Source organism: Eschrichtius robustus, chromosome 18, assembly GCF_028021215.1.
Source record: "Eschrichtius robustus isolate mEscRob2 chromosome 18, mEscRob2.pri, whole genome shotgun sequence".
In the NCBI taxonomy this organism is placed as follows: Eukaryota; Metazoa; Chordata; class Mammalia; order Artiodactyla; family Eschrichtiidae; genus Eschrichtius; species Eschrichtius robustus.
Window position 1 is genome coordinate 40697268 of NC_090841.1, and position 144179 is coordinate 40841446.

The 144179-nt window shown below is 34.7% G+C and overlaps 1 pseudogene; it reads right to left on the reverse strand.

Moving 5' to 3' along the window:
• Nucleotides 1-27489: 27489 nt before the first annotated feature.
• LOC137751859 (myb/SANT-like DNA-binding domain-containing protein 7) lies at nt 27490-95845 on the reverse strand (annotated as a pseudogene).
• Nucleotides 95846-144179: the final 48334 nt, after the last annotated feature.

The following is a 144179-nucleotide window of genomic DNA, read 5'->3' on the forward strand; positions in this document are numbered from 1 at the left end:
ATGTTTTCAGATTCCACATATAAGTGAGATCATACAGTATTTTTGTTTTCCTGTCTGACTTATTTCTCTTAGCATAATGTTTTCAAAATCTATCCACGTTGTCACAAATGGCAAGACTCCTCCATTTTTGTAGCTGAATAATATTCCATTACTGTGTGTCCACAGTGGCTGCAAGGTCTGTTGGGGTCTTCAGTGGCACCTTTAGGTCCATGGGCTTGGGATCAGGGCAAGCAGTGGTGGTGGCTGGAGTCAATGGTGTGCATACATTCAGCTGTAGGGGGCCAGATTCAGGTGCCTTATACTATTAGAGGCCGATTGCACACACATATGTAGTGGTGAGGACTATGGCCAACAGCAAGGACCAGGGACAACTGTGGGCACATTGGCAGATGCAGGCCTCTGGTAGTTGTTGGGTACTCCTGTGGCTGCAGGGTTTCCCTGTTGGCACATGGCAGACGGCAGGGGGCATCTCCCCATGCCCATGGGTATGCATGTGACAGTGGAGGCCGGTGATGGGTGTTGGGCCAGTGGGTTGGAGGGGCCAACTGCTGGCAAGCCCAGTGGTACAGGCAGTGACAAGGGATAGGGCTGTATCTAGACCCAAAAGGAGCTGTGGGATCCCTGTGTCAGTATGCACACCTATGGCAGCAAGGTCTTACTTAGGGCACACAGTGGTGGATGTCAGTAACAGAGGTCTGACCAGGGACATGCAGATGCACAGCTGGGGTGAGCCCCGTGGTGCAGGCTGTGGGAGTCATGGCTGTAGGTGTGCACTTCTGTGGCTGCAGGGTCTCACATGGGCCTATGGCAGATGGCAGGGCACATCTCCACATGGGGGCCGCTGACAGGGGTCAGGCCGATGATGTGCAGGTACACAGCTGGAAGGGTTAGGCCCAAGTGCACGCATGGCAGTGGTCTCAGCCATGGAGGTTTAGGCCAGTACCTTGCATGAGAACAGTCACAGAGGCCTGGGTTGGCTGCCAGTGTAGGGGTCTTTTAATACTGGGATTCTCTAGAGATTTTAACACACACTTGTCCATGTTGAGCCTCAGGAATTCATCAATTACAGTTTAGTTGTTCTTTCTCTGTTCCTGGTTCCCACAAAACAGAAAACTTCAGTAAGCTGTGATTCTTTATCTCCTTGTCTGTCTCTCCAACTCTGGGAACAGAAGTTTGCCCTGACCTCAATTCTTTTATGGATCTAAGAAGAGATGTATATTTTTAGTTTGTTCACCCTTTTTCTTGTTGGGTGCATGGGAATGACAACTTTCAAGCTCCTTACATGCTGAACCAAAAACCAGAAGTGACCCTCCAATTCTGTATATTTAATTCCTTCTCTTTGAAATACCTAGAATGATCTCTGTTTTCCACACAGGACTAAATCATATATCACAAAAATTAATAGAGATTAATCATATTATCTAAAATTATGGTACTACCTACCTGACAAAGATTAATATCAATGGTTAAAAGTGAATCTCTGAGAAGAGGGACTTTAGGAGGAGAGACACTTAATATTTTTTAGCATTTTTGAATATTTTATTTTCACTCAGTGCAAGTATTATGTTTCCAAATTTTAAAGAAAGTTATTCAGGAAAGAAATAGATGGGGGGAGGGAAGAGAAGGAGATAATGAAGAGGAGGGAGGATAGGAGCCAAGAAAGGAAAGAGAATGGTATGGACGTGAAAAATTATTCACAATCTAAAAGTTAAGAGTTATGTTTTATTCAGTGGGAATTTTTAGGACTTCAAGCCAGGGAGGCAGCATCTCAAGTAACCCTGAGAGAAGTGCTCCAAGGAGGTGAGTGGGGGGGAGCCAGGTTATATGGAAGTTTTGTAACAAACTGGCAGGTAGTCAGAACATCAAAGGATCATTGTAAATTAAAGAAAACCAGATATCCCAAGTTAAGGAATTTAGAGCTTTTCTATATATGGGAAGATTCAAGAGTCTGGGCTCACTGAAATCATTCCTTTGATATGTACCTCAGCTATCTGGGCCCAGTATCCTGTGTTTTCACAACCTGGGTTTCCTCAGGGCTCACCGTAGGGAGTGGCTGTAGTCTGACAGCTGCTAGATGGCAGGTATTCTTTCCTTTCTGAGTTTCCTGAGGGCTCACTGGCTCATGCTGGAGGGCTGCAACTGCTGATGAATGTGACATCCTTTGTTTACTGATATGACAGGAAATATTCCATTTCTCAATGGAAAGAAGAAAAGGGGAAAAAAATCATAGAAACTGTTGATACTGGTTATTAATAGGTTACTAGTAGCTTCCAACAGATAGAGGACCATTTCAATACAGGAAGATGTCAAGAAGTAAGAGATTGATAAACATATATACTGTATATTACTTATTTATTTATTTTTGAGTATGAAAGCACTTTATTTTAATTTATTTATTTATTTTTATAAACAGGTTCTTATTAATTATCTATTTTATACATATTAGTGTATATATGTCAACCCCAGTCTCCCAATATTTAAACTGCATGTTCATTTCCTTTTTAGAAAGGTAGAAGTAATACAATATATAAAGTCTAACTGGATTAAAGGGAAATTTTAGTAGTTATTTTGTTTAAAACAGATCATTGTTTTGTTTAAAATGGGATCAAAGGCTGAGGGTCAGAAGAGTGATTGATAGCAGGCGAGAGAGATTAGACATTTCATAATGTATTCTCCTGGAGGATATGGAGACGGGTGTATCTGAAAGCACCGGTATTTTAAAAATGATGTTATTAAACTGTGTCCCCTCCTGGGAAAAGTTTAGGTGTCTGTTATAAAAGGACACCTTTTTTCTGGGCAAAATAACTAAAGCAAAACTGAGAGATAGGATTGCTTAACCAGGCATCTGACAATAGGGGGATGGTCCCTGAACCGTTTTTATAGATATAACCTCGGAAAAATCCTTCAGTGCTCTCTGTGTTAGTTACCTCATCAGTAATATAAATATAATAAGGATTTGGGGAAGCTTGGTGAGATAATGTCTCTAACGTGTATTTAGAAATAAAGAAATTAGTTTCTTGCGTGTGCAGCCACTGGCAAGAGTGATAAAGTGAACGTTTGTGGCAGGTGCTGTGTCAGAGGATCCTTCAGGAAAATATAGTCACACCTTTAAACTTGTGAATAAGCCAACATAAAACACTGGTTATGGCTTAAAAGAACTCTAAATTTGCTATTTAGACATTGTCAGCAAACTCAAAATCCATACGTGGAAATAATCTGCATTATATTTATGAATACAAATCTCAAATTCTATCTTATAAACCAAGCCAAACAGTGAAAACTTTTCCAGTTTCTACACTTATCATTCCGCAATTGCATTTAACTTAGAAATAATTAGTTAGAAAGGAGTTTTTTTTAAATTGAAGTATAGTTGATTTACGATGTGTTAATTTCTGCTGTACAACACAGTGGCTCAGTTATACATATTTACATTCTTTCTTATAATCTCTTCCATTATGGTTTATCCCAGGACATTGAATATAGTTCCCTATGCTATACAGTGAGCATATAATTCTTAAATTACCACTGAGCTATCTATATTGTATTCTGATATTATTATCATTTGGAAGTTTTTGGAAAGTTTATCTTTCTGTAGAAAACATGTAAGCTGTGTCCTGAGTCTTTTTTTTTTCCCCCCTTAGTGTCAATATCCCAGAGAACGATTAAATCAGAAATCAGAATTTGCAAGGCAAGATTAAGACTGACAAGAGAGAAAAATTCTAATTCATTCTCTCCCTCTGTCTGTCTGTCTGTCTGCCTCTTTTTCAGCCAAGCTTCCCTGGTATGAAATAGAAAAAAAAAAAAAAAATGCTCAAAGACATTGACAAATGCTTGAAGGTGAGAAAGATGGACTTTGTAACATGGCTGCTAAGTAAGAAAATGAGGCAGAAATGTATCCATATAAGCTAAGTCAGCTCCTTAATTTGAATATGCAATTTAGTGTGTGATGTATACCTAGTCTGTTTTTGTCCTTAGTCTGTTTTTCCTTTCTTGATTGCAACAGAGGAAACCTCAAATGTATGCCACAGGAAAGAAATTCCTTATAAGAGAAGAATGGTTATTATTTTGAAAAGGGGTCTACAAAGCCATTTATGCAAATTACCCAATAGAAAGGTTCTTAAACACCAAAGGTATGAGTAGACATTTGTGGGGTTAAAATGATACAAAAAATCATCCCATACCTCAGATGAGTTTTAAATATTTTAGTTTATATTAACAATATGTTTGACATTATACAGTTTTCCTGTATTTGTACTTGATAATTAAAGAAGAAAAGATGTTCCTTGAGTCTGTGATGTTTGTGGCATTAAGAATGAACAGATTTCACAAGGCCAAGGTAACTCACAAAGACAAAAGTTAAGCTAGGGTGTTCTCAGGTCCAGCCACCTGATGATTTTACTATCTTGAAAAATTAATGCTTGTTTTACATTAAGAAATTATGATAATTTGTTTCATTTGTACAATGATGAGCAGTGGAATTAAATTTCTTGGTCAATATCATAAGTAATATTTTTCCAGAGAATAGAAACATATAATACTAATGAAACTGTCTCTGAGTATCCTATGATCAAGATTAAAGATGTTTAAGTATGGCTTCTGTGGGAGGTTGTGCCATGAAAGAAAAACTCAGCCAGTGAGATGTTTGCAAACAGGCAAAGAAACAAAATCGGTTTCTGTAACAGCTAACAAAAAATAATTTTGGAAACATAGAAATAGACAGTCTGAAAAGGTAGGTAGTCCCAGGAATTGAGGTAGGAAATTGGCCAAATGAAACAGGAGAATTAAGGTAGAAAGCTTTATGAAAATTCAACCCTATAGAAATAATTGTGTAGAAATCGAGGGAAAACATTAAATGCTAAGATGACTATCAGGAAAATGAGTGAAGGAGTTGAAAAGTATTTTGGAGGAATTCTCTGCAATTGTTAATACCTTAGGAGGAAAGAAAAAGAGATCTCCATAAAGACAAAACACTTAGACAGTATATTCATAGGAAAGTATTTGCAGAAATCACTAATAATCTGGCAGAGGATTGACAGAGAAGAAAAATAACCTTATGTGGCTCTCCCAGTCCCAAAGAAGAAAGGAGAATGTCTACTCTGGCTATGTTAGATATCTGCATGTTTCACACCAGTCCAGTTAGTTATAACTGACAAGGGAGAAAGAGTAGGTAAAGAGACAGAGAGGAATGGATAAGCCATAAACTCCTATCAGTAAACTTAAAAAAGTAAGGGACATATATGACTTAGAGTTTCATCTGGTTTACCCACCACCAAAAGTCTTCATGCCCATGTAGTTAAAGTCCACTCCATTTATTCATCACTGAGTTACAGTTCCAAATTGCTATAGCCTCGGTACCTGTACTCCAAATCTAATTCATTGGATTTTGGTGGCTAAATATCCCCTGAGGGATAAAATCACCCCACTTGAGAACCACACTATAGAAGTTTAGCTAGTTTTAAATTAACTCTTGGAGGATGATAGGAGTTTTGGCCATGGGACAGTCTAAGGATTTGGGATAAACTATCCCTGAAGGATGTTACAGTCTGAAGATGAATAAATTGTTCTGTACACATGTTAATTCAAATAAATATCTCTCTAATTATTTTCTTTTTACTATGGTTTTACATTTTTTATTAAAATGTCCCAGATTTACCTTATATATAATCACAGAAACGGAAAAGGCACAAATTTAAATTTGAGAGGTAGGTTTTGGGGAAAGATTCTCTAAGTCTAGGTGGTGATGGCAGTGGCAAATACCATGGGATTTTTAAGACTAACTCTCACAAGACATAGGGCCCACTCAGTTCCTCTCAAAAAAATACTGCCTCTCATCTCAATCTCAGAACACCACAGTTTGACTTTATACATTTTTTAACATGGAATACACTGCCCATTATTAATTGATAGGGCATGTCTAATAATTATATAGCATTTTGAAGACCAGAGAACAGAGTGTCTAGATCCCAGACAATACAGTCCTGGTGCTGTACTTATTTGTGTTTTGGATGAAAGTGGACATTAAAATTCCCTAATTTTCAAATAATGCTAAAAAAAACCACCTTTTTCTTTTTTTTAACTTGTAAGCAGTATGAGTGAAATTGCATGAGTAGGCAGATGAGTGGCAGGTATGTGTCAATGTAGTGATGTACCATATAGAGAACATATAATAAGAACTCCAGTCTATACTTATCTAAGGGAGCTCATGTAAATTACATAGAAGTCTGTTTAAGGATTACTTCAAAACACAAAATTTATTGTATGTAGAAACAAAAATTTAGATATTGAGGTGGACAAGTATAGAAGATAAAATCACATGGAGTTGATGTGGTGTCAATGAAAAGTTAAAAAAAAAAGGTTTTTGAGGATATAAGTTTGAAAGTGTTCTGCAGGGAAACTTTTCAGTTCAGATTGTAAATTCATTCCATTGTAATCATACCTTACCTTACAAGTTTTTTTTGATCTTCCACAATACAGTACTCAAAGTCACTGGATGATTGATTAATTGCAAAATGTTCCCTGAAAACATTCCGATGGACTGCCAAGTGGAAAACAAAGACCTACAAAGTTGTTAACATTGTCAAATGATTATTGAACGGAAAACCAAAAATATGATTATTAAAAGGTTTATCAGCATCTTGAAAAACTATTTGAATTTCTACTCAATACCAAGGGGAGATATAAAATTTGGAAATAGTCCAGAAAAAAAAAACTGAAATATTTAAAATGTTTTGAAGGACATTATTTCCTATATGAGCACAGTTAGTCAATTAAAACTTAGGAAAGGTGAAGTCTTAGAGAATGTGTGATATCAGGAGACTACATAATCTTATTAATATTTATAAAATCATAAAAGATATGTGTGAAAAATGTATTTCAACATATTCTCTTCTCATTTTCCTCACCTCTGTCAAGAGTCATAATGAGTAAAAGCCTTAGGAACTATAGCCTACCGTCTAACCCATTATCTCTTCATATCTGATATAAAATTATTAAATACTTTATCAATGCCTCAGATAAGCACTTATTTTAAAGTTGAAGGGAAAGGAAATTAAGTGTGATAATAGAGCAGTAGATTTATTTCTCATTCACCTTCTAAGAAATCATTAGTAACATAATTCTTTTCTTTTTGGATTATTTCATACACTTGCTTCAGGTTATGATTTTAAGGTTCATAAAATGTTATAATAATTTATTATTTGCTTACTTTTTTCTGCTAAAATTAATCTATCTGGCAAACAGACTCTAATTTTATTTTTAATTTATAAAAAGCAGAAACAATCACAATATGGAACAAAATAAAGATTATTTTCAAAAATATATTGTAGAATGATACAATTAAATACATTCAAGTGTTTTATTGAATAAATCACAGTAAATTAGAAAGAAATTATGTCTTGTCTTATCTGTTGGTTTTAGCCAAGGTTGTATTTGTATGTACATATCTACTACCATTTTAAATATTTTTCAAATGTATGTATGTATATATATATATATATAAAATTGGTAGCTTTGAAAAACACTACTGTTAGATTTAAAACAATCAGCAACTCTAATCAATATTGACTTGGTTGTTTGAACTTCCTTGAGAATGGCTGAAAATAATTCTTCATGTTTAAGCGTGCGAAAAATAAGACATTTGGGCATTCTAAATCTTATTAATGTGTATTTGTTTAGTTCTCCTGAGACCTTCTTATGAGTGAGACTTTTTTTCTTATTTAAAACTGCCAAGAAATGAAAGAACTTCAGTAAATAAGTTACTGTGAAGAAATCTTTACCTTCAGGATTTTCTCTATTTTTTAAATGACTTGGTCAATATGCCTTGCTGCCCAAAGGAGTGTTTATATTTATAGTTTTATATATGTATTATTCATATGTAAAATCTGAATGTGGATAGGTAATTATCAAATTTCTCTGGAATATTGTGTATTCTATCAATATGTAAACTTGAAATTTCTGTTTCTTCAGAAAGGTATCAATTCTACTTTAAAACAATTCTATAACACTATTTGGTTATCTCCTCTATGGCCTTCAAATTTATAAGCATTGTGTATGTATATATAATTAGTTTCTAGAGCTAACACTCTGCTCCTACAATTATTATTTTTTTGTTTATGACATTCATTATTCCCTTTCTCTGTCTCTGTATAGATATAGATATAGATAGATATAGATATAGATACAGATATAGATACTCTCTATATATAAATTCAGTATACCTACAAATATAAATGTGTATATACATTATATAGATATATAATTTTATATGTTCATATATATTGTATGTCCTTAATGTTCTTTCTTTACTGCTCACAGCATCAGTTTTCACTCAGAGTGAGGTCCTTGCCTTTTGGCGATGAGCATTTCCTGCTAATTTCTGGCTTCTGTCAGTCTGACTCCTAGATATTACTACATAAACCTTATGGAGTATTGTGTCTTTTCACACTAATTCTGCTTGTTTTGGCTGTAAGTGTTTACACATAGTTACACATATATTTATAAATGTTTACAGATAGTTTGGAATAGCCGAATTTCTCAGTTTGATATTTTCATGTATTTCATTCAATAATGATGCTGTTTTTTTCCTATATGATTTCCAAAAGGAATAGTAAAATGATTTAGACTAATTTCCCATCATACTTGTACTAAATTTTTCAGGAAGAATTTCTGACAGAGCACATATAGGGAATAATACATGGGAAAGATGAGGATCTGGAATACTCAAGTTCTTAAAGCTATCCTAGCCTAGTCATATCTATTATAATAGCTTTGCATAATCAAAAAGGATATATACACCTGTTTAAAGATAATTTTCTTAAAATAGAAGTATACCTGGTGAGTCTGTGAGAGCAGGTAGGTTTAATTTTGAAGAAAGCAAGTCATGAGAAAGTAGAATAAAGGAAAAGTAGAGGAAATCAAAGGTAGAAAAATGAGTCGTGATTATGATGGAAAGGCTAAATACAAATAGTTAATATATATTTATCTTATTTTAAGCTCACTTCAGTTTGGTAGGTATCAATATCTTTTTTATGGATGAGAATAAAGAGAATTAGAAAGATTAAGTAAAATTCCCAAATTCATTATGTTACAAAGTGACAGAGTTTAATTTAAATATAGTTGATTCAGGAGCTCAAGCTACGACTTACGTGTAAGAATTTAACATAGAAAAGTAGAGGCTCTTGCTTGGTGGAACGTGGTCAGAAGCAGACTGGTGAAGCTTCTGTTGTAGGGTCTTCAAAGGAACTCTAAGGCAAATGGACCTACTAATATATATTGAACAATTTTCCAAATTGTTCTATGTTTGGTTGTGCTACTGACTCTCTTTTTGTTCTAGATTTATATACACACACACACGTATATATATATAACAAATAAACATATATGTGTTCCTTAAAATAAAGCTCTATTAACACAATAAATCTGTTTCTATTTCCTATAACCTGAGATTATAATATATATATTAGTTAATATATTAGTATATTAATATATAGTTAATATATTAATATATATATTAATAGTCTTAAATATAGCATCTCTAAATACAGGTACTTATGTTTGAAATAATACCTACTCCTTATGATAAAATCCAGTATTTCTCATTTTCTAAGACTAGTTTTTTTTTTTTTTTTTATTTCACTCTGGAAGCCACACTTATGCCTAGTTTAAAATCCTAGTTAAATGAACCAAAACTTCATTGAGTGTAACAATTTAAAATAATTCCATTAACACTTTTTAGCTTTATTTGATTTTTTTCAGTTTTTCATTCTTCTTATTTTTAAAAATTTTAATGGATTTTACTTATTTTTATTTTCTACTGTCTCTATATGCTTATAAATATTTACTCTTATGGAGAACCAATATCACTTATAGGTGTCAGCATTAAAATATGAAAAAATGAGCATTCTCATTATTATAACCTGAATTTCAGATCATTTTTCTCTCTCTGGTTTCCTGCTTCATTCCAAATATGTGAAATATTTGAAATGTGTGTACAAAAAACACATCCCCCTCACTCTCTATCTTGTTGTGCATTAATGTGAAGTAGATGCGTAATGAGGGATTCTGCTTCTGGTTAGAATATAAAAGGTCTCTGCTCAATCTCTCAATCTATCAATAACACAGATAATTGTATCAATATTTAAAGTGCCATCATAAGTTCTCCTCTGTTTAAGGAGATACATGCTTAAGATACTTGCCATTTTACAAACTGAATTAAACAAGACAATGTTAGAGATACAGCAAACTTACCCTCTCCTACTATGTAATGATCTCAAATAAATGTCCTCGAGTAATATATCTATAGTGTAGTTTTTCTACAAAAATTTTAGCCTATTGCATGCCTCATATTTAACATATTCTATACATGTCTTTTAACACTTGAGACTTTGTGAATATTGCTTACAGAAAGACTGAAAAAATTTCAAAACTGCATAGAGATATAAAAAAATCAGTATTTATATTTAAAGTTAGACATGAAACCCAGTCTTTCTTTTGTGTATCCCTATTTTAAATCTAGCTGAGGATCTAGGTATTCAGTTTTTTCATCTCAGTAGCATCCTCACATGGTCTACATGAAATACTTATATATCTTCTGGACAAGAGTTGATAAAATTGGCATTTTTCTGGCATCTAAACTGAGGCAGCAGGAACTGAGATATCTTCATCCCCATAGGTTCTTCCTCAAGCTTAGGCCTGAGGCATTGTTTCAAAGTCGGGTAGGGAATGCTTCAGTTATTGTATATAAAAATAGAGGACTTGTCAACTTAGCTTGTCATCTTGGCATTTGCCATGAATGATGAATTCATTTTTAAAATAGGAAGAACTGTATAGGATAGACAGATAAATAGCTCTAGAATAGTATTTTCTATAAGCTCATGAAAGGCTTCAAAACTTTATTTTTCACATATTTTATGTGTAGTTACACAGTAAATGACCATTTACTCTCCTGATTAAGTGTGTGCTCAATCTATTTGTGTAGCTCCAAAAGATGCAAAAACAAGAGAGATTTGAGCTTAGTCAAAGGAAAAAACAAATAGGAAAGATGTTAAACGGATGATAGATCTCTAATTCCTAGCACTGGAGTTGGTCCGAGGCTAGAAGACAAATAAGAGCCAATTTAGGACAGCTGGAACAGAGAAGCCCCTCAAGATCCCTGCCTGCTGTGACATTCCATGGTCTAAGTCCTCTGATTCTGGAAAAATATTCTTGAAACACATTGTAGAAAAATGACCACTTGTCAAGGACTTTGCATCTCTGAAGTGCCCTATTTATTGTTTGGCATATTGGAATGAGTAGAGAATACCAATTGAAAATGGTATCTTTAGAAAGCCACTGATAAATGTTACAAAAAAAAAAAAAAAAAAAGAATCTAAAACTTGCCATCCCAATTGCATCTGACCCTGCTAAACTCTTGGGATCACAGCCTTTGAGCAACAAGCTCAGAATCAGTGAAAAATCATGTTAGTTTCTGCTTCAGCTCTGTTTTCAGCTAGCACCACTGTGCCATATGTTATGTTTACAGGTGTATTTTTATAGCCATTACTTAATATTCTGCATATAAGAAGCCAGTTTTCTAATTTGCTCTTTTTAAAAGTAAAATGTTGGTAGAGTATTTAACATTATTATGTTATGATTCCAACATTTATCAAAATAAATACTTCAATTGTAATAGAGAATTAATTAGCAAAATCTCATATTTGATTCATTTTTATGTGTTACACATTATTTAAACTGAGGATTTCAATGACAAGTGACACAAAGACTTTCATTAATTTATTAAACCTCCAGTATTTGCCAATTTTTATCAAAATGAGACTCAAAAATAGTTTATACTGTAGAGGTTAAATTCTAACAGAGATGTGCTCAGTTTGTGTGTGAAAATAGTAATAAAAGAATGAGTGCTAAAGCATAATTGGGATATTCAAGAACCCAATGAAAATTTAATCAGTTTTGTATAGACTCTTCATAAAATAAAATCACTTTAATATTCTCTCTGAAATTGTGAAGGATACATTACATGCGGAGGTTGTTATGGGTATATTTTATTATTTTATGGAATGTGACCCATGTTTAAACAAAAGAATTCAGTATCTTAAGTGATCAGCATTAAGAGTGTTTATCCTGAATGTTTCTAGTCTTCTATAAACTCTGACCTTGCACTTTGATACAACAATTTTCTGGCTTTATGTTTCTCCACATGGCATTTATAGATAAAATTGAATCATTAATCACTCCAAGCACTTCCTTACAGGGTCTTTGCAACAAACTTACTTTGAATTTACACAACATAGCTTTTCAAATGCAAATAAAACTTCCCATTTTTCTAAAATGTCTTTTTTTCTCACTGAAAGGAATTAGCTGTTGATATTCTCAGCTGCAAACTCCTGACAAAGTGATTACTGCCCTGTACTAGTTACAGTCACAGCCTATTACAAGTAAGAGATTATATATTCTGACCACTCATTTTCCCATTTCACTGTCCATAGGAGCTAGTGAAAGATGGACCTCTGCATTTCTATCCTTTTATGTCAGTTAAAAATAATAACCGAATTCATTTTCCCCCCACAGAATGTAATTGAGATACAGGCAATGATTCCAAGAAACACTGAGCATTTTTGTACAAGTCAAATCAGTTTCTTTTTCTGCACTCCCACTGAAAAAAAGGCTCGATGATTTGCTACTTGCGTGAGAAATGTCAGAAAGCACACTTCTCTTTCCCACTAGTCCTCGGGTCACAATCCATCCATTTGCTGCCATGTTACCATGACATCATCCTTTATCATGCTTTTTTCAAGGACACAGAAACTGAATGAAAAAAGATCAAAAACATAGAAATATTTTTCTCAAAGATGTTTATTATTATATGTAAACAAAGGGCAAAATACATGTAAAATCAGAGCTTCCAATAAAAAATAAAGATAAAGATAAAAAATAAAGATAAAAAATAAATCAAGAGCCTTCAATTTTAGCGTTCCAGCCACTGAAGATGTTTGATTTATTCTTTATCTAAATAGAATACACTCCCCTAAATATTTGAGAGACATAATATAATTTTTTAACTGAACACAGCATTTTAATTAAAATATATGTAGTGAAGACAGTATGTACTTATAAAAAGTACAAATATCAGGAGATGATTTTGCTAAACACTTTATTTTTACTTTTAGTATCACTTTTAAAGTTTTAATGTTTTCTTATAAAGGATATGGTTCCTACCTCTTAGAGGAAAAAAAATAAGAAAGAGGGTTTCTGGGACAAAGAACATTTACTGGTTGTGTGTTGTTTAGAAACCATAAATAGCAAATAAGCAGAAAGCTACCCAAAAGTCAGATTTCACTAAAGGAAACACTTGGTATTCTTTACTATATACTCTTGGGTCCACAATGAACCTCTTACAATTAACACTTGCCAAAACTAATTTATTCAGAAAACTGAAGCTCCCAAGGAAACATTTGGTCATCAACAGATTACGCTGACTCTAATATGTTTAGGGAAAGAAAAATATAGCCTGGGGACAGCAGCATGAGCATTGGCTAAACCCACTGGGAGCAGATCTTGAAATATTTCACAGTGGTAGGTGTTTATAATTCTCAGTTAAGTATCTGAAGATTAAAAGGAATTCATAATTTTTTTAGAATTTTTGATGCAAAAATTGTGACTTAATCAGATTACCTTAAGGTGTATCATATTTGAAAAAGTTGTTGAAAACTAATGAATAAAAATTAGCTAAATATTTTTAAGGAAAAATCATCCAATACATATCATTTTTTGATCTAAATGGCAAAATTCTTGGTATTATTTTTTAAATTTAAGATCTAGAATCCTATATAATAACTTCAGAGAAACTTAACAGGCATTTAATCTAACTTTATATCTGATTAGGAATCTCTTCTACAATATTTCTTATATTAAATCATATAAACTTTTACTTCAAACTTCTGGTAAAAGATAGCTAAATTATTTTAGAAGCTGCTATTTTTTATTAATTTGAAATCTGCCTTGCTGACTCACTATAATTATTTTCTCTGGGTTTATATATAGACTAAGTTTCTCACTAAAAATTTTATAGTTTTAAATAATTGATATAACTTTATAATCTGGCCCCCAAATCTTCTTCTTTCAAATGAAATATCAATTACCCTTCTCATGGCACACTGATTTCAGTTAACTTCATAATTCTCTCCAGCTCCCCTTAACATTTCTCTAGTTCATACGTTTTACTCTTAAAGTGTTCTCCTAAAAAGGAACATAGCAGAACGCAGTAGAAATGTTAATAGTTTTGCTCTAAAAATAATAGCTGAGTGTTTCTCAACATACTGTTCTACAAGGTTGTGTTCCACAAGTGATTTTTGGATGTGTTTCAGGGAAAAGTGTTCTATTATTAAATATACATGGGATGTACTGCATTAACAGGTTTCTATAAAACAGAACTTATAAAAAACTATTAATTACTTAGGGGTATCTAAGTAATCAAAGTCATAAAAACAATAGGTAGAATAGTGGTTACCAGGGACTGTGGGGGGAGGGGGAAAAAAGAGGTTGTTTAATGTGTATAGAGTTTCAGTTTGCAAGATGAAAAAATAGTGGAGATCTGTTTCACAACAGTATGAATATACTTAACATTACTGAACAGTACACTTAAAAATGGTAAAGACAGTAAATTTTGTATTGTGTGTTTTTTACCATAATAAAAAAAAAATATTCTATAGCACAATTTTACTTACAAATCTTCATATATATATGGTTTGAATCATTGCCCAAACAAATTTGATCATATTTATTATTTTGTTTTCTTTGTTTTTTTTTTTTTTTTTTTTTTTGAGGTACATATATTTATACCTTAGAGCAATATAACACACAAGATATTTTGATGAAATATTTCTGGGTCTTTACTGAAAATTAAGATTGTAAGATGTTAAATGTATCTTTGTGAGAATCAAATTCTCTTTCTAACTTATCATTCCTTCATGGAAAGATGATTTTTAACTTAGTTCTTTACTTAAGAGCTCATTTAGGTTTGTGCTATCCGGAAGATATGAGAACCTGCCTACTATAACTTCCTCCAAATATTTAGTAATACACATTTAATAGTATCTAGATAAAAAGAGAATTCTGTGCATCTTGCTCAAGACTTTTTCCTTGATGGCTTTTATTTTATAAAATAACATTATGTTGTTTCCCTTTTTCAAAATACTTAAATCCACTTTCATTCAGACTATATTAGTCCATATATACTAACAGGTTATAAGAATGACTATGTCAAATGCAGTGTTAAAGTCACAGCATGTCATATTCAGACCATCTTTTGCTCTGTCTATTGGCCAATTATAAAATAAATATGTTTCACTTTGCTGGTTTTCTTAATAATCACAATTAAATCCACAATTGCCCAAATCTTATTGTCCATATCTTTGTAAATTCTTTAAAAGCTAATAAACAATTCCAGAATTCTTATTATAATATTTGTAAATAAAACCTCAATTATAAAAAAACAAAATAAAAACAAATGAATAGAAAATACATGAATATATCCAATTGAATATCACAAAATAAGATTGACCTATTCAATAAACTTAATTCTACATAAAGCCATAGCACTAGTATGGCATAGCACTAGCACTTTTATATTGTCAATATGTGCTCAAAGTTTGTAATATCCCTGATACAGAAACATTTAAATTTGCAATGTTATTACAAACCTCCTTATATCTCAGGCATCACCTGACTCAAAATATGATTTAAATATATATTAACACAGTAAGATTAAAAATATTACACAGAGCCAATTTATTCAGAAGATATTATTGTGAAGTTTTATTTTTAATGTAAATGTTTTATCATTTATTTCACCTGCATAAATAATGAATTTACATTGTCTTTTTAGACATAAGTCCATAGAACCCACCTTGTATTTAAACAGACTTATGAAAACTAGGAAATATATAATATCAATTCATGTTCTTTCAAAAAAGTTATTTAAATGTGTAATGGGGTCTTATTTATGCATAAAATCTTATCCTTTCTTTTTTGCTTTTTATGTATTGGAATAAAAATTAAATTTTATATTTGCCTTTTAATAGAGTTTTTAAAAACTCTATCAGAATCCATTACTATGGTGTTTTATTTTCTTGTACAGAGTTTTCCTTCTATAGTTCTTCCCTGGAATATTTGCAGCTTCTGCAATTTTGTTTTGGTTATTTCTAATTTTTAGTAAAAGGGAACAATTCTCTATCTATAGGGAAGATTGCATCTATCCTAATGAAAAATGCTCTTTCCCTCATTATATTAGCATCCAGGTCTGAACTGGGAAAATTATAAACTTAGGCTGATTTCTGATTATGGCTGCTAGTCCTTAAGTGTTGTGTTTACTCTTACCAACCTCAACAAACAGAGGACAATCACAATAAGTAAATAAGACTGTATCCACAATCTTGTGGTCCATTCAATTTATGAGACATGGAAACAGATATTTGAAAAGTGGAGAATTGTTGTTTTGCAAACGTCCATTTAAAAATGGGCCCAACTTGTGCAGGCAGGTGAATGTGGAAAACTCTGTTACAAAACAGCAATACAATCTCCCTCTTTCACTGATAAAAATTTGAAATGGAATAGTATAGAACATTCAATTTTATTATATTTTCTGTAAATATTAATTATATATTCAGATTCATGCAATTTGGTAGGAAGTAATAAATTTATAACATAATTATTAATCACTTTGACTTATAAGGGACAAGTTTTTCAGCTGTTGTGCTCTGCTGGTAGAGCTGATATAGTTTCCCTCTTGCTGTTCACCTATAATGGCAGCAGTTTAATACACCAGACTCCTCCCACCTCCACCCACCAATGCTTAACATTATTCCTCAGTTTTCCTTAGTTACCTTTATTAAACAAGGCTGGATTTCTTTTCCATTTTTGCTCCACATGCTTGAAGCATTGCTGACCTTCACTTCTACTGCACAAGATACCTGTAAAATTAATCAATCTGTCAATCCATAAATATTCATTAAATGATTGTTCTGTTTTTAGAACTCTGCTAAAAATATAATTTAAAGCACCCTGCTTTATCAATAATCATTAAGAATAATCATTATGTAAGAGACACAGCTGAAACCATTAGGTGTCATTTCGGGGGGCTCCTAGGAGCCGGGTCCTTTATGTCTCAGCACAGAAATAATTCAGCTAGAGGCAAAGTGATAGATAAGAAGTGATTTATTAAAATAGGATACTTGTGAGGCTTATAAGCAGGCAGGCAAGCATTGCACTGCCCCAAATACTTAGTGGGTTACGTTTTTATAATCAAAGGAAGAGAGGGAAGGGAGAGAAGACCTTCTTTGTCTTTCTTGAGTAGACGTCATGCTTTCATCATCTGTTCCTCCTCCAGGTTGGGTTTTTTGTCCCTAAATGGTCAGGCTGGGACTGTCATGGCACTTTGGAAAAATTATCTCAGGTCTCAGTGCAGTGAGGGTCCTTCACTTTGAAATGTCACCTTTCCATAAATGATTGCTTTTATATGTGCACAGAGAATGCCCTGGAGGTCATTAACTTGATGACACCACTGGGCAGGTTGTAGGTCTTATTCTCCACTATCGTTTTATTGTTTTTAGCGTATTGTGCAAAGAACATGTCCTAGGGGTCAAAGAGCATGTTTTGGGGGTCATTAACTTATTGAGCTCATTGAGCAGGATGTAGGTCTCATGCCACCATTGTTTTATCGTTTAGGGCCATGTCTGTTGCATGATTTTGTTGTTAATCAAGTTGGCTTGATTTTGTTGTTAAGCAAGCCAATCTGGCCTTGATGCTAAGCGACTTGTTCTGCTTTATGAGTCAAGCAAGCCTACGTTGTTTCAGGATGGTCCCATTAATTTCTTGAGTGATCATTAATCTTAGTGTGGTCTCCCAAACCCCCTAAAATTCCCTCTCTATCTACAATCCCCTAATGGGGTTTCTAAGCTGACTATTTGATTATCCTACTCAATCCCTATCACAGCTAGGCACCTTTTGTTACCAGTGGGCATGTCCCAAAACATAACTGAGAAAATCACTGTTATTTGCATTTTTTGAGATCCCTGTTGAAAAAAGCCTAATTTTTCCTTTACCTAAAAACTAAATTCAAATGAATATTTGTAGCAAGACAGAGTGGAAGTGATTAATTGTTTAATTGAATAAGGTGAAATCAGAGTATAAATCAGAATTAAATGCAGGTAGCTTCTGTTATATATATATATGTATATACACTATTAATAATTAAGCATAGAACTTGGCAAGGAAAATGTCAGTTCCTTAAGGTCTGAACTCATAAATTGGCCTGGTGTCACCAATGCTTTATTCTACTGCTTACAAGGTCCAGATTCAAGGGGCAAGAGCATAGACCTCATTCTCCATGAGCTGGGCATGAAAAAAAAAGGGGGGGCAGTCCATGTTTTAAAACTTCCACTTTAATTTTGTCATCAACAAATATCTCTTGACAACCACAATAAATTCTAATATAGTAGTGACTATCTTTATCATAAAATATATTATAAAAGATACTGTTGAGACACTCTCCAATCAAATAGGGATAGATCCCCAGTAATCAGGTAGGTGACACATGATTTTTCTTGCTTAGCCATATACTTTGTCAGTGGATGAATGCTAACCCAAAATAAATTAATCAGATTATCTTCTAGAAATTTGGGATTGGGTCTGAGAGACAGTCAATTATCCTTGAAAATGGATTGATTTCAGATTATGTAAACTCAGGGATTTTGCAGAAACTATTTCAGGCTATGTGCACACAGAAAAAGTGAGATTGACTTAAAAAGAAAGAAAGCAATGAATCAAATAGGATCTAAGAAAGAAAGAGTAAATGAGAAAGAGCTTTCCAAATACTTGATTGCTAATCATTTCCAGATTCTATTTCATGAATCATTTATGCATTAATTCATATTTACTTAATTTTTCCCCTGGGCCTGACCCTGGAGATACCATGGTAAACAAACAAGACAATGTCCCTGCCTCCAGGGAATCTGCATTACAATGAGGGAGATAGTAAACAAGCAGCAAGGTTAATATATAAACAAGCATGATACTTTCTGATTGAGACAAGCCTTTGGGTTGAAGGTTGTTTGTTTAGATAAGGTGTTTGGGAGTGGCCATTAATTTCATGGTTAGCAATATATTCTACATGATATCCTGCTTACTAATCATAATTTTTATTATAACTTCTTGATAAAATTGGCCATAACTTTATGAAATGCAGATTAGAAGTAATTACACTGATTCAATTATAATTTTCAAACAAAAGGCTGATAAGATTAAAATGGGACTTATTCCCAAAGATCCCCTACTACATATGACATAGGAATATATTTTTTCTTTTTCTCTTTATTTCATTAAAAAGATACTGTAATAGGGAAGAACAAACCTGACTCCATATTGGATTTGTTTCTCTTACTTTAACCTTTGTATTCCATTGCTTTTGCTATTAGTTAAGAATGTTGCCTATAGTCTGAAATATACAGGATAGCGCATTCTCAAGGCTCTGACCTTTAAAGGTATAACACCTTTTCATTCATATGGAGATAAAAAGTTGCAGAACAGAGAATAACATTTGCCTTATTGGAGGATTACAGGAACATCATAACCTGACCTACATGGACAGCTGCAAGAACAAAGGATTCTGATACCAAGAAGTTTGCAACAACCAACCACACCCTCTTCATTTTTAGTATAAAAGAAGGCTGAATTCTATCTCAGGTAAGATGGTTCTTTGGGACACTTGTTCACTATCCTCTTGGTTTGCTGGCTTTCCAAATAAAGTCACTATTCCTTGCCCCAATAACTTGTCTCCAGATTTATTCATCTGTCCTGTGGTGAGCAGTACCAGCTTGGACTCAGTAACAATACTGTCAAAACAAAAAATGTGTTTTTAAGAGCTACGGTGTGTGGATCATAGGCCATCTGTGTTTGCTGATTGGCTTTACCCAAAGGAAAAGCAAACTGTCCAGTAACTTCATGACAGTTTCATGACTGCAAGTAGTTTCACAATTTGGGGAAAGTTGTCTGTAGTTGGGCTCCTACACTTCCACAAAAATTGAGAGAAAAGAGTGCTGTCTTCCTTGACGGTTATATTTCAAAGGGATGGCTTCCAGGTCCCTGAAAAAGACAACCCTGCCTTGTAAAATGTGCAAGAAACTTTTAAAAATATTTATATCTCAAAGGGAAAAGAAATAATTTGCAATTTTCTAAAGTAAATTCTAGAAGCAGAGGGAAGTCAGAGGCCTTGGGGTTTAGGTCCTTTGGATTCTGTAAGGGTGGAAGCTAGGAGTGAGTTCAGAGGCTTAGAGATAGGAATAAGCTCGTCTAAAGCTTGATCAAGCGGAAGGAAATGTTAAGGTTACTTTGGTGAATACTGTATTATAAAATGAGAATGGTTAGGGCTTCATGAATTGGATAGATAGATCGATAGGTAGATATTAGAGTATTAGGGATATTTATAATAGATATTATATATACATAATACTTTATATACAGTACAAATAATATCTGTGTAATCTAATATACATATATGAGTATAGTTGAGTACACATGGATATACATATATAAGATTAAAATGAGGGTTTAGGGAATTCCTTGGCAGTCCAGTGGTTAGGATTGTGCTCTTTCACTGCTGTGGGCCCAGATTCGATCTCTGGGAATTAAAATTCCGCAAGCTGCACTGGGAGGCCAAAAAAAAAAAAAAAAAATGGGGCTTTAATCCCAAAGATCCACTAGTATATATGATATAGGAATATAACTTTATATTTATTTATTTATTTATAATACTAATCAAAGCCTCACTTTTGAAGTGTTCACATGATTTATCAGTTCTTAAGTATTTTAAAGAGTTTAATTATTTTCATACTCACCACAGTCTTACAAAATAAATATTACTACACTCATTTTAAACAGAGAAAACTGGTTAAAAAGTGGTTAATGTAATACCCATAGATATGTAGCAAAGAAATGATAGAAATAGATTTTCATAACAGAATTATTTTACTCTGAAGTGGATAAACATAAATAGGCATCACAAAAATAAACTTTACTCACATTAAATTTAGAAACAGAAGAACAAATTTAGATATTTGAAAATAAAAATCTAAAAATTACATATATTTGAAAAATATAATTCATTTTAAAAACAGCTGATAGAGATTTATTACAATACATATATAACTTATAATGTGAATTTGGTTTGCTGACTAGATCTAGATCCAAGTGTCTTAGGAATGAGGAGTCCATGCTCCTCTAAGGGATATGAATGAAAAAATGTTGTCTGCCATATCAGTAAACAAAGGATGTTGCAGCCATCAAAACACTACAGCCACCCTGGACCGTGAGCCCTGAAGGGAACTCAGGATGGAGACAAATGGGCTGCCTGCTGCCAAGCCCTCAGCCAATGCAGCTGCCTGAAACTATGCACCCTGAGGGGATTCAAGATGGAGAAAAGCAGGATGCTGGGCCTAGATAGTTAAAGTACACATCAAAGGAATGATTTCAATTGAGCCTACACCAAGAAAAGTGTTAAATCCATTAACTTGATATATCTGGTTTTCTTTAATTAACAGTAATCTTTTGAAGTTCTGACTACGTTGTCTTTGTCGCAAAAACTCCTATATATCCTGGCTCTTCCTCTTGCCTCTTCGGAGCAGTCTCTCAGAGCTATCTGACAGTCCTGTGTACTGGGTTTAAGTCTCAGATTGTCCACCAAATAAAATATAATTCTCAACTTTCAGGTTGTGCATTTTTTCAGTCTACAGGAAAGTTAATCTATGTTAAAGGAAAAATAAATTACAAGAAAACCTTCATTTATAAAGCTACTTAAATAAAAAGAGTAAAAATAAAAACTTTTAAAAAAGTTTATTTATAAAATTTCTTAAGTAAATAGTAAATAGCTAAAAAACACTAAAATTTGAAAGGATTATCATGTAGTTATCTGTCATAATTTTTCTTTGCTTTCATTTCATTAACTGAAGCTCTTCTACCCCATTAGAGAATCACTGATGGCAGTGTTCAAACTGAAAACTCTCCCTGTGAAAAGAAGACAAGAAAAACTAGATATAATTTAACAAAATTTTATGGTTTTGAAAAATAATTTAAAATAGTATACATCAACTATTTAATGCAACAACAAAAACTCAGTTTTATACAGAAGCATTAATAAATGGCTAATTTACTTATCCAGAATGTTGCCACTTACTGCATCACTTGAAAATATTATTAAAACATAATGAACTGAATCAGTATTGTTTTTCAGCTTTATAATTCACAGTGCTGAGAATATGCATTATTTTATTATTATTATAACTAATAATTACTATTTACTGAATATATCTTCTATAGAGTAGTCACACTGCTAAGTGCTTCATATACATAACTTTATTTAATCCTTACAATAACTATTAAAGATTTCCATAGGAGAAACTGGTTCTCTAAAAATGGTAACAAAAGTAATGTGGTAAACTGGAATTTACAAGAAGGTCTAATTTTAAAATACATATTATATTTGGGACAATTCTAGTAAGTTGTAAGTCCTTAAAAAAATCACACAACAACAAAACAAAACATATTGTGGAATAGTTATCATTAATTAACACAAATTAAGATTGAATATCTGAGTGTAATGACTATCGGATCATCCACCACTACCTTTGGATGTTGTAGCCCTTTTAATATTGTTGTACATATATTGACCAAATACATTACCACCTACGTGAAAATTTTTGTCCCGTTATTGCTGTATGACGAATTACCCCCAAATTTAGCATATTCAAATAATCATTTTATTTTGCTCCAGGTTTCATGAATGGCTCAAATGGCTCAATTCTAGCTTGAGGACATTTACATCATTGCAGTCAGATGTTGACTAGGACGGCAGACATCCAAAATGGCTCCCCCACTTGGCCAGGGCAGCTAAGAGCTCTTTTGGGGCTGTGAATCTGCGTGCCAAACCTTGGCCTCCCCAGCCTGAGGATCTCAAGGTGTTCAGACTTCTTACATAATAGCTGCTTCCTCCAGAGTAAGCATTCCAAGAGCATGTTGGGAAGTCACAGATTACAAGTTCTGCTGCTTTCCACTGGTTACAAACAAGTCAGTAAATTCAATAAGAAGGGACATAAACCTGATCTCTTAATGGGCATTATGCCAAGGAATTTGCAAATATGTTTTACAACTTACACTATTATGTTAAGTGTATAGTATTTTAACTACTGTAAATGATTTTTTCTTATATTTCATCTTAATTTTTTCCGTATTTGAATGTATTATATGCTTGTCTACTAACATTTGAAAACTACTTGAAAGAATAATGAATTTTTTAAAGGCATCTAAATTGCCTAATCCAAAGATAACTACTATGTTCTTTTATGTTTCTTTCTAGTCTTACTAAGAGCAGAAAGAAGTCTAAGATTGAATTATATAAAATATTAATTACTGTGTTTCTCATTTAATGAGCATGCTGCTCAACTCGTCTTTTGGTCTCAATGGCCTGCAGGTATTAGAGTATGTCAGGTCCCCTCAGCACCCCAAGTCAGGCTACATGGAACTGGTTCCTCAGGCATTCCTCAAAAAGCCAAAACACTGGACACATGCTCCACTCTTTTCTTTCTCCCTCCTGGGAGCGGCCTCTGACCTGTCTCAGCCTTCCTCTGCTGTAGTGCAGGTGCTCTGCAGCAGCAGCATGTGGCCAGCTCTCTTTTGTTCTCAGTGGTCCCCAGGCATCTAGGGTATGGTGGGCCAATCAGTGCTCTGAGATGTGAGAGACAGAAACCAGTCCTTCAGGCAGCCCCCTCTATCAAAAGTCAGCCTTGAACATTGCTCAATGTTCTCTTTTCCTCCCCAGAAAGCAGCTTGATCCTCTTGATCATTTCACACTGTCCCAGAGGGAGGGAATATGGTGAGAGTGTACACAGATTTTCCTGCCAGTGTAAGTGGTTTCAAACTCAACAGGGGTGCAGGAACCTTTTAACTGGAATCTAGATTGCTCACAAAGGAAATTGGTCTACATATTGTTGAATTAGTGCCCTCATGGTAGAAAGGAGGGTTTGTGGTTTCCTTTTCCACCATCTTGCTGACATCATCTCTTGTCCTTCACATTTTAAATTAACTATTCAAAATGTTTTTATTATTTTTTTGAACTTTTATTCATTTCTAATATTGGCCTGTGTAACACAGTTGGTTTTAATTTGGGTGTATTTATATTATAATGGATATATTTACACACAAACTCATTTACTCAATAGCTCTTCTTTATTGATCAATAATTCTTTATTTCATGTAATTCTTGAATATGATATGAACTACTATAGTCTTTTCAAGTCAGTTTCATCATTTGATCTTTTCTTATGCTAGTACCTCACTTTTCAAATTATTTTGTGGAGATATAATACATTTAATATTTGGCAGAGATAGTTCTAATCCTGTCTTACTTATTTTTCATTGTATTTTCTTATTTATCTACATTTTTACAGGAACTGACCTGAGATAACCTAATACTCACCTCTGTATTCTCTTTACAGTTTTCACCTGATCTCAATGGTACTAACTCAGAGACACAAAGCCTTCTCAGATTAGTATAGCTTTCGCTTATCTGAATTTGAAGTTATCTGTGTGAATCAGCCAAGAATTCTTCTTACTTCTTTCCCAGTTAGATTATCTCTATTGAAGCAGAATATTTTCATTCATAGAAGATTTTTCTTTAACTAGATTTCTTTTCTTTTTTTTTTTTTTTATGTACAGATAAAAATTTTATTCGTCCATACCAGGATTAAGTTACTTAACAGAGAGACAGAGGGTGGTGGGAGGTTGGCATACACAGCACCATTTACGTTGAGGGCTTCAGGAGGCAGAGCATCACTCCTACCACAGTACCATGGCCTTCATCCTCCTCCTCTTCCTCCCTCCTGAAGTGTCCCTTGCAGTCAGCAGGCCCCTGCCCCTCACTCACCAGCACTCGCGTGCTACTGGGCTTCTTTCCCGCGCTGTCCCAGTACAGAGCCCACTATGTCTGGAAACATCTGTCTTTACATTCATCTGTCCACTGGGCCCTCACACAGCTCCTGCGTGGTAGCTGGGATAGCCTCCCACTGGATAAGTGAGGGACCTGAGGTACAGAATGGTGAAGTGACCTGCCTGCAGACTGACAGGGGGTCACGGCTGGACCTAGAGCTCAGACAAGATTTCTGGGCCTGTTTCTCTACAGCCTCCCCTTATTATGACTTCCCTCCTCTTCACAAGATTTGGCCTGTTTTTTCTGTTTACTTTTTAAAGATTTTTCCCTTTAGTTTTATTCCCAACCTTAAAGTTGCTCTTGCCCATTAGATCTGCACACTACTACCTCCAAAGTTCACCTTGACTTCTGCTCTTTAGCACTTCTCTTATCTCAAATAAATCCCTGCCTGTGTACTTTGCTACCATTAATAGATAAATATAGTACAGGGCTAACTCATTCAAGTCCTTTCCTGTTTTCTGGAAAGTCTACCTATCTACAGTAGCGTTATCCAGTTGTAACTGACATGGACCCCTCCACGTAAGGTCCTAAAACAACTGAGAAAAAATATATATATATATCTCCATTTCCGTGCCTTAAACATATACTCCTTTAAAGCAAGGAATCTGTGTGAGTGTGGTGCTTATAGAAGTTCATGAGTACATTCATAAATATTAATACCGTAGAATGCTTCCTTAAGACACAATTGTTACCAGTATTTCACATACATTAATACGCTGCTGTGACTGAAGATATTGCAATCAGAATTTCATTTTGCCTTTTGTTATGCTATTCATCTAATTTTTTAGAACTGGAAGGTACAAGAAAAGTTATCTAGTACAAACATCTCATTTTAGAGATAAAGAAACCGAGGCACAAAAAGGGCAAGTGATTTGCTCAATGTAACGAACTGTGGCAGCATTAGAATCTGAGGGTTCTGACTAGATTCCAGTGTGTTCTACCTCATGCTGCTTCAACATAATCGCCCATTCATCAGAGAAGCTTGCCATCTATTCCTGCTTCCAGTATGTTCCCACTGTGGTTTGGACCATTTCTCCAGCATTGGTATTTCCAGCATTTAGGTAAGCAATCAAGCTGGCAAAATATAAAATAAAACCTCTCCCAACATGCCTGCACATTTTTTCAGACTCTTGATTAGAGGAAAGCTTTTTAAATTCCAAGTTTCCTTTTTGTACTTTCTGAAAGTACTAAATAACCACTAAGAGCTTTAAGTTAGGTTAACGAAGGCTGGTAAATGGCTTCCCTTCTAGAGTAAATTGGAAGCATGGCTCAACACCATCATATCTCCTCTAGGAAGTGTATGTGTTTTGGAGGGAAAAGGGGATGGATTTGTGGAGGGTTGGTGCTTAAAAAGAGTTGCCTATTGCAGGCCATCCTTATCCACACCACCCAACTGTTCCCAAAGCTGTTCTATTCCATCATATGCCATTAACAAGGTGAACTTCTGTCTATATCTTGTGAGAAAAAGTGACTTTGGAAAATTCCCTAGAAGAAAAGTTTTCTAGGGCTTTCCTTCTGTAACATACTAGACAGAAAAAAGGCTAACAGAGAAGAACAAAATTAGCTAAAAGCCTTTGGGAAACTGATATAATCCAAATTGTTTCAACGATGTCCAAATGGCAAACCAAAGCTAAAGATATATAATTATGCATAATCAAGGAACCTAAAAAATATGGAATGCAAAGAATTTACTTACATGTAATATTTTATAAGACAGCCAATTTCTCATTATATCAAAGATTGACATGAACCAAAACACACGACTGTGGCTCCCTGTCAGTTCTGAATTATATCCATAGTGATAAGAGACTAAGGACTAGTAAAATGGAGGGAAAGATGGTTTGACTATTGAGTGTTTGCTAGTGGGCATGTCACAGACACAGCAGTGAAGATATAAGAGATAAATGTACTAATACGTGTTGTGTCTATATTAGCCTAATGAGCTAAAGAGAGATTTAAAGAAATGAAGATTGTAAACTCCAGGAAGCAGTCAAGTTAAACTAGTAGATTCAAGCAATGAGGTCTTGGTATACAACCTTAATTCTATATCTTGTCAGCTCACCCTATATCTTGTGCCTCACCCTAGCATGACCTCGGCCAAGGTCATATGCTTTAATAACTTCCATGTGTATAGTGCTTGTAAACTTTTAAATCCTTTCACATCTATTTAAGCCATCTGATCCTCACAACAACCCTGTGAGGTAGGCAGGTTGCCCCGTTTTAACAGCCGAGGAAACTGGTGTTGAGAGGTAAACTAAATTGTCGCACATCAGTGATGAAGCCAGGGCTAACTAGCTCTCTGGACTTGGCTACTTCCATTGTCTACCAGGCCACCACTCATGTTTCTGAAAGGTCTTTCAACTAGTGGAGACGCTTGGGAGAAGCAAGTATATTCCTACCCGTCTGCACCTTAATGGTCCATCCACTCGTTTTTTTTCTGAAGACACGGAAAAGGAGCCAGATTACCAGAAGGCAGCTGTTGGACCCGGGCCTCTGCCAGAGAAGGAAATACACCCTTGTGTGATCAGATAACTTTTGGTGTTTGAAATTAACCTCTGAAGCAACTTTTCAAGACCTAGCTGAAAAGCACTGGTTGCCTCTTCTGCCGCTGTGGCCGAGCATCTGACCGCGACCACAGCATCCCTGCGCAGCTCGTTGGCAGGGTCCTGCTGAGCGCTGGCCTCCTTGCCAATGGCAATCAGCCGGTCCAATTTTTCTTCCTCCCACTTTGTAAGTTCTCGTGCCAATCTCCTGTTTTCTGCCAACTTGGCTGCAATAGTCCTGGCCACTGACCACCTTCTTCACCTCGCCCACCTGGGAGGGGGCTCCCTGGTCAAAGGCCCATCCCCACCAGAAGCAAAAGGAGCTCTGGAGGAGGAGACTGGAGGCCGCTGTGCCGAGGCCACCCCGGGAGTGTTTCAGCCGGAGCTGGTGCAGGGGCTGGGCTCACCAGACACTCCCAGTCTGGTCATGGGGCTGCTCTGACAGGGAGGAGCTGCACCTCTGGAAAGGTGGTGGGAGCTGCTGTAGCTGGGGGTTCCTTGAGAGCTCCCTGCACCCGAGGATTCATCCCTGGAGTCCTCAAGGTCACTGGTTTCTCTCATCTGGTCACTGATCCTCAGTTGACAATCCTCCTCTGATTCCTTAACTGTTTTCAAGGTAGGCTGATGATCTGCTGCCTGAGTCCTCTTTGCTCCCAGAATGCTGGTTCCTTCTTCCCCTGGATGTCAGGGGCTGCCAAGTTCTGATTACAGTGCTGGGTCCAAGCAGCCTCCTCCATTAAGTTGTCTGCGTCAGTCACTCTCTGACTTCGGAGAAGGTGATCCAACGTATCTATAAAAGGGACAGTGTGGTGGATCACCCATACTTGTGGCGTGGGCCACATAGGCCTTTAAATATAATGCCTTCAGGACTTTGAACTTGGAGCGGCACTGACTCTCGGTGCGGCAGAAGCCTTCCTGCTGCATCCGCTTAGACACAGCCTGTTAGACGTCTGCATTGTGATGTACGGTCTGGAGGCGCTGAATATACTGTGCCTCACCTAGTATGGAGAGAAGCGTCGGTGTCTCCTGTCTGGACCACCGGATGCCCGCACTGCTATTGGAAGTGGTCACAGCGGACTGCGAAGGAAGGCTAGCTGGAGGAGGCTCCTGGGCAGCAAGGTGCTGATCTGAAGGTGTGGGGAGGTTCTGTGTGCTCCGGTCTATCTCCAGGAGCCAGCCGATTCTTCCCTCTCGGGGCTAATTGCTGAGAAGCCAGGTCCAAGGACCGCATTTCTGGCTTCTGCCAAGGATCTGCTTTACTTTCATTACTGTATTTGAAATATTCCTTATTCTACTTTGTTTTGCTGCCAATCCAACAACCTCTTCATTTTCTGAGTAAGCCAAAACAGCTGGAGTAAGTCTGTCACCTGCACCATTGGCAACTACATCAGCCTGGCCATCCTTATAGACGGCCACACAGGCTGATGTGCACCCTAGGTGAACCCCGATGGCCGCCATGAGGTGGCAGAGACGGCGGTAGCAGTAACGAGTGGTCCCCGCGCCGCAACAGCGCCCGGCCCTAGATTTCTTAATATTATATTTCAGAGAATAGTCCTTGGAATTTCTAGTATGTGATAGATTATTTTGTGCTTGCTTACTAGTGATTTATTTTCTTTTCCTCTTTGTTTGTATAGATATATGAAGTGTTTAGGATTAAAAAAAAAATTTTTTTTGAGTAAGTGTGAAAAATGACTAGATTTTGAAGCATGGAGCAGTTGAAATAAATGCAAATAAGATAATAATATCTTTTCTCAAACAAATCATACTATATTGGGTCCTGACAGTACAAAGAAACAAACTATTATTGGTGGGTAGCATTAAACATACCAATTCTGTATAAAAGGCTAATCTTAAATAGTAATATTGACATTTTGGATTAAATCAGTTTCACCTCTGAGCCATCAACATTACTATTAGAACACACCGCAAAACGGGAAGCCAGGACAGCTGAGTACATGAAGATGCCTAGAAATCCTAAGCGTGTAGTAACTGCTGAAAATTCCTACCTACATATAGTGACATGACTGAATATTTACGTGTAAGCAATATGAAAGACAGTTTTGCAGTGACATAAAAGAATAACAGTTTTATAATGAATAAAATTTAGAAAACAAAATGGAAAATTAAAAAACTGTCATTATCGTATGCTAATAGAATTATAAACAAAATAATTTTTATTTGTTTTCACTTTTTAAAATATCTTTTATTGTTATAACATTATGTTTAAATGGTATTTTAAGTTATAAGGTTTGTGACTTAATTACTGTTGCCTTAAAAAATAAATCCTGAAAGTTATCCTACCACACAATAATTATCTATGAACAAGATACGTTATCTACAAACCAGATAGCCATCTCCAAGCACACTGGTTATAAGAAGAAAATTATTCTGATAAAGGAAAATTAAGATATCATATTTGAGGGAGAAAAACATGTAACATAGCTTTCTTTTGAGTATAATTTTAAATTGTGAGCCAAAAGTATTTTCTCAGTGTTGTCTGTAATTTAATTGAATGCACTTTAAGTACAGTTAAATAAACACTGTTATATGTATAAGCTGTTTGAAGGGTACCTATAGAGTGGTCATGGGGAAATAATACAGAGAGGTGAATTATTATGCATATGCTTTCTAAGCATATTAAATCAACACATTGTCATAGTGAAGAATGTAGTCTTTAGATCTAAAATACATAGGTTTAACATATAGTCTCTAATACTCTCTACCTATATGGTTCAGTTCCCTTATATTTAAAAAGAGGGAAATGGACAGCTAATTTATAGCCATTTTAAGTATTAAATTTTATAAATAAACTATTAATAATGTTAACTACAATTAATGTTAAATCAGACAATCTTTTTATAACCAGGCTATTAATTGCTTAATTATTTCTGTTTTTCATTTGAGTTTACTTAAAGAGAGCTGTGTACCATCTAAATGGAGTCCAGAATTCATGGAACATAGCACAATTAAAAGCTCATTTGTCATGGAGCTCTCCAAAAACAACATTCAGTTTTCACTGTCAAATGCAAAAATCTGAAAATTGTTTGATATATACACATGCATGTGTTCAAATTGTTTAATTAAAAAGTTTTATACTGAGTTTACCATAAAATATAAATGTATACACAAAAGATGTTTTCAGAACAAATATGATGCTAGATAGAATTTTAGTTTGGTAAGTCAGCTTATCAAAGGCAGAAATGTTTATATATTGTACATGGTCAAAATGGAGTGGAAAACCATGCTGACAATAAATAATTCAAATATCAAACTATGTTTTGGGAATAAAAATCAGAATTTTTTTTTTTTTTTGTTAGCTTTATCCTTTTCCTCATAGAAAGTTACCAGAGGTTCTATGGATTCCTCAATTTTTTAGAAGAAAAGTAACCATCTAGATCACCATAGAGCTAAAAGAAAAAGCTGTTGAAAAAGCAAATTAATTAAGGGCTTCACAAGTCTCTGGCCCCGGATATAAAAATGTTGAAATTGTATTCTTAAATGAGTTCAAGACCGAGAATTTTGTAAAATCCATTAACCACACCCTTCACTACATGCATTAGTTGATTTCTTGATTCTTAATTTCACCATGAGCATTATTTAAATAGTAGAACCCATACTATTAAACATATAATATATTTTTAAATTAAAACAAACTTTACTTACTGCTTTCTAATTTATAAATGTATGTTTCAATCAGTAACTTATTTTTTTAATGAACACATAAAACAGTAAAATTTGGTTTAGTTAATATTTTAACTAAAAGTATAACTTTTTAATTTTACTAAACAAGACAAATTTCAGGGATTAACAGACCATTCTACTTTCTAGTAATAAAATAAATATTTCACCTCCTTTCACGAAAACGGCAGAACAAAACAGGGCACAGAAAATGTCTGTAACCAACATAGTAGCAGAATAGTTGCTGCTTTTAAGGTCAGTGCATTGTATAACCAAGTACTGAAATTAAGGAAACCTCATTGTTGGAAGAAATGGTGCTTTATCTCATCACCTGCTTTACCTCTTTTATTTTCTTGCTTGTTTCCAAAGCTCCTGCACTGCATGAACTATTGTAATATCACCAACCAAACGTTCTTGATTTTCTTCAGACTGTTGTTTTATTGAAATGTCTCCCCAAATAGGGAGAGTGATTCCTACAAAGATAATTTATGTGGACAAGTTGCTATTCATTCTGAAAAATGTAGCACAGTAGCTGGTGAAGAATGTATGCTCAATTAGCATTTATATTACTTAAGTAGATGGGGACTCATATCATTAATTTATATTCAGATAGTAATAATGATATGCACAGCCAGATATAACCATACATATTATATACTATATATGATGTATTGCATTTCAGTAATTCAAAGATGGACTTACATTAAAACCTTTATTTTAATCTCACAGTTGATGTGATTAGATGTTAAGTGATATTTTAATTGACATTTTTTTTAAATTGACATATTTTTAATCAGAGGGCTCAATATAAAATAAGCGTTTACTTTACAATTTATGCCATTTTTCAATTTCTAGCAGAATTTCCTTTTTCTAGATAATAAAACCTTGTTTATATTTCAAATGTGTGTTTATAAAAAATTAATAAACAGAAACCTCAATTAAATAGGTTCAGGAGACCAGAAGGGGGAACTCTTATGCCCTGCAAAGATAACATAACCCAACGGGAAGAAGAAGGACTCCTCTTTTTCCTGGCAACAACCCAGCCAATGAAAAGCTATAGACTCTTTTTATACAGTAGCCCCCCCTCCCCCAACTTCCTTTTCCCCACTATAAGAGAGTTTTCCTTCCCTTGCTCTGCTGGGAAGTTGCACATGGCTGATCATGGTTGCAGACCCTGAATTGCAATTCTCTACTGATCCTGAATAAACCCATTTTTGCTAGAGAAATAACAGGCAGTCTATTTGTTTTAGGTCAACAACTTTATAGTGGCAATAATGAACAGAAAAATGAATGGTTTGTAAGAGTAAAGCTTGGTAGACTTGCCCTGACTGAGGGCACAAGCAGAGTGACAGGTGGTTGACAGGATCACATTGTGTCTGCAAAGTCCATGTTGATGGCAATCATGGAATGTTTCATAGAAAATGGAGGAAGGAACTCTGGTCACCAATGACTTTAATTTTTGTCATTCTTTTGCAGTGATAGATGAAATTCTGTGTTGTTTTTTTTTTTTTTTTTCAGAATTGTCCTGGAATGAATGATCAAAGTAAGAATTGCAGTTAAACAGGTAAGTAATTAAAATGTAACAACTATAATGATGAGATGATGATAATTACAATAATCTGCTTATCCATCTATCTAATATGTGATTAGAGGAAAGAAGAGGCTTATGCCTATTCATTTAAGAAGCTGTCTTGGTTTATCTAAGAAAGGAAATATTCATTCCCTATGCAGAGAACATTGGGAAGGGAGCTTTCTATCATCACCTTTATAAAGGAGTGGATGTTTCAGAGACTGACATCCACTGGGTCATGACTTATTAGAGGTATAGAGGGTTCACTTTATTAGACATCAAGTATCATTTAAAACACACTACATTCCTCTCCCTCATTCTTCTTGTTCTTCTTGCTTCATGGATTAATAGGAATCAGGACATTTACTTTCCAAGATGGAGTCATATGCTCTCTGTTCATTCTTCTCTCAATCAAGACTGGTAAAGACTCTTACCCAAGTCACGAGCTGGGCAATCAAGGCTAGGTAAGAACTAAGCAGAAAGGACAGAGCATTTATCTCTCTCTCTACTGCCAAGGCTAAGTGAGAGAGTCAAGCCCACAGCCTCATCCTAGGACCATGTGAACAGATTTGAAATTTTTTCAAAGACTCTGTTATCTTGCTCTTTTGTTTCTGTAGACACAGCAGAGAGTGCAAATCTCACACCTAAGATTTGCATAATATCATGAAAATATAATTTAGCCTTTGTCATAAAACATATTCTCTAATATATTTAGCTACATACAGGTACATTTTTGTATACTCAGAAGTCAAAGAAGAGAAGGGTTGAACACATCACAAAAATACTAGCAGGTATCATTACTAAGTAGTTATTATTTTATTCCCACACCATAATAAACCCATTAGATACATTTTCTTATTTAATCCACCCAACATTTCTAAATTAGCCTCTATATTTACCCTTATTTATTGGATAAGGTTACAGAGCCTCAACATGGTTAAGTAATTCACTAAGATCTTGACAGGTGACAAATGGCAAAGCCAAGATTTCAAACCATTCATTCTGATTCTGGAACTTAAATTCTCACACTATATTAAACACAGGCCAGTCTTTTTGGCTCAGTGACTCTGAGAAAGCAGCTGCTAAGTGAAGATCACAGAAGTTTCTTACTGTGATTCAAGAGATAACTGTTGTTCCTTCTGTAGTTTCCTTGCTGGCATGTGAAACCATGGACACCAGTACAGATCTGGAAAAGTTTGCTTTTGATTGTGACTGTCATCTCCATGGGTGGATTGTGGCTACAGACAGTAAGGTGGTAGATAACAAACATGACTAAGGACATAGGTGTGTTTCCAGATTGGTCAGGAGGCGTCACAGACACAAAGAAGCCTTGACTAAAAGAGAAGGCTAGCAGATTGCTTCCTTACATCCCAGACAGCAGGGCCCCTCCTGTCTTAACTTTAGGTCCTGGCCACCCAGACTGGTTTCCCTGGATACAGGAGCTTCCCTGCTTAGATAGATTGAATCATCAAGTGTGTCTGAATTTATTCAGACAAACTCAAAAGGACAAATGCTGTCTGAAAAATATGAAAGTTCCTATTTTTAAGAAAGTGAACACAAATAGATTAATTTTTAATATATTATATATGACCAGATTTTATCTAGTTTTAGTTATTTTATAGTGATCTTAAATTCAATCTTAGGAAGATTGTAGTAGAAGTACCCATGTTCTAGTAACACATTTTTTGGCTTTGAAAAAGAGTATTTGAAACAGATATTGTTTAACAAATCATTTTATAATCTTACTATATCAGAAATCACCTGAAAATATAAGCACAATCTATTAATTTCTCTTTCTAAAGAATGAATGCAAATATGGAACTCAAGGAGTGTTACAATTGTTATTTTCAGAGTATCAAAATAGAAATCATGTATTTTCATTTTTTCTATTATTCACAGAACATAGAACACTGTCTTGCATATAAATTTTTCAGTATTCTTTGAGATAAAGTTGCTTTCTCCCACTTCTGAGTAGGCAATATAAAGAGTGAATCAAATATCATTTTTACCATTCTATCTTAAATACCTATTCAGTAATTCTACAATCTTTTATTTGGTTAAATTGGCCCTTATATAAAAGTACTTTCAATTTTGGAAAGAGAAAGATAGTTGACTAAGACTGCACTAAGCTGGGAATTCCTAGTCAGGACAGGCTAAAAGGGGAGAAATCATAAAGGAAGTCTAAGGGCCAGAAAAATGATTGTGGTCATAAATCTGGACCCTAAGGCAAGAGATTGACACCCCAAAGCAATGCCCAAAATGTCATGGGGAGCATAAGCTTGACCTGGTTTGCTGCAATGACTTCTTAGGGAATCTAATCTGTTGAACTGGAACAGGGTGGGGGGAGGCAGGAGAGTAGTATCAACAGTAGCTTCTAGGAAAAGACAAAATTTGGGTGTTGTCTTTTGTTAGGAGCATTTCAACAGACCACAACTTGATGGAAACAGAGCTAAATAGAGCAGTTCATGTTATTATGATTCCAGGCACTAGACTGGTTCAGGAAGAGTTTGATTCTCAGTAAGGAAAATGGAAAACAATTTTGAAACTTGTGGGAATTGATGTTAGGATAGTGCAGCTGGATGGATACCTAAGGACTCCTACTCCTAACTCAGGCACGCCAAATACAGGGTGTCTGTGATCCTCCTGCTGTGTGTGGACCTGAAAAATGTCACATAAGCTAGTTGACCATCTGGGGTATAACATGGAGGTGTTTCAAATGTTAAATGATCCCCGCTGTATGAAATGACATGTCAACCTCACACAGAGAATGCATCTGTTACTTGGGGGCAGAAAGCATGTGTCCAATATGAGAAAAAAAAAAAAAAAAGGTCCTAGGAAACTACATCACATATCTCAATACCTTGTGCTTTGCCTATACATTTCATTATATGTATATTTGTACTTATGAGTAAAGCTTGATACTCTAAAAAGATGTCCAATTTCTGAGATTCGGATTTGACAATTTGATGTTTCCTGCCAGCTCAATATAACATACTGCAACCAGCTGAAATAAGAGCTTGTAAGTCACTTCCACAATGAATCATGAACAGCTTTTTCATTTCCTTATAATCACTTCATGGCTTATTTTCACCTTTGTCTCCAATTTCATTGGTGGGGCAGATATATACCCTATGTTCTATTTCTGTCATGATAGGAACGATGTATTATAGTAAATTTTACATATTATATTACCAAGCAATTTTGATTTGAAAATAGCTTATGTACTATGAAAATTGCAGTCACTTGCTTCTATTCTTTGAAAATAAATAGAGTGTATGTCTAAGTGACAAGTACAAACATAACAAAATATCTAACGATGTCTAGAAAATCCAAAATAGACTGTTTCCTACCTTCCATTTCATCATTTTCATGTTCACCCACTCCCTGTTCTGTGTTCTTGGGGTGCACTGGCCATGTTACAATTCTTATGGTCATGTTCTCTCCATCCACAGGGTTGTTGCACATGTAGAATAGACTTCTCCAACTGGAATGTCTCTCAACTCTTACCCTGCTTCATTTCTTAGACTTCAGTTCAAGCACCATTTCATACAGAAAATCTTCTTGAACTACCCATGTTAGTTTTGAACATAATTTATTCCTGTTATGTACTCTCACAGAATCCGATGACCTGATTTCATAACCCATATTGCAGTTTTATTTGCTAACTAGTTCATTCAACATTTATTGAGTATTTTCTATGTACTACATACTGTGCTAGGCAATAGGGGTAAACCAGTGAACAAATTAAACACAATAATTTTATGTGTATTTTCAGGATTATTTGATTAATTCTTGACTTTCTCACTATATTGTTTCTTAAGTGTAAATGGATCTTTAGTTAAGAGCAAAAGATTGGATCATGTTCGGTTACCCTTGTTCTTCTCCACTAAGTTCATGTGTTTAACAAATTAATGTATTAATTTGATTAAATCTAATTATATTTAATGGACATTCTCAACTAGCCAACTTAATTATCTCTTTGTTTAATTTTAATAAAACTGTCAGACTTTAAAATTTTTCTTTTGGACAACTGGAAGGTGACCATCTACCTTAGTATTTCTCAAATTTATTTGAACAAAATAGTTAGCTGAGGCAGGGAGATCACAAGAAAATCTACTCTCCCTCCTCTCAGACTGCAAAAACTATGACTAAAAGAAAATCAAATTCAATCTAAAGGATGTAGGATAAAATAATAATAATTAGAGGAGAAATCAGTGAAATTAAAAACAAGAAATCAATTTAAAAATCATAGAAAATAAAGATGGCTCTGTAAAAAGAGCAATAAAATTGTAAGCCTCTATCCTGGGTACCCAAGACAAGAGAAGACATAACTACTAATATAAGAAATGAAAGGGGCCTATCAATACAGATCACATGGGCAAAAAATAGTAAAGGAATATTATGAACAACACTATGCTCACAAGTTTGAGATGGAACAATTTCTTGAAAGACACAATATACTAAAACTTACAGAAGAAGAAATAGACAATCTAAACAGGACTATATATATTAAAGAAATTGTACTAATAATTGATAACATTACAAAAAAGAAAGCACCAGGCTTGGATGAGTTCACAGGTGAACTCTAACCAAACACTTAAATAAGTAATTATACTAATTTCCAACAATCTCATCCAGAAGCAGAAGGAATACTTACTAACCCATTCTTTGAAATCAGCATTACCCTAAAACCAAAACCAAAGACAGTATATGAAAAGAAAGCTAAAAAGCAATACCTTTCATAAACACAGATGTAAAACTCCTCAACAATATAGCAGAAAATTAAACCTGCAATACATAGAAAGAATTATACACTGTAATTATGTGGGATTTATTTCAGGTGTTCAAGCAGGTTCAATTTCTGAAAATCAATTAATGTAATCCATCATATCAACAAGAATAGACAAATAAATCAATGGCCCAGAATAGAGAGTCCAGAAATAGATCCACAAAAATATTTTCAACTGATCTTTGACAAAGGAGAAAAGACAATGCAATGAAGAAAGGATAGTTTTTTCAATAAATGCTGTTTGACATCCACAGGCAAAAATGTAAATCTAAAAATAGACCTTCAGAAAAAATATGAAATGGATCAAAATACATATACTAAAGTCTAAAATATTGACAACAACAAATTCTGGTGAGGATATAACAGAAATTAACATTAATTGCTGGAGGGGTCGTATAATGGTTCTTTGGAAGTCAGTTTGGCTATTTCTTACAAAACTAAACATGCTATTATAATATGATCCACAAATCACGCTCTTTGGTATTTACCCAAATAAGTTGAAAATTTACCTCCATATAAAAATCTGCACAAATATGTGTATAGCCCTTTTATTCATAATTACCAAAACTTGGAAGAAAGCAGGATATCATTCAGTATGCCAATTGATAAATATACTGCTGTGTATTCATAAAGAAATATTATTCAGTGCTAAAATGTATCTATCAAGACATGAAAAGACATGGAGAGACCTTAAAAGCATATTACTAAGTATAAGAAGCCGATCTGAAAAGGTTGCATACTGTATGACTCTGGTCATAGCTGGAAAAGACAAAACTATGGAAACAGTAAAAATATCAGTGATTGCCAGGAGTTTGTGGGGGAGAAGGGATAAATAGGTAGAGCTCAGGGAATTTTTAGGGCATTTAAACCATCGTGCATAAAACTATAATGGTGGACATATGTTGTCATATGTTTGTTAAAACCCATATATCATACAACACCAGAAGTAAACCCTAGTGTAAACTATGAAGTTTGGTAATAATTATGTATCAATGTTGGCCCATCAAATGTAAAAAGTGTACCTATCTCACGTGGGATGTTGACAGTAGGAAAGTCTAGAATTGTGTGGGGGAAGGTGACATATGTGAACTCAATTTTGCTATAAACCTAAACTGCTGTAAAAAATAAATTCTATTTTTAAAAATGGACTGATAGGGTTTCCCTGGTGGTGCAGTGGTTGAGAATCTGCCTGCCAATGCAGGGGACACGGGTTTGAGCCCTGGTCTGGGAAGATCCCACATGCCATGGAGCAACTAGGCCCGTGAGCCACAATTACTGAGCCTGTGCGTCTGGAGCCTGTGCTCCGCAACAAGAGAGGCCACGATAATGAGAGGCCCGTGCACCGCGATGAAGAGTGGCCCCCACTTGCCGCAACTAGAGAAAGCCCTCGCACAGAAACGAAGACCCAACACAGCCATAAATAAATAAATAAATAAATAAATAAATAAACAAACCCAAAGTTTAAAAAAAAAAAAAAAAGGACTGATATATTTTAACTGGAACAATAAAAAATTTAATAGACTTAGGTTAGAAATGAGTAGTGTGAATTACCTGTATTTAAGCTATAATACACACATGCCTTAATAGCCACATATTGGATAATTTTAAAGACAAAACATTACTGATACAAACATGAATTGCAATACAGTAATTTTTACCATAAAGACTTCAGCAATCTAAAGTTATACTAATAAGGCAAAAGTCAATAATATTTACATGTTAAAAATAAAAAAAAATAACAACCAACGCAAAACACCAGTGGCAGAGATGTTAACAAAGCAAGATTCCTACAGTTATTGGAGTTTTCAAGTATCTTTATGTATAAATAACTAGCAAAGCTTTGCAATGTTGTCAAGCATTGAGCAGCCTTCCCACACCTTAGTGATGTATCAAAGTATAGACTTAAATTAACCCTAATCTTAGGCTTGCTTTAGTTTATGAGTATCAAATTTCAGTGACTCAGCATAATGTGCTTATTATTCAACTAATAAATACCAGTTTGTCATTTATGGAAGTGAATATCATTATTTATAATCTGTATCATTCCCTTGTGAGAAGCAAGAGGAAAAGCTAACTTTGTTTTTTTTAATATAAATCATTGGAGTACACTTAGTGGTAAAGTTATAGATAGACTATTCTGACTCACTTATTCAGCCTAACCAAATCTTACCAAACAATTAGATTCTGGAATTAGGTTTTTGGAAATCATGATACTTTACACAGTAATCCATTAAACAAGCCAATTAAAACAAGGAGTAGCATGGTAGTGGTGTTTTGAACATACATGCAGTCGGTTTTGCTCGTTTTTTAAGTTCCAAAGTTTAGCTCTTGTCTCTTCCTTATAGTAGTAATGCCTCAGCGATTCTCAGTAATGTAAACAGGAACACCAGGAAGAGATTTATGTTAACATCCTTTCATGCAGCTCAGCCCTCTCCTCGTTGGTTGCCAAAAAGAAATCTCATCAGTTTCAAAATGCTGCCAATATACACAATGTTATATAAGTTTGACTCCATCCTCCTTACCCAATTCTCAGTTTCCTATTTCAAAATTAACTTATTTTTAGCTTTACTTTAAAAATGTTTACAAACCCTTATTTTTAGTTCTGCTTGCTTTATTTTTGTTACAATTCCTTGTACTGAATTCATTGCAAATATTAATACATTCATACGGACTTGCATTAGTCCCCAGCACCAATCTCCAGCAAATTGTTCAAATTATCAAGCTTTAGGTTTTTCATTTGTAAATTGGGCCTAATAAGGATTGTTGCGTTGATTAAATGGGGCTATATATGGAAAACATCAATCACAGTATCTGACACATATGTCCTCCATGTGCTGGGAGTGTTCACAACTTCTGCTATTTGAATATTGTGGCGCACTTATAGTTCATATATGGCTGTACAAACTGAAGTAACCCAGTATACTTTCTAAATAAATATGTGCACCCAGTACCTCCACAAGAAATATGTGTATAATATTTCTAGAATGTGGAATAAGTATATGTATTTTGGAAAAACAAAGCCAAACCTGGTATACAATTCTGGTATACAATTCTGAAGTGCATGACTTTTCATACACATGACATAGAAAATAGCAACTCAAAGCAAATTTATAAATTAAAACATTGACTTCATATAAAGAGATAGCAAAACATTTGATATTATACAATTAGACAAATTACAAAATATTAGATGTATTACAGTATGGTGTTTCTTTTGTTCACATGGAAGTGTTTTTAAAACTCCACAAGTTCCATCTCCCTAAATAAGTATATGTAATATATTTCTAATCACAAAATATATGACTGATAAATGAGAAAGTGTTATTTTTGTAGCCTTGAAGGTGAATCAGTTGTTTATCAATTAGGATATAAAGAGTAATTCAAGAGAAGAAGGTCAAGATGGTGGAGTAGGAGGACATGGAGTTCATCTCTCTTCACAAATGCATCAAGAATACATCTATGAATGGAACAATTCTCACAGAGCACCGGCAGAATACTAACAGAGGACCTTGGACACCTTTGACAAGAAATAACCCCATATAATTGGGTAGAATGAAAGAAAAAAGGGAAAAAGAAGAGGAAAGGGAGCAGGTTGGGACCAGTGCCCCTGGAGCGTGGAGACGAAGGAAAGGAGAAGTTCTTGCATCTGGGGAAGCCCCCTCACAAGCAGGGAGATCAGTTGGGACAGAAAGGGAGCTTCAGGGGCTATTGGAGGAGAGTGCAGTAACTGGTCTATGGCAGGCAGGACAGAGTGAGACCTACACAGATGGTTCGTTCCACTGACCTGGACACCCCAGCCTGACACATGTGTGCACCGGTGTGGATGGAGGCTGGGTGCTGGAAAGTGGAGTTTGGAGAGCAAATCTGTAAAGACAACTGCCTTTGGCTACAAGGAGATAGCCTGAGGGGATGGGAGTAAGGAAATCCGCAACCTGGAATGCTTGTGGAGGTAACACAGACTGCCATAGAAGCAAAGTGCCATTGGTAAGTGACATGCAAGGGGTGGGACCACCATTGCAGCCTTTCTCCTCACACTCTGGCCCCTGCCTCCCCAGGCACTAAGAAAGGCCCCCATCAGGGAAGACTCTCTCATGCCTGTGGCTGCTGGCTCCTCCACATGCCCATCACTGCTGGGGGTCCCACAATGATGGCCACTGCACGCCTCTGTGTGCTCTCTTCACCAGGGTGGCCTCATGTGCTCCAGGGCAGCCTTGGGGGCAGACGCCTGTGGGTGACCCACACAAAGAGATGGGGCTGAAACCACAGGTGAGCCCCAGGGGCCATGCAACTAAGGAAGAAAAGCTGAAATCTCTCCTCACAGCTGTGCAAACTGCAAATTGACACCCCCTTGACCGGCTTTGTAAACTTAGCACATACAGAACATCTGAACAGACAACGAGTTCTCACACAGCTGAGACAGGCCTGGATTTAGCATTTGTAGACTATGTGGAAACATACACATGGGGAATGGGCCAGGCCAGAGTCTGAGCTGCCCCCATAGCACCCACAGTGGGTCCAGATCAATGATTACTGTAATCTTGGGACCTGACTTCAGTGTATCTATGCTGGTGGCCTGGTGAAACAATGTCTAAAAGACAACAGGGCCAATTGCCAGCATACCCACAGTTAAGGTAGGGCCAAGAGCAGTGCCAACAACAGGGTAATCTGAGAGCTCAATAGGTGAAAGGTGACACAACAGAGAACACCCACAGGTGAACAGCTCCAGAAGAGGAATACTCAGTGGCTTCCCTCTCGGTGGGAGTGCTCCAATCCCTTGAACTGCAAATCAGAAACACAGCTAAGAAACAGATCTGGGAGGCTCTACTCCAACAACTAGGGAGCAGACTCCACCTCTGACAGAGCAGTGACAACCACAAAAGAGAGGCCCTGCTCAATATCCAGTGCAGGCTCTGGTCACCACAACAAAAAATATTAAACCCATGCAGACTACACAAGGATGTTCCCACATAATATAGCACTCCAAGACAGTCTGAGGGTCAGGCATCAGGAGGAAAACCCCCCAGAGCATTTAGCCTTGAAGGCCAGCAGGGTTTGAGTGCAGGAGCTCCACAGGGCTGGGGGAAATGGAGACTACACTCTTGGAGGGCACACACAAGGTCACACTTGCATGGGACCCAGCAGAAAGCAGTACCTCCAAGGGAACCTGGGCTACACCTACCTAGGGGTTTTAGAGGGATCTCTGGGGAGTCAAAGGTCAATTGTCACTCACAGTGAGGGCAAGGACACAGATAGCAGAAGCCCCAGGGACTATTGATTGAACTGAGATCACCCAGAGGTCCACATTTTAGCACCAAGACCCAGACTCATGGAACAAGCTGCAGTCCCCAGAGCTGGAAAGACTCAGAGCAAACAACCACCAAGATAAGAACACAGCCCCAACCATCAGAAGACAGCTGCTGAAAGTTGTACTGAGCTCACAACCACCACAAAACACACTCCATGACAGGGCCACGACAATCAGAGGGACAAAGCCCAGCTCCACCCACCAGAGGGCAGGCACCAGGACCTCCCACCAGGAAGCCTCCACAAACAGCAAACCAACCTCACCCACCAAGTGGCAGACACCAGAAGCAAGAGGAACTATGATCCTGCAGCCTGTGGAAAGGAGGTTACAAACACAGAAAGTCAGACAAATTGAGATGACAGAGAAATATGTTGCAAAGCAAGGAACAAGATAAAAACCCACAGGAACAACTAAGTGAAGAAGAGATAGGCAATCTATCTGAAAAAGAACTCAGAGTAATGATAGTAAAGATGATCTAAAATCTCGGAAAATGAGTGGAGGCACAGATCAAAAAGATACAAGAAATGTTTAACAAGGAGCTAGAAGATTTAAAGAACAAACAGATGAAAAATACAATAACTGAAATGAAATACTCTAAAAGGAATCAATAGCAGAATAACTGAGGCAGAAGAATGAATACGTGAGCTGGAAGACAGAGCGGTGGAAATCACTGCCACAGAACAGAATAAAGAAAAAAGAATGAAAAGAAATGAGGACAGTCTCAGAGACCTCTGGGACAATATTAAGTGCACCAACATTCATATTATAGGGGTCCCAGAAGGAGAAGAGAAAGAGAAAGAACCTGTAAAAATATTTGAAGGTATTATAGCCCAAAACTTCCCTAACGTGAGAAAGGAAACATTCACTCAAGTCCAGGAAGCACAGAGAATCCCATAAAGGGTGAATCCAAGGAGGAACACACTGAGACACATATTAATCAAACTGACAAAAATAAAGACCAAAAAAATAATAATAATAATTAAAAGTAACAAGGGAAGGGCAACAAATATATACAAGGGAATCCAGATAAGGTTCAGCTGATTTTTTAGCAGAAACTCTGCAGGCCAAAATAGAGTGGCACAATACATTTCAAGTGATGAAAGGGAAAAACCTACAACAAAGAATACTTTACCTAGCAAAGCTCTCATTCAGATTCGACAGAGAAATCAAAAGCTTTACAGACAAGCAAAAGCTAAGAGAATTCATCACCACCAAACCAGCTCTACAACAAATACTAAAGGAACTTCTCTAGGTGGAAAACAGAAGAGAAGAGACCAAAAGAGGAAGGGAAGAAAAAAGACCTACAAAAACAAACCCAAAACAATTAAGAAAATGGCAATAGGTACACACATATTGAAAATTACCTTAAATGTAAATGGATGAAATACTCTAACCAAAAGACATAGATTAGCTGAATGGATGCAAAGACAAGACCCATATATATGTTGTCTAGAAGAGACCTACTTTAGACCTAGGGACACCTACAGACTGAAAGTGAGGGGATGGAAAGAGATATTCCATGCAAATGGAAATCAAAAGATAGCTGGAGTAGCAATACTCATATCAGACAAAATAGACTTTAAAATAAAGACTGTAGCAAGAGACAAGGAAGGACACTACATAATGGTCAAGCGATCAATCTAAGAAGAATATAAAACAATTGTAAATATATATGCATCCAGTGTAGGAGCACCTCAATATATAAGGTAAATGTTAACAGCTGTAAAAGGGGAAATCAAAAATAACATGATAATAGTGGGAACTTTAACACCCCATCAACTGACAGATCATCCAGACAGAAAATTAATAAGGAAACACAAGCTTTAAAAGACACATTAGACCAGATAGACTTAGTTGATATCTATAGGACATTCCATTCCAAAGAAGCAGAATATACTTTCTTCTCAACTGCACATGGAATATTCTCCAAGATAGATCACATCTTGGGTCACAGGAAAAGGCTTCACAAATTTAACACAATTGAAATTATACTGAGCACTTTTTCAACCACAATGTTATGAGATTAGAAATCAATTACAGGAAAATAAAACTGTAAAAAACACAAACACATGGAGACTAAACAATGTTACTAAACAACCAGTGGATCACTGAACAAATCAAAGAGGAAATCAAAAAATACCTAGAGGCACACAAGAATGAAAACATAGTGATCCAAAACCTATGGGATGCAAGAAAACAGTTCTAAGAGGGAAGTTTATAGCAATACAATCTTACCTCAGGAAACAAGAAAAATCTCAAATAAACAACCTAGCCTTACACATAAAGCAACTAGAGAAAGAAGAACAAACAAAAGTTAAAGTTAGTAGAAGGAAAGAAACCATAAGGGTCAGAGTGGAAACAAATAAAATAGAAAGGAAAAAAAATAGCAAAAATCAATGAAACTAAAAGCTGTTCTTTGAGAAGATAAACACAATCAATAAAACTTTAGCCCGACTCATCAAAAAAAAAAAAATATATATATATAGAATTCAAATCAATAAAATTTAGAAATGAAAAAAGAAGTTCCAACTGACACCACAGAAACACAAAGGATCATAAGAGACTACTACAAGCAAATCTATGCCAATAAAATGGACAACCTAGAAGAAATGGAAAAATACTTTGAAAGACACAACATTCTAAGACTGAAGCAGGAAGACATAGAAAATATAAACATACCAATCACAAGTACTGAAATTGAAATTGTGATTAAAAATCTTCCAACAAACAAAAGTCAAGAACCAGAGTTCACAGGTGAATTCTATCAAACATTTATAGAAGAGTTAACACCTATGCTTCTCAATCTATTCCAAAATATTACAGAGGAGGGAACTCTCTCAAGCTCATTCTATGAGGCCACCATCACCCTGACACAAAAGCCAGACAAAGATATCACAAAAAGAGAAAATTACAAGCCAATATCACTGATGAATATAGATGCAAAATCCTTAACAAAATACTAGCAAACTGAATCCAACAACACATTAAAAGATCACACACCCTGATCAAGTGAGATTTATCCCAGGGATGCAAAGATTTTTCAATATCTACAAATCAATCATTGTGATACACCACATCAACAAATTGAAGAATAAAAACCATATGATCATCTCAGTAGATGCAGAAAAGTCTTTTGACAAAAATCAACACCGATTTATGATAAAAAAAACATACTACATACTAACAATAAAACATCAGAAAGAGAAATTAAGGAAACAATCCGATTTATCATCGCATCAAAAAGGATAAAATACCTAGAAATTAACCTACTTAAGGAGGCAAAAGACCTGTACTCAGAAAACTTAAAGATAATGATGGAAGAAATCAAAGATGATCCAAACAGAAGAAGAGATATACAATGTTTTTGTGTTAGAAGAATCAGTATTGTCAAAATGACTAAACTAACCAAAGTAATCTACAAGTTCAATGCTATCCTTATCAAATTACCAACGGTATTTTTCACAGAATTAGAACAAAATTTTTTACAATTTGTATGGAGAAACAAAAGACCCCAAATAGCCAAGGCAATCTTGAGAGAGAAAAACAGATGTGGAGAAATCAGACTCCCTGACCTCAGACTATACTACAAAGCTACAGTAGTATAGTACTGTATGGTACTGGCACAAAAACAGAAATATAGATCACTGGAACAGGATAGAAAGTCCAGAGAAAAAGCCATGCACCCATGGTCACCTGATCTATAACAAAGGAGACCAGAAGATTCAGTGGAGCAAATACAGCCTCTTCAATAAGTGGTGCTGGGAAAACTGGAGAGCTACATGTAAATGAATGAAATTAGAACACACCCTAACCCCATACACAAAAATAAACTCAAAATAATTAAAAACCTAAATGTAAGCCTGGATACTATATAACTCTTTTATCCCTCCCAATGAAATCAGGAAATATTTAATTAATTGAACCTACAATTAAATGTTAAAGTTTTGGATCTTATAAATATCCAAATACATATGCTGCATATAATTAAATATCATTTTTAAGTATTAGTCCTAACTCTTAAAAACAGATCTTTTCTAAATAAAATGTGTCTGTTAAATTGTTTTTACCAGCTTTCTTATATATAATTCATTGACTTGTTTGTGTCCTCATGTTATTCAATAGTTTATATATATATACTATGTGCTTATTTGAAAAGTGAATATACAAATCCATTTGTAATATAGTATAGAATGAAATATGAGCCTAAGTTCTTCAGTTTTGTATTATCTATTTCAATATTTAATCTTGGGCAAAGTTTGATAAAATCATTTTGTAAAATTGTGATTTCTCTAAAACAATTCCCAAACTAAAAATATTATATTGAATATATACACATATATATGATTTTTGACCATGTTTTATCTACAAAAATGCAATTTATATGTGTGTATGTATTTATATACAAATAAAATTTTAAAATGGAAATAAATTTTCAGGGATAGAAACAGAAATTATATAAGCAACTTTGTTAGTGTTGCCAAGTAAAGAATGTCACTCAACATCAGGTTCTACAGGAATGAAGTCACTAGCCAATGCAGTTGCTGGACTTTAACATACTCTGAAAGGAGTTCAGGGATGAGATCAGGAATGAGGCACTCTGTGCTCTGGGAAAATCTGGCTGAACAGGCCTTCAGATAGTTAGGTATTTTCAGGAGAAAATTTTAGGAAACCAATTTCTTGCATCTTCTCATACCTAGAAAAGCACTATAATCACTTAATGGAGACATCTGCTCTTGTGATTAGCAGCAACCTTCTACCGAGATGTATGCTTCATTGCATGTACCCCATTTACCAAAGTCGTATATATACACTGACCTCCTCCGCTAACTCTTTGGAGCAATTCCTCAGAGCTATCTGAGTGTCTGTCTCCCAGGCTACAGTCCTCAGTAAACCCCAAATAAAACTGAACTCACAGCTCTCATGTTATGCATATTTTGTTTTTTCTTTTTTTCAGTCAACAGTGTCCATTTTCAAATGTAACAATATCTAGTTCATATTAGTTAAAAACTACTAACAAACTTAAAGATTGTGATGCAAAATAAATATAATATTTATGATAAACTCTAATGTAAATATCAGTCACATGTTTCAGAAATGCTGACCAAAATCTCATGATCATTTCATAATTTGTATTTGTGAGATGGCAGCTTCTGTCTGAATTTCTGCTACTATTAGGAAGTAAATAATGATAAGATGTGTAGTTATGCTCAAGTTTTCTTCCAAATGACAGTATCAGCTTTTAAAGTGTACTCTCATCAGGAAGAAAACCCTGAGTTACATTGTTTGGGACACTTACATGGAAGTTGGGACTATTCGGAAAAGGAAAATTAAATTTCAATTATTTATGAGTAAACCTGCATAGATAACACTTGATTAAAAAAAGCATACTCTGAAAATGTTCAGAATAAACTCCTTAAATTTTCATGCAAAGCTCTTAGCAGATGCTTTCCCATGAAACTCTTCTCTCTATGGTAAATTTTATATCTTTCATTATCTGGCACTTTTACACAACTTTTTCTTAAAACTTATAAAAAATTAGGACTTGAAAGTCTTCATTTAAAAACAGTATATTCTGTGGAGTCTCAAAGTCCAAAAACATAAAATTTATAACTATTATGGAGACATTTAACAAATAGCAGCAATGTATTATGATTTTTTTGAGGAAGTAAACTATAAAGAGGAAATCATGATCAGTCCCATAGCCGAACAAATAGCAAGTTGAATTTATCGCAATTCTTCCTATAAATTCATTTATTCTCATAATTGTCATTTGTGAATGCATTTATTAGCATATAAATTTAGATGATGATGATGATTATGATGACAATTTTTAAAAAAAATTGTAAATAATACATGTTAAATTGTAAAAAAATAATAAAAGTAAAATGTAAATTCATTGTTGTCACCTGTGCTCATAACATTTTATTCAAAATTGGAAATTTATAGGTCATTCTAGTTCAAACTTTTTACATTTTGATGAAATAAAAAATGCAGCCTAGAGTGAGTAAGTGATATGTCTATGTTCTTACAGGTACTTATTATTTACATATCAGTTAGAGTAGCATTCAGTGCAGACATAGATTAAATGAGTTCCTAAACACAAGAAGTTATTTAAGTTCCTGTATCTCAAAGACATTGCAGACATTAAATACTTTTATAGGGTTCTACTCTTTCTTTCTAGTGCCTGTTGACAACTTAATAGAACTGAAAAAGAGCACATTCAGTTAGCCAATGATCCCTGATTTATTTCTAAGAGTCTAGCAGTGAATGAAATATATGTTGGTCATTAAGAATGTGGGCTCTGGAATCAGACTGCTTGTCTTCAAATCTCAGCTCTCTTACTTTCTAGCATGAGATAGTATATATATGGTTAGAATCTTGGATGTCAGAACCAGACTGTCTGGATGTGAATACCAGCTTCACAATTTATTAGCTGTGTAGCCTAGAGCAATTTACAAAATCCTCTGTACTTCAATTTTTCTCTTTTGACAAAATGGAAAATATAGTAGTACCCACTTCATATAGCTTGTTATTCACTTAAAATGAGTTAATGTGTATAAATCCCTTAGAATGGTACCTAACTCCACCCGTCCACCTCAATAACTATACGTTAGTTTCAGTAATAGCTATCAGACATGTAAGACACTTAGTACAATGCCTGACAAATATTTAGTGCTCATTAAACATTAGCTCTTGTTATTTCATTTACTTAAAAACAAATAAGTGCTTATCATCAGTCAGGAAACTTGTGGATCCTTGGGATACCTTAGTAAACCAAATATTTCTGCTTTTCTGCTAACATTTATTAATGAAAATAGAAATTACACAAAAAGCCTAATTTAGAAGCAAATAATAAGTTAGAGTGTGATAAGGGATACAGGTGAAAAACATGTAGAGAAGGGCAAGGGGGTTGAGAGAGTCAGGGAAATGGTACAGGTTGCAATATTAAATACACTGCTCAAAGGAGTCCCAGTGACATGGTAACATTTGTGCAAACTCAGAAGTGAGCCTTGTAGATATTTGGGGGAAAAGCATTCAGGACAGAGGCTTTGTGGTAAAAAGTGCCTGCTACAAAGTGCCTGCTCACTCTACGTCAACAATGTGGAAAGAAGGCCAGTAGGGTTGAAGGAGAGTGAGCAGAATAGAAACTATCAGGACTGGATTAAAAGATGTAACTGGGGGAAATCAAGCAGGACCTTACAGGGTCTTGTAGGTTTTGCTTTTGTGAAGTGAGAATCACTGCACAGTTTTGAGCAGAATAGTGATATGATCTGAATTGCATTTTAAATGGACCCATCTGACTGCTGTATTAAGGAGAGATTCTCAGATGTCAAGGATAGAAGTTGGGAGATGTGCTAGGAGACAATTGAAGAAATCCAGGCTAGAGACATTGACTGTTCCAACCACAGACATGCTGGAATAGGGGAGTTGGAAAGAATTAGTCAGATTCTGGATATATTTTGAAAGTAGAGACCATAGGATTCTCAAACAAATTTGATATAGAAGAATAAGGGATGTCAAGAATGATTCTGTGATTTTTTGGTCTGACACCTCTATTGGTGCAGTTGTCATTGATTGAGAAAGGAAAGCTGAGAAGAGTAGGTTTGTGGGGGGGAGACCAGAAATTCAATTTTAGACCTGAAAAGATTTAAATGTCTATTAGTCATCCAAGTGGAGATGTCAAGCAGGCAATGCAATATACCTGCGAGTCTGGAGTTCACGAGAGCGTTCTGAGATGGAAATTTAACAGATAATAAAAATCAGGAAAGTAGACAAGATTGGAAAATGTTATAGTTATTGAAAAGAAAGGAGTCAAAGTCTGAGCCCTGGGACAATTTAAATTGAAGAGATTCTGGAGTAAAGGAAGAACCACCAGGAAAGATGGAGAATGAATGGCCAGTAAAATAGGACGGAAACTGTGGTTTTGGTGTCATGAAAGCCAAAGGAAGAACATGCAGTAAGAGGGATAAGGAATCAACTATGTCAAATCTTGGTGATGAAAGCACTAATTAAGTTGAGCACTGAAATTTGAAAGTATGTTTAGCAATATTGTAGACATAAGTGACTTTAACAAAAGCATTCAATGTTGTGGTTTTAACAAGAATATGGACAGTAAACAAAGACAACTCTTTTGAGATGGTTTGCTATAAAAGGGAGTAAAGAAGTGGAGTAGTAATTGATGGACAAAGAAGCAAAAAAGATGGACTGTAAGGGTGGGAGAAATAATGGGTTATTTCTATGCTGACAGGAATGTTAGAATAGAAAGTGTAAATGGCATGATGTAGAAAAGAGGGAAGGATTACAGACAGACATAATCAAGTAGGTGGTAGGATACAGGATCCCATGTATAAATAGAGAATTGTCCTTAGATAGGAGAAGGTAGGAAGATAGAGCTCATGAATGTAGATGTGAGTAGGTGGGTGAATGCAGTTTGGTGGTTCTAGAAGATTTCTTCAAATTACTTTAATTTTCTTCAGTTAAGTAGGCAGTAATACCATCACCTGAGAATGCAGATCATCTGAGGCATATTGGAGGTTTCAGGAAAGGAAAACATATAAAATAGTCATCTGAAGGAGTGAAAAAATGAGTAAGGGGTGTAGAATATGACTGCCTGACAGCAGCAAAGTCTTGTTGTTGCTCACTCAGCTGAATGAGTATGGTGGGTTACATCTAACCATCACTGTGGTTCTACAACAGAGTGAGAGATGGGCAAGGGAAGTCAAGGTTTTCAGGCAGGAGTGATTAACAATGAAATATAAAGTGAGTTAAGAGGGGAATCCAGACTTGAAGAGGTTTAGAAGATGAAAACATGGTAGTATCAATGGTCCAGGAGGTGTGGAAGGATTGCTGGATTCAGGGCACCTGAAGATTGGAAACAGATAAAAAGTAATTGGTCAGAGAATGGAACACATGACATTGACATTATGGAGTGTGTGTTGAATTATTGGAAATATCAAGATCTTGGTAATGACCATGGAAGTCAGAGGCTGAGGTATGGTGGAAAACAAGATCATGAGAGAAAAGAATTTCAAGAACTGAAATAACAGGGAATTGGAAAAATAATTTATGTTTACTTGAAAACACCATGACTTAAAAGAGAAGTAGTACTGAAGAGAACCAGGAAATCTTTTTAGCAATATTACTCTTTACTATCTCAAACTTCTATGAAATTTGAATCTGGAAGAAATGATGATACCTTGGGATTTATATTTATATTCTCAAACAATGATAATCAGACTTGAATAAAATAAAACTATTAAGACTGGGTATACTGAATACATATTATTGACATTTTGTTAGTTATCAGGAATACTGGGGAAAATCTGACCAGAGTGAAAAATCTCCCAAAGTAGATTCAGCACACTTGATGAAAACTAAATCTAAGAAATATATATTTTTATTTAAAGTTGCATTTATGAATATTAATAAAATCCTTTCAAGTAATAAAATTTCCTAAAAGAAGAGTTACTTCATTCTATATAAATGGGCAATTAATGAATAAAAGTAAATCAAGAAAGCTTGATAACTGTAGTTAAAATTCATTGCAAGCTACACTAAAGAATTGCATCAAACAGTAAAGTTGCATATGAACGTACTGTAGCATAAATGGCTTCATTTTGTATAAAATCTGTAAGAGATTTATACTGATTTGAGTACAGAACTAACCAAATTCTCCTTGGAGGTTTCAGCATCAAATAATAAATTTGATTTATTCAAAGCATAAATTTCAAAACCTAGTTCAATTGGCACTTTTGCACTACATTTTAGAGGCAAAAATATTTGTGGCTAGTGAAGTGAGAAACATGACAGTAATACTTGGGATATATATTTTTATCTCAGTAAACCTTTTGAACTCTGTAATGCTATTAATGTTATGTAGAATCTTTTGACCAAAAGCAGCTTAAAATGTACTGTCTTTGAGTGTTTATAAAATGTTACATATAAATTCCATTTTACTGTTTTATTAACATCAATAACAACAGAAAATTTCAGTAATTAACTCATTTCAGATGTGTAGGTTTTAACGAAATGTCATTCCTTGCTGTCTCAATCCTGCCTCCTTTCCTGAAACTTAACAGGATTGAACTTGTATTTGCTGAACAATGAAAGAAGAGGGGCTATTGTCAGTAGTTATTTCTGATAGACTTTCCCCAAGACCTAGATTTACCATAAGCCTTACAGTGGCCTGCAAGCCCCGTCAAAGATCTGGCTCCCACCACCTCTGATATCATCACCTACAGCTCTTGTCTCTCTCTGTTCTAGGCACACTCCCATGACTTTCCAAATATTTGTTCACATGTGACCTGTTAAGTGATATAATTGGCCACAATAATCTGACATTATAAAACCTGTCTCTAACATTTCTTAATCTCTCCCCCGCTTTGTTTTTCTACTTAGTGCCTATTACTAGCAACTTACTACAAACTTAATTTCTCTTGTTTATTTTCATTCCTCTCCACTAGAATGTAGGTTCCTTGAGATATAAAGTGTCCGATGTGAACATCAATTACCCAAATTTTAGAACAGTGTCTATCGTGTAATAATCAATAAGAAATATTGAATTATTGAATATCAAAATTCTATAATCATTCTGAAGTTGAGTTTTCAGAATCATATTCTTTGGAAGATCTTAGAAGTTATTTAATCTTACCTTTATACTTTTAAAAATAGAAAAAAACTTTTGAACTTTTAAAATTTACCCTAGTCCAGGGAATTGAAAAACTTTCCCATGGTCAGCCAGAAAGTTAAAGACTCAATAAGTACTAGATAACAGCTCCCATTCCCTTCAGGTAAAACTGATTTCAGGCTCCTCTGTTGCTTCACTGCTTGATAACAATGCCTACTTACTTTGGTAGGCTTCTACAAAATAACATAATCCACTCCACTAGACACAGTTGTTTCAGGAGCAGTTACATGCCAATCAAGATGAATCTTAGGATGGCTGCTAGGAAAGCACAGAGAACAGTATTTTCTCCTGCTGGATATGTATAAAGCAATGTATGGATTTGATTGCTACTGCTAGGTGCTAGGCCATCCGATCACCCTGAGAGTAATTTCTCTGACAAATTAGATGGCATAGCAGAAAGGCAAAGGTACTGAGCCCCTTGAGATAACAATGAGCCAATGGATCACCAAATTCTGAATTCTGTCCTATACCTGGACTTCTACTTATATGAGCTAACAGGTTTTCTTTTTATTAAGGGAAAAGAAAAGAAGATTTTTCCTATATTCTTGACACTTTTCTGTCCTGCCTTCCCCAATTTAGATTCTGGAAACTTCAAAAACCATGAAAGATGGAGTGTATAACTACTCATCAGGAAACAGAAGAAGGCAAACCTATGCCATTCTTAACTCCTGACTGCTAGTGGCTCACCTACAGTAGACCAGATGGGAAAGGGGAGTTACTTCCAGTTCAGTGTGTGTGTGTGTGTGTGTGTGTGTGTGTGCGTGTGCATGTGTGTGTGTGCTGTGATTTATTTCATTGGCCTGGACAAAATAATTATTGATGTGAGCTTCTTACACTACGTAAGACTAACTAGAGAATTTATAAAAACCTCTCTAAATTAGCAGCCAGGAACATTAGTAGGCATTAAAATCAGAAATGCAGAAATATAAAAGTGCTAAGAGATACAGAACCAAAGACTCAGATTTATGAAGGTAATAGTCCCACCAAGTAGATTTAAATTGACAGTAAATTTGCTGTGTGAATGTTTAATGTGTCATTATTTAGGTAAGTTTTCCAAGGAAAAAAGAAAAATAAATAATAAGTGGCAAAAATCAATTTTGTAAATACTCTATTTTCTTTAATCCCCCCCCACACACACACATCTTAGAAGCCCAACCCCTTCAGCAGAAAGCTTTATAAAACACATTGTCATCTGAAAGGCTCTGAGGATTCAATGAGTAAAGACACCTCATCTTTCTTTAATGTAATCTTTTCTAAAAGTTTTGACCAAAGTACATTTTTTTTTCCCATGGAATATTTACCATCTTTGAGGTCATCAGTAGACCACAGAACAGGATTTGAAAACGTTACAGGCAATTTCCTCAGCTGGCTGTTTGCACATGACTTAATGTTGTCATTTTACTCAATATTTGATTACAGACTCCATTCTCTGAAATCAGGTAGTTTATGACCTCATTGGATATAGAAATCTGAGCATATCACTTTTGAATTTTTACCTCTAAAGCTTTCTCAAGAAGTTAGTTACAATGTAAAGCCTGTTATTCATCCTGTCAGTGTCTAAATTCAGAAACACACAGAAAATTGATGACAATCTTAAATTAGTCTTAATATACATATTATGCTTTGGGGAATCAATGTAGATGTAAATTCCTATAATCTTCATATATAAACCTCAATATCATCAGGAAAAAAATGTACAGGTAATGTTGCAGTTTTAACTGTTTTCCACATAGCTTGGTCCCCTTTGACCTATTTTCAATTTTCTTACAAATTCTCTTATTTCTCATTTTTTCTTTGTTTTGCTAATGTTCCTTATTATTATCATAATAAAATCATTTTGTATTTTCAGAAGAGTTGGAAACATTGTATAATGAGTTCCTATTTACTCTTTACTTAGTTTCTCCTAAAGTTTACATCTTATGTAAACAATAGTACACTTATCACAACTCAGAAGTTGCTTAGAATTGGTATAATATTGTGAACTAAATAAAGCTTTAATTCAGAATTCACTAGTTTTTTCACTAATTTTCTTATATTTTCTGTTCCAGCATTTACTATATACCATGTTCTATGTTGCTTTTTCATCTTAGTGTTCTCCAGCTTTAAGTTTTCAATGTTTATTTTTCATGGGCTCGACACGTTTGAAGTGTACTCATCAAATATTTTGTAGAACATTCCCCAGTTTGGGTTTGTCTGCTATTTTCTCATTATTAACTGGATTAATGGATTTTGAGGGAAGAATACCACAGAAGTGAAATATCCATCTCATCACATCATCCCCATTCCTTTCTTTAATCCTAGCTTCCCTCAGTACTACTCTCACAAGCTTGATTTCTGAACTTACGCTTATTACAAGAACATCAACATATTCCAACTTCAGTAGGTTTATTTTCCATGGATAAGGCTAGTATCTGGAATTAATACATTCTACTATTAACATCATGGTGCTTATTTGACTGGCATGACTTGAGACAATTTATAGTAAAACAATGTCATGATTTCTAACAGTATTTTGTAAGAATTCATGTTAGTCACTGATTTAATGTATCTAAGACCTACTTTCCCCTTTCCTATTACAGAAAACTGCAGATTTTATATAAAAATCTCAAAAAAGAATTGTGTTTAATTATGAACCCAAATGATTGACATAAATTGGTAAATTCCCTTGACAACCTAGACAACTCTTATTTAGTATAAAAGTTTCATAATAAAAAATGGATTCAATGCCATATATTTTAATAATTCCTTCTCAAAAATTTTGAGCTAAATTAGAAAATCTATAATCAAGTGGATAAAATGCAAAAGTTCTATGATTCCAGCTTTAAGTTTTCTCTAAAAGTTATTTTGAATATTATGCTATATTGAGACTGATTGAAAGATAAGAACTACTTCTCATTAAGTCAAATTAGATATAATGGGGAACCACATATCCTTCTATTACTTACACTTTTTTTTTCTTTTTTTTTTTTTGAGTTCTCACATATACATAGATACACACTTCTTTTCTGACTTGAAAGAAAGACATTTTGAAAATATAGTAATGTATTATATATGTTTACCACTTTAGTTAAATGATGAAATATTTAATCATGTAACCTTTTGTAATGTGGGAGATGGTTTATTTCAATACATAAGTACAGAAAAAATATGAAAAGGTAGTTTATATAAAATTTGGATACAATTCTCCAACTTGTACATAAAAAGAATTATGAGCTGTTAAGACAAACCAATATTACTCTTTAAAAAGGGTGATTCATATGTATCTATTTTCTAAGATAAAATGTTAATTTTTATTTTGTAATTTACATATTTAATATAAATGCTATAGTTAGAGTTCTGTAATCTTGTTGGAGATCTCACTTTAGGCTTTTTTGCTAATAGTTTTATTAATGAGCTTCAGGTAGAATTAACTCATTCAATTTATTTTTTAAATTGAGATAGCATTGTTCACATGACATTTTAAATATTACCTCTCTTCTTACAGATAACTTGAAGCTTTAATTTAAATTGTTTGATGGTGATGATGTGTAATTATAATTTTTCTAAATAGAAGTTATTTCCTGTTCATTCATTAACATTTTTAACTTAGAGATTATGATTCTACTTATGATGGCAAAACTCCCCATGATGTGCTACCATTGCTGTGACAGTTGCAATAAAAAATGGAAAAGAAGGAAACAGTGGTAGAGGAAGGGGAAAAGGAGAGATGTAGAAGGAAGAGAAAGAGAAGGGTTATGTTTTAAAAAGATAGGGGGAAATGTGTGATTTGGTTAGACTATGAATCTCAATTCATAATACACAAAATGCACCTTTTTATTCATGTTATACCAGTATAGATTTCCAACCAGTCAGTTGTTACATGGAGTAAGACAGAAATACATAAAGGTAAATGACAGACTCTGTAAAGCAAACAATAATATTAGCAACAATATATTTGTCACCTATATTTTTAATTTTAGAAAGAAAAGCTATTCTTTTTTTATTGAGATATAATTAGTATATAACATTATATTAGTTTCAGGTATACAGCATAATGATTCAATATATGTATATGTTGCAAAAGATAACCACAATAAATCTAGTTAATGTTTATCAGCACACATAGCAATATATTTTTTTTCTTGTGAAGAGAACTTTTAAAATCTACTCTCTTGGCAATTTTCAAATATATGATAAAGTATTATTAACTGTAGTTGCCATGCTCTACATTACATCTCCAGGACTTATTTTATAACTGGAAGTTTATACGTTTTGACCACCTTAGCCCATTTCACTATTCAAATAGAATAAATAGAATACAATAGACTAGAAGAAAATAGGCTAATCTTTTTTTTTTTTTAGGCTAATCTTATTGTGGTTTGTTTTTCTTTTTTTTAAATAGTGGTTGTTGCATATATATATATGTATCATCTTTCCTTAATTTCTTCATCTTCAACTTTTTGATATGCTCTAACTTTTAGAGTAAACAACACTAAATAAAAATAAGCAGTTATCTTGTCAACATAGTCAGTGTAGTTGCATAATTTATGTTCATGGGCATACCTTATCTATTGCAAACTGAATGGTTGCCAAATGCTCCTAAATCATTACAATTTAATATATAACCCTTACTTCACTTTCCTCAGTAGAATATTAACCATAATAGGAACAGTAAAAAGTGAACACTTAATAATCCAAGACTTTTTAGGTAAGACAAAATGGAAATAAAAAATTTGAATGGCTTATTTGAATAATTCAAAATATAACTACGATATGCTTTAAGCAAGCATATTATTATACAGGCAGTCTATTCTGAATGTTTTTCACAGTTCATAGTAGATTTAAAATGAAAAAAATATAAAAACAAAACAAAAACCTTAATAGATATATCCCTCTGTTTCTGTACACAGCCAATTTATTCTAGACATAAACCCAATAAACCCAAAGACTATATATATATATATATATATATATGTGTGTGTGTGTGTGTGTGTGTGTTCCACATCTTATAGCATATTCTACCATGTTTTGTAATGATATAAAAATTATCATTAACTAACATGCCTTAGCAAGAAATTTATGTCTTCTTTATCTTTCTTTTCAAAATAACACGGTAGGTCACTATCACTAAAACAATAGTACTTTTATCAACCTAAAAATTATTACCAGCTCTGTTTTAAGTCCTTGGGTCAGTTTATTTGGATATTCTCAACATTTACTAAATTCACCTTAGAATCATTAGATTAGAAGACTCAATAATAAATGTAAGTACAATTCTCTGACAAAACAACTCATTGTTTTTAAGTGCTTAATATATTCTGGTTTTGGGCTTCCTTGGTGGTGCAGTGGTTAAGAATCTGCCTGCCAACACAGGGGACAAGGGTTCGAGCCCTGGTCCAGGAAGATCTCACATGCCACAGAGCAACTAAGCCCATGTCCTGCAGCTACTGAGCCTGCTTGCCATAACTACTGAAGCCCGTGTACCTAGAGCCTGTGCTCTGCAACAAGAGAAGCCACCACAATGAGAAACCTGTGCACCGCAAGGAAGAGCAGCCCCTGCTTGCATTACTAGAGAAAGACGGTGCACAGCAATGAAGTCCCAATGAAGCCAAAAAATAAAAATAAATAAATTTATATATAAAAAATATTTATATATATTCTGTTTTTTCTGTCTTTTTTGGTAAAGTTCTCTGATTAATTGCTGAATTCCTGTTTTGCTTTCTCTTATAGATAGAGCATAACTATTGTCTGAAAACAATTCTTTGTTACTGGTTAATTTTATATCTGAGCTCAACACAGAATTCTATTCTATCAAGTTTCTACTACAATACATTTTTTATTGATCAATGACTTTAACAGAAGTAAACCTGCCTCCTTACTACTAAAAAGAATAACAAAACAGTAAACAAGTAGAACTAAATGAAGAATTCAATCAGATGCCACATTAACAAAACTGTAATCACAGGTCCCTCTCCCATAAACAAGTACATATAATACAAATTATATAAAATATAAAGTGTCAGCCTCTTGAATTTGCCATTGTTATTTTCTCTGAGTGTGATTAATAAGAAATACTTTTGACAAATATAATCAGTACATACCATGTTTGTTTCAACTCTGTTTACTTGTCAGTCTCAGTAAGAAATTAGTAACTTGTATTTACAATCATTAAATGTTGAAATAATTTAGCACAATGAGAGAAATAATGTATATGATTTAAATTAAATTCAATGAAAGCTCTTCTGCAGTCACAGATTGGAAAAACTTAAATGCTTCCTTTCAGTCCTAATCCAACCTGATACTTCTTAAACTAGAAAACCCAGACTCCTGAAGCTGAAGATAATGATTCTCTATGTCTGATGTGGAAAATAATATTTTCTTTTTCATCGATATTGACTGTAGAAAACCTCTTATGAGCACAGTAAAAAGGGTCTCAAAGCATTTTAGGAGATTTCGATCATGAAAAAAATGGTAATCTTTAAAAAGCCTTCTCCCTGTATTTATTTCCATAATTCACATTTCTCTACTGCTGCCCTTGCTAATTCTACTGCAAAATGTTCAGACAAATGACTCTTTTCTCTTTTTTTCTTGGTCAATATTAAAAGCTAGTAATAAACACAAGTGCTTTCCATTTTCAGAGTGCTTTTTAAGTATATATCAACCTCAGCAAACAGGAGAGGGAAATTAACATTACCTCCATTTCACAGACAGGAAAACTAAAGAACACAAAGGAAAATGTTGAATGCTGATGCCAAAGTATAAGGCACAGAAATATATTAGAAAAATAGTGTTTTTACAGGTTACTCAAAGAGCATTCAATTTCTTAAACATCAAAATGTCTGAGTGTCTATCTGGAAAGGCCACATAGAATACTCTTATGTACCATTACAAGGATACATATCATGTATCAACATGTGGCAATCATAGAATATATGCTCTTATATATACCTGTATATATACTCTTTCAGAGAACCTTCTCTAATTGAAACTCTGAATATTTATTTAATCTGTATGTTCGGGTGCATAAGTGTTTTGTGACAAATTAACACATACCAACATGGATCGAGTACCACACAATGTATATTTTCTGTTTCTCATACTTTTCTATGTGACTACATATCTTTGTTTAGACTCCTTGACGTCTTGATGGAAGTAGCTGTCTTCCACTGTCTTATTCCAGTGCACCCCACACGGAGGAAAAGTCTTTAACTGTGGGCACTCAATGTAGTAGACAATGGCTGGAGATGTTAGTGGGCCACTAAGTTTTAATAAATAATTCAAAGGCTACTGAGTTTTAATAACTCAGTATTGAATGAAATGAAAAACAGGCTGTCAAATTGGGTCAAGGAATCTTTGCCTACTGTGTAGCTTATGCTGCCACTTATGTTCTTCAGGTACCAATCCAAAGGAAACAGAATAACACTGTAGTCTCAATGTATGAGACAATAAATGGCATTTACTTATAAGAAATGTGTTTACTAATACTTGAAATCTTTGCTGTATCTCCTAGCTCAACACAAATACTACCTGATCAGAAAGGTTTTTAACTTTCTAATTCTCTGCAATTCTAGAAATTCCTAGAGTACTTACCTAGTAAAGCAAATCTATTCAATTCTAGGAGTCTAGAACATCCTGAATTTCATATACCTGTTGGATATTTGTATGTCTTCTTTGGAGAAATGTCTATTCAGGTTCTTTGCCCATTTCTAATAGGGTTATTTGTGGGTTTTCTGTTATTGAGTAGTATGAGTTACTTACAGATTTTGGATAATAACTACTTATATTCAATATAGAAATATTTTTCCCGTTCCATGCATTACTTTTCATTTTGTTGATGGTGTCCATTGCTGTGCATAAACTGTTTAGTTTGATGTCTATTTTTGCTTTTGTTGCCTGTGCTTTTTGTGTCAAATCCAAAAAATCTTTGCTAAGGCCAAGGTCAACAAGCTTTTCCTCTGTTTTCTTCCAGATGAAATTAACATTTGAATTGATTGATTGAGTAAAGCAGATTGCCCTCTTCAATAGGGTGGGCATGATTCAGCCCACTGAGATGCTTATAGAACAAAAAGGCAGAGGAAGGGAGAATTCACCATCTCTCCGCGTGCCTGCTTGAGCTGAGATATCGATCTTCTCCTGTTCTCAGACTGGGATTTACATTGTTGGCCCTCCGGTCCTCAGGCCTTTGAATTTTGACTAGAATTCACCACCATTGGTTCTCCTGGTTCTTAGGCCTTTGAGATTGGACTGAAACTTCAACCACCCATTTTCCTGGGTCTACAGCTTGCAGACTGAAGATCTTGGGACTTCTCAACTTACATAATTGAGTGAACCAATTCCTATAATCTTCTCTCTCCTTTAAGATGATTTATTTGCACTCATTGATTGAAACTATATATATAGAGAGAGAGAGAGAGAAAGAGAGAGAGAGAGATACTGATATGCAAGGAAAACATGGAACCTGAATTTCTATTTAGAAATTTCAAATACATATTAAATACACATTAGCTTTTAGAGTTGAGGATTCTTCCAGTAAAAAAAAAAAAAAAAAAAGTTCTACTTTATTTTCTCAGCATTTGTCACTCATTTAACCTATAAAGGAGTATTTTGGCACATAAATTTCTCAATGTTATGGGAAAACAGATGTATGATATTACAACTTCCATGTTCTTACTGCATGATAAGTGAAGAGTAATTTTAAAAATTTTAGTCATGGGATAACACGATTGAATTTGTATTTTAGAAAGATCTATCTACTATAAGAAAATATGTTGTATTGAGACAGTCTAGATTCCCAAGCTAAAATAATGAAGATATAGGCAGAGAAAGAATCAGCATGCTGAAAAAGGATGGAACACATCTAAGGATTGTTCAGTCATTCAATATATCAAGAGTCTGACGTTAACTGGATGAAAGACGTGATGAGGGATTCTCAAATGATCAGGCTTTATATTGAGAATAGGTAAATAGTATAACTACCAAAAAAGGAAACAAAAAAATAGAGTTAAGGAAAAGATGTTTGCTTTAATATTAGACAGTAAAGAGTTTGGAAAAGAACTAGGAAGGAACTTTTTTTATCACAGAAATCAAGAAATTGGTGATTAGAAATGAATTTGCCGAAAACGTCAAATGTTACTTTGGAAAGAGATACAGCAATTCCTCAGAGTCAATTTGATTTTGCAATTAGCAGTATAGTTAGTGGAATAGTTTAGTTAAAGCCTTACTGAAATGATTTTAAACACCCTATCATGTATCAAAATCATTGTAAAGACAGAATGACATTGCAGTATCTATGAAAATGTTGTATGTGGACAGAATGTTTGTGTCCCCCTAAAATCCATATGTTGAAATCCTGTCTCCTAATGTGATAGCATTAGGAGGTGGGGTCTTTAAGAGATGATTAGGTTATGTGGGTAGAACTCTCATGAATGAATGAATATAGTGGATACCCCAGAGAGCTCTCTCACTCCTTCCTCCATGTGAGGATACAGTGAGAAGAAGCTTATCTGTGAATCAAGAAGCAGTTTTCTCAAGAAAAAGATATAACAAAGGTAAATATTTATGCACCCAACATAGGAGAACCACAATATATAAGGCAAATGCTAATAACCATAAAAGGGGAAATCAACAGTAACACAATAATAGTGGGTGACATTAACACCCCACTTACACAAATGGACAGATCATCCAGACAGAAAATTAATAAGGAATCACAAACCTTAAATGACACATTAGACCAGTTAGACTTAATTGATATTTATAGGACATTCCATCTGAAAACAGCAGAATACTTTCTTCTCAAATGCACATGGAACATTCTCCAGGATAGGTCACATCTTGTGTGATAAATCAAGCCTTGGTAAATTTGCAAAAATTGAAATCATATCAAGCATCTTTTCTGACCACAACACTATGAGATTGGAAATCAATTACATGAAAAAAAAAAAAACCAAAAAAAAATCTGTAAAAAACACAAACTCATGCAGGCTAACCAATATGTTACTAAATAATCAATGGATCACTGAAGAAATCAAAGGAGGAATCAAAAAATACCTAGTGAAAACTGACAACAAAAACACAACAATCCAAAACCTATGGGATGCAGCAAAAGCAGTTCTAAGAGGGAAGTTTAAAGCAATAAATGTTACCTCAGGAAACAAGAACAATCTCAAATAAATAACCTGTCCTTACACCTAAAGCAGCCAGAGAAAGAAGAACAAGCAACACTGAAAGTTAGTAGAAGGAAAGAAATCATACAGATCAGAGCAGAAATAAATGAAATAGAGACAAAAAAAAAAAAAAAAAAAGCAAAGATCAATGAAACTAAAACCTGGTTCTTTGAGAACATAAATAGAACTGAAAAACCTTTAGCCAGACTCATCAAGAAAAAAGGGAGAGGGCTCAAATCAATAAACTTAGAAATAAAAAAGAAGTTACAATGGACACCACAGATATACAAAGGATCATAAGAGATTACTACAAGCAACTAAACACAAATAAAATGGGCAACCTAAAAGAAATGGACAACTTCTTAGAAAGATACAAACTTCCAAGACTGAATCAGGAAAAATAGAAAATACGAACAGACCAATGACGAGTACTGAAATTGAAACTGTGATTAAAAATCTTCCAATAAACAAAACTCCAGGACCAGATGGCTTCACAGATGAATTCTACCAAACATTTAATGAAGAGTTAACACCTACCCTTCTGAAAATCTTCCAAAAAATTACAGAGGAAGGAATACTCTCTAGCTCATTCTACAAGGGCACAAACACCCTGATACCAAAACAAGACAAAGATACCGGAAGGAAAGAAAATTACAGACCAATATTACTGATGAATATAGATGCAAAAATCCTCAAAAAAATACAGCAAACTGAATCCAACAACACATTAAAAGATCACACACCCTGATCAAGTGAGATTTATCCCAGAGATGCAAGGATTTTTCAATATCTACAAATCAATCACTGTGATACAGCACATCAACAAATTGAAGAATAAAAACCATATGATCATCTCAATAGATGCAGAAAAAGCTTTTGATAAAATTCAACACTGATTTATTATAAAAACTCTCCAGAAAGTGGGCATAGAGTGAACCTACCTCAACATAATAAAGGCCATATATGACAAACCCACAGCAAATATCATTCTCAATGGTGAAAAACTGAAAGCATTTCCTTTAAGATCAGGAACATGACAAGGATGTCCACTCTCATCACTATTTTTCAACACACTTTTGGAAGTCCTAGCCACAGCCATCAGAGAAGAAAAAGAAATAAAATGAATCCACATGGGAAAAGAAGTAAAACTGTCACTCTTTGCAGATGACATGATACTATACATAGAAAACCCTAAAGATGCTACCAGAAAACTACTAGAGCTCATCAATAAATTTGGCAAAGTTGCAGAATACAAAATTAATATACAGAAATCTCTTGCATTCATATATACTAACAGTGAAATATCAGAAAGAGAAATCAAGGAAACAGTCCCATTTATCATTGCATTAAAAAGAATAAAATACCTAATAATAAACCTATCTAAAGAGGCAAAAGACCTAAACCAAAGATGACACAAACAGATGGAGAGGTATACCATATTCTTGGATTGGAAGAATCAATATTGTCAAAATGACTGTACTACTCATAGCCATCTACAGATTCAATGCAATCCCTATCAAATTACCAATGGTATTTTCACAGAATTAGAACCAAAAATTTTACGATGGAAACATAAATGACCACAAATAGCCAAGGTAAACCTGAGAAAGAAAACGGAGCTGGAGAAATCAGGCTCCCTGACTTCAGAATATACTACAAAGATACAATCATCAAATCATTATCATACTGGCACAAAAACAGAAATATAGATTAATGCAACAGGATAGAAATTCCAGAGATAGACCCATGCACTTATGGTCAACTAATCTATGATAAAGGAGGCAAGAATATACAGTGGAGAAAAGACAGTCTCTTCAATAAGCGGTGCTGGGAAAACTGGAGAGATACATGTAAAAGAATGAAATTAGGACACACCGTAACACTATATACACACAAAAAACCCCTCAAAATGGATAAAGACCAAAATGTAAGGCTGGATACTATAGAATTCTTAGAGGAAAACATATGCAGAACACTCTCTGACATTAAAAAAAAAAAAAAAAATCTTTTTTGATCCACCTCCTAGAGTAATGAAAATAAAAACAATATAGACAAATGGGACCTAATTAAACTTAAAATATATTGCACAGTAAAGGAAACCATAAACAAAAGACAACCCACAGAATGGGAGAAAATATTTGCAAAGGAAGTGACGACAAGGGATTAATCTCCAAAACATACAAACAGCTCGGGCAGCTCAATATCAAAAAGACGAAGAACACAATCAGAAAATGGGTGGAAGATCTAAATAGACATTTCTCCAAAGGAGACATACAGATGGCCAAGAGGAACATGAAAAGATGCTCAATATTACCAACTGTTAGAGAAATGCAAATCAAACTACAATGAGGTATCACCTCACACCAGTCAGAATGGCCATCATCAAAATATCTACAAACAACAAATGCTGGAGAGGGTGTGGAGAAAAGGAACCCTCCTACACTGTTGGTGGGAATGCAAACTGGTACAGCCACTATGGAGAACAGTATGGGGGTTCCTTATGAAACTAAAAGTAGAGCTACCTTATGATCCAGCAATCCCACTCCTGGGCATATATCTGGAGAAAACCATAATTTTAAAAGGTACATGCACCCCAATGTTCTTTGCTGCACTATTTAAAATAGCTAGGACATGGAAACAACTTAAATGTCCATCAACAGAGGAATAGATAAAGAAGATGTGGTACATATATACAATGGAATATTACTCAGCCATAAAAAAGAACAAAATAATGCCATTTGCAGCAACATGGATGGACCTAGAGATTCACCTCTTGTCATACTGAGTGAAGTAAGTCAGACAGAGAAAGACAAATATCATATGATATCACTTATATGTGGAATCTAAGTAAAGTCTACAAATGAACTTATCTACAAAACAGAAATAGAGTTTCATATGCAGAAATTAAACTTATGGTTACCTGGGGGTAAGGGGAGGCATAAATTGGAAGTTTGGGATTGACACATACACACTACTATATATAAAATAGATAACTAATAAGGACCTACTGTATAGCACAGGGAACTTTACACAATACTTTGAAATGGCCTATATGGGAAAAAAAATGTAAAAAATAGTGGATATATGTATAGCAGATTCACTTTGCTGTACACCTAAAACTAACACAACATTGTAAATCAACTATACCCCAATACAAATTTTTAAAAAATAAAAAAGTTTTTAAAAATAAAAAAAATAATTATATGTATAAAGCTATAAACTAAAAACAAAAAAAAAAATATGTCAAATGTCGAAATCAGTACTCAGCATGTACTAACATAAATTATTTTTTAAATGGACAAAGAAAGCAAAAAGGAGATTATTAATGAGTGTGGTTTATACACTTGAGGAAAAGAGAGATCAATCTATAAGGAAACGGATACCCAAAAGTCTTAAAAATTAATCGTCCCAAGTCAATATATATACAGGCATTAAGATAAGCGCAAGTAGTGAAATGATGAAAAAAATAGAGAACTTATTCTCAATAAACATACTTTTTTATAGGGTTTCTCAATATGGGGGTCCATGATGGGGATTCAGGGATGTTTGACTTCATATTATTGAATGCAAAATAATTCTGTGGCATGTGGTATCATACGAAAATTTTCAGAATCTTCAAGGAGTCAGTGACCCAAAAGACTTGAGATACTTGGAAATAATTTTCACATATGTAAGCAATTGTGCTAAAGTATAGTAGATACTAATATAAAAATAATGTAGAGTGATAGATAGTACAGAGAAGGTGACCATCTCCATTTTGTGAGTCTTAAAAGGAGTTAACAATGGAAATCGTACTGGTACTAAAATTTACAGTAGTTTCCCTATATAACACTACTTACAAAAACACTCAAGATGAAGAAATAGAATGAATTTAGAGAAATTCAACTGGTTTGCTAAGGTTGAAACATAATGCACAGGGAGGGACATTGGATAAAGAAGATTAGAATTGGGTTATGACATGCTATAGATTGGTTGCTGTCAATATTCTTTCCAAAGCTTTTTAGATCTCTTGTAACCTGAGAATTTAAAGCAATTGGCCTGTGATCCATTCACTGGGGGAACACCACTGGGGTGAAGAAACAAAAGCAGGTGACCTAGTCTACTTTTCTAGTCAATTTCCTTCCAGGTAAATAGGCTGATGATATTTACAAGGAAGAAAAAAACGTATCTATTGAATGTCTGCAGATAAAGGGACATTTATGGTTAATTAACCTATAATTTATGAGGTTTGTCTTCCTGGTGATTCATGTAAGCTACTCCCCTCTCTAGAGTATAAGATTAGATGCATTGTAATTTAAGTGTTTCTCTCCCTATGTGAGGTAACTCCAGGAACCTCACTTAGAGACCTCATGCATTACTCTGTGCCAAAGGTGCATGCGTTGTAGAGGCCCATGATATCCTGTATCCTTAAAATTATTAGTAAATCTTGATACTGGGTAAGATCTTTGATTAGCACAATCTGATTTGACAGACTGATCCTTTGTGTCTCACACACTGATTCTAAACACCCACTCCACAAAAAAGCACCCTCACCTTCGGGTAGGACAAAGGCTGAAGTATACTTTCTGCCCCATCAGGCTGTAGTGAGGATTTTGGATTGAAACTGCACTTCGTTAGACTTCTTCCCTTTCCCCTGTTCTGATTCCTCTACTCCCTCATCAGTTTATCTTGGTAACACTTCCTCAATAAATTACTTGCATCTGAACCTTTGTTTCAGCATCTGTTTTTCAAAAACCTGACCTTCTACAGACTGCATATAGTGAGATATTTAGACTTTAACATGACTTTAATGCACACAAAAAATGGAAACCACTGAAGGATTTGGAATAGAAAAATAATCCCCCAAATTATGAGAAAATGACAGAAGTGAGCTACGATAATTATCAAAGTTGAAAGCACTGTTTTTCATTTTAGTACTGACTTCTGTCCTTTGTTTTTCATCAGTTCTTTGCTTTACTCTTTGCAGCGTTCCTGAGGCTCAATGAAATGAATACTGAATTTGAAGGACAATTCAGTTTTTATAAGGAGCAGCACTTTAAAACTATTGAAACCAAACAAAATAAAGTATGTTATAATCAGTAAATATTTTTCTACTTAACATTCTACAAATGCCAATATATAAATTAAATTTTAACTCCCGTGAAGCACCAATTGAAAAAGCAATTTTGTGAAGAGTGTAGAACTAATAAAGTGTAATAAGGATTGTTGGAACATCAGTTCATTGCTCCGAACACCTGAGAGACCTCTCAGGCTTAATTGAGTCAAAATAACTTCTCAGTTCAAGTTGACCCAATATTGTGTTCATTATTCCCGATTAGGTGACAGCAGTGAATATGAAGAACTAAAGAAATGGGGGGTGGGGGGTAGAAACAAATATTCTGAAATTAATTTTTTTATTAAGAAATTTTAAAAATCTGATATTTATAACCAGTGAAATGAGACTAAAAATTGTATTTCAAAGTTGTAAAGACTGATGAATTTTCTCTGTATATAGAGACATAAGAACATTTTAAGTCTTAGATAATAAATGCCTGACTAGAATCATCTAGGAAAAAGATAAAGAATTGTTATGTGTTAGTTGTTTAATGCCATAAATTAATGCGTTTAACTCAGGTATGTCTCTGATAAGAACTGACAAAGGAAATTTAGTTAAATTTTAACCAAAGACTGTCAGTAAGAAAGCTTATGAAAACATATGCCCTTATGGAATAACAAAGGTGGAATCAAGAAAAAAAAAAAAAAAGATTGAACTACAATGACACTATTTATGCAAAGGCAATATATCTTGTTGAACAGCAAGGAATATAAATTCATTCTGCCTGGGTTTAATTCTTAGATCTGATATTTATTAACAGTATGATTTTGGGTAAGGCACTTAACTATATGTCATGCTCCATTCTTTAAATTAGAGATAATAATAGTACCTACCTCACAGGATTATTAAGGATAAAATATATAAAGCACTTAGAATATTGTAAGGATTATATGTAAAGCATTTAAAATGGGGCTATTACAGAGTAAGCACCATATAAATGCTATACTTTGTTATTATAATGATTATTAATTAATGTTTATACCTGAATAATGACTGAAGAATAAAACAAGGTGCAAAACAGTGTTTGTAAATGTTAAATTTAAAAAATGTTTAAAAAGCACATAGGCAAAATATGCTAATACTTAAATAGAAAACTAAAGCTGTCAGACCTTTAATGTCGACTTCTTATTAAGCAAATAATGCACCTGTAAATATTGGAAATTTCTTCCTTGAATTTGTTCTCTCTTTAGTCACTGGCATTCTTAAATGCTTATGTAGGAATGTTGCTTCAAAATATTTTTATGGGATAATATGTCCACCTAAGCAAATGAATTCACTAATATGGATGAAAAATATAAAAATTATAGCATTTAATGTCAATTAATATATTAATTAAACTACTCATTATTGCACTTCTATTTTGTTTCTAACACTATGTTCAGTGATAATATGGAAATGAATATGACAAACTTCCTGCTGTGATACACATTTACCATCTATTAGAGGAGACAGGCATTCCTAGTTCCTACATATTCTGATAGGGTTCGAGTAATGTTTTGTCCAGGGAAACAAAAAAATGAAGCCCTTCACCTTGTCAGTGGAACCAAATATGGCTTTCCAGAACTGAAAATTATTGCAATGAATTTGAATTAAGGTCTCCATATTAATTATTTCTACTGTAAAATGAGTATATAATATTTAAGAGCCTCATAAACAACACCCATCATGTATGTTTTAGGTGTCCTTATTTAGGAACACCAAGACAATTTTGAACCAAATACAAAATATCTGACAATAAATTGACCTTGATTTAATGCCAGAATTCATTCCACAGTACTTACAGAAGTGAAAGTTTAAGTACTCTACAGGTATTACTAAATGTAAACTTGTGAAAGTTACACAACCTCTTTGAGTTTACACATTTGTGAAATAGGGAGAGTAAAATAAATGTAACTTCTGAGATTTTAGTACAAAGTACAAGACCTGGAATATAGTAGGTATTCAAGATGTGATGGCTAATATCTGTGTTGTTAAATTCTTATTAGTGTTAGGAGAGAATTAAATTTAAGTTAATGACAATAACAATGTGAAAAGATAACTCTCTTCTTTATTATTATATTCTTTTCTAGAATTAATGATAACCCAGCACAAATCTATGTCCTTCAGAGTAGCTGCATATTACAAAAATGACCAAGGAATACAGATTTTTCTGGTTCTAGCCAGAAACTTTAAAAAACATGATATTTCTGCTTTGGGGTGTTGCTCATAAATTCCTTGGAGAATCTTGGGAATGTTACTGCCAATCAATTCAAATGAATAAATGCACATATGTACAGTCTTTACGTAAAATTCCATGGAGCTAAGTTCAAGAAACATAGACACACATAAACACATACATACACATATGTATGTATGTATATATCTTCAGCTCACAGTACCCAAACTAAGGCATTCAATATCATGTCAGAATTGTTGATCTGAATCCTCTTTATATGTCTTACTTCAGCACTTAAATTTAGTTTTATCTTTGTGTGACTTGCTTAGCTATAGGAAACATTATACAATCACCTTTGCACTTTCTGAAATGTCATGCTTTTTGGTAAATCTGTGAAAAACTATAGAGCATAAAGATCCCTTCTTTGAATTCACTTATTTGAAACTGAATGCTTTCTCTCTATGTTAGGAAATCACAGGGAGTATATTTTTGGTAATTTGTGGTTTTAAAATCTAGCATTAAAAAATAGTTAAAATATTGCAGTTGTATCCTTTTAATGCAATGGATATTAAACAAGAAGAATATCCATGATAGGAAAATGGTAAAGTGTCTGTCAATGTTGATATTGGCCTCTGAACAATGTTGTCCTAAGCATGGCTCTCTTAGCTTGGAGAGAAAGATTTAAGAGCAATTAAAAAGTCAGTTTGACTCGGAGACATTGGAAGTTTGAATTGGTATGGCAAACTAAGATAAGCACAAATTGGCAACAAAGTCCAATTCTTAAACTCAGAATTTTAATTTTTGGTTTCAACCCTCCTTATGATGCTTAATGTTCACAATTCTCTTGTCTCTATCTAAACCACCTTGTTTAGCTTTCATTTTCTAGTGAAGCATAAGTTTGATTTTGACAGATTTAATTGAGCATCAACTGTCTGCCTTATCCTAGTATTTCGATGCTGGAGAGAGGTGTCCAGAGCCGTGCTGAAAATTATCTAATTAGATTTTAATATCAAAATAGTATATCCTTTTTGTACATCAGAAAGATTCTAAAAAATCTCCTTTCCATTTTCAAAATGTACATTATCAATGAAGAAAGTTGTATTTAGTTGTAATAAAAACTTTGTGATATGTGGAGTGAAGGAGAGTCTTCATACAGATTTTTTTCATCTGTTTCCTTACCCTCCATATTTATGAGTATTCCAGGCAAGAAAAATGAAAAAGACAAAAAGAAAACAAAAAATAACTAATATAAATACACATACTTTATATAAAAAATAGGAACTCATTCAAACCCACTAGTAACAAAAATGCAAATTAAACAAGGCATGTTATTTTTCTTATAAAATTGAGAAAAAAAAAAACACAAAAGATGAAGAGATGGTGGTTCATTTCATTATTCATTAAATATGTATTGGGTACATACAGTGAAACACCTTTTGAAATTTTAGAGGTATATCTATAACAATGACAAAATACTTGCTCTCATAGATTTTTGTATTCCAGTGAGAGAATACAGAAAATAAGTACCTAAGTAAACAATAAAAATACATTCAGGAATATATGAATTATGTGAAGAAAATTAAATAAGGCTACTTGACAGAGAATGACGATGTTGGGAGGAGCCATTTTTGAGTGAGTATTCAGTGAAAGCTTCTCTGAGGGGGTAAATTTTTATCTATGGTGAATAACAAGAAGCCAGCCTTGAGGAAAATATATTTTGTTTTTTGTTTGTTCATTTGTTTGTTTTCCAAACACAGGAAACTGCTAGAGCTATACCATAGAATGTAAGCTAGTGTCAACTTAAGCATCCCTAGAAATAACACCAGCATGGTTAGCACTTAGCATTGAAAAGGAGGTCAGAAAGAGAGGCATTATGTAGGGACTGATAGTTTTTACTTAAATGTGATGGAGAATTTTGAAAAAGAAAGTGAGATATTTATGTGTGTGTATATATATATATATATATAGATAGATAGATAGATAGATAGAGAGAGAGAGAGAAAAGAAGAAGAAGAAGGAGGAGGAGGAGGAGGAGGAAGAAGAGGAGGAGGAGGGAACGGGGTGGGGAAGAGGGAGGAGAAGAAGAAGAATGAGGAGGAGGAGGAGGAGGAGAGAGAAGACCAGTGGTTAAAGATAAATGGAAATGGAGAAAAAGGGAACAGATTTGAGTGAAGGTAGAGCCAACAGGGATTGCTGAAATAACAAACGTGAGGGGTGAGGGAATAAAGGCAAGGAATTCTGGAGACATTAAGTTTTTGGAATAAGCCAACTGTGTGGAATATACTGAGTGCTACATGCTCAGACTGGGACAATTCAGAGAGAGAGCAAATTTGGTAGGGAATGAAGATTCCTGCTTTTAGATATGTTTGGAGTGAGCTGCTTAACACTTGATTGACAAAGGTCAAGAGAGGAGTAATAGCAAATAAAGAAGACTCAAAATATTGGGTAATGTGTAAGAGGCATCTCAGAGTTGTATGGGGTCATATGAAACAAGATAAGAAAGTATTTCAAAAAGGAAGGAATAATTAATTATGTCAAATGCTGCTGAGAGGTCAAGAAAAATAAGAACAGAAAGATAATCTTTGTACTTAGCAACCTGAACATCATTATTGACTTGAATAGAAGTTTCTGTTCCATTATAGATGTAGAACCAAAGTCTGATAAGTATTTTCCAGAAGAAGAGAAAAGGTGATGTAATAAAGCGATTACAAATATTTTATTATTCTCACTTCCAGAAAGAGAGGTAGAAAAAGACAGAGACAGAGACAGACAGAGACAGAGCAGATAAATGAGTTAATAGCCAAAAGTGTGTTTAAGGTCAAGGATTCCTCAATAAGATGAAAACACTAGAGAATTATGGTATTCTATAAGAAATTATTTTACAAAAATCAGAAACTGAAGATGAAAAGAGAGAAAAGGAGTGTTGGACAACTATGGTGGTAGTATAAATTTGTGTAAATTTTGCCAAACAATTAGTTTAAGTTCTTAAAATTGTATTTACTTTGAGAAGTTAATCTCATTTCGGGGAATCTATCCCAAAAGCTTGTCTAAAAGAATACTATTCATCACATTACTTAAAATTTCAAAATATGGAGAATATAAAAATATCCTACAATGTAGCTCATCTCTATAATAGTATATTATACAATTATTGAAAAATCATACTTTTGAACAATACTCAATAAGAGGAAAAAATATGAAATAATGTTATGTGATAAGGAAAGATTAAAAATTAATATTCAGATAATTCTAATTATAATATATATATTCATGGATGAGTTTGAATATATTTTGTCACTTACATATATAGATATTCACATGTATATTTTTTCTAGATATGTGAATTTTCAAATATGCATTCAGTTTACATTTATGATTGCTAAAATAAGTTTTATTTTCTCCAGTTTTCACAGAAACAGCCATGCAAATTTTTATAATGAGGAAAATATGCATTTTAAATGTTTCTAGATGTGTTATTTTGAGAGCAGAATGAAAGCCAGCAACTCTTGGGAGGTATTTAAAAGTAGAAGTTTGGAAAGAATTGTGTGAAGAACAGTGCTTGGGGAATGAACTGGATTGTATTCAACACAGAGGACATCTTTTTCTCCACTTACAGGTAGAAACTTCCATCAATAACCTCTAGTCACCCTCAAGTGGACATTTCTTAGTGGAGGGAAATAATAGAAAGCATTTTGCAGGAGCAGGGCTGGGAAAAATTGCATCTTCAGGAGTTGCAGTATCTATATAATTTCAGCAATCAAAAATTACTACAGAGTAAATATTAAGCAATAAAAATATAATTTTCTTAAAATGTTAATCAAGCTAGAAAGTCTATATAACTTAGACTTAAAACTAAAGTTTTAGAATAAGTATTGAGGAATTAAAATTATTTTTACAAAGCCTTAAATTCAAAGAAGTTTGGACTGATACAAGTAGATTACAGACACAGAAGTAAGAGGAAAAAAATTAGAAACTAAAATAGATGTGTGGTTTTAAAATTGTATCCTTCTAAAGCAACATTGTCAGTCTAATCATAAGAAAAACATCACAAAAACCGACACTGAACGACATTCTACAAAACACCTGTCCAGTACTCCTCAAAACAGTCAAGTTTACCAAAAACAAAGCCTGAGAAACTGTCACAGCCAACAAGAGCCTAAGGATTCACAATGGCTAAATGTAATGTGTTATCATGGATGACACCCTGCAACAGAAAATAGTAGGCAAAGCTAAAGAACCGAATAAATTACAGACTTTAATTAATCAAAATGTACAAGTATTGATTTATTAATTATAAAAACATGTATCATACTAATGTAAGATGTTATAAAAAGGAAAAGTTGAGGGTGGAGCATATGGGAACTCTGTACTATCTTCACAATTTATCTGTAAGTCTAAAATTATTCTAAAAAATAAAGTTTTTTAAAAAATTGGGATCATAGTAATACCAAAGAAACATATTGTGGTACCAGAGATAAGTAAATGAATGGAATATCACTGCTAACGTATTCACAAAATAAATCTATGTAAGGCACGTTTCAAAACTATGAAGGCTTGATGCTGAGATTCTGAGTGTAGTTCCTGGGGAAGAAGCTCAGTTGTTCCGCTCTCCCCGCTCAGGGTGCATGCTGCCTCTATAATAGCTTCCTGCAAAACTAACACCAACGTTGAATGTTCTTTTTGCTTTTCACCTTTCTTTGTAAAAGTGAAAATCCTCTTGGGATTTCTGTTGGTTAGCAAAAACAGGTACTAATGTAGATCTTTTATGAAAGTAAAGTGACATAAAGATTTTCAGAAAGCAGGGGATACCTGTATATCCACAAAAATACTGAAGACTGAGGGTGGGATTCTTTTATTTTATTTTGAACTATTTTATTTGTTTTCAATTTTTGAAATAATATAAAATTAATTCATTATTAATTATCAGCATCAGATATTAAAATGATAGAAATTACAGGTGTAGAAAGTAATTGATATGTCATTGATATTAATTATCTAAAATTAATAATACATTGTGCACTATTTTGAGGTGGCTGGTAAAGGATGGGGTGGGAGAAAAATTAAGCGGGCAGTAAGTCCCTTCTTCAAGTATCAAGATGTACTTGTGCAATGCTTATAGTTAACGAACAGAGGTTAAATATATTATATAAAATTAAAAGGAACACTGACTGTGATATTTAGTGCCAGTACTTTTTGAATGAGTCCTCTTACAGAAAAGCGAGACACTCAATGAACACCATCTCAGTAATAACCATGGGAACATGCAGCCAAAATACGCTGGTGATGATTTAAATATTTTATATTAGAGTAAACACATATTATGGACTAAATGTTATATTTTTACTGATATAAAATATAGAACATCTGAATTCCAAACAATTTTGCTGCTTTGGGTGATGACCCCAGACACAGAGCTATGTTTATCCAAAAAGCACTGTCCCAGCTACTTCTGGCCATATGATTGAAATACAGCAAAGGAGCATTATTAGTTTAGCATAGTTCATGATGGTGTGACTGTTGAACCTTAGTGCTTTGTGCATTGTGTGTATATATATGACCATATATATTCATACACATAAGTAACCAACATAATTAATGAAAACAGAAAATACATTGGATATACAAAATATGATGTAATATATAAGATGAACATTACATATAGTTTGGGATTGACATGTACACACTGCTATATTTAAAATGGATAACCAACAAGGACCTATTGTATAGCACAGGAAACTCTGCTCAATATTATGTAACAACCTAAATGGGAAATGAATTTGAAAAAGAATAGATACATATATATGTATAACTGAATCATTTTGCTATGCACCTGAAACTAACACAACATTGTTAATCAACTGTACTCCAATATAAAATAAAAAGTGAAAAATAAAAATAAAAATAAAAAATATCAAGGCAAAAAAAATAAGAAAATAATGTGATATATGCAAATAAAAAGTTTTTCCCTCCATAGTTCATACTCTATAGTTTAACTAGATTCATCTGTTTTTCTAATAAGAAAGCCTTAGATAAAATAGACTGGTTACCTAAGAAACCATAAACCATGTTCTAGTATTTGGGGGCATAATTACTCTATTTATGATCATAACACTTAGAACCATTGTTTTGAGTCAACTTACAGTAACAGGGGATAATTTTGGTAGAATATTCTTTGAAGAATTCACCTATCTGTGAAATGTCCTTTTCCAAGATACACAAAATAGAACTCCTTTAAAAATAAATACAGATTTTAAAAGGTAGGTTTATACTCTCACCTTTCTGTATCCTATTTTTAAAACACCAGTTTAATACTGTGTTCAAAGCACTGATCTCATAATTGTCAATTTGAAGGAGTTAAATGAACTTATATTTTAGGTCTCTGAAGCCCCAAAGCATCTTTTCCTCTGACTCCAATTCATTTGTACATCAAGGTCTCACTTACAAAGCTGTTCTCTTAGAAGGTTCTACTGGGAAAATATTTTTCTCTGGACTCAGTCACATTTTCACAAGCAAAGTAAACTGATAAGCAGTTTAACCCCTTCCTTAATTATGTCTATAAATACTTTATTACAACTAACACTCCTTTTTATATGTAAAATGAAGATTTTCCCCAAAAGAATGATTTGAAAAATTACTTTCAAGAGAAATAGGGTGTTTTTTAAAAACTGTTTGTTTCCTTTGTTTATGCTCTCATTATCATTCCTAGTATACACCTTTAGCTTCAAAATGTCTCTGTAGAACAAAGAGCGTATTTTGGTCTAGTTACAGTAGTTAGCACCATCTTAATGAAACTCTTGGTAAGCTAAACTTAGCAAAAATTTTTGGATTTTGAGACTGATAATGCCACACATACACCAAGAGAATGTGAAGAGAATTATCATTCATATAATGAGGCTTTTGAGAACAGAGGAAGCCCCTAAACAGGTCTGAAAATGGCTTGAGAAGGCAGAGGGGAGACTGAGGCTGTTGGGAGAGTCTTGCCTGCACTGGGAGGGGATGGGAAATGGAGTTTCACGGTTTGAACTTCCCAGGTGCCAGACGAGGGAACACTCGCGCTTTCTTTTCAGTTTGCCTAGATTTGGAGCAGAAGGGGAAGAGAGACAACTGAGGTTTAAAAGCTATCAGCCAGCCTTCAGACATCAAAAAAATGGAGAAAAACTATTAAAGCAGATGAGAAATTTGCCTACTTCCTATAGTCTGGAGAAAATGACTCTGATCTTACTAGCCATTATGATTCTGAATCTAATTTTTATTATCCTGAGTACACAGGTAAGTATAATGAAAAGAAGAATTTCATCTTACTATTCAAGAAAGCCAGATATTATCATGTCTAGCTTATTATATCTTATTCACCACAATTTATTTGTTGTTGCTGTTTGTTTTTGTGCTGGAATGCTTTGCCATACCAGGAGAGAATTTCAGACATAGACGGATTAATGGCTACATTTAGGCGGTATTTTACTCATTACTTCTGTAAAGAGATAATTTTGCCAATTGTGGGAGCAGGCTATTGAGAACATGATATGTGGTAGGCCCTAGAAGAGAATTTTACCAAAAATTTATAACCTATAACAGATGCCAATGTGCCCATAGTTCCAATATTGGATGTTCATATGATTGATGAATAAGTTATTGATCCATCACGATATTCCATTACAAAATGAATATACATTCTCGTTGGCAATTGCATCCACTAATTACATATTATTTTATTATTATTTTAATTGACTACTGAATTGTTGTTATTTCTATTCACCTACTATATGAGGTTAAGATTTAGAATGGAGTCAGATTAATTATGGTTTCAATAAACAGCTACAAAAATTAAACCTGACCCTTCTTCATTAATTTTATTGCTGCCAAATGCAACAGGCATAACTCATTAAATCGCTACACTTCAATGTGAATTTATTAGTGGTTTTTTTTCATTTAATGTAGCTGGGATCAATCAGTGGTGAGGAGTGGTGGAGATTTGTAGATAAAGGGTAAGGCAGAAAAAAAAAATAGTAAGTTGTCAAAGAAAAGTGAATCACTCTCTGTGTACGGCCTAGGTTTACTTTGACTCTAAATCTGTGTATTCAAACAGAGGCATTTCAATGGAAAGGGCGACTTTTCCTCAAATCATACTTTAAAAGCCCTGTGTACATTGAGTCTAAAACAATATGGATTTTTCTGAAGAAGAACTTTTTGCCAAATATTAGAAAACAAGATATTCTGTCAGGCCCTAAGTTTATTAATAGATTATTTTTACAGAGCCCCAAAGGAAAGGTTCAGAATTCCAAGTGACAAACTTCTGTCAAAAAAAAACACAACAGATTGGGGGCTTCCCTGGGCTCCCCTGGTGGCACAGTGGTTGAGAATCTGCCTGCCAATGCAGGGGACACGGGTTCAAGCCCTGGTCTGGGAAGATCCCACATGCCGCGGCGCAGCTAGGCCCGTGAGCCACAATTACTGAGCCTGCGCGTCTGGAGCCTGTGCTCCGCAACAAGAGAGGCCACGATGATGAGAGGCCCGCACATCGCGATGAAGAGTGGCCCCCACTTGCCACAACTAGAGAAAGCCCTCGCACAGAAACGAAGACCCAACACAGCCATAAATAAATAAATAAAATTAAAAAAAAAAAGATTTAGCAACAAGGCCTCCTCATTTTTATATTCAGGATAACATTGAGATAATCAGGTACTATTTTTCTCATTTCTTAGTTCCTTACTGGTAAACTCTTACTTTTTGAATTGTTTGGAAAACCCAAGCAGAACTGAAGATACATGATCAAAATTGATAACACTTACAAGGTTTTGCCAAAAATAGGTTTGTCCACAGTCAGGTTCCAGGAACATGAACCTGTTGCCACTTAATCCTTTTGAAATGACATTTCTCTGTCTTTTATTTACAAGATAATGGAGAACAATGATATACATTTCAATTTTTATTTAATTGGAGATGTTAAAAATTGGATATTCTCTGGCCTACAATATATTATATTTCACAGTATACTAAAAATATGAAGACTGGTGCTTTACTCCTGTTCAGTTGTTAAAACATATATAAATTAAATTGATAAATGTCAATATTAGGCCTCACTTCTTTGTTATTTCTCAAAGTTTCATGTCTTGTAATGAGGGAAATGTTCTTGTATGGAGAGAAAGGTGTTAGTAAATAGTTATTTATGTATTTTCTGGTTGATATATTTAAAACTATGAGTATTTAGAACTGAGTAATAATTGTTTACATTACAGTTTCTTAAAAACACAGATAATTTAAATGTCTTTGTTTTAATAATTTCTTGATTTAGCACTTCATGATCAGAAATGATTTAACCTATTTGTTTTCTTACATACATTAAAAAATTTGGAAACCCTATATTTCTAAATACACAAGTGAATTACAAATGGCTGGTTATTTATCTATCTACTTGCCAGGGTTGGTCTTAAGGCTATATATGGATGATTTCATTTAATCTTCACAAAGATCCTATTATGTGGGCATTTTTTATTATTCCCTTTCAAAACTTATAGGTGAGAATGTAAAGATAGAATCTGGTTTCCTGAAATAAGTACAAGTTATAAAACCTATAATGTTGAGTTTTATGAATGTAGAAGATAGAACAATGCTAGTGAATAGACAGCCATCCCCAACTGGAAATTGGCATCTTTTTTAACGTGCTGGCAAAGCATTTTGTCAGACTGTTATTGATATAGTTTGGGTCTCAAAATATAGGTTGAGGGAGATTGTAGTACTAGAATGTATAATAGGACAAATAAATAAAAATATTTTGGAATGTGTAGATTTGTCACCATTTAAACAAGTCTTGCAAGAGACAGCTGATCTCACACTAAAAATAATCAACTTGAAATTAGGGATTAAAGAAAATAATGTTTCTTAAAATATTCAATCTCTGCTTATAACCTGGCATCTACATTGACAGAGTCTCCAGATTTGGAGCTTTACAGAGTTGAAAAATCCAAGTTTTGTAAACCAAATTGAAGGTACTAAATATCTCAGCAGAAGATAAAATCTTGGCCTTAGGCTTTTGTTAAGTAACTAATATTAAAAGATCTTTGCCAAGCAAATGTAGATTACGAACACTGTTTTTTGCCAAAAGACTACTGCTTCGAAATACTTCAAAGAAGTGACCATTAAGCTAAGCAAAGATTAATGGAAGAGAAGACTGCATAAAATAATAAAGTAACAGAACAGAAACCAACACAAAATAACCCCTCAGGCTTAAAAGCTGTCTAAACTCATTGGCTATGGTTATGAAGTATTGAAAGGAACTATAATCTCAAAACAAACAAATGGAAAGCAAGCAAGCAAGCAAACAAATAAAAGAAAGAAAAAGAAAGAAAGAAAGAAAGAAAGAAAGAAAGAAAGAAAGAAAGAAAGAAAGAAAGAAAGAAAGAAAAAGAAAGAAAGAAATAAAAAAGGCTAGTTAGACACTTCCTGTGAATTTCAACACTTAAAGCAGTTCCTAGACCAGTGAATTTTCACTAGCAGAAATGGACTGCAAAAATTATGTATTCTCTAAAAAAGGTCTATCTCAGTTGTAGTTATGAAGCATAATGGACAGTAGAGATCATCTCAGAGGACAGAACTAAGAAAATATAGGAAAATAACTTTGCTGACATAACAGTGAGTTTTTGTAATTCTTGTCAGTCAGGATTTCAAATATACTTTTGGATGTGATTGATTGATTGATTGATTATGTATGGAGAACTATTTTATTTTTATTTAAAACAAGTATTTAATATCAAAGGTTGGCAAGGGAATAGAGCATATGGGACTCTTATATATTGCCAGAGAGGGTGGAGATCATTGTTTTCTTCCAGTTTTACTGAGTTATAATTGACATTGGCACTGTATAAGTTTAAGGTGTACAGCACAAAGATTTGACTTATGTACATCATGAAATGATTATCACAATAAGTTTAGTGAACATCCATCATCTCATATAGATACAAAATTAAGGAAATAGAAATATTCTTTTTCCCTTGTGATGAAAATGCTTAGGATTTACTCTCTTATCAACTTTCGTATATAGCATACAGCACTGTCAATTATATTTATCATGTTGTACATGACATCATGTGTAATGTTGTACATTATATCTCTATTACTTATTTATCTTATAACTGGAAGTTTGTACCTTTTGACCACCCTCATCCAATTTCCCCTTCCCTGACCCCAACTCTGGTAACCACAAATCTGATCTCTTTATCAATGAATTTTTTTGTTTGTTTGTTTTTGAAGTATAATGACCTAAACGTCATGTTAGTTCTTGTTACATAACACAGTGATTTGATAGTTCTATATATTTCAACATGATAAGTTTAGTTAACATCTGTCATCATGCAAAAATATTACACAATAATTGACTATATTCTGCACAATGTACATTTCATAACTGTGACTCATTTATTTTGTAACTGGAAGCTTGTACCCTTAATTCTTCTCACCTATATCTTTCCTCCTCCACCCACTTCCGTCTTGCAACCGTTTGATTGTTCTCTATATCTGTACCTCTGTTTCTGTTTTGATGTTTGTTCATCTGCTTTGTTATTTATATTTCACATATAAGTGAAATCATACAGTATTTGACTTATTTCACTTAGCATAATATGCTCTAGTTTCATCCATGTTGTCACAAATGTCAAGATCTCATCCTTTTTAATGACTAATATTCCATCATATGTACTTACCACACCTTCTTTATCCATTTATTTATTTATGGGTATTTAGGTTGCTTCTATACCTTGGTTATTGTAAATAATGCTTCAATGAACATAAGGGTGCATGTATGTTTTCTAATTAGTGTTCTCATTTTTTTGGGGTAAATACCCAGGGTGGAGTTGCTAGATGATATGGTAGTTCTACCTTTAATTATTTAAGGAATCTCCCTATTGTTTTCCATAGTGGCTACACCAGTTTACATTCCTCCCAACAGTGCTCAAGAGTTCCCTTTTCTCCACATCCTCAACAACACCTGTTATTTGTTGTCTTTTTGATTATAGTCATTCTGAAAGGTGTGAAGTGATATCTCCATTTTTTTTTTTTTTTGGAGTATAATTGCTTTACACTGTTGTGCTAGTTTCTGTTGTACAGTGAAGTGAATCATCTATATGTATACATATGTCCCCTCCCTCTTGGACCTCCCTCCCCTCCTTCCCACCCATCTAGGTTGTCACAGAGCACAGAGCTGAGCTCCCTGTGCTATACAGCAGGTTCCCACTAGCTATCGGTTTTACACATGATAGTGTATTTACGTCAAACCTAATCTCCCAATTCATCCCACCCTCCCCATCCCCCTCTGTGTCCACACGTCTGTTCTCTATGTCTGCGTTTCTATTCTTTCCCTGCAAATATGTTCATCTGTACCATTTTTCTACATTTCCCATATATGTGTTAATATATGATATTTGTTTTTCTCTTTCTGACTTACTTCACTCTGTATGACAGACTCTAGGTCCATCCACATCTCTACAAATGACCCAATTTCATTTCTTTTTATGGCTGAGTACTATTCCATTATATATATGTGCCACATCTTCTTTGTCTATTCATCTGTCGATGGAAATTTAGGTTGTTTCCATGTCCTGGCTATTCATTTCCCTCTGATCAGTGATGTTGAGCATATTTTCATATGCCTGTTGGCCATCTGTATGTATTCTTTGGAAAAATGTCTATACATATCCTCTGCCCATTTTAAATTGAATTTCTTGTGTTTTTGATGTTGAGTTGTGTGTTCTTTGTATATTTTGTATATGAACACCTTATCAGATATTGTTTGAAAATATCTTCTTCCATTCATTAGGCATTCTTTTCATTTTGTTTATAGTTTCCTTCACTGTGCAAAAACTTTTTAGTTTGATGTAATCCCATTTGTTTATTTTTGCTTTTGCTCCCCTTCCCTAAGGTGACATATCCAAAAAAAATATTACCAAGATCAATGTCAAAGAGCATACTACCATGTTTTCTTATAGAAGTTTTATGGTTTCAAGTCTTACATTTAAGTCTTTCATCTATTTTGAATTTATTTTTGTGCATGGTATGAAAGAGTAGTCCAGTTAATTTCTTTTGTGTATAGCTGTCCAGTTTTCCCAACATGATATATTGAACAGGCTATCTTTACCCCATTTTATATTCTTGAATTCTTTGTCATACATTAATGGTCCACATAACTGTGGATTCATTTCTGGACGCTCTATTATGTTTCATTGATCTATGTGTCTGTTTTGGTGCTATTAATGAACTGTTTTGATTACTGCAGCTTTGTAGTATAATTTGAAATCAGGGCACACGCTTTCCCCAACTTCGTTCTTCTCTCTCAATATTGTTTTGGCTATTCAGGGTCTTCTGTGTTTCCATACAAATTTTAGAGTTATTTGTGCTAGTTCTGTGAAAAATACTGCTGGTATTTTGATAGGGTTTGCATTGAATCTGTAGATTGCCTGGGTGGTATGGTCACTTGAACAATATTAATTCTTCCATTCCATGAACATGGTTTATCTTTCCATCTATTTGTGTTGTCTTCAATTTCTTTCATCAGTGTCTTATAGTTTTTCGAGTACAGGTCTTTTACCTCCTTGGTTAGATTTATTTCAAGGCATTTTATTCTTTTTGGTGCAATTATAAGTGGGTTTATTTTCTTAATTTCTTGTTCTGATAGTTCATTGTTAGTGTATAGACATGCAACAGATTTCTTTATACTAATTTTGTATCCTGCAACTTTACCAAATTCATTGATGAGTTCTAGTAGTTATTTGGTGACACCTTTAGGATTTTTTGTGTGTATATGATGTCATGTGCAAACAGTGAAAGTTTTACTTTTTTCTCTCAAGTTTGTACTCCTTTCATTTCTTTTTCTTGTCTGATGCTGTGTCTAGGGCTTCCAATACTGTGTTGGATAAGAGTGCAAAAGTGGGCATCCTTGTCTTGTTCCTGATCTTAGAGGAAATGTTTTCGACCTTTCACCATCAAACATGATGTTAGCTGTGGGCTTTATCATACTAGCCTTTATTGTGTTGAGGTATGTTCCCTCTATACCCACTTTGTTGAGAGTTTTTATTATGGAAGAATACTGAATTTTCTCAAAAGATTTTTCTGCATCTATTGAGATGATCATATGATTTTTATTCTTAAATTTGTTAATGTAGTGTATCACATTAATTGATTTGTAGTTATTGAACCCTCCTTGCATCCCTGGGCTATATCCCACTTGATTATGGTGTATGTTCATTTTAATATTGAATTTGGTTTGCTAATCTTTTATTGAGAATTTTTACATGTATGTTCATCAGTGATGTTGGCCTGTAATTTTCTTTTTTTGTAATATCTTTGTCTGGTTTTGGTATCAAAGTGTTACTGGATTCATAGAATGGTTTAATAAGCATATCTTCCTCTGCAATTTTCTGAAATACTTTGAGGAGTATAGGTGTTAACTCTTCTTTAAATGGTTGGTAGAACTCACCTATGAACATATCTGATCATGAACTTTTTTCTGTTGGTAGTTTTTAAACAACTGATTTAATTTTAATACTGGTAATTAGTTTGTTCATATTTTCTATATGTTTCTAGTTCAGTCTTGAGAGATTGTACATTTCTGAGAATTTATCCTTTTCATCTGCTTTGTCCTTTTATTGGCATATAATTGCTCAGAGTAATCTCTCACAATTCTCTGTTTCTGTGGTATAAATTATAATTTCCCCTTTTTCATTTCTGACTTTATTGATTTGGGCCTTCTTTCTTTCTTTCTTTCTTTTTTTTTACTTTTTCTTGATGAGTCTAAAGGTCTATCAATTTTGTTGGTTTCAGAGAAACAGCTCTTTGTTTCACTGATCTTTTCTATTGTTTTCTTGTCTCAATTTCATTTATTTCTCTCTGATCTTTATAATTTATTTTCTTCTACTTTGTTATTGATTTTCTCTTCCTTTTCTAGTTCCTTTAGATATAAGGTTAAGTTGCTTATTTGAGATTTGTTGTTTGTTGAGGTAGGCATGTATCGCTGTAAACTTACCTCTTAGAACTGCTTTTGCTGCATCCCATAAATTTTGGATTATTGTGGATTTGTCTTCATCTACTTCCAGGAGCTTCCACGTATTTTTTTTTTTTTATTTCTTCTTTGATTTCTTCAGTGATCCATTTATTGTTTAGCCTGCATATGCTTGTGTTTTTTGAAGTTTTATTTCTTGTAGTTGATTTCTAGTATCACAGCATTGTGGTCAGAAAAGATGCTTAATATTATTACAATTTTCTTAAATTTACTAAGATTTGTTTTGTTGCCTACCCTGTGATCTATTCTGGAGAATATTCCTTGCATACTTGAAAGAAATGTGTATGTGTGTATGTATATACGTAAAATGTCAGTGGAGCTTCAAGGTGGCAGACGAGTAAGACGTGGAGATCACCTTCCTCCCCACAAATACATCAGAAATACATCTACATGTGGAACAACTCTTACAGAACACCTACTGAATGCTGGCAGAAGACCTCAGACCTCCCAAAAAACAAGAAACTCCCACATACCTGGGTAGGGCAAAAGAAAAAAGAAAAAACAGACAAAAGAATAGGGATGGGACCTGCACCAGTGGGAGGGAGCTGTGGAGGAGGAAAGATTTCCACACACTAGGAAGCCACTTAGTGGGTGGAGACTGCAGGTGGCAGAGGGGGGAAGCATCGGAGCCATGGAGGAGAGCGCAACAACAGGGGTGAGGAGCGCAAATCAGAGAGATTCCCGCACAGAGGATCGGTGCCAACCAGCACTCACCAGTCTGAGAGGCTTGTCTGCTCACCCGCTGGGGCAGCTGGGGGCTGGGAGCTGAGGCTCCATCTTCGGAGGTCGGATCCCAGGGAGAGGATTGGTGTTGGCTGTGTGAACACAGCCTGAAGTGGGTTAGTGCAACACAGATAGCAGGGACGGAGTCCGGGGAAAAGTCTGGAGTTGCCGAAGAGGCAAGAGACTTTTTCTTGCCTCTTTGTTTCCTGGTGCGCGAGGAGAGGGGATTAAAAGCGCCGCTTAAAGGAGCTCCAGAGATGGGCGCAAGCTGCTGCCATCAGCATGGACCCCAGAGGTGGGCATGAGATGCTAAGGCTGCTGCTGCAGCCACCAAGAAGCCTGTGTGCAAGCACAGGTCACTGTCCACACCTCCCCTCCTGTGCAGCCTGCCATTGCCAAGGTCCCGTGATCCAGGGACAACTTCCCCAGGAGAACACACGACACACCTCACGCTGGCCTCTGCGGCCACAGGCTCATCCCGCATTCCATACCCCTCCCACCCCCCGGCCTGAATGAGCCAGAGCCCCCGCATCAGCTGCTCCTTTAACCCCATCCTGTCTGAGCGAAGAACAGACGCCCTCTGGTGACATACATGCAGAGACAGGGCCAAATCCAAAGCTGAACACCAGGAGCTGTGTGAACAAAGAAGACAAAGGGAAATCTCTCCTAGCAGCCATAGGAGCAGTGGATTAAATCTCCAGTCAACTTGATGTATCCTGCATCTGTGGCATACCTGAATAGACAACAAATCATTCCAAATTGAGGAGGTGGAATTTGAGAGCACTGATATATATATATTTTTCCCTTTTTCTCTTATTGTGAGTGTATATGTGTATGCTTCTGTATGTGATTTTGTCTGTATAGCTTTGTTTTTTACTATTTGTCCTAGGGTTCTGTCTGTCCGTTTACTTTTTTTTAGTTTTTTTTTTTAGTATAGTTTTTAGTGCTTGTTATCATTGGATTTGTTTCTTGGTTTGGTCACTCTGTTCTTTCTTTCGTTCTTTTTAAAATTTTTAATAATTACTTTTTATTATTTATTATAATAACTTTATTTTATTTTATCTTCTTCTTTCTTTCTTTCTCTTTTTTGTCCCTTTTATTTTGAGCCGTGGGGATGACAGTCTCTTGGTGTTCCAGCCAGGGGTCAGGGCTGTGCCTCTGAGGTGGGAGAGCCAACTTCAGGACATTAGTCCACAAGAGACCTCCCAGCTCCACGTAATATTAAATGGCGAAAGTCTCCCAGAGATCTCCATCTCTATGCCAAGACCCAGCTCCACTCAATGACCAGCACACTGCAGTGCTGGACACCCTATGCCAAACAACTAGCAAAACAGGAACACAACCTTACCCATTAGCAGAAAGGCTGCCTAAAATCATAATAAGGCCACAGACACCCCAAAACACACCACCAGACGTGGACCTGCCCACCAGAAAGACAAGATACAGCCTCATCCACCAGAACACAGGCATTAGTCCCCTCCACCAGAAATCCTACACAACCCACTGAACCAACTTTAGCCACAGGGGGCAGACACCAAAAACAATGGGAACTATGAACCTGCAGCCTGTGAAAAGGAGACCCCAAACACAGTGAGTTCAGCAAAATGAGATGACAGAGAAACACACAGCAGATGAAGGAACAAGGTAAAAACCCACCAGACCTAATAAATGAAGAGGAAATAGGCAGTCTACCTGAAAAAAGATTCATAATAATGATAGTAAAGATGATTCAAAACCTTGGAAATAGAATGGAGAACATACAAGAAACGTTTAACAAAGACCTAGAAGAACTAAAAAGCAAACAAACAGTAATTAATAACACAATAAATGAAATTTAAAATTCTCTAGAAGGGATCAATAGCAGAATAACTGAGGCAGAAGAACGGATAAATGACCTGGAAGATAAAAGAGCAGAAATAACTTCTGCAGAGCAGAATAAAGCAAAAGGAATGAAAAGAATTGAAGACAGTCTCAGAGACCTCTGGGGCAACATTAAATGCACCAACATTTGAATTGTAGGGGTCCCAGAAGAAGAAGAGAAAAAGGAAGGAACTGAAAAAATATTTGAAGAGATTATAGTTGAAAACTTCCCTAATATGGGAAAGGAAATAGTTAATCAAGTCCAGGAAGCAGAGAGTCCTCAGGATAAATCCAAGGAGAAACACACCATGACACATATAAATCAAAGTATCAAAAATTAAATACAAACAAAGAATATTAAAAGCAGCAAGGGAAAAGCAGCAAATAACATACAAGGGAATCCCCATAAGGTTAACAGCTGATCTTTCAGCAGAAACTCTGAGAGCCAGAAGGGAGTGGCAGGACATATTTAAAGTAATGAAGGGGGAAAACCTATAACAAAGATTACTCTATCAAGCAAGGATCTCATTCAGATTTGTTGGAGAAATTAAAACCTTTACAGACAAGCAAAAGCTGAGAGAGTTCAGCACCACCAAACCAGATTTACAACAAATGCTAAAGGAACTTCTCTAGGCAGGAAACACAAGAGAAGGAAAAGACCTACAATAACAAACCCAAATCAATTGAGAAAATGGTAATAGGAACATACATATCGATAATTACCTTAAATGTAAATGGATTAAATGCTCCCAACAAAAGACATAGACTGGCTGAATGGATACAAAAACAAGACCCATATATATGCTGTCTACAAGAGACCCACTTCAGACTTGGGACACATACAGACTGAAAGTGAGGGGATGGAAAAAGATATCTCATAGAAATGGAAATCAAAAGAAAGCTGGAGTAGCAATTCTCATATCAGAAAAAATAGACTTTAAAGCAAAGACTATTACAAGAGACAAAGAAGGACACTACATAATGACCAAGGGATCAATCCAAGAAGAAGATATAACAATTGTAAATATTTATGCACCCAACATAGGAGCACCTCAATACATAAGGCAAATACTAACAGCCATAAAAGGGGAAATCAACAGTAACACAATCATAGTAGGGGACATTAACACCCCACTTTCACCAATGGACAGATCATCCAAAATGAAAATAAATAAGGAAACCCAAGCTTTAAGTGATACATTAAACAAGATGGAATTAAGTTATATTTATAGGACATTCCATCCAAAAACAGCAGAATATACTTCCTTCTCAAATCAAGCCTTGGTAAATTAAAAAAAAATTGAAATCATATCAAGTGTCTTTTCTGACCACAATGCTATCAGACTAGATATCAATTACAGGAAAAAATCTGTAAAAACTACAAACACATGGAGGCTAAACAATACACTACTTAATAACCAAGAGATCACTGAAGAAATCAAAGAGGAAATCAAAAAATACCTAGAAACAAATGACAATGAAAACACGACCACCAAAAGCCTATGGGATTCAGCAAAAGCAATTCTAAGAGGGAATTATACAGCAATACTATCCTACCTTAAGAAACAAGAAACATCTCAAATAAACAACCTAATCTTACACCTAAAGCAATTAGAGAAAGAAGAACAAAAAAACGCCAAAGTTAGTAGAAGGAGAGAAATCATATAGATCATACCACAGATAAATGAAAAAGAAATGAAGGAAACGATAGCAAAGATTAATAAACCTAAATTTGGTTCTTTGAGAAGATAAACAAACTTGATAAATCATTAGCCAGACTCATCAAGAAAAAAAGGGGAGAAGACTCAAATCAATAGAATTAGAAATGAAAAAGAGGAAGAAACCACTGACACTGCAGAAATACAAAGGGTCATGAGAGATTACTACAGCAACTATAAGCCAATAAAATGGACAAGCTTGAAGAAATGGACAAGTTCTTAGAAAGGCACAACCTTCCAATACTGAACCAGGAAGACATAGAAATTATGAACAGACCAATCACAAGCATTGAAATTGAAACTGTGATTAAAAATCTTCCAAAAAACAGAAACCCAGGACCAGATGGCTTCACAGGTGAATTCTATCAAACATTTAGAGAAGAGCTAACACCTATCTTTCTCAAACTCTTCCAAAATATAGCAGAAGGAGGAATACTACCAAACTCATTCTACGAGGCCACCATCACCCTGATACCAAAACACCATGATCAAGTGGGGTTTATCCCAGGAAGGCAAGGATTCTTATATATGCAAATCAATCAATGTGATACAGCATATTAACAAATTGAAGGAGAAAAGCAATATGATCATCTCAATAGATGCAGAGAAAGCTTTTGACAAAATTCAACACCCATTTATGATAAATACCCCCCAGAAAGTAGGCATAGAGGGAATTTACCTTAACATAATAAAGACCATATATGACAAACCCACAGCCAACATCATCCTCAATGGTGAAAAACTGAAACCATTTCCACTAAGATCAGGAACAAGACAAGGTTGCCCACTCTCACCACTATTATCCAACATAGTTTTGGAAGTGTTAGCCACAGCAATCAGAGAAGAAAAAGGAATCCAAATCAGAAAATAAGTAGTAAAGCTGTCACTGTTTGCAGATGACATGATAATATACATAGAGAATCCTAAAGATGCTACCAGAAAACTACTAGAGCTCATCAATGAATTTGGTAAAGTAGCAGGATAAAAAATTAATGCACAGAAATCTCTTGCATTCCTACACACTAATGATGAAAAATCTGAAAGTGAAATTAAGAAAACACTCCCATTTACCATTGCAACATAAAGAATAAAATATCTAGGAATAAACCTACCTAAGGAGACAAAAGACCTGTATACAGAAAATTTTAAGACACTGATGAAAGAAATTAAAGATGATACAAATAGATGGAGAGATATACCATGTTCTTGGATTGGAAGAATCAACATTGTGAAAATGACTCTACTACCCAAAGCAATCTACAGATTCAATGCAATCCCCATCAAACTAACACTGGCATTTTTCACAGAACTAGAACAAAGAATTTCACAATTTGTTTGGAAACACAAAAGACTCCGAATAGCCAAACAATCTTTAGAAAAAAAAACGGAGCTGGAGGAATCAGGCTCCCTTACTTCAGACTATACTACAAAGCTACAGTGATCAAGACAATATAGTACTGGCACAAAAACAGAAATATAGATCAATGGAACAGGATAGAAAGCCCAGAGATAAACCCACGCATATATGGTCACCTTATCTTTGATAAAGGAAGCAAGAATATACAGTGGAAACAAGACAGTCTCTTCAATAAGTGGTGCTGGGAAAACTGGACAGCGACATGTAAAAGAATGGAATTAGAACAGTCCCTAACACCATACACCAAAATAAACTCAAAATGGATTAAAGACCTAAATGTAAGGCCAGACACTATCAAACTCTTAGAGGAAAACATAGGCAGAACATTGTATGACATAAATCACAGCAAGATCCTTTTTGACTCAGCTCCTAGAGAAATGGAAATAAAAACAAAAATAAACAAATGAGACGTAATGAAACGTAAAAGCTTTTGCACAGCAAAGGAGACCATAAACAAGACGAAAAACCAACCCTCAGAATGGGAGAAAACATTTGCAAATGAAGCAACTGTCAAAGGGTTAATCTCCAAGATTTACAAGCAGCTCATGCAGCTCAATAACAAAAAAACAAACAACCCAATCCAAAAATGGGCAGAAGACCTAAATAGACATTTCTTCAAAGAAGATATACAGATTGCCAACAAACACATGAAAGAATGCTCAACATCATTAATCATTAGAGAAATGAAAATCAAAACTACAATGAGATATCATCTCAAACCAGTCAGAATGACCATCATCAAAAAATCTACAAACAATAAATGCTGGAGAGGGTGTGGAGAAAAGGGAACACTCTTGCACTGTTGTTTGGAATGTAAATTGATACAGCCACTATGGAGAACAATATGGAGGTTCCTTAAAAATCTAAAAATAAACTACCATATTGCCCAGGAATCCCACTACTCTGCATATACCCTGAGAAAACTATAATTCAAAAAGTGTCATGTACCACAATGGTCATTGCAACTCTATTTACAATAGCCAGGACATGGAAGCAACCTAATGTCCATCAAGAGATGAATGGATAAAGAAGATGTGGCACATATATACAATCGAATATTACTCAGCCATAAAAAGAAACGAAATTGAGTTATTTGTAGTGAGGTGGATGGACCTAGAGTGTGTCATACAGGGTGAAGTAAGTCAGAAAGAGAAAGACAAATCCCGTATGCTAACTCATATATATGGAATCTAAAAAAAAAAAAAAAAAAAAAGGTCATAAAGAACCTAGGGGCAAGATGGGAATAAAGACAGAGACCTACTAGAGAATGGACTTGAGGATATGGGGAGGGGGAAGGGTAAGCTAGGGCAAAGTGAGAGAATGGCATGGACATATACACACTACCAAATGTAAAATAGATAGCTAGTGGGAAGCAGTTGCATAGCACAGGGAGATCAGCTCTGTGCTTTGTGACCACCTAGAGGGGTGGGATAGGGAGGGTGGGAGGGAGGGAGATGCAAGAGGGAAGAGATATGGGGATATATGTATATGTATAACTGATTCATTCCATTATAAAGCAGAAACTAACACACAATTGTAAAGCAATTATACTCCAACAAAGATGTTTAAAAATAAAAAGTCAGTTTACCCTAATGTGTCCTTTAAGTCAAGTGTTTATTTATATTCTTCTGGATGATCTGTCCATTGATGTAAGTGAAATGATAAATTCCCTTACTATTACTGTTTTACTGTCAATTTCTCTCTTTATGTCTGTTAATATTTGCTTTATTTTTTTGGTGCTCCTATGTTGGGTGCATACCTATTCACAGTTGTTATGTCTTCTTTGATTGATTACTTGATCATTGTGTTATATTCTTCTTCGTCTCGTCTTACAATCTTTATTTCACAGTCTATATATTCTGATATAATTATTGATACCCTGGCTTTCTTTTCATTTCCATTTGCATGAAATACCTTTTCCCATTCCCTCATTTTCAGTCTGTGTGTGTTTTTAAATCTCAAGTGAGTCTCTTGTAGGCAGCAAATATATGCGTCTTATTTTTTTTTTATCCATTCAGCTATTCTGTGTCATGTGATTGGAGCATTTATTCCATTTACATGTAAAATAATTATTGATAACTTATTGCCATTTTGTTAATTATTTGGTTTTCTTTTTCTTTCTTTTTCCTTTGATTTCTTCCCTTGTGGTTTGATGATTATCTTTAATGTTTGGATTCATTTCTCTTTTTTACTGTGTGTATCTATTATAGAATTTTAGGTTTTTGTTACTATGAGGTGTATATGTAGTAATCTCTAGATACATGTGATTATTTTAAATTGCTAATCTCTTAAGTTCAAAAGCATTTTAATAGCCCTGCATTTTTACTCCCCCTTCCATCATTTTTACTCTTTTTAACATCATATTTTACATCTTTTTGTTTTGTGTATTTCTCAAATACTTATGGTAGATATTGATGATTTTACTACTTTTGTCTTTTAATGTTCCTATTAGCTTTATACGTCGTTCATCTATTACCTTTACTGCATATTTGCATTTGCCAGTGAAATTTTTCCTCTCAAAATTTTCATATTTCTAGCATGGCTCTTTTTTTTTTTTTCACTTAAAGAAATCCCTTTAGAATTTCTTGTAAGCTGTTTTAGTGGTGCTGAGGTCTTTTAGCTTTTGGTTGTGTGTAAAAGTTGTGCTCTCTCCATCAAATCAGAATGACATCCTTGCCAGGTAGACTAGTTCTGGTTGTAGGTTTTTCCCTCTCATCACTTTAAATATACTGTACCACTTTCTCTGATCTGCAGAGTTTCTGCTGAAAAGTCAGCTGAAAGACCAATCAGAGTTCCTTTGTATGTAACTTGTTGTTTTTCCCTTGCTGCTTTTATATTCTCTCTTTATCTTTAGTTTTTTCCTTTTTAATTACAATATGTTTTGGTGTGGTCCTTTCTGGGTTGATTCTGTTTGGGACTCTCTGTGCTTCCTGGACCTGGATGTCTGTTTCCTTTTCCAGGTTAGGAAAGTTTTCCACTGTTAAGTCTTCAAATATATTCTCTGCCCTGTTCTCTCTCTAGTCCTTCTGGAACTCCTATAATATGAATGTTAGCATGCTTCACATTGTCTCAGAGGTCTCTTAAACTGTCCTCATTTATTTACTTTAAATTTTTTCCATTTAACTTGAATGATTTCCACTACTCTTTCTTCCAGTTCACTGATCCATTCCTCTGTATCATCTAATCTACTGTTGATTCACTCTAGTGTATTTTTTATTCCATTATTGTATTCTTCATGTATGCTTTGTTCTTTTTTATATTTTCTTTGTTAAAAACTTCTAACTTTTCATTTTGTTCATCCAATCTTCTCCCACATTCTTTGAACATCTTTACTATCATTACCTTGAACTTTTGATTGGGTAGATTTATTATTTCCATTTCACTTAATTATTCTTTTGGTGTGTTATTTTGTTCCTTTGTTCAGAACATATTTTTTTATTGTTGCCTCATTTTGCCTAATTCACTGTTTTTATTTCTTTGTATTTTGTAAGTTCGTTATGTTCCACCTGGAGAAATGGCTTTTTGTAGGATACATCCTATGTGTCCCAGCAATGCATGCCCCTCTGGTCACCAGAGCTACATGCTCTAGGGGTGTTCCCTATGTGGGCCATATGAATCTTTTTTTTTTTTTTTTGTTTTTGGTGGCAGGCTTACTATTGTGTGCAGTCTGATAAACGTGGCTGGCCCCTGTCTGGTTGGTTGCCAGACCCTGCTTTGTGCAGAGGCTGCTGTTCAGTGGTGGGCAAGTCTGTGAATTGAGGCAACTGGCTGTGGAGCCCCAGGATCTCCTGGGTTTAGTGTTGCTCCACTGGTGAATGTAGTGAAGTTCTTCAGTGGGTTGTTGCAGGGTCAGGGGTCCTGGATCTAGTGTCTTCCTACTGGTAAGTGGACCTGTTCCTAACTTCACTGGTTGCTGGGTCTGGGGTGACTCATAGCTGGTATGGGCCCACTGGTGAGTGGAGCTGGGTCCCAGGGTGGCTTGCTGAATAGTCCAGCATGTCTTGGAGCTCATGTTGGTCTGTTGCTTTGTGAGAACAAGGCTGGTGGGTCCTATAGCTAGTACCATCCTGCTGGTGAGCAGAGCCATATCACAAGATCTTTGGTTGCAGAGCCCTGGGGGTTCCCAGAGTGTGTATGGACTGCTGTTGGGGGAGGCTGGTTCCTCACAACTGGCTACAGGCTCTAGAGAGTCCCAAAGCTCATGTCAGCCTGCTGGTGGGTGGGTCCAGATCCTGGGGCAGCTGGTTGAGAGCCCCAAGGTGTCTCAGAATGGTGTTGGCCTACTGGTGGGTGGGGCTGGTCCCAAGACTAGAGCTGTCTCACTGATGGTTCAGATCAGGACCCAGGATTTCCTGGGGCTGCTGCCTTCCCACAGGGGGTGGTGCAGTTCTTAGAGTCTCTAGCTGCAAGGCCTTGGGGATACAGGGGCTAGTGCCATCACACTGGTATGTGGGTCTGTTTGTTGGACCCTTTGGTGGATAGGGCAATATCCCTGGGTAGCTGTGGGCTCAGGGAATATTAAGGCAGTTGGCCTGCTGTTGAGTTGAGCTGGGTCCCTGCTTAGTTAGTTGTTTGGCCTGAGGTGTCCCAGTACTTGTGCTGACAGGCTGGTAGGTGGGGCTTGGCCTGGTGATAATAAGCTACAGGAAAAATTCCAAAATGGTGCTAGCCTGCACCAGTGTTCTGATGGTAAATTAAGCACCCCCAAATGGGTGCCACCAATGTTTATATGCCCAGGGTGAGCTCCAGATGCCTCCTCCCTCTCTGGGAGATTCTCCTTGAACAGCAGGTGGGTCTAACCTAAGCTTGTTTCAAATTACTGTTTTTTCCCTCGGTCCCAGAGCATGTTAGATTTTATGTGCATCCTTTAAGAGGGGAGTATCTATTTCTCACAGCCCTCTGGCTCTCCTGAAAGTTAGTCCCACTGACTTTCAAAGCCAGATGTTCTGGGGGCTGGTCTTTCCAGTGCAGACCCCCCAGGCTTGGGAACCCAACGTGAGTCTCAGAACCCTTGCTCCTTGTGGAGAACCTCTGTAATTGTAATTATCCTCTTATTTGTGGGTCACCCACCCTGAGGTATGGGTCTTGACTATACCATGTCTTTGCCCCTCCTACCTGTTTCATTGTGGTTTCTTCTTTATATCTTTTGTTGTAGGAGGTGTTTTCTGCTAGACTTCTAGTCTTTCTCATCATTAGTTGCTCTGTAAATAGTTGTAATTTTGGTGTGCCCAAGGGAGGAGATGAGTTCAAGGTCTTCTTACTCTGCCACCTTGGCCACTCTCTGCCATCCTGGATGTTTTTTAAATTCTCTACTTTGAACAGGTAATTTTATTGCAGTTATCATGTCTCATCTCCATCGTCATATACTGGTGATATTTAGAGAAAATAGCATGCCTTTCTGGCTATAGTGACTTATACATGGAGCCACTTTTGGACTTGATGGAGTCATGTATCCCTGGAGATACTGGGACTCAAGAAAAAACTGGATGAGACAGTTTACTTTGGAGGTGAATAGAAGAGAATACACTTCCTGCAAAAAAAAAAAAAAATACACGATGTTTATGTATCTTAGGAAGACAAAGGGATAGAATCCTACAGACACTGTTAATTGCCTATTCATTAAATATTCTCATTCTTCTTTATTAATAAAATCCCAATTTTCTTCAGGGTGATACTGTGCCCAGCTTAAGAAAATAGGTCACAAATTGTTATAACCCATCATGTCACTACTATTAGCAAATCCCCCACTGTTGTTTTTTGTTTGTTTAGAGTGGTCATATATCCAATTCTGGCCAGTGAGACCTAAGTGGAAAGCTGGTGAGGTAGGTGGAAGTGGTGGTATTTTTAGGAAAACATAACATTTCTGTTCAAGGGAAACAAGATATTTCTCCAATTTTTCTTCCTTCTTTAAGTTGTGTTAATGATGAAATCCTTACTAAATGAATGTTAACTTACAGAATATACTTTTAATTAAACAGATGTTAGTAGACTTGGGATATAAATACAGCTAGAATGACCCTAGGGCCCATTTTCTTATCTACTGCATTAATTTGCATTCTGGCATATGTAATTCTCAACAAGAACATATATGGTATATATTTCACAAGGTAAATATTGAATGTTGGGTGAATTTGTTAAACAACACTCCATTATATCATTGAAAGGGTATGTGACTGACCTTTCACGTAATAGTTTTAAAATAAGTGTTTGTATATAATAAAATAATAATATAGTTTCTTAATCTCCCCATTTAAATTACAAATAATCTCTGAATGTTACTATTAGTCACACAAAAATTAGGATTTCCTCATGTTTTGGCCTATTTGCACAGATGTAGCAAGAGATGTTAATTAACCGAAGAAACCCCCTCAACCACATTATATTAGCAACACTTGATGTCAGAGAATTAATGTCTATCTAGAAATATCATTATGAATACATGATTGGACTTTCTAAAACCTCTATTACTTAGTCTTTGTCCTGATGTTAGGAACTCAACCCCCTCAAAACTTTCTCCACCTGGTTTCTTCTGTAGTATCTATAGATTTTGGTGGTCTTATTTTTTTAAGGTCACCAAAATTGGTCAACTTTGCTGACTTGCCAGGAAATAGTCTTCCTCATCACTTCTGAGGCTGTGATTTTGTCATTCATGAAGATGACTGGAAAATTGCTATCAGTGGGAAGTTTAGCTGGAGTTACCATACACAGGATCCTCAGTTTTCCTTCAAGTGCTCCTAAAACATGGCTATATTGGGATTCTCACTGCATAACCATCTCAGGGAAGTGAGACTTCATATATAATAGCTATCCTCTTCCAATGTGCATAAGTATATGCAGCTAAGCTTTCTTAAGGTTTAGGTCAGCAATTAACCCAGTGTCATTCTGCCACTGGTTAAAGCAAATCACAGGCAAACCCATAATAAAAGGGAGAAGACTAAACAAGGATGTGAATACTGGAAGGTATGGTTCATGGCAGGCCACCAAAGTAACAGTGTACTGCTATTTTTATATTATATAAAATCTTGATGCCAAATAGCCAACAAAGATGTTCGAATAATAAATGAATCAGTAACAACAGAATCAAAATTTGTAGAAAACTTATTGTGTACCTAAAAGTGAACAGTTTGTTTTTAAAAATTTAAAAGAATATCATGCAGCCACTAAAAATATATTTATGAAATGAATGTGATAATATAGAAAATACTTTTCTATTATTGAATTTTCTAAATATTCTCAAACATAAATATATCTAAACTAAAATGTTTTAATAATCTCCAAATTATATCATTAACATTTTTATTGAGAAAAATATCAGAAGTATTTCTTTTGTATTCATGTCATAGGAAAAACAATTTCCCTCCCAAAATTGACTACTATATTTTTTGCAACTATCAAATTTGTGTTTGTAAGGCTTTAGAAAAAGCATATTTAAAATATAAAATAAATTTGAGATCTAAAGGAAAAGGATGAAACAGGAATTTAAAAAAACATTCAGGTAATGCTGCAATGAACATTGGGGTGCATGTATCTTTTCAAATTATGGTTTTCTCCAGGTATAAGTCCAGGAGTGGGATTGCTGGATCATATGGTAGTTCTCTTTTTAGTTTTTTTTGAGGAACATCTATACTGTTCTCCATAGTGGCTGTACCAATTTACATTCCCACAAACAGTGTAGGAGGATTCTCTTTTCTCCACATCCTCTCCAGCATTTATTATTTGTAGATTTTTGGATGATGGCCATTCTGACTGGTGTGAGGTGATACCTCATTGTAGTTTTGATTTACATTTCTCTAATAATTAGTGATGTTGAGCATCTTTTCATGTGTTTGTCGGCCATCCATATGTCTTCTTTGGAGAAATGTCTATTTAGGTTTTCCACCCACTTATTTTACAATAACCAGGACATGGAAGCAACCTAAATGTCCATCAACAGAGGAATGGATAACAAAGATGAGGTACATATATACAATGGAATATTACTCAGCCATGAAAAGAGACAAATAGCGCCACTTGCAGAGACTTGGATAGACCTAGAGACTGTCATACAGAGTGAAGTAAGTCAGAAAGAGAAAAGCAAATATTGTGGATTTAGAATAATGGTACAGATGAACTTACTTGCAAAGCAGAAATAGAGATGCAGATGTAGAGAACAAACTTACGGATACCAAGGCAGAAGAGGAGATGGGATGAATTGGGAGACTGGGATTGACATATATACACTACTATACATAAAATAGATAACTAATGAGAACCTACTGTAGAGCATAGGGAACTCTACTCAGTGCTCTGTGGTGACCTAAATGTGAAGGAAATCTTAAAAAGAGGGAATACATGTATACGTATAACTGATTCATTTTGCTGTACAGCAGAAACTAACACAATATTGTAAAGCAACTATACTCTAATAAATTTTTTTAAAAAAATTAAGTGTTTCCAAAAGTAATAAAGATTACAACTTTATTACTGTTAAAAGAAGCATTCAAGTTGGAATATAATATACTTTGGAGATTATGCTCAACTAACTCTTTCATTAATATTAATTAATTTTTGCTTGTGCAAGTATAACATTTGTCTTTGGCAAGACATGAAAATGGAAACCAAAAATACCATCTTAAAAATACAAAATTATCAACCAAACTGTGATTAGATATGCATAGTTGAAATATATTAATTTCATTTATATGTCTAAATCAATAAGCTTGTTCTTCTTACTGCTAAGTCACCAGTAGGGGAGATAGAAGAGGAATGCATAATATTTAATACAAGAATTTAATTGTTTAAATACTTTTGAATACATTTTATGCTCCAAAAATAACTTGTTGCCTTATAAACGTCAAGATTCTTGTTTTAGCCTTCCATTCTACCTTGACAGCACCTAAACACAGGGCTAAGTAACTAGGACTTATTGAATTGGATAATCAAATATTTTTCTTCATGTAATGATGATCCTATTTCTACAGTGTATTTTTTTTTTTTAAGAAATAATTGTTTTAGCTGCTCAAATGAGTTGCATCATTTTTTTTTTGTTTTTGTTTTTTTTTTTTTAAATTTATTTATTTACTTATTTTTGGCTGTGTTGGGTCTTCGTTTCTGTGCGAGGGCTTTCTCTAGTTGTGGCAAGCGGGGGCCACTCTTCATTGCGGTGCGCAGGCCTCTCACCATAGTGGCCTCTTTTGTTGCGGAGCACAGGCTCCAGACGCGCAGGCTCAGCAATCGTGGCTCACGGGCCCAGTTGCTCCGCGGCATGTGGGATCTTCCCAGACCAGGGCTCGAACCCGTGTGCCCTGCATTGGCAGGCAGATTCTCAACTACTGCGCCACCAGGGAAGCCCTACAGTGTATTTTTATGTAACTAATACGTTACCCACAATTATTTAGTATGTTAGTGGCATATATTCTATATTATTTTTCCTGTTTTAAAAAGTCCTTCATTACAGATATTACGAAATTTAAACAGCTTTTGCTTACAGGCCAAACTCAAAGGTCACTTTTATTTTAAAAAAAGAACAAAAGATATTGATGTAAGAACAGATCTTTTCAGCAATAAAATAAAATGCAAACTTTTCTCAATTGAATATGAAAATAGAACGGTATGTTTCATTTAAAATTTCAAAAGGATTGAGTTATGTCTGCTTATTAAACACTTACTAAATATAGAGTGATGGCCCTTTCCCTTCTTCACTCAAGTGAAATGGATACTAGATAACTAAAATTCTTAAGGTTTGGGGGAAAACGGTAGTTCAGTTTTTAGTACTTTATTTAGAAGAGATATTTATTTTTTGTTCCTGAATCTAATGTGTATTGAATTTAAGAGGACATGTTAATGTGATTTTCTCATTTTCCTTTAGTTAAATTTTATAGGGGAACAGGGTGATAAATGTGTTAAACATTTTTCTAGACAAAGGAGAGCAGATTGAAAGAATCATTGATTGTCTTGAACCTCTCTATGTCTCATCAAAGATAATGTATGAAGTTAATTTTTTTAATCTTTGATAAAATAATCACGAAGTGATCATTTCTTAATTGGAGGTTTCAAGGAGGTTGCTTCAGGGAGATTGCTCTTATATCTGAGATGTTGGTTAATGTTTTCAGACTCTAGTATGAGCAATGGCAATGAGCTCCTTGAAAACGTTTGGGAACAACAGACAAAAATAAATTGGTGTCAGAATGTAGAAACAAATATGCTTAATTTGTATGAAGATATATTTCAGAAACTTGACTGATTTAACTAATTTCATGTTAACATAAGTATATCCAAATTAATTATTTCTAGGTTTTGGCGGAATAGTATATAGAAAGGTGGTCTCTTGGGAGATTGGGATTGACATATATACACCAATATGTATAAAATAGATAACTAATAAGAACCTGCCGTATAAAAAATAAATAAAATAAAATTCAAAGAAAAAAGAAAGTTGGTCTCACATAGTTTTGTTTTATATTTTACTTGAAGCATTCTCCCTTTTGAAAAATGTAAAAATGTATGCATACTTGCAAAGGGTACTACTTGGTATTTATTTTATTCACAGAATATAAACATATAAGTTGAATTTTTTCCTTTTTAAATTAAGTATATATTCTCTTTTTCATATTCTGGTGCATTAAATTCTAGTTTCTTTACTACCCCTTCCCCCTCTGCCTCCAAAATGTGAATCTTTGACATACAGTGGGAAAAAAAGAAACAAATAATTTGTCTTTCAAAAAATAAGTTCAGCTGATTTTTTAATTAGTTATTTAATTATTTATCACTTATTCAACAAAGAATTTGAAGCACGTGCTATTTTCCTGGTACTGATAATTTAGTGATGAAAAAAACAGGGTGCCTGAATTCTTGAAGTTAATAATACCATGGAGACTTATAAACTGCTGATCAGTTTCCCAAGAAGACTACTTATCACTGATTATTATGCATTCAGGAAATTATTTATGACTTCAAATTATTTATAACCATATATTTTTACCTAGAGTTTGTAAGTCATTCACATAACATCTTCCGTCAAAAATTTGATCATCTGTTTATGCATCAAACATGTAATAATTGATCACACTTTTTAGCTTACAACAAATAAAGTTGTAGAAAGATCTGAGATAGTATATTAATTACTAGATATCCCAGTTACACTTTCTATTATGGAAATGGATGTCTTTTCCAGTTTGTAATTCCAGATATTAATCTATTATAAAACCAATAAACTCTCTGATATGCAGCTCAATATATCCATTATATTTATTTTGGATCACCATCTTTAATGCATGACTATACTTAAATAGGAACTACCTTAGTAGGTTTTATACAATTGGACTTTTATTATTGATTCTGTTGTTATTGACTCATTTATCATTTGAACATCTTTGTTGACTATTTGGCATCGAGATTTTATGTAACATAAAAATATGATCCTTAAACATAAAGGTATTATTTAGATTGTTATGTTTGCAGAATTAATCAGTGTTAGAACATAAACCATTTCAGTCTCTACTATCAGAATCCATTGACCTCAATTAAAATTTTTAAGTTTATATTTGAGAAGTTAAAACTCTTTTTAAATATCTATTTTAGAACTTCCCTGGTGGCACAGTGGTTAAGAATCCACCTGCCAATGCAGGAGACATGGGTTCCAGCACTGGTCCGGGAAGATCCCACATGCTGCAGAACAACTAAGCCCGTGTGCCATAACTACTGAGCCTGTGATCTACAGCCCATGAGCCACAACTACTGAGCCCACGTGCTACAACTACTGAAGCCCACACCCTGCTCTGCAACAAGAGAAGCCACCACAATGAGAAGCCTGTGCACCCCAATTAGAGAAAGCCCGCATGCAGCAACGAAGACCCAATGCAGCCAAAAATAAATAAATAAATAAATTTATTTTAAAAATCTATTTTAATGACTTTGTTCTTTTTTAGCAATGTTCCAAAAAACAAAAAGAGTTTACTTACATTTTAATAGAATAAAACATTTTATCTTGCAATGATTTTAGTGCTCAACTGGACATTTTATAAATTTAAAATACATAGTAGAATCAGTGACTTTTACTTTCTCATATACTTGAAATATCTTGCTATTCCAGCACTCTAAGAATTATTTATTAGTTTTATCAATTATTCTCATCTATGCTAAAAATGCTAAAATAATAATAAAAGAAAAGAATATTGGAATTTTGTAGAAGGATAATGAAAAAGTGAAAAAAAATCATTTCATCCTGTTAAAATTTTCATCTTCTGTTGCCCTATATATGCCATCTTCTTTTAAAAGTATATTAAAAATATTGAAATTTTCAAGAATATTTTGGCTATTCTAAATATTTTGTTTTTCTACATAAATTTTAGAATGTTTGTTAATTTATTTAAAAAGTTTACTGCAATTTTGACGTTGATTTAAATGAATCTGTTCAAAACATTTGCAAAAATATATTAAGATGTTAACTTTTTTTTTTTTTTTAAACATCTTTATTGAAGTATAATTGCCTTACAATGGTGTGTTAGCTTCTGCTTTATAACAAAGTGAATCAGTTATACATATACAATATGTTCCCATTTCTCTTCCCTCTTGCATCTCCCTCCCTCCCACCCTCCCCATCCCACCCCTCTAGGTGGTCAAAAAGCACCGAGCTGATCTCCCTGTGCTATGCGGCTGCTTCCCACTAGTTATCTATTTTACATTTGGTAGTGTATATATGTCCATGACACTCTCTTACCCTGTCACATCTCACCCCACCCCCTCCCCATATCCTCAAGTCCATTCTCTAGTAGGTCTGTGTCTTTATTCCCGTCTTGCCACTAGGTTCTTCATGGCCTTTTTTTTTTTTTTTTTTTTTCCTTAGATTCCGTATATATGTGTTAGCATACTGTATTTGTTTTTCTCTTTCTGACTTACTTCACTCTGTATGACAGACTCTAACTCCATCCACCTCATTACAAATACCTCCATTTCATTTCTTTTTATGGCTGAGTAATATTCCATTGTATATATGTGCCACATCTTCTTTATCCATTCATCTGTCGATGGACATTTAGGTTGCTTCCATGTCCTGGCTATTGTAAATAGAGCTGCAATGAACATTTTGGTACATGACTCTTTTTGAATTATGGTTTTCTCAGGGTATATGCCCAGTATTGGGATTGCTGGGTCGTATGGTAGTTCTATTTGTAGTTTTTTCAGGAACCTCCATACTGTTCTCCATAGTGGCTGTATCAATTTACATTCCCACCAACAGTGCAAGAGTGTTCCCTTTCCTCCACACCCTCTCCAGCATTTATTGTTTCTAGATTTTTTGATGATGGCCATTCTGACCGGTGTGAGATGATATCTCATTGTAGTTTTGATTTGCATTTCTCTAATGATTAATGATGTTGAGCATTCTTTCATGTGTCTGTAGGCCATCTGTATATCTTCTTTGGAGAAATGTTTATTTAGGTCTTCTGCCCATTTTTGGATTGGGTTGTTGGTTTTTTTGTTATTGAGCTGCATGAGCTGCTTGTAAATCTTGGAGATTAATCCTTTGTCAGTTGCTTCATTTGCAAATATTTTCTCCCATTCTGAGGGTTGTCTTTTGGTCTTGTTTATGGTTTCCTTTGCTGTGCAAAAGCTTTTAAGTTTCATTAGGTCCCATTTGTTTATTTGTGTTCTTATTTCCATTTCTCTGGGAGCTGGGTCAAAAAGAATCTTGCTGTGATGTATGTCATAGAGTGTTCTGCCTATGTTTTCCTCTAAGAGTTTGATAGTGTCTGCCCTTACACTTAGGTCTTTAATCCATTTTGAGTTTATTTTTGTGCATGGTGTCAGGGAGTGTTCTAATTTCATACTTTTACATGTACCTGTCCAATTTTCCCAGCACCACTTATTGAAGAGGCTGTCTTTTCTCCACTGTATATTCTTGCCACCTTTATCAAAGATAAGGTGACCATATGTGTGTGGGTTTATCTCTGGGCTTTCTATCCTGTTCCATTGATCTATATTTCTGTTTTTGTGCCAGTACCAAACTGTCTTGATTACTGAAGCTTTGTAATATAGTCTGAAGTCAGGGAGCCTGATTCCCCCAGCTCCATTTTTCGTTCTCAAGATTGCTTTGGCTATTCGGGGTCTTTTGTGTTTCCATACAAATTGTGAAATTTTTTGTTCTAGTTCTGTGAAAAATGCCAGTGGTAGTTTGATAGGGACTGCATTGAATCTGTAGATTGCTTTGGGTAGTAGAGTCATTTTCACAATGTTGATTCTTCCAATCCAGGAACATGGTATATCTCTCCATCTATTTGTATCATCTTTAATTTCTTTCATCAGTGTCTTATAATTTTCTGCATACAGGTCTTTTGTCTCCTTAGGTAGGTTTATTCCTAGATATTTTATTCTTTTTGTTGCAATGGTAAATGGGAGTGTTTTCTTAATTTCACTTTCAGATTTTTCGTCATTAGTGTATAGAAATGCAAGAGATTTCTGTGCATTAATTTTGTATCCTGCTACTTTACCAAATTCATTGATTAGCTCTAGGAGTTTTCTGGTAGCATCTTTAGGATTCTCTATGTATAGTATCATGTCATCTGCAAATAGTGACAGCTTTACTTCTTCTTTTCCGATTTGGATTCCTTTTATTTCTTTGTCTTCTCTGATTGCTGTGGCTAGCACTTCCAAAACTATGTTGAATAATAGTGGTGAGAGTGAGCAACCTTGTCTTGTTCCTGATCTTAGTGGAAATGGTTTCAGTTTTTCACCATTGAGGACAATGTTGGCTGTGGGTTTGTCATATATGGCCTTTATTATGTTGAGGAAAGTTCCCTCTATGCCTACTTTCTGCAGGGCTTTTATCATAAATGGATGTTGAATTTTGTCGAAAGCTTTCTCTGCATCTATTGAGATGATCATATGGTTTTTCTCCTTCAATTTGTTAATATGGTGTATCACATTGATTGATTTGCGTATATTGAAGAATCCTTGCATTCCTGGGATAAACCCCACTTGATCATGGTGTATGATCCTTTTAATGTGCTGTTGGATTCTGTTTGCTAGTATTTTGTTGAGGATTTTTGCATCTATGTTCATCAGTGATATTGGCCTGTAGTTTTCTTTCTTTGTGACATCTTTGTCTGGTTTTGGTATCAGGGTGATGGTGGCCTCGTAGAATGAGTTGGGGAGTGTTCCTCCCTCTGCAATATTTTGGAAGAGTTTGAGAAGGATAGGTGTTAGCTCGTCTCTAAATGTTTGATAGAATTCACCTGTGAAGCCATCTGGTCCTGGGCTTTTGTTTGTTGGAAGGTTTTTAATCACAGTTTCAATTTCAGTGCTTGTGATTGGTCTGTTCATATTTTCTATTTCTTCCTGGTTCAGTCTCGGCAGTTTGTGCATTTCTAAGAATCTGTCCATTTCTTCCAGGTTGTCCATTTTATTGGCATAGAGTTGCTTGTAGTAATCTCTCATGATCTTTTGTATTTCTGCAGTGTCAGTGGTTACTTCTCCTTTTTCATTTCTAATTCTATTGATTTGAGTCTTCTCCCTTTTTCTCTTGATGAGTCTGGCTAATGGTTTATCAATTTTGTTTATCTTCTCAAAGAACCAGCTTTTAGTTTCATTGATTTTTGCTATTGTTTCCTTCATTTCTTTTTCATTTATTTCTGACCTGATCTTTATAATTTCTTTCCTTCTGCTGGCTTTGGGGTTTTTTTGTTCTTCTTTCTCTAATTGCTTCAGGTGCAAGGTTAGGTTGTTTATTCGAGATGTTTCCTGTTTCTTGAGGTAGGCTTGTATTGCTATAAACTTCCCTCTTAGCACTGCTTTTGCTGCGTCCCATAGGTTTTGGGTCGTCGTATCTCCATTGTCATTTGTTTCTAGGTATTTTTTGATTTCCCCTTTGATTACTTCAGTAATCACTTCGTTATTAAGTAGTGTATTGTGTAGCCTCCATGTGTTTGTATTTTTTACAGATCTTTTCCTGTAATTGATATCTAGTCTCATAGCGTTGTGGTCGGAAAAGATACTTGATACAATTTCAATTTTCTTAAATTTACCAAGGCTTGATTTGTGACCCAAGATATGATCTATCCTGGAGAATGTTCCATGAGCACTTGAGAAAAATGTGTATTCTGTTGTTTTTGGGTAGAATGTCCTATAAATATCAATTAAGTCCATCTTGTTTAATGTATCATTTAAAGCTTTTGTTTCCTTATTTATTTTCATTTTGGATGATCTGTCCATTGGTGAAAGTGGGGTGTTAAAGTCCCCTACTATGATTGTGTTGCTGTCGATTTCCCCTTTTATGGCTGTTAGTATTTGCCTTATGTATTGAGGTGCTCCTATGTTGGGTGCATAAATATTTACAATTGTTATAGCTTCCTCTTGGATCAATCCCTTGATCATTATATAGTGTCCTTCTTTGTCTCTTGTAATAGTCTTTATTTTAAAGTCTATTTTGTCTGATATGAGAATTGCTACTCCAGCTTTCTTTTGATTTCCATTTGCATGGAATATCTTTTTCCATCCCCTCACTTTCAGTCTGTATGTGTCTCTAGGTCTGAAGTGGGTCTCTTGTAGACAGCATATATATGGGTCTTGTTTTTGTATCCATTCAGCCAGCCTGTGTCTTTTGGTGGGAGCATTTAATCCATTTACATTCAAGGTAATTATCGATATGTATGTTCCTATTCCCATTTTCTTAAATGTTTTTGGTTTGTTATTGTAGGTGTTTTCCTTCTCTTGTGTTTCTTGCCTAGAGAAGTTCCTTTAGCATTTGTTGTAAAGCTGGTTTGGTGGTGCTGAACTCTCTCAGCTTTTGCTTGTCTGTAAAGGTTTTAATTTCTCCATCGAATCTGAATGAGATCCTTGCTGGGTAGAGTAATCTTGGTTGTAGGTTTTTCTCCTTCATCACTTTAAGTATATCCTGCCACTCCCTTCTGGCTTGCAGAGTTTCTGCTGAAAGATCAGATGTTAACCTTATGGGGATTCCCTTGTGTGTTATTTGTTTTTTTTCCCTTGCTGCCTTTAATATGTTTTCCTTATATTTAATTTTTGACAGTTTGATTAATATGTGTCTTGGCGTGTTTCTCCTTGGGTTTATCCTGTATGGGACTCTCTGTGCTTCCAGGACTTGATTAACTATTTCCTTTCCCATATTAGGGAAGTTTTCAACTATAATCTCTTCAAATATTTTCTCAGTCCCTTTCTTTTTCTCTTCTTCTTCTGGGACCCCTATAATTCGAATGTTGGTGCGTTTAATGTTGTCCCAGAGGTCTCTGAGACTGTCCTCAGTTCTTTTCATTCTTTTTTCTTTATCCTGCTCTGTAGTAGTTATTTCCACCATTTTATCTTCCAGGTCACTTATCCTTTCTTCTGCCTCAGTTATTCTGCTATTGATCCCATCTAGAGTATTTTTAATTTCATTTATTGTGTTTTTCATCATTGCTTGGTTCCTCTTTAGTTCTTCTACGTCCTTGTTAAATGTTTCTTGCATTTTGTCTATTCTATTTCCAAGATTTTGGATCATCCTTACTATCATTATTCTGAATTCTTTTTCAGGTAGACTACCTATTTCCTCTTCATTTGTTAAGTCTAGTGTGCTTTGACCCTGCTCCTTCATCTGCTGTGTGTTTTTTTGTCGTCTCATTTTGCTTATCTTACTGTGTTTGGGGTCTCCTTTTCACAGACTGCAGGTTTGTAGTTCCCGTTGTTTTTGGTATCTGTCCCCAGTGGCTAAGTTTGGTTCAGTGGGTTGTGTAGGCTTCCTGGTGTAGGGAACTAGTGCCTGAGCTCTGGTGGATGAGGCTGGATCTTGTCTTTCTGGTGGGCACATCCACGTCTGGTGGTGTATTTTGGGGGTGTCTGTGGCCTTATTATGATTTTAGGCAGCCTCTCTGCTAATGGATGGGGCTGTGTTCCTGTCTTGCTAGTTGTTTGGCATAGGGTGTTCAGCACTGTAGCTTGCTGGTCATTGAGTGATGCTGGGTCTTGATGTTGAGATGGAGATCTCTGAGAGATTTTTACCGTTTGGTATTACGTGGAGCTGGGAGGTCTCTTGTGGACCAGTGTCCTGAAGTTGGCTCTCCCACCTCAGAGGCACGGCCCTGATGCCTGGCTGGAGCACCAAGAGCCTTTCGTCCACACGGCTCAGAGTAAAAGGGAGAAAAAATAGAAAGAAAGAAAGAAAGAAAGTAAGAAAGGAAGAAAGAAAGAAAGAAAGAAAGAAAGAAAGAAAGAAAGAAAGAAAGAAAGAAAGAAAGGAGGGAGGGAGGGAGGGAGGGAGGGAGGGAGGAAAGAAAGAAAGAAAGAAAGAAAGAAAGAAAGAAAGAAAGAAAGAAAGAAAGAAAGAAAGAAAGAAAGAGGCTATAATATAGTGAAGCAAAATAAAGCTATTGTAAAGCAAAGCTATACAGACAAAATCTCACCCAGAAGCATATATATATATACACTCACACACAAAAAAAAAAGGAACAGGGGAAAAATTAATATATCCTGCTCCCAAAGTCCACCTCCTGAATTTGGGATGATTCGTTGTCTATTCAGGTATTCAGCAGATGCAGGCACATCAAGTTGTTTGTGGAGTTTTAATCCGCTACTTTTGAGGCTGCTGGGAGAGATTTCCCCTTCTCTTCACTGTTCACACAGCTCCTGGGGTTCAGCTTTGGATTTGGACCCACCTCTGCGTGTAGGTCACCTGAGGGCGTCTATTCCCCGCCCAGACAGAACGGGGTTAAAGGAGCAGCTGCTTCGGGGGCGCTGGCTCACTCAGGCCGCGGGGAGGGAGGGGTACGGAGGAGGCGGGGCGAGCCTGCGGCGTCAGAGGCCGGCGTGACGTTGCACCAGCCTGAGGCGCGCAGTGCGTTCTCCCGGGGAATTTATCCGGGGATCACGGGACCCTGGCAGTGGCGGGCTGCACCGGCTCCCGGGAGGGGCGGTGTGGAGAGTGACCTGTGCTCACACACAGGCTTTTTGGAGGCGGCAGCAGCAGCCCCAGCGTCTCACGCCTGTCTCTGGGGTCCGCGCTGATCGCCGCGGCTCGCGCCTTTCTCTGGAGTTCGTTTAGGCGGCGCTCTGAATCCCCTCTCCTTGCGCGCAGCGAAACAAAGAGGCAAGAAAAAGCCTCTTGCCTCTTCGGCAGCTGCAGACTTTTTCCCGGCCTCCCTCCCAGCCAGCTGTGGTGCGCTAACCCCTTCAGGCTGTGTTCACGCCGCCAACCCCAGTCCTCTCCCTGCGATCCGACCGAAGCCCGAGCCTCAGCTCCCAGCCCCCGCCCGCCCCGGCGGGGGAGCAGACAAGCCTCTCGGGCTGGTGAGCGCTGCTCGGCGCCGAGCCTCTGTGCGGGAGTCTCTCCGCTTTTTCCTCTGCGCCCCTGTTTCTGTGGGATCCGCGCTGTTAGCTGCGGCTCCCGCCCGTCTCTGAAGTTCGTTTAGGCGGCGCTCTGAATCCCCTCTCCTCGCGCACCAGGAAACAAAGAGGGAAGAAAAAGCCTCTTGCCTCTTCGGCAGCTGCAGACTTTTTCCCGGCCTCCCTCCCAGCCAGCTGTGGTGCGCTAACCCCTTCAGGCTGTGTTCACGCCGCCAATCCCAGTCCTCTCCCTGCGATCCGACTGAAGCCCGAGCCTCAGCTCCCAGCCCCCGCCCGCCCCGGCGGGGGAGCAGACAAGCCTCTCGGGCTGGTGAGTGCTGGTCGGCACCGCTCCTCCGTGCGGGAGCCTCTCTGCTTTGCCCTCCGCACCCCTGTGGCTGCGCTCTCCTCCGTGGCTCCGAAGCTTCCCCCCTCCGCCACCCGCAGTCTCTGCCCGCGAAGGGGCTTCCTAGGGCGTGGAAATCTTTCCTCCTTCACAGCTCCCTCCCACTGGCGCAGGTGCCGTCCCTATTCTTTTGTCTCTGTTATTTCTTTTTTCTCTTTTGCCCTACCCAAGTACGGGGGGAGTTTCTTGCCTTTTTGGAGGTCGGACGTTTTCTGCCAGCGTTCAGTGGGTGTTCTGTAGGAGCAGTTCCACGTGTAGATGTATTTCTACTGTATCTGTGGGAAGGAAGGTGATCTCCGCGTCTTACTCTTCCGCCATCTTCTCTCCTCCCCAAGATGTTAACTTGCCTGCTCTGCTATATATTGTACTGCCATCTATCACTGGACATTCCATATGCTCACTCAAGAAATGGGTTGGCACTAGCATGTTAGAAAGCCTTCCTGCATGACTTTGGGACAACTGGCAGGTTCTTAAGTGTTTGTAATAATGCAGAGTAGCAGTAGGGTATCAAGGCTCACACAAGTGCTGTTAAAATCTGGGGTGATTCTTACAATATTTTGTTGTTGGAAGAATGGCTAAGAAAACTAAATGTCAAAGTAGGAAATTCTGCTATTTAACATATCTTTTTACATATCGGGGTTTAACTTTTTGATCTTAATAAACATATTTATGTATTAGTACAATAACAAAAATAATTTTAAAAGACATGGATTTTCCAAGTTGAATACCACATAGAACAAATATATCATTTGACTGTACCCAGGCAATTGGGAACTCCATGACACCAGAAGGTAGTCTAGTTGAGTGTGTGTGTCTATCTGTCTGTCTGTGTATGTATATTTTAATTTCTGGGAGAAATGTCATTCTCTGAAAGTTTTACCAGATGTTTCTCAGAATCCATCTTTTACTATATAGCTAATATTCAATAAGGAAACTACACATCTCCATGTTTGTGAAATGCTATAAACCTGCCTTTACCTGTGCAATAATTGACTTTAGATCGATAAAGCAAAAATTATAATTGCTGGTATGAATTTGGATGATAAGAGACGACAGAGTTCTATGGGTCCTAGGTAATTAGAGGGACATGTGTTTTCTTTTCTAACCCAGGCCTTGTACATCAGGGTGTGGAAACCGTGGGGGACATTTTAGGATTCTGCCTATTGCAGCATTAAGCAAACCCCACAAAACATCCTGAGACCACACACACTTAGCAACATGGTAAGAGCCCATTTAAGATGTTGAGAGGTTATCACAGCAATATTCCTGGGAGACTCTTCTGACCATTGCAGAGATATCACCCCCTACAAAAAAATTTGCAACTAATCCTGCATGCACATGCACATGTAAGTATTGCATGAGCAAAACTTGAGGATGTTCTTCTCAATGAATCATCATCTAAGTAATGAGGTAACTGTTATTAAAATAATGTTATGATGTGATATGTTCCACTAGATGTGTCAAGAAGTGGGAGTGAAGTGAGTTTGTTTGAAAATCCTCTTAGAAATAGAAATTAGAGCTTGTAATATGCGTAATCTGTGGTTGACTTGTGCATCCAGACACATGTTCCCAGATACCTGGAACTCAGTAGCTCTACTGTTGTGTGTTGCATGCATGGATCCTTTTCAAAGCAGTCTTTGGTAATGATAACCTAGCAGCTGGTGTCAGATGCAGCATAAGTTTCTGAATAGGTCAAGTATATGTGGAATTGTCAGGTATCTCCTGAAAAATATGACCATAGTTTCTTCCTTGGGATGTTGGGATATTAAATTAGGAGGTGAATAACTGGTTTCCTATTCAAATTGTAAAGAAGAGATATGGCAATTAAAGAATGGGCTGGCACTTCCAGGACGGTCAAGTTTCACCATGTATTTAATTTAGTGATTCCCAAATCTGGATGATCTTTACAATCACTTGGGAGTTTGTGAAAATGCTAATAGCTGTGCCCCATTTCAGACCAATTCAGTAAAAATTTTAAAAAATTAAAAAAAAAAAAAAAAAAGGATGGGATCTAGGCATCTGTGCTGTTTAAAATCTCCCCAGGTGATTATAATGTGTAAATGGGATTGAGGACAATTTATTCAAATGACTTTATTTTCATTTTTTTCATTGATTTATAAAGTGTGTGAGTCTATTCCTGAGCTCTGTTTTCTTCCCTTGATCTATATGTCTATCTTGATGCCAGTAACAAACTGAGTTGATCATTGTAGCATTATAATAAATCTTAAAGTCAAGCAATATATATCTTCCAACATTATTCTTCATTTTCACAGTTGTATTGGCCATTCTAGGTCCTTAATACTTCCACAGGAATCTTCGAGTCAGCTTGTCAGTTTCAACCATAAAGCTTACTGGAGTTTTGCGTGGGATTGCATCAAATCTATTCAGACAAAATTAACATCTTTATTATAATGAGTCTTCAGATATTAAAGACATTTCTCTCAGTAATATATATATATATATATATATATATATATATATATATATATATATATATATATATATATATATTAGTTTTGGCAATTTAAATCTTGCACATATTTGTCAGATTGACCCTTAAGAAATTCAATTCATATTTTAAAACACAAATATTATTTTCATTTAAATTTATAACTTTGCTAAATTTTAGACATTAAAATTATTTTCATATTACTGGTCTTTTATCCTCAATGTTGATAAATTCATTTATTAATTCTGGTAGCTTTTCTTGGTAGACTCCAATGGATTTTATACATAAACAATTGTCTGTGAATAAAGGCAGTTGTAGTTCTTCCTATAAATCTAGATGCTATTTGTTCTTATTCTTGCCTTATTTCATTAGCTAGAATATCCAGTACAATGTTTAAAAACATAATGAGAGTGCACATCCTTGCCTTACACTTGGTCTTAGTTTTTTACCATTAAGTATGATGTTAGCTGTAAATCTTATACAGATACCCTTTTTCACTTTGGAGACATTCCCTCTGTTCCTAATGTGCTGACAGTTATCAACAATCAATGCTGAATTTTGTCAAATACTATTTCAGGCATTTGACTATTGAGATGGTCAGATTATTTTCTCTTTTATCTAATATGGCATATTATATTGATTCATTTATTAAAGTTAGAGCAACTTTACGTTTGTTGATTAGACCTCTTTTTAGTCATGATACATTATCTTTATTTATAGATTGTTAGATTCAATATGCTAATAAACTCCTAAGAATTTTTGCGTTTACATTCATGAAGGATATAGGACTTAGTTTTCTTTCTTATAATATCTTTATCAGGTTTGAATATTGTACTACTGCAGACCTCATACAATGATTTGAAAATTACTCTTTCCCCTTTAACTTTCTGGAAAAATTTGTATAGAGTTAGTTTTATTTATATTTGAATGTTTGGTAGAGTTTACCATTGCATTCATATGAAGCTGGAGTTTTCTTTGTGGAGAAGCTTTTAATAAAAAAATCATAGTAGTAGATATATGAATATTTATGTTATCTATTTATTTTGAAAGCCCTTAGAAATTTATGTCCTTCAAGAAATTTGCCCATATCACCTAAGAGCTTGAATAAAGTTATTTGTAATATTCTCTAATTATTATTTTAATATCTAAATAATCTGTAGTGACATCACCTCTCTTATTCCTAATATTGGTAATATGTAGTCCTTTCTGAAGAAAGAATTAGTGCAATACATCAGAGAGTTGATTAATTTGGCTTCCAAAGTTTAGGTTCTATGACTTTATTTTCTTTTCTGTACTTTTAAATATGAAACCCCAATCAATTAATGTAAATATTTGGAAAAATTTTTAGTATTCATTAAGAATTTTAAGAAAAAATAGGAGAGAAGGTATCAACCAACTTACACAAAGATCAGCTTTCCAGTAATTTAAAATTGTCTGTTACCAGAGCCATACACCTAGAATTTGTGTATGAGTACTTCATTTGTTAAATAGTTCATAACATATTTTATTAATTTAGAAAAGATGGAACTATCAAGAAACATCAAAAACTCTATTATGTACATGAAAAATCTATTGTAATGTGATATCCAAATATCCTCTTCTGGAGTATTATTGTTACTGGACACAAGTTCATGTGCCCAAGGCACGGTGAGGCCAAAAAAACCAAAACATTAGAGTCTGGAGCAGAGAAATGTTTATTGCAGGACCATGCAAGCAAATGGGTGTCTCATGCCCAAAATACCCCAAACTCCCCAGAGGGTTTCAGCGAGGCATTTTTAAAGGCATGATGAGGGAAGGGTGTGGTTAGTTTTGGCAAACTCCTTGGTGCTGGAATCCTTTGTTCTTGCAGCTGTCCAAGTAGGTCAGGTCACCATGTTCCTGTAAACTTCCAACAAGACAAATGTTATTCTCTGTTCTGTAACTTTTTATCTCTTTTTAAGTGGATTCTTAAAAGTCAGAGCCCTGAGAATAGGTTATCTTGTATATTTCAGGTTATAGGTAACATTCTTTTACAAAAAGTGCAGAGACAAAATGACTAAGCACAGGCAACAAGCACAATAATTAAAGTAAAAGGGACAGATCTAATATGGAATCAGATATGTTCTGTCCCCTTACATTATAATTGAAATTATTCTGATTTACAAGAAACTATAATGATTCTATAGTCCAGGTAATATAAATCTTGTCTTAAAATTTTTATAATTTTTATAAAGTTTTTTGCCTTTTATTTCCTTTGACTTCTATTATTGTCATTTGTATCCATATTCAGAAGTCAAGGGTTTGTTATACATTTTCAAAAAATCAAAGATTTAGTTTTAAGATATTAACAGTATTTGGATTTTAAAGCTATTTCACAATGTGTAAAATTTACATATATTGAGTTATAGGCACAGATTCTAAAATTTAGAACAGCATGTGCACTTACATGCTGTTCCAGAAATTTATTTTTGGGGTGTGTGAACATGACCTAATATGCTCTAGTTTTTATACACTATGATAACTAAAAGCACACAATCAAATTAATTTTAAAAAACAATACTAAAAAGTACACTTTTTCTTTCTCCACAGTTAGGAGGCTGGATTGGTAAAGGGTTGGCATAGCTGCCAAGAAGTATTAAGATTCCTCTCAGGACTGAGAAGGACATTCTCAATATGATAAGGGAAGATTGTTTCCTAGTTTGGATGACAGCATAATTCACCCCAATAACTAGGCTACTCTTTTCTGCAAACAAAATTTCAATACATAGTAATTTGGAGTGCTATACTTTTTAAAATATTCATTTGTCTGCCATAAGCCCCTGTCACTGTGACTGTTCAAATTTACAGAGTCAATAGCAGTCAGTTAAATAGTAACAACTTACAATTTAGACCACAATATAAATAAGAATTGCAAATACGTAAGAAAACCTGACTCATTAGTCATTTAGAAACCATTGTCATTTTAGAGTTCTATATTCATAATACAACTGGCTAAAAAAGTAAGAGCTTAATAAGTCAGTATTAAACAGTGAACTGTCCTTAATGAGGTTCACTTAAGAAGAAGTGAAAAGTGGGGTGAGGACTGTGCAAAACAACCTATTTAGCACAGAGACTGAACCTGAACTATAACCACTGACTCTAATTAGGCTGCCTACCCCTTCCCTAGTGATCCTGCTATCTTGGATCTGGACTTCCCAAGGCTCCTTTTGCAGGAGTGATCTCAGATAATTTGTTTATATCTATGCTCAAACTCTTTATTCCTACTGACAATCAGAACTCTTTAAGGGAAATGCAGAAATGCCAAATGGCCACTGGAGTGGCTGCATCTAACATCGCAGTCTGATGAGATTACTCTCCATTTAGAGCTGGGTCTGATGAGATTACTCTCCATTTAGAGCTGGGTCATTAGGAATAGCCCTGAGGATCTACACAGAAACAAATAGTCTTCATTAAAAATTATCCTCAACTCTCAGTAAAAATACTAGTTTATATTAAATTATCACATTAACTGGAATGTACTTCTTAACTTCAGTAAAGACATTGGTATTTCCTAAGGCAGACACTTGCTAAATGGAAAAATCATTACAAATCTCCTTTAGTTCTTGATTCTCTTCAAGGAAGGTATAAGAAACATTGAATTTTGTTTTGTTTGGTTTGGCTTTCTAAGGAAAATCATAATCTCTTGTGGAGCCTGCTTCAGTGGAATCAGAAGTCACTTTCAGATCTCCTTTTTTAGAATGATTTCCTAGACTAATGATATCTTTCATTTTGACTCTGATTTGTTCAGGATCTTCCTGGCAGGCAACTTGTTACTTGTAAAAATGGTTACAACATAAGTTTTGTTTGGGGCAGGTAATTTCCAAATGTTTACTTGTGGTTTAATGGAAGAACTCATGAGGGTGACCCACCTGTATTGCAACAGGGAGTTACCTGATATGTACAAGCTAATCAGAAGTATTGTTTCTAATCTCAGGGTATGAGAGGCTTGATAGTTTACTCTGTGAAAGAAAGAAATAACTGTAATAGACTTGTGATGGGTAACCCTTTTCTCATTTGTATAGACAAAGAACTAATTGGGAAAGTGTCTGAAGCAACTCCCCCACCCCAAAGTGATTCTCTAGATAGGACAAATGCCAGCCAAGTTTTCTTTTACTATTGAAGACAATGGCTTCAGATAAGAGATAATATTGTCAATTGAACAAATATTTGGTTAGAGTGGGTAAAAAGAGGATTTTTTGGCTACTTCAGCAGCCATAAAATGAATACAATTTTTTATCCTAGAATCTAAACCAGAGAAATATGGGAAATAAAAACTTGCAGGTACTAATTCCTTCATATATTAGACATGCATTTTTATATCTGTATAAAAAAATGTAAGCCATTTTATTGGCAGTGTTTGGTTTGTTGACTACCTATAGAATCTTACTTTTTGCTTTTTAACTAGAAGAGACCATATCAATTATAAAATCCACTATCTCATTTGAAAGGTCAGAAATATCGATTAACTTGGAGTAAAATAACTAAATTTTGTCACATTTTGAATGTGCATGTAGGCTTGTATTTGGTGTATCTTTCTTAGCATAGATTTGTAAATTGTTTAGTTCAGATAATATAATCATCCTAAAATAAGTTAAAATTAATATAGTGTAATAATATCAGATTTTCTTGGGAAAAGAAAAGCTGGATAATCAATAGGAATTAAAATTAATTCAGAAAAAATAGCTTTTGTAGATTTTAAAAGTACCAGAATGCTACAATGTTGGTTTCCAACTGATTCACTAAAGGCATTTAAATTTTAATAAGCAAGAAAACCCATTATATTTTTTTTGCCAAAAAAATGTTTGATGTCACTTAGATACTGCATATATTAAAATGCTTCACCAGGGAAACTTAATTACCTGCTCCCGAAATTGTGTTCCTTAGAGCTACATTATAGAAAATACCTGGGAACTTGTTAAAAAATCCAGAATTTCAGGCCCACCTACAGACTTGTTGAATCAGAATTGGCATTTTAACAAGATCACCAAGTGATCACTAAGGACATTAACATTTGAGAATTGTGAACAAATTACTGTCCTAATAAATCTAAAAAATAGTAAAGATCATAATATCTAACATTTACTGAATGTTCACTATGTTCCAAGCATTGTTTGAAGAACTATATATGCCTAATATTTATTATTTATTCCTAGAAATAACCCTATAAAGTTGTAACTGTTATTATTATTAATTTATTACATTATTATTTCTAAAGAGACTCAGCTAGTAGTCATAAAAATACAGATCTAGTTAAGGGAGTCTTGAGTTGGAGTTTACACAATTAATCACTACATAATATTGATTCCCTATTATTGCAACTCATAGGAGTATAATATTCTTTTGAGAAAAATGTCACTTAATATTCTATCATCCAGGAAATAATGACTGAGCATCTACTCTGTAGGAGGCACTGTTTTAGCCTCTGAGGATGCCAAAATAAATAAAGTGGATAAAGTTTTGTTCTTATGTAGTTTATTTTTTTAGCATGGGAGAGTTATGCAAAATAATAAAAGAAAACAATTTACTTTCATTGACTGTGGGAGAACAACTCAGAGATTGCCCTCAGAATCCTCAATTCCTGGTATTTACAGCCTTTTGTGCTATTCCATTTGAAAGTTAATGGGGCCTGTGACTTTTTTTAATCAATAGAATACATATGTGATTACATGATGTAAATTGCTACTCATCTTGCTGGAGACACTCTCTCTCCCTTACTGGCTTTCAACAAGCTGTATCATTCATATATTAAATCCCTGGGGACATAGATACTGGTGGTAGTAATTTTTGGGAGCTTGTTCTCCTACAAGGACTCTGGTGCTGGCAAGCACCATTTTGAGTCCTCCCTCTAGTTAGCACCAGGACCTGGCATTGTCCACCAGCCAGTTAGCACCAATTTCAGGAGCTCCCGGGTCCCTCAGAAAGCAACCTCAGGACCAACCCTGCCCACCAGTGGTCCAGGAGCAGCCCCAGGACTCTGAGGCATTCCAGCTGCTCTAGGACCTGGCTCCACCCACTAATGGGCTAGCAATCGCACCAGGAAACCTGGCACACACAGCCAGCCAACTGGGGTCAAAACCCACACATCAGCAGGCATGCATCAGCCCTGGGAATCCTCCAGTCTCATAGTCCACTGAGTCAGGACACAGACCTGCCCACCAGCAAGCCCGCACCAGCCCCAGGACTTTCAAAGCCCTTGGCCCCACCCACCAGTGGGCTGGCACCAGCCCTGAGATTCCCAAGCCAAGAAGTCAGCCATGCCAGGACCTGGGCCTTGCACACCAGTGGCCAGCAGTCAACAGGGCCAGGGACCAGCCCTTTCTACCAGCACACTCACAGTAGTTTGGACCCACCACAACAGAAGGTCCCACTAAGCCCACATAAGGGGTGACCCCAGATTATATAGCTCTGGTGACCAGAGGGGAATGTGCTGCTAGATCCCATGGAATATCTCCTATAAGAGGGCACTTCTCCAAGATTAGGAAAAATAACCAAACTCCCTAATACATACAAATAAACACGGAGTATCAGGCAAAATAAGGCAACAAAGGAATATGTTCCAAATAAAGGAACAAAATAAAACCCCAGAAGAATTAAGCCAAATGGAGAAAATCAACCTTTCTGATAAAGAGTTCAAGGTAATGATCATAAAGAAGCTCAATGAACTTGGGAGAAGAATAAATGAATACAGTGAAAAGCTAAACAAAGAGTTAGAAAATATAAAGAAGACCCAAACAGAGATGAAGAATACAATAATTGAAACAAACACTAGAAGGAGTAGATTAGATGGTACAGAGGAACAGATCAGCAAACTGAAAGACAGAGTAGTGGGAATCACCCAAGCTGAACAGGAAAAAAAAAAATTTTAATGAAAAAAATGAGGACAGTTTAAAAGACCTCTGGGACAACAACAACATACTAACATTCACATTATAGGGTTACCAGAAGGACAGGAGAGAAACGGGAAGAGAGAACATTTGAAGAATAAGAGTTAAAAACTTCCCTAATCTGGGAAACAGACATCCAGAATAAAACAGCTAGGTAAATATTAGTTACATACAAGTGAAATCCCATAAGGCTGTCAAGCTGATTTTTCAGCAGAAACTTTGCAGGCCAGAATGTAGTGACATGATATATTTAAAGTGATAAATGAAAAAATCTACAGCCAATAATACTCTACCCAGCAAGGTTATTATTCAGATTTGAAGGAAAGATAAAGAGTTTTACAGACAAGCAAAAGCTAAAAGACTTTACCAGAAATGTCAAAGAGACTTCTCTAAGTGGAAAAGAAAAGACCTCAGCTAGAAATATGAAAATTATAAAATAAAAAATCTCATTGGTAAAGCCAAATATAGAGTAAAGGTAGTAGACCAACCATGTATAAATCTAGTGGGAAAGTTAAAAGACAAAGTAGTAAAATCATCTATATTCACAACAAGTAGTTAAGGGATACACAAATCAAAAAGATGTAAAATATGATGTCAAAAATGGTAAACATGGTCAAGGGGGTGGGGAATGCACAGTTCTTAGAATCTGTTTGAACTTTAGAGACCATCAACTTGAAGCAATCATGTGTATATCTATCTATCTATCTATCTATCTGTCTATCTATCTATCTATATATATACACACACACACACATATATAAAATGTCACTATATATGAACATTATAGTAACAACAAACCAAAAATCTATAATAGATACTCACATGAAAATGAGAAATGAATCCAAACATAACACTAAAGATACTCATCAAGTAACAAGGGAAGAGAACAAAAGAAGAAAGGAATAAATCATTTATTTTCTTTCAATACTCATTTATTAATTATATGTTATGTTCCAGGAACTACTCTAGTCATAGATATATTGTGTTATTATCAAAGAATGACATTTATTTTACTATGAATCTAAATCTAAACTGATTTTGAAGAACACACACAAATATAACATAATTTTTTAAGTTAAATTCAATATTTTAAAAATATTTACCAAATTAAATCAAAATATATTAGTTATATATATATATATATATACCTTATATATATGTATATATGGTGTTTGTTGTAGAAATAAAGCTCTTCTATACTTCTTAAATATACTCTAATCCTATAACATCTTGTTGAACCCAGTAAAATAATTTACAAAATGTAGAATTTCTGGTTCTCTTCCAGATTTCTTTAAGATAAATAACATGAGCCTGCATTTTCTGAGAGTCTATGTTATTTCTAGTGGTAAAAATGTATGAGTTGTATCATATTTAGTCAAACCAAGTCCTATTTTATTAAGAATAGGGTCATAACAATGAGATATCATCTCACACCGGTCAGAATGGCCATCATCAAAAAATCTAGAAACAATAAATGCTGGAGAGGGTGTGGAGGAAAGGGAACACTCTTGCACTGTTGGTGGGAATGTAAATTGATACAGCCACTATGGAGAACAGTATGGAGGTTCCTGAAAAAACTACAAATAGAACTACCATACGACCCAGCAATCCCAATACTGGGCATATACCCTGAGAAAACCATAGGTCAAAAAGAGTCATGTACCAAAATGTTCATTGCAGCTCTATTTACAATAGCCAGGACATGGAAGCAACCTAAATGTCCATCGACAGATGAATGGATAAAGAAGATGTGGCACATATATACAATGGAATATTACTCAGCCATAAAAAGAAATGAAATGGAGGTATTTGTAATGAGGTGGATGGAGTTAGAGTCTGTCATACAGAGTGAAGTAAGTCAGAAAGAGAAAAACAAATACAGTATGCTAACACATATATACGGAATCTAAGGAAAAAAAAAAAAAAAAAAGGCCATGAAGAACCTAGTGGCAAGACGGGAATAAAGACACAGACCTACTAGAGAATGGACTTGAGGATATGGGGAGGGGGTGGGGTGAGATGTGACAGGGTAAGAGAGTGTCATGGACATATATACACTACCAAATGTAAAATAGATAACTAGTGGGAAGCAGCCGCATAGCACAGGGAGATCAGCTCGGTGCTTTTTGACCACCTAGAGGGGTGGGATGGGGAGGGTGGGAGGGAGGGAGATGCAAGAGGGAAGAGAAATGGGAACATATTGTATATGTATAACTGATTCACTTTGTTATAAAGCAGAAGCTAACACACCATTGTAAGGCAATTATACTTCAATAAAGATGTTTTAAAAAAAAAAAAAAAAAAAAAAAAAAAAAAAAAAAAAAAAAAAAAAAAAAAGAATAGGGTCATAATTCTAACTTCAGATTGTTGACTACCATTGTCTATTTGATATTTTACTTCAGTATTATTCAGTAAAGTTTATCATTTACAACTGACCCTCAAAGGCTAAATGCCTTATCTCTACACATCACTGATATGGTAAGCAAAGCCCTTAATACTGGAGAATTGAACCCCCATGTTCCGGATTGTCACGCAAATGAAGAAGTCAATAACCAAGATAGCCAATAACCAAGATAGCCCATAACTAACATACTATTTTAAAATTATCTTTAAAAATAGTTTAAAAAATAAACTCCTAATTGAACTCTGTTCAAACCAAAATCAAACTATGTTCTCTTTACTTCCCTATCCTCATCTTAAAGAATTGTCCCATCCACTGAAGCCCATTAATAGTGAGAGAGAAAGAGAGAGAGAGAGAGACAGAGGCTTCTTGCCTAAAAAGTCAATAAAGACCATACAACTGGTAATATTAAAACTCAGCAGATTTTTGAGTAGCTAAATTGATAGTTATTAGAGGCATATAGTTAAGTAATGAATCCCTTTCTTCTTTTTGTCAAGTATAAGTGTGCATAATTTGAGGTGAAATAATTATTAAAATACATAATATTTTGTATAATTAACATTAAGCTTTGCCACCCCAAGTGAGGCCTGCAGACTAGCCATATGGGTATCACTTGGGAACCAGTTTAGAAATACAGTGTCTTAGGTCTAACCTCACACTTACAAAATTATAATCTGCATTTTAACAAGATCACTAGGGAACTAGTATGCAAATTATAGTTTGAGATGCACAGACATAAATTAATAACTGCCAAGCGATGTGGCAGTAAGGACAATGTTTCTCACCTCTTCATGATTTTCATTTGTACTGTCACTGAAATTAGTTTTTTTTCCTTCAGAGATATACATATGTGTTAGGAGTAGGGATGGACTGGAGTGTTCCTGAAATAAGATGAGCCTAGCAGAGTTCTGCAGAAGAAAGAAGGTAAACCTCTCAGTCTTAAAGACAATTCAGTGAGGTTGGAAACTGGTACATCCATGAACCAGTGAGGGGCTTCAAATCTTTTGTTTCTGGTAGTTTCAGATACCAGAGTCTGGCCACATAAAATTAGTGAAAGCTTAAGGCAGAGTGGTGAGCCGTGGGTAAATTCATAATAAAGGCAGGGATATGTTATAACAGAAGATTTCCAGAATGTCAGTGTGAAGAGCTCCATAGACCTGCTCCCCAGAAAAACATTCATAACAGTTGAAAATTGTATTTTTAAAAAACAACCATTCAAAGTTTCTGCAAATTTTCCTTCAAAGTAAGAAACATGTATTCAAGAAAATCTGCTAGAACCTAATAAGAATAGGGAGAGTCTGTGACATTTGAGACAAGACCCACTGTCTCCTTCCTCCTCACAGCTCAGCATGATGGAAATGCCAGGCAGCTGCATTCAAGGACACAGAGCTTTCCCCACTGTTCCCAGTCAAGGTCCATTGTGTCTTCCTTGTAGGGGAAAGGTCACCAGCATTTCTCATCATGCTAGTTAGAGTTGCAGAGACTAAACCCCTGGTGAGTATGGCCAGGTCAGGGGTTTCCTTCTTATGCACAACTCCACTCATTTTGCAGAGGCTTTACTTCGGGTGCAGAGCACTGAGAACATTGAAGCCCTGATTGCTCTTCTGCAAACTTTTACAAAATGCAGAGGTCCAACATTGGAAACTGCAAGTCCAAAATGTGGTACAATATTAAGCTCACCAACATGCAATTTGAGAACCAGAAGGAGGAGAGAGAAAAAGAAATGTGCAGAAAATAATATTAAAATAGCTAATGGCTGAAAACTTCCAAAATTTGTTTTAAAACATTAATATACACAACAAAAATGATCAATGAACTCCAGGTAGAATAAACATGAAGAGACCAGTATCCAGATACATCACACTAAAATCCAAAGAAACTTTGTCTTTTACAAGGGAACATCCAATAAGATTAACAGCTGACTTTGTATTGGAAACCATGGAGGCAAGAAATCAGTGGATGACACGTTCAAGTTGCTGAGAGAAAAAGAGAAAATCAGCCAAACAAGAATCTTATATCCAGAAAAATTTCATAAAGTAAAAGTAAAACAAGGACAATCTTACATAAATAAAAACTGAGGGAATTTGTTGCTAGCAAACTTGCCTTAGAAGAAATACTAAAGGAAATTCTTTAGGCTGAAAGAGGTAGACCCATACAGCGATTTGAATTCACATTAAAAAGCAAGAAGCACCGGTATAAGTAATTGCACAATTATAAATGAGGGTCTAAATGTGTATGTATTCTCCTTGCTTCTTTTAAGCAACTGAATAAAAAAAAAGTGTATAATTGTATTATTAAGCCTGTAACATAGAAATGTAACGTATTTGCTAACAACAGCACAATGGATATGGGTGGGAGAAAACCTATATTGGAGTGTGGGAATGACATCAGATGGTAATTCGAATTCACAGGAACAAAAACAAACAAATACAAAGAACCAGGAACAGTATATAAAAATATTATAACAAACTATAAATATATACATGTTCTTTCTACCCTCAATTTCTTTAAGATGCATAAAATTATATAACATAATAATTTTAACAATGTAATGTTTGGTTTATAATATAAATATATGATTACCTTACCTATTCAGGTGTAAGGAAAATATCACAAAAAGGCAGAAATGAAATAGAACTATGTGGGAATAATGTTTATGTATATCTCACTGGAATTAAATTAGTGTAAATTTGAAGTAGATTCTGACAACTTAAGATGTATATGGTAGTCCCTAGAGCTAAGAAAATGATTTAAAAATATAGTGAAAAAAATCATTAACAGAATTAAATGCTACTCTAGAATGTACTTGGTGCAAAAGAATTAGTAAAGCAGGAGGAGAGGACAAGAAAGACATGAACATATAGACAGCAAAGGGAAAGACGGCAGACATAAGTAAATCCAAATATATCAGTAATAACATTAACTGACAATGGGTTAATAATCCAATTGAAAGGCACAGATTATCAAACTGGGTTTTTAAAAATCATTCAAGTTTATGCAGTGTACAGGATGCACACTTCAGATTCAAAGATACCATAATTTGTGACCATCTAATGTGGTTTTTGTGTGGTCTAAGACATACAGAAAGGAGAAACTTAAGCCATTATATGACCAATCAATTTGTTGGGGTAAATATATGATCCAATCTTGAGAAAGCATTTCAAGCAGGAGTAACAGTTGCAATGTAACCAACTTAATTACCCTCCTTAATTTTAATGCTTTCCTTTTTATGGTGCAACAATTATTATCTTTCCTTGTGTGTATAAACATTATTTGGAGAGTTTGTAAAAGAGTATTAAATATTGGCTCCTATTTTTAGAAATTAATTTTCATAAGATCTGACATGGGATTCAGTAATCCAACTTTTATAGTATTATCACTTTTGCATATTCTGTTGGTCACTCAGACCATCTCTGGTAAAATATATGAAAGGTCTCTATAAGGGTATGAATAATACCAGGAGGCAGTTATAATTGGAAACCATCTTGGAAGCTGCCTACCATAGTCTCTTGTCTTACTACTTTAATTGTTCCTTTTCTTCCCTACAAAACCATGGTTTCTTTGTACTTTGTCATTTCCATCTGCATAAAAGCAATGTTCAATATTATTCATTTCAGGAGAAAACAAATCCTAACATCAAATCCCTGCTACTTGTCACCGCCAAACTCTGTAATTAGTTGCCAACATAGGTTGGCTTTATTTTTTTTTCACGTCCTGTTCATTATTCAACACACTCAAATCAGGTGCCCATCTGTGTGACTGTACAGAAACATGGATTTTGAAAACTTATAATTTTTATGATTCTAAAATCCATAGACATTTTAAAAATTTAGTCTTCATCTTACTATACCGCTTAGCAGCATTTGAGGCACTAGATCACTCTTCTCTTCTTTAAACAGTCTCCTCTCTTGCTTATCCTTGTTTTCATCTTACTCTATGATTATTTCTTCCTGTCTCACTTTCTAACTCTAACTTACATCTCCAAATTCAACATTTTGGTGTTTGGCATAGCTTGCTCCTTATTCAGACTTCTTATCCTCTGTCTCTATATAATCTCCTACTCATCAATTTATATGTGTTTAAATACTATGCAGATACTGTGCAGGTAATTCAAGAATATACATCTATCTCTCTGACCTTAATTCTAACCTACATTCTCTAATATACAGTTTTCTTCTTGACAACCTTATAAGAATAGATCAGCAGTATTTCAATATTCTTGTAATCAATATTATCTCTTTATTTTCTCTTGTTAACTTGTTCTTCTCTCAAACTTCCCCATATCAGCAAATGGTAGTAGGCTTCATTCAGTGGTCCAAAGACAGCACTTAACTATTTGTTAAGCTGAATCATCCCTAAGTTTTCACAACTCTATATCCAAAATATACCTGAACTACATTTATTTATTTTAATATCCAGTGACACCCTCTTAGTTCATATTACCACCACACAGTATTATATTTTGTGTATATACTCTTTTCTCTATCTAGCACCCAGGGTGAGTTTTATGAAACAAAATATATCACGTTACTCTCAACTTAAAATCTTCAGTATCTTCCTTTTCGACTTAGGCAAGAGTTAGCATGTTAATCCTTCCCATAGTCGAAATTTTCATGCCTTATCTGACCTCTGTCTGCTGCCCAATATCATCCAACTTCTACTCTCCTGTTGGCTCATTATAATTTATTCATAATGAACTTATCTACCTCATTTCCTCATATACATCAAACCCCTTTTTCTTCATTGTCTTCACACAGGTTATTTAAATCTACATTAAACGCTTTCACTACTAGACTTTTAGGATAACAGAAAGAGAATTAGTAAGATAGTAATCAGTAAGATCATTATAATAATAGCATGTGCTTGTTAAATAATCCAGTTTCCTATGAAATAAGTGTTAAAATTCTCAATCTGTTTGGCGATAGGGAGGCTTTCCTTGTATGGTTCAAATAATAGAAAATTTCTTCACCTAGTGTATTCAAAATAGTAGAACTATATTTTGCGGGTAGCTAGATTCACGGGTAATTCAAAACAATGGAGGGCAGGAAGGATAACAGTGGACTGGAATAAGAAACTAGAAAGTTGATAGAAAGCAAAGCATATACATTCAGAGTCTATCTTTCTGGACCCATATGTTCTCTCTCTTATTTTTTTCTTTGTGTCTAGATCAGTCTTTTAATATGCTATTTGACTTTATTTCTCTTTGTTCATGGTGGAAGAAAGCTGCCTCACATTGTACAAATTCTTAGATTAAATAAATCTCAAAATTTATCTTGATTTCTGATTCTCACTTGCAAATTTAGAGGAGGGAGTAACTGAGAGTCACAGTGTGAATTAACAGTCCATTCCTCCTCTGATCAGCTATGATCTGGTGGGTGGAATTTTATATAAAACCAACAATGGAACCAAAGTTCTCCCTCTCAGTGGAGTTCTTATAAAAGTGGTGTGATGCGTTGGTCAGATATACCAAAAAGAACTCATTATAAACCTCTTCAAATATGGTTCAAATACACATTCTACCTTTATTATACTTCCTAAAGCTATGATCATATAATCAAGTTTCTACTGCAGAAGGTCACTTACGGGTAAATAATCTATTTGGAAGATATTTTATTTAAGACAGTCAGTGCCAAAGTACTCAAGAAATCTGAACTTTAAATGGAAATATATGACAAAAAGTGGATATGCAGAACATAATTCTGCACTAATAAAAGCCTTACTCCAGCATCTATGATGCATTCCTCCTTTATTTGTATGCTTATTCCATATTAAGTTCTTGAGACCCTATCCCACATTTATCTTACGTTTCCCCTGTGGTTATTGATATTGTCAAGCATATTATACCTGCCAAAACCCAACCGTGCTTCTAACAAATGAAATAGCTTTGAAGATTTCCTCAAGCTTTCCAAATTTATCTCTCGTTTGGGATTCTTCTTGTGTTTTTGTATGGACAGTTTACAGACTTTCCTGACCATATAATAAAGATAAGACCCTCAGCATACTCTGTACAAGGCAGATGTGCACACCTTGTACTCTGTACTTTAATTCATTCTGACATCTCTGCTTGGACTTTCCTCCCATTCTTATATCTATCAAAATCCTTCTTTAAAACAAATTAAAAGTTACTACTTCTGCAACATCTCTTTTGAAAATTTGATGTTAAAAAAGAATCTAAAAAAGAATAGGTATATCAATATGTATATGTATAACTGATTCACTTTGCTGTATACCTGAAATTAACCCAACATTGTAAATCAACTATACTCCGATAAAAATTAACCAAAAAATGCTACCTTTTTGTAATCTCACAATTTTTAAATTGAACTTATGTCAAAGCTTTTCCTTAATGATGGTCTGGAATTTGGGATAAATATGTACCAGTATTGTCTCCTCCACACGACTATTTCCTTGCAAAAAGGAAATGTTTCGCTTTTCTTGTAACTACGTCACTTAATACAGTATCTATCACAAGGCAGGCACTTAGCCAATGTTTGGTGAGTAAATAAGTTGCTTTAATTTGAAACATAAAGTAAAAGAGCTGCATTATGAGACTATACTCATGTGGATTTGGAAAATGAGGAATAAAGACCTTCATTAATATGAGGATAATTTGACATATTGAAAAGTTGGAATATTTTTAACAGAAACTCTTCAACTTTGTATAATCATCTTACGTCTTGCAGTAAGATGACCACATACTAAAAATTATAGCTTATTTCATTTACTAGACACTAGTGAAGGGTAGCCAAATAATAAATTTTAGTATACCAAGAAATCATAGGTTTCAAAATAAAAACCATCATGGATGTAGAAAGACAAGTTGTGAAAAAATTCTAAATCCCATCAATGACAGAAGGACAGGCTTTGTGGAGAGAAGAAAGCACTAAATGTAATATATTTTGAATTCAATGAAGCTCTTGATTTTTCTGTATGATATATGTATTTTGAAGATGGAAAATGTGGTCTCAGTAATTATTCTGTCGGGATGGAAGGTTGCAGGAATGACAGATAGTTGTTCAATTCTGAATTAACAGAGTAGTATCTAGAACTTACCAAATGGTGGTACACAAGCTAAAGACCTCAGGTCTAGATCGCCTAAGTATTCTTTAATCTCTAGATGTTCTAAATGTACACACATTTAGGGGGTCAGGGTGTTGGATGAGGGAAGTAATAGCAGTAAGAATAAGTTTAAAAACTATTATTTATGGAGCAGTATGTGCCCCCAATATACCTTCATTGTCTCACTTGCGTGGTAAACTTGAAAGATTGGTTTTATAATCTCAATTGTTACTAGAGAAAAAACCTGAAGTTTTGAAAGTAAAGTGAGCTAACAAAGATCATATAAACAGTACAGGACAGAGCCAGGATTCAAATTAGGTCTGTCTGATTCAGAAACCAATGATTTTTAGCCATTATGCCTCTATCATCTTCTGAAAGAAAATGAAATTATACAATAGAGTTGTTTTCATTCTTGCTTTTTTCTAGCATTAATTATTCATAACTGTAAATGTCTGTAAACATTATTGTTGTTTTATTTGTACTAAATTTGTTTTTTTGTTGTTGTTACTTTCAGAAAGAAAGAGGCATGGAGACAGAGCAGCCATCTTGCATGAATCTCTTCCAAATACTTCCTTGAAACACACAAACCAAATGGGACGGTTAAAAAAAATCGTGGAATGGATGACATTTGTGATGGATTTGTATTGTGTCAGTTTAGTCAAGTTTAAATTACATTTGCCAAAATGTCCTTCCCTGCAGAGTCTAGGGTAAGTCTAGACCATATTTTGTGTGAGATTTGGAAGGCAGAGGTGAAATAGCTTCATTCTTGTTCTGCTCATCAGGTGTGAGGAGACCACTAAGTGCTCTTGTCCCAAGGTTTGTGTTGTCATTTGCTATCTCACCTTTTGACTGGGGCAGCAGCTGGCCTGCAACAACTCCAGCTCTTGCTGTTCTCCTGGACCAGGTATGCATCATTTCCATGAAGAAGGCAGTCAGATTCTTCTAAAAGGCACTTGCATCATCTAGGCCATCATCTTGGAGGCAGTGAGAGACTGATGAGGATTCCATTCATCCTCCGAAATACCAATTTGTCCTTCCTTCTCTCCTTTCATGTCCACTTTCCCTTCCCAGCCACATGTCTGCTTACTTCAGGCTGCCACAAACACAGAGGAAATGGCCATAGATTGTATAACCTGTTCCCACAATTGCCTGAATCAAATCTGTATAATGCTTCCTATTGTATAAAATTTCTTGTGGTTCTACTTCTCTGATCAACCATGATTGATACTAGATCTTTGACAAAATTTGCTGATAGGAATTCCTAGCAAATTTCATTACATGATCAGGAGTAGCCAACTCATCAACTGCTGTGGGGCTGACACAAGACAGGTAGATATATGGCCTTAGTTACCAATGTAAAAAACATGTTTTAAAATACAATTCCAGCCGATAAATGTGGAAGAAATAATAGAACAAGAAAATCTCGATCTTGCAATAGCTTATGAAATAATTGATTCAGGTAAAGATCATTAATTGGTGAAAATATTATATGAAATATTAAGGAAGGAAGAATGTTGGGGCAAATGGGACCTTGCTGTCATCACTTCAACCTGCAGCTCATTCTTCATATCACTGAGAGGGAAAACCAGACCTATATGCCCCCTTAATATGATGAAATATGAAGTTCAAAACACTAGCCGTGATGTATTCTTACACAAATGTTAAATCTAAATTGAATAAAGCCTTTAAACACAAATTCTAGTTTACAAGAATATGGTATATAGCAGAACATGTAAAAGAGCATCATGATTGGGAAATAAAAGTTCAGAACGTGAGACATTCTCTGAGATAACTGACACAATATCTTCAACAAGTCAATGTCATGGAGGAGAAAACACTTTAGAGAAATAATAATTGAAGGCATCATGTGCACTTCATTTGGAAACTGATTTGAATAGACAAACATAAAAAAATAAATTTGAGAATACTAAGACATTTTAATATGTAATGGATGAGAAATTAATGTTTATTTTTTGGGTAATTATATCACTGTGCCTATCAAAGAATTATTTTTTTAAACAAATACATAATGAAATATGTAAGGTGAAAAACATGATTTCTGGGATTAGGATTTTCTTAAAGTACATCATCAACAACAACAACAAAAGCTAGATTAAGCAAGTTTTAAAAAATCTTGAGAGTCATTGAATCTGAATGATAAGCATCTAAAGAAAGATTCATTGTCTTACTATATTTACCTTTGTTTTACATATGAAATTTTTCATAATAAAATTTTTAAGTTATTACAATGAATAAATTGGCCTTAGCATCAGAAATAAAGAGAAACCAGGAGACTATTCTGTGCCTGGGTAGAATTAAATATGGATAGATAAGCCTCAAATAGGAGTGTGTTGGACTGTAGACATTACACAAAATAATTTATTTTCATTTATTCAAAAAATAAAAGAATAAAGGTTTGTTTAAAGTATAACTGCAGGAAGTTGAAAAAATTGTTTTAGGATTTTAATTTATAGCCTTTTAAAATCCCTAAATTAAGAATGATAATGTTGATTATCATTTATTTAAATGCTTTGAAAAATATATTTTGTATTTCTAAGCTATAAACATTGAAAATATATAAATAATTTACAAATATAAAATAATGTACATAATGCACATACATTGTATATTATGTATACAGAGTACATATACATTATATATACATAATATACATATGTACATTATATATACAAAGTATGTATTATATAACCTACACATATATGTATTATATGTTTATATATCATGTGTATGCAATAATATATACATATACATAAATACATATATAAATATGGAGTTTTACTCAATTAAATAAGATGATAATCTCCTCATCTCTACAATACATTGAGATGTTTTACAGGTAAGCCTCAGCTCCTCTAATGACTGAAGGGCTAAAGTAAACTTGCAAAAGATTCTAAGGTTTACACCAAGAAGGAAAACTCCTTCTCCCCTTCTTTTTTTCTGGTTAGTTTAGTGTGACACTCTCTGTGGCTACTCTTCTATAATGTTTTTCCAGATACATAATTCTACTAGGTGTTTTGATGTAAAATAAGTATAACTATTCTTAAAATTTGCTGTTATGAGAAACTGAAAGATGATGTAAGTTGTTTTACAGCTCTAAGTGGTTCACTGCTGCAAACCTGTGTCATGACCATGACATGTGGAGAGACTGTAAAAGAGAGGAAGAGTAGTGAAACAAGCTAAGTGTTTTCAAAATACCCTTAAAAATATTCCTGGAAAAAAAAAAATCTGTGTAGCAAATGTTTATATTTTTGCCCCAGGCCATTTAAAATCAGTGAACAATATTATGGGCATTTAAATTTTTTTATATAGATTAAGGAAAAAAATACTTCGTATTTTAACCTAGATTTGCTTTGATAATAATAAAACCCTTCGTATACAAAATTAGCATATCTGCTTGTAGTAGACAGAATATAAAATGTGTCCCAATGAATGCAAACTCCTGTTATTCATGCTCTGGTACAGTACCTCCCCACCTCTGTTGTTGTGGTCTGGACCTATTAACTAATTTCTAATGAGTACAATATGACAAGAAGGATGTCTCTTCTGAGATAAGGTTACTAAAGTATTGTGGCTTCTGTGTTAGGTGTTCTCTTTCGCTTTCTTGCTGCTTTCTCTGAATGAAGCCAACTGCCGAGTGGTGAGTGTCCCAGGGAGGACATAGACCTATGAGAAGTTCTGGGCGACAACCATAGAAGAACTGGGATCTTCAGTCCACAAAACCGTGAGGACCTGAAGGCTGCGAATAACAACACAAATGGGCTTAACAATTAATCTTCTCCATTTAATCTTTAGATGAAATCACAGCCCCCACTGACACCTTGATTGCAGCCTTGTGAGAGACTTGGTCCAGAGTCACAGAGCTAAGCCAGACCCAGATTTATAACTACAAAGTATGTAATATTATAAATAACTTGTTCTAAGCTACTAAACTTGAGGTAATTTGTTAAGCAGCTATACATTACTAATACATGGTTGTTCTTAAATATACATTGGCTAGTATAGAAAAGTTATTGCATTTTAAGTGGAAACCATAAGTTTTCAGTCCTTTTTGATTTATAGTCTGTATCTCAAAGTTGGAGAGAACCTCAAAAGTCATGTGGTCAACTTATATCCAGGTTACCTAACATAAAATTCTTGTACTTAGCTGTTCACAAATCTCGTCTCCCTTTCCTCCTGGGGACACAGCTCCGCTAGACTCTTATTTTCCAGACTTCTTTGTAGTGAGGTATAGTCTTGTTGCCATATAGCTGAATTCTGACCCTTGATTACTGTCAGAGTGAGGTTTGCTATTTCCACATAAACACACAAACAAAATAAATTCCTTCTACACGTGATGGCCTTTCAATTATTTAAAATATTTAAACATCCATGGGACTTTTTCTCTTGATAGGTTTCTTCACATAGATTTTTGTCTCTTGCCTTTAGAAATTATTCATTACATGAGCATATTCCAATATTAAAAATTATGTCTAGAAATATTTGAAGGAAAGAATCACAATTCATATTCATTCTGTGGTCTTATCCTACACATGAGAGGAATTTCTACTTCCCTTATTCACATAATTAATTACATATATATTGATCTTGACTACAGTTTTATTTAGGGTTTTTGTTGTTTTGTCCATGACTCATGATAAGCTTCCTTTAAAAAGAAAATAGTGAACAAACCACTTGTCTTTCTTAGATATGTTCATAATTTTCCTTCAATTCTGAATTTGACCAGTTAGATATTTGTATTCAAGTGAAAGTCTTTTTATTTACTTTTCTTAAAATGCATTCTCTCACACAAAATTCATTGTCATAAGGTCTTCTTGAATAGCAATATTTTTATTTAGTCAATTAATCCCTACCCTCTTTCTATCATGCAGTAATATAAGCATTTTTGCAAGATCATAATTCAAATTATCATCGTATTGTTGAACAAGACAGGACTAAAGACAGAGATCTGAGATCTGCCACTAGAGATATCAATCTAGCTTGGTGATAATCATTGAGAAACACAATTTGAATAAAATTGTTCAAAAATTAACAATGCAAAAAAATGATAATATTATCAAAATGAAAGTCTACATGAAATGACAAAAATAAATACCTTGCTTTCGAAATGAACCAGGACTATTACTATTTTTATTTAAAAAGTATTTCTTCTTTATAACATATTCTAATCTTCTATCCTGAATTCCAGTTTGAAAGACAAAACAATTCCCTTAAAGTTTACATCACTTAAATAATTTAAATTAACTTTAAATTGTGCTTTACTTTACAAGCCCAGAATCACAGCCACAACCTTACTGGAAAGCTTATAAAAATTTGAAATGCTCCAATAATTTTAAATCTTGTAGAAGTCTGGTACTTTCCAAATTAAAGTGCTAATAAAAAAATTAGCACTGAAATTTAAATCTCCATGAGCAGTACAAAATGATTTAATATTATTGAAGCCTTTCAATTTTTTATGAGCTTTCTATGTGGACGTGAATCAAGCAAAGTTGATTCACGTCCACATAGAAAGTTTCACTTTAAAACACACAAGCAACATTGTCAGACTCAAATTTTTCCTGGAGTAAATACCTGTCTTGTTTGTCTGATATGATATGAAGAAAAACAATCAACTTGCATTTAAATAAATAATTTTTTGAGTCTCCTCAGAGTCCAATTGCTCTCATCCAACTGATTATATGAAGTTCTTCTGATGTCAAGTGATGTACTTCAGAGATAAATGTGGGGGAGACGCAGGAACCTAGGGCTTCCAACAAATATATAGATCCTTGGTGCATGGAAATCTCTACCCTACATCTTCTTATTTTGGACACATCTATCTTGCCCAACTCTGAGGCCCATTGGACATGCATTAAAAGCCTTAAATACATCCTACACTGAGCATATTTTCTAATAAGGGAAACAACATAATCTCTTCTTACTTTTAGAAAATAGTGCCCTGTCATCTGTATTCTTATTAGAAAAGCTAGAATGTGCTGGCTTCAGTTGTGGAAATAGTTGCTTTGAGATGGTCTATTTTTCTCTTCTTAGAGGAGAAGAAGAGAGGATATACTTCTTTTGTGAAGTTATAAAACACAGAAGTATAAAGCAAAACTATCTCCTGTATATAAGGATACACATATTCTTTGCTTCTATTAAAAAACTGGACTCATCTTTCCTACTCCTAAACATAACAAAAAACAGTGACAGAGAAAAAAAGACTTTTCACCTTTATTACTACTCTTGAATACTTTTTGCATTCCTTTCAGGAATTCCCTTCCTTTGTTTAAGCTCTTGATGTCTTTCCCTTTAGAAATAACAAGGGATAGTTTTGAAAACTTTAGTAATTATGCCCTATAATTTTTTAAATAAAATACTTTTTTGATATTAAAAACACTCAGGATATCCAAAGTCTGTGGTTTATTTGATACACTTCCATTATAAAAGCACATTGATTGCAATAAAATGGCTTTGTTTCTTAAATACATAATTTTTTAAAGGTAGATATGCTTCAGGCTTTATCTTCCAGGAAAGAATAATCTGTCATGTTTACAGCAGGACTTGAAATTTCAATGTTCCAAAAATACCTACTTAATTAAGAGGTAAAAGTACTGTATTTTCCAGATGTTTCCCTTTACTAGCATCCCATTTTAATTTATTTGTGATACAGGGTGTGTGAGTGTGTATGTGTGTGTTTGTGACAGAGACAGAGAGAGAAGTGCTGGTCAGTGAGAAGGTTCTCAGAGCTCCTGTCTGTATCTAGTCTGGTCCTATACTATGACTCAGCTGTTAGTCATGGATGGCAGCTAGCAAAGATTTTACCACATCCAAACCATCACACTCTTTACTCTTCCCTCTTTCTGGCCTCCCGGGAAAATAAATACCCTTCTATTTCTAAAAGACTTCCTACAATATGATTCAGTAATTCTACCCCTGGATATATACCTGAAGAAAATGAAAATACTAATTTGAAAAGGTACATGTATCCCCATATTCATAGCAGCATTATTTACAATAACCAAGATATGGAAGGAACCCAAGTGTCCATCAACAGATGAATGAATAAAGAAGATGTGATATATACATATACATATAACTCAGCCATGAAAAAGAATGAAATTTTGCCATTTGCAACAATGTTGATGAATCTAGAGAGTATTATGCTTAGTGAAACAAATCAAAGACAAATACTCTATGTTATCACATATTTGGAGTCTAAAAAATAAAAGAAATAAATGTATATAACAAAACAGAAACAGATTCACAAATATAGAGAATACATTAGTAGTTACTAATGGGGAGAGGGAAGAGGGAGGGGTAAATTAGGGGCATGAGATTAAGAGATACAAACTACTATGCATAAAATAGATAAGCAACAAGGATATAGTGTATATCACAAGGAAATATAGCCATTATTTTGTAATAACTTTAAAAGGACTAACTATTGAATCAGTGTATTGTACACCTGAAACTAATGTAATATTGTCAATCAACTATAATTCAATAAAAAATGTTTAAAAAGAATAAAACAGACTTCGTACAATAGAATTGCCAGGATAATATTTGCACTGGTTACTTTATATTAATTTCCTTTTATACCACAATTAACTTATTGTCAAACTACAAAGAGAGTGGGAGTTTTGAGGGAATAATACACTCAGAAATCCAGAAGCTTTGATTAATCTGACACTTTTCCAAGCTGTCTTCTCCCAGTGAATCATTATTCTTTAACCCCATTTGCTGACTTTCTGTTGAATGTCCCTTAAGAAACTAAGTTCATTTTTAAATAAAGATATAATTACACACAAGAAAAATCACAGAAATTATGTTTTCCTTTCTATGACTTTGGCAATATACCTATTTAACTACTACCCATTTGATACAGAACATTTTCTTTATTCTCCACATTCCCTTTGGTCCATTTCCTATCATTCTCATAGCCCCCACTCTTCTCCCCAATCACTGGACTTCACATAAATGAAATCATATAATATGTATTCTTTTGTGTCTCTCTTCTTTTGTTCACCATAAAAATGTCACCTACCTTTAAGACCACTCTGAAATTTAAATTGGGTAATGTATGTATATCTCAATTTCAAGTTCATACTAAATATTTAAGAAGTGTTATTTGTGTAACAGTTTGTTAAACCTGTATTCATTCTGTTTCAATTATAAATGTGCCTAAACCAAAGAGTGACAATTATTGCATATTTGAAAGAAAAGTACTAGATGAAATGAAAGATCAGAAAAGAGAGTGAAAAAAAATATTGTGACCCTGGTCCTCATATCTTCATTGTAGAAAATTAAAAACTTAAGAATGATAAACTGACAGTTAATTTCTTTGAAAGTAATACCCACACAGAGAGAAAGAGAGGAAGAAATAGACAAGAGCAGAGCAGTAAATAGGCCAGAATTTTGTTGTGGGAGTGAATAGAAATCTGCCTTTGGGGCATTAGGCACTCACTTTGAGCAGGATTCAGAAGGATTTGCTTATTGTGGACCAGGTAAGGAAGGTTAATACTAGATGTCCAAGACAAGGGTAGAGAAGGGACGGAGTGTTCCAGGGGTCTACAGGGAGATATCCGAGTTTTAAACATTTGTCATGGCCAGAATAAATCAACACCTGATTGCACTGTGCTTTGCAAGACCTTTTCTGTCTCTTTCTTTCTCTTCCTTAATTTGATCTTTCCGGGGTCAAAATATGTGATGAGGAAATAGAGGCAGATTTAGGTAGAGGAATAGAAAATCTGCCAACCAAGATTCCCTTCCGCTCACAAGAGTTCAGCTTAAAGGGATAAAGGAATACTTTGATTTCAAATAAAGTTTGAAGTTCCATCATTACATTGGACACATTTATATTAAATATTTATTTCTAAAATTGAATATCTTATTATTTATTTAATTATTATTTGATTATTTTAACTAGATACAAAAAGACTTTCATATTTATAAATGAATGGATAACTTATGCACCCTACTTTAGATTTCATCCAGGGCCAGAGCAAAAATGAGTTTCATAGAGCAAGTTTAAACCAACATTGAGAGAGAGAGGAAGAATACTCGCACAATTATTATTTGGATCTTTTTGTTCTCTCCATTTTTCATCTGGCTATCTTCTATACATCATTCTAAACATAAACCAGATGTGAACTCTTCAACTGACTTCCTGCATCCTCATCTAGTCTGGAATATGTGACCTTTCAGGGAACCCACAGTACCTGATGACAAATTCTATCCTGACACTATCACTCTCAATTACACTTATTTTTTTGTAATAGACCTTGAAAACTTAAGAAGAGAAAACATACTTTAACTTCTGCTTGTCCCAATCCTAGAATGTTGCTGAGCTACAAGACTACACTTAAGTGTTATCAAAGAAATAAGAAAACAAATTACATTAATAAGGAATAAGGAAAAAAATTCAATTAATATATACCTGGCACCCAGTGAAGTGGTATGCATGCTTAATGTAAGGAACTTAACAATAGCTTTATGTTTACATAGTTTTTTTTTTGCTATATGAAACACTAAAACTGTATTTTAAATGGCTATGGCATATTAGTAGAATATAAGTGAAACAGAAAGTTGTCTAAGAAGGGTTTAAAATAATTATAATTAAATTATGTATTACCTTAATATATTTTTCTATCCAATCACATTACTTTATTACTAACATTTTGAACGTCTTGGTAATAATATATGACTACTTAAATTGTATTTTTTTGAAAGAACAGTTCTGCAAAAAATTACTCTTAAACCAAATTTAATTATTTGTTATTTGTAATTCTTTCAGAGCAAAATGTTACAGTTAGGCTACGTAATTCTGAATTTCAGTCAGATAACAACTAAAACCATCCTGCATTTAAAGATAAGCATAGACTATTGAAAGGATGTGCCTTAAGGACATACCTTATCTAACTGATCTTAATGAGGTTATGTTAGAACAACACAAACTTCAACTCAAATTTCAGACTTTGACTTGACCTTGGCTTCTCTTTAAGGGGTGTGTGTGTGTGTGTGTGTGTGTGTGTGTGTGTAGGTAGGCAACTAGTAAAATGTTCCTGAATTCTAAGGTTATTCCTGAGACCTTTACAACCCTCATATTTTCTCTACTGCTTCTATCAGGTATAAGTTTTTTCCTCTGCTCAGCTTCCATGACCCTTCTGAACTGTTTCTCTTTGAAATCTCCTTTTCCTTTGTGTTGGCTTTTTCTCTTTAGTCTTAGGCAGTCTTTTATTTCCTTCATTTACACATTTTAAATATCTATTACACCATACAGTGATTACCTACCAATAAAACAATATTTCAAGAGTGTTTTGTATTATTTATATTAAAGCTAACCCTTTCATTAAAATCATCTTAAGAAATGTTTAAAAATATAGTTTTCCATCAATCACATCCTTAGAAAACAATTTATTTAGAATGGTGTGGGGATTGGTAATCTCTATTTCAAACAGCTCCATGCATGATTATTTTGATCAGTCAAGTTTAGAAATCATTTTATTAGACTACCTTTAAATTAGCATGTGTTGGAATGTCTTACTATCACATTTAAATGCATAACTAAATAGCATTACTGAGTAGTTCTTCATTTGTCTCAGTATATGAGAGTACCCCTTTTGTTGGAAAAATAGATTCTTCTGTAGTTTAAACGTTATAATAGGACAAATCAAGTCAGAAAATAAAAGAGTGAACAAATCATGGACCACGTAATACCTACTGTACTCTAAAGGATTTAATGTCATAAATCTTAAAGTAAATGTTCATTAAGATAGAATATTTTCAATTTATATATTTAAATAAAATTTTAAAGAGTTTCCAAACTAGAAATGTTCTTACCTCCTATTTCACCATATAATAGACAAGACTATTCTAAATCCAACTAAAAAAGCCTAAGCCAGTTAAAAATATCCATAAAGCTTAACAGGAATTGGGTAATGTATTTATACTTAATGAAGCAAAAAAGGACTTAATTGAGTTTGAAAATTCTTGTATTTCATGAGTGGTTTATGGAAGATGAGATATGAGCTGAGTCTGCATGTAAAAAAAAGTACAGTAAAATCTTAATTGGCACATATCCACTGAAGCAAAAATTTGCCAATTAAGTGATATGCTGATTATAGTGATAGAAATTTGATTTTACATTGTATTCTTTTCAACATTGGCAAAAATATTTTCTTGGGATACTATAAAAACAGGGAAATTAGGTAGAAGGCAAAGGTAAAAAACATTGGGTAGACCATATACTGTTAATATATTTCCATCTCTAAGAACAAAGATCTTTCAAAAAAACCTCTTAGAGACATTCTTAGATATGGAAAAGTTTTTTTCTGCTTTTAGGTTGTTTTCTGCTGAGATGTAAATGCATCTGAGAAGGAAATACCTGCAACCATCTATTAGTAATTATTTTGCAAAATTTCCATTGAAACTAGCAAAAGGTGGGAACAGTTTGAATTGAAGCTGAGAATCAAAAACTGTATCTTTTTGTATCACTTGAAATAATATATCCCACAAACATATAGTAGGAACAAGACATGAGTTAAAAATTTATTAGATTGAGGAATACTTAAAGTAGAAAAGGGACATGCATATCTTTAAAGACAATTCAGGAACATACTATTATTTTAATATAGAAACAAAATGTTACATATACAAGTAGAGCTACATTTTCTTGAATAATTTACAAACACTATTCCACATATCCATGCAAAAAAAGGACTTAATTGGTCTGAAATTCAAATTTAAAAATTTCAGCAAAGATTCTTAGAATAAGTCCATGTAAGATGTTAAATATTTATGACTTCCTTAAAATTAAATTTATAAGATTTATAATGTACAATAGAATGTGGAAAACTGTTTAACCAAAAGACACAATTACAAAATGATTTCTGAGCACTTCAGATCATTACATCTTATTTAATGATATATGAATATTTTGGATTATGTTTGCATAAATTAGTAGGATTGAACTAATAAATTTCTTAATAAAGATTTGGTATTTACTGCTTTGTTAAAAAATACAACAGAAATTTACTGAAATATATGTGAGACACTACTAGGCACTGTTATTCAAAGGCAAATATGATATAGTGCTAGTTCCTATACTCAAGAAGTTGATAGTTTATTAAGGATAGCCAAGCACATGCAGATTATTATATCACGAAGCCTAATATGATGAATGTCATTGAAGAAAAGCAAAGGTAAAATATAATAAAACTGTAAAGCTTGTAAATATTTGCAAATGATATGACCAATAAGGGATTAATATCCAACATATATAAACAGCTCATACAACTCAATATCAAAAAAACACAACCCACTTTAAAAAATGGGCAGAAGAACCAAACAAACATTTTCCAAAGAGGAAATGCAGATGGCCAACAGGCACTAAAAAGATGCTCAACACTATTAATCATCAGGGAAATGCCAATCAAAACCACAATGTGATATGACCTCATACCTGTTAGCATGTCTATTATCAAAAAAACAAGGTATAACAAATGTTGGCAAGGATGTGGAGAAAAGGGAAATTTTGTGCACTGTTGTGGGAACGTAAATTGGTGTAGACACTGTGTAAAACAGTATGGAGCTTCCTCAGAAAATTAAAAATAGAACTACCATATAACCCAGCAGTTCCTCTCCCGGGTATATATCCAAAGAAAACCAAAAACACTAATTCAAAAAGAAACTTGTACCCCAATGTTCATAGCAGCTTTACAAATGCCAAGATATGGAAACAACCTAATTGTCCATAAATAGATGAATGGATAAAGAAGATGTGGTATATATACACAACAGAATACTACTCAGCCATAAGAGAGAATAAAATTTTGCAATTTTCAGCAACATGGACATGGGCTTGGAGGTCTTTATGCTAAGTGAAATAAGTTAGATAGGGAAAGACAAAAACTGTATGTTATCACTTGTGTGTGGAATCTAAAAAATACAACAAACTAGTGAATATAGGAAAGAAGAAGCAGACTCACAGATTATAGACAACAAACTAGTGGCTACCAGTGAGGGTGGGTAGGGGCAATATAGGGGTGGGGAGTGGGAGGTAGAAACTATTGGGTGTAAGATAGGCTCAAGGATGTATTGTACAACACAGGAACATAGCCAATATTTTGTAATAACTGTAAATGGAAAGTAACCTTTAAAAATTGTATTAATATTTTTTTAAAACATTACTGTAAAATGGAGGCAAGACTTTAGATCTAGAGAACTCAGGAAACACACATAGTCTTTAAGAGGCTAGACTGGTATTAAACTGGTGGTCAGGGCTGACTTATCCATTAGGCACAGTTGCACAGTGCCTGGGGCCCATAATACTGTTAGAGAACCACTGAAAGTATTTAATTTCTTACACAGTAAAAGAAAAATAGACTTTTATATCAAAAAATGTTTTAATATACAATATCAGCACATTTATATCATGGCAGCACTAAAACATAATATTTTTTATGGAGGAAAGGTCTTATGAAGACAAAAGTGCCTAGGTCCTATGAAATTTACAGCTCCACCTTTCTCTAGTTGTAGAACTTTAGCCTCTCTACTTCAATTTTCTCATCAGCAAAATAGTGAAAATAATTATACTCACTTCAGTACTCACCTCAGAAGGTTCTTATGAGGATTAAGTAAATTTTTACATGTAAAGTTTCTAGAACAGTATCTGGAATATAGTAAGTATAATACAAACCTTAGCTGTGTTAATGTCATTTTCATCAGCCCAGAAGATTGAATGAGGTGGATAGAAAGATAGAAGTGGTCAATATATTTGGGAGAATAGTAATTTTGACAATCAAGCAATGGCATTAGTTGTATATAGAGGAAAAATGAGATAAACCTGGCACTTATCATGTAAGACCTTAAGCTCATGGTGGGAAAGCTACTGTACTGTAGACATTAAAGAGTTAGGCAATG